Genomic DNA, 144,179 nt, shown 5'->3' on the forward strand with positions numbered 1-144,179 from the left:
TAAGTTCCTGTAATGTTTCTGGGGTACCGTTGCCCAATATGTTTGATTCCTAGTCATCTCTCTTAGCCATCTTCCTTTTCTGCAGATGGAATGTCAACGATCTTCTTAAAGACGTCCTTTCATTTTTAAGTTTGTAATGCTCAGGTCATATATAATTTTGTGACCTCCTCCTTTGTAGGGATTTCTATAACGGTTGTGGATATATTGCACGGTGCTCTTAAACCAAATTTAAATGGAAGGGGCTTACACCAGGGAAGTTTTTGCGGATTCTGAAACTACAATGGTCATAGATGAGAAAAAACAAAAAAAAAAAAAAAATCGACGGAGCGCTTTTTAAATAAATCGCGATTCAAGTCGGCATTTGTAAGGGTTTTTTAGGTTTTCACGATTTTGCTTGGAAACCGCATGTCCTATTGAAATGGGGCAAAAGAAAATGTTGTAGCTGTGAAAATTCTCTACATGATTAACCTTCATTGTATTTTCGTACGTTTACCGTTTTTGAGATATAAAAGTTCAAATTGGGACAATGCACTGACTTTATCGTCTCATTATAAAACAATGTCAAGACTGCAATTTCCCAACTTAAACTTATATATTTAAAAAATGGTACAACCTGGGAAAAATATACGAAAGCCAATCTTGTAGAGAATTTTCACTGCTACAACATTTCCTTTAGTCCCATTCCGATAGGACTTGCGGTTTCCAAGCAAAATCGTGAAAATCTAAAAAAAATATTTAAAAATCTCTCAAGCGATTTTTTCTTGTTTTTTGATGTTTCTCATCTATGAACATTGCTGTTTCAAAACCCGCAAAAACTTCCCAGGTGTAAGCAGTTTTCACTTAAAGTTGGTTATGGCGCACCAAGTATGACATTGTTTTATAAGGTAGCGATACAGTCAATGCATTGTCCCAATTTGAACTTCTTTATCTCAATAACGGTAAAACCTACGAAATTATCATAAAGTTCAATCTTGTAGAGAATTTTCATAGCTACAACCGTTTCTTTTGTCCCATTTCGATAAGACATGCGGTTTCCAAGCAAAATCGGAAAAAACTAAAAACCCTTAAAAATGCCGATTTGAATCGCGTTTTATTTAAAAAGCGCTGCTGTGATCTATGAACATTGTAGTTTCAGAATCCGCAAAAACTTCCCAGGTGTAAGCACCTATCATTTAAAGTTGCTTCAAGAGCACAATGATTGTTGTTACTATGGATGTCACAGAAGGCTGTGTCTAACTTGAACTTTCTCTGAACTTCTCAGTCGCCCTTTCAACGTATTTGTTCTAAGGCTGTAGTTGCCATATCTGTGGCATTGGACGCAAGATGAGTATAGAGGCTGGTCTTGAATTTTTCACGGAAAAATTAAAATGTTTTCAAAAACAATTAAAAAAATATCTGTGAGCATTGCCGACTGAGATATACCATCAGCCACATTATCCGAGAAGTAATCTAAAACTAGATGAAAGCAATATTTACTGTAATTTTGCGGGGAAGGTATCTGAAGGAATACAATGACATATTCCATCTTGGAACTGGATCTTATTTCGGAAGTTATACCTTTTTATACCCTCAGCATTTATGCTAACTAGGGTATATACACTTTCATACGGGCAAAATGTGCCTCATCGAAATAATGGTTTTAGACCCCAAGTATGTTTGGACGAAATGTTTTTCAGACAATTTGGAGTCGATTTAGCAATGTCCGTCCGTCTGTCTGTCTGGTTGGAGCGCACGGTAACTCTCGAACGGTCCAAAATTTGGCTTTCGTAATATTTTGTCCGAACTTAGTTTAAGTTCGAAGATGGGTTATATCGGTCCACTCCTTCCGGTACCTCCCCCACAGAAGTTCGAAAATGTTTGGAAAATTTGTACGTACGATGAGTTAGATGAGTTCCCAATATGGACTCAATCGGTCCACTCCTACGGGTATCTCCCACACAAAATTTGGGATAAGTTCAGTTTAGGACCTGCTCTCGAATCGCTTTGATTTTTGTTTTAACAACTTTTATTCACTGCCCATCATACGACGGTACAAGTTTCATCAGGGGCAAGTCCACACTTCCTGAGAAAATAGCCTGAAAGTTAAAAAAAAAACACTATGACACCGTGTGAGGTGGGTGGAGCGCGAGATAACTCTCGAACGGATCTGCCGATTCGGTCCAAAATTTGGCCTTAGTAATATTTTGTCCAAACATAGTTTGAGTTCGAAGATAAGCCATATCGGTCCACTCCTTCAGATACCGCAAAACTTTTGATCTTTAATCTTAATCAACATTTTTGTCGGTTCATACATACATACATATACATACGTTTCTGGGAAAAAATTATTTCAATATACACAGGCTGAGGGTATGTACATCTCTGTCAACAAAGCTGACTGGAACTTTTTTACTTGTTTGTGTCATGATAGCCCAAACCATAGTCTGGTCTTGACCACAAAAAAATGATATCGTTGGACAACCTTTCTTAAAAATTTCAAAACAATCCTCAAACAACCCTTAAACGACATACATATAAGCGAAAATTTTAGATTTTTATGAGGAATGTACCCGAAGGCATTGCGCGATATAAAACTTCATTCAACTTGATGTAAGCTTGGAAGAGTTTTCAAGATGTACAAAGTTTTTTTATGGATCTTTTGGGCCATTATCTTAGGAAATATGTTCGTACCCCCTAAAATAGTGTAACGTTATAAAAGGAACCTTGAGGACAACCTGCTGTAAAAGTTTTCAAAACGAGTTTTGGGAGTTAGCCGACATAGTCCAGATCAACCGTTCAAGGTTTATCGTGAGCACCAGGCAGCCAGACAGACGGAAGGATAGGGTTAAATCGACTCCAAAAAACTGATTTCCTCCAAACATACTTGGGGTCTAAAACCTGTATTTCAATGATGCATACTTTTGGTCGTATGAAAGTGTAACGAGGGTATAGCCTAAATGCTGAGAGTAAAATAGTCGGCATTCACCATATGTTTTTTCAGAACTTTCGATGCTTATATCTCGGAAGCTCGGAATTTTCTGAGTCCAGCCATTATAAACCATCTCAGGATAAATACATGGCGTATCAGATTGAGAAAACATGAAATAAACTATACTCCGAAAGGTTGAAAGTCCCTTTCGGAGTGTAGTTTATTTCCCATATTACGGGAAGTATGGACTCCCCCGGATAAAAATATATTTTTGTGTTCATGACAATAACCCCTATCTGTGGTATAACTTTTAAAGAAATCGCAGGGCAGCGCATAAACCCTACTAGATTCCAAAAGTTCAGGCTTTCACATATTTCTTATACATTTTAAGTTTGTCCTAAATGCCGGTCTTCTGTCGAGAATTTAAGACTTGTACGACTCGGAGATTTTTTTGGAATTTAAAAGCCTACATCTCTGGAAGTATGGACTTCCCATAGATGAAATAAATATATTTGTATTTAGGGCAATGAGACCTAACTGTGGTCCAAATTTTAGAAGAACCGGGAGGTCTCGTGTGTACATTCTTATGCCCCACAACTAACTAAGCTTATTAGGCTAAGTCTCTTCTTCTCTTTATATAAAAATAACCTCTAACGTAGAAACCCGTAAGAACTAATCTCAAACACTATTTTGGTATATGTTTATATTGTACACATACTCGTATATATCCATACATACGTCCATGTGCCAACTTCCGCTAAATTTCAATAATCAATACACAAATGTATGTAGGTGGCCCTTATTCTTAAGACGACGAAAAGTGTAACAAAATGCAAACATGAACGATATAGATCAGCAGCGGCATGACGAATCAAAATACACTAACTTCGGCGTCATTGTGAAGTTCATCATATTCCCCCACCGGCTCGGTTAATTCATAACAGTTTGTATCTCTTATTTCACTCACATATGAACGAACGTATTGTTCTTCCGATGGTAGTGATATCCCACTGTATCGAAAACACCCGTAAACAAGCAATAAATGCTCGTGGAAAGGGAGGGGTACTCTAAGCTCAGTGAGGTGCAAGAGGGCTAAGCTGCTGGCCTGTGTGTGGATGTGCGACGGTTGTGCTATTGAATGGACCGAACGACGACCGCATATTGACATTACAATATTATGAGTTAAATCAGTTGTGACGCGATACTTGTGCGATTAACACACACAATTTGTGTTTTGTTCACCTGAGAAACGACGACAACAACAACGACGAGATAGAATAAAAAATAAAGTTACGTTTTTTGCAATTCGGGTTTATCTTCAAAATTTAAACATGAAATTTTAATAAACAAAAAATTCCCAAAAAATAAAAGGCACGCACTCACGCAATTGTACTAAAAAATCACATAAATGATAGCTGCTGGCTGGCTATAACTTCATCCAACCACCACCGGTGATGATGATGTTTATGATGAAGATATATTTTTGATAATAATGACAGTGTTGTAGCGGTGACGCATGCTCTAAACTATTTTTACGGCTAAAATAAAACAAAAGTGTTCTAAAACTCGGATTACCTGTTGCTGTTGTGGCGCGTCTTTGTGCTTCAATGGATTATTGATCGATAATTATTGATCGATAGCTGACAGACAGCGTAAAAAAGTTCAGTGGCCAGTAAATGTTTGTCTAGTCATTTGGCAAAAGAGAATATGCATTCTATCTGCTAGCATCTATCGAGCATCTGTTTAAACAGTGTTTTGTGTTTTTAAATAAAAAATAACAACAACAAAAACTGTGATGGACAACAACGGTGTCGTCATCAATACTTAGCCATCCATCCATCCATCCATCCAACCAATAACTAAAATTCCAATGAAAAAAATACAGACCAAACCAAAACAAGCAATTTGTTTTTAGTGTTTTTGTTGTTGTTGCTACTGTTGTTTTAAGTTGGAGTCGAGATACGTACTCATTTTGCTGCTCATTCAACACATCACAGCCATCAAAAAAAGCAGCAACAAACAAAAAAGATCGAAACAAGTTTCCATAAAACGACAATAATCTCTTCAAAACCAGGCAAACTATTCACCTGATTTTCTTCTTGCCGCACTGCCACACAGCTCACCGCCGACCACCGCCCTGTAAATCAAACAACAGAATAACGTTTCCTCACCCCTCACCAGCCCCTTCTGCCATCAGCCAAAAAGATCGAATATTGTGTTTCATTGAAACAATTTCTAACAATTTGTTAAGAATTGGGTTGTTGTATTTATTGTGTGAGAGCTGTAAAAAAGCTTACAACGCCTGCGCAAATTTAATTTGAATTTATTATTTACATACACAGCGACACACATGGTGAGTATATAATATATACAATGTGTCATTCAGAAACAGTCGTACTTGAACATTAACAAAACTCGTGTATAAAAAATGAGTTAATATTTTTTTAAATTAATCATATAAAAAAATCAAACTGATGCTCCTTCAAAACATGATCTTGAAATACTGACGAGTATTCGATTGTTGGTCCTTTAAAAGAAATTCCTAACAATATATTCAAATTTCTAATTTACTTGCAGTCAAACTCAAGTTAGACTTCCAACTTCGTCGGTCTTCGGTTACCCTTTACTCGAACCCTTCTGCATGAACCGCCACAAAGGGTCAAGTGAGGCTTCTCTCATATCAATGAGGGCACCCCATTCAAAATTGCTTAATTATGTATATGGGACGTACTGATCCACTGATTTGGTCGTCCTCGCGCCCTCGGCTCTATTACAAACGCAGAATTTTCGGAGGCAAGTCTATACTTCCTGAGATAATGGCCCAAACACCTAACGGCACCAACAAAAACGACTTCTGTAGGCAACATAAGACATCTTAAGGTCTTCTACAGACCTCTTCATTCTATTGGTAACTGAAGACGTCTGAAGGCCTTCTAAATGCAATAGGTTCTTCTTGAAGTCTTCTTTAGGCAACAGAAAGCCTCTGGTGGTGTTCTATAAACAACAGAAGACCTTATGTGGTCTTCTACAGGTAACAGGAGACCTGCTCAGATGTCCTAAACAACAATAACCAACAGAAGACATATTACGGCATTTTATAGGCCTTCTGCGCCTTCCACCTTCTGAAGTTTTATATAAACCTCTCTAGGATTTCTATAGGCATAAGACCTCTTCAGGTTTTCTGCGGACAACAGAAGAAATCATGAGATCTTCTTTAGACAACAAAAGAGCTCTTGAAATTTTCTATAAGTAAGAGATGTTATATAGGTAACAGATGTTCTATTAGGGACCTTAAAGTTTATAGGCAATAGAATACCTGCTGAGGTTTTTAAGAGACAATAGGGAAACTCGTAAGGTCTTCCAAAAACAATACTTCTCGAGGTATTCTTGAGATCTTGTAGGCAATAGAAGACCTCTTCAGGTATTATATAGACAACAGAAGACCTGTTGATGTCTTTAATGTCCTGCTATAGGCAACATAATATCTCTTCCGGTCCTTTATAGTCAACAGAATACCTATTCAGGCTGACAACAGAAGACATCACGAGGCTAACAACAACAAAGCAAGAAGCACACGAGTTTGGCCGCATACACACCACCATTTATTATAAAACAACATTCCGCAGCCGCAAGAGCCCTGCTGTTACTCTCTTTGACAAAAGTCCTCTCTCCACCCATAAAAACATGTTCTAACATAAAAAATATGTTGGTACCCAAACAAATAAAATTGGGTATGTTACAAAATGTTCCAAACATATATTCGTTTGGACACAAACAAATTATGTTTGGATCCAAACATATATTTGTTTGCTATCAGTCCCAAACAAATATTTGTTTGGATCCAAACATATTTCTAAAATATATTTTTCTGCATGTATTCAGGTACTCTAAAGACCACAGAAACCTTTCGTGTTATTCAATAAACAACAGAGGTCTTCTATAGGCAGCAGAAGACCTGCTTACATCTTCTATAGACAACCGAAGACGTCTTGAACTCTTCTGTAGGCAACAGTAGAGCTCTTGAGATCTTCTAGGCAACATAAGACTTCTTAAGAAGTCTTCTTCTTCAAAAGACAACGGAAGACCTCTTCAGGTCTTATATAGGCACAGAAGGCTCGTTGACATCTTCAGGTCCTCTAGTCAACCGGTTTTTTTTTCGGCCAACAGAAGACAACATGAGATCTTCCTTAGGCAACAGAAGACATTTTGAGATTTCTATAACCAACAGAATACCTCATGAGGTGTTCCATAGGCAACATATGTCCTCTTATAGGCCTCTTTATGTAACAAAGAACCTTTTGAGGCCTTCTATATACAATAAAAGATTTCTTCAGGTATTTTACAGCAAAATAAAAGTCATATATAGGCAAGAAGAGTTCTCTCATTAGGTCTTCCAAAGGCAACAACATCGTATCTAGGTATTTAATAAACAACAGAAGGCCCCTTCAGCTATTCTATAAGCAACAGAAGACATCCTGAGGTCGCTTTTAGGTAACAGAACACCTCTTTACTTCTTCTGTATTCAACAGAAAACATCTGGAGGTCCTCTACGGTCAACAGAATATATCTTCAGAGTTTTTATAGGCGGTAAAAATTAGGACGTCCGTAGGCAACAGAAGACTTCTTGATGTCTTCTATAGGTAACATAGGACTTCTTGAAGTCCTGTATAGGTAACAGAAGACCTCTTCAGGTCTTCCTTAGGCAACAGGAGGTCTCTTGAGGTTTTCTATATGAAACAGAAGACCCCTTCAGGTCTTCAATAGACAAAAGAGAGTCCACTTGAAGTCTTCTTTAGGCACGACAACTTTACAATTGAGTATCCAATTTGGCCGAAACGTTGCACAACAGATAACTCTTTCAAATTCCCCTCTCACAAAATGCCAAATTTTCGCTTAAGTGCAAGATTATTTTGCATTTTTACCGAAGGCGTTTTCTCTAAACAAAATCCTACAGTGACCACATAAAAAGGGGGTTTGTTAAAATAACTATCGAAAGGAATGACACCGAAAATTAGATTCACTTCCAAGATGGACTATGTTAACGCATTCCTTTAGGTATCTCTTTTGCAAAATTACAGCACTTTTGAGATTTAATCCAGTTTAAAGTCACTTCTCGGATTGGATCTCGCTAGGAGAGAATATATCTGTCGGCATAGTTGACTAATGCGTTTTTTTAAAGTGTGGTTCATACGCCGCCCCTATTTCCGTCAACGCAAATTGATTCCTAGATCTTTAGGAACATTTTCCTCTCGAACACAACAAGTACTGCTTTATCTGCCTGCGCAAATATCCATCATGCTGATCCATATATTAGTATTAGTCAGTGACTTCTAGAGTGTGACTTTTGTTTGGAGGAAGGTAGCATTATTTTTTAACAGCTTCGAAACAGCATTTGTTGGCCAATATTATTCTTATGCTTTCTTTCTAAACTATTTCCCGCATAACCGGTCGGTTTGTCTAAAACTTTAACTCAAAAGGTTCGCTTGCAAATCCGAATACGCTTTGCGGGAATACAATTTTCAGATATGGCTTGGAACACCTTTGAGCTTATAGGGCGGGAATAAATTTGTTTGGAGTTATCTCCGGGTACCGTAAGTATCGGTGTACTTCTCTACAGTCTTCTTCGCGATTTGAAATCAGATGGCGGTACAATTGTATATGTCTTTCTCAATCTTTGTGTCCTTTTTGTGAACGGGACATAGTTTCAAACCATCGAGTATAATTGCCTGTCTCTCTAAGACGATTCGAATTCAAATTCGTTCGAATTACTACCAAACTCCTGTTACACTGTAATCAGGTAATCTTGTGCAAACAGTTTGAGCTGCGGATTTTTTGAAAGTACAGACCCAAATGACAAATACCCTAGTTGGGTTTTGATGTGTCAGATCCAACTTGAATTTTATTTTATGGCCCCATCTAAACTTGGTTAAATATTGACTTTTTAAAGCAATTCAGGGCTGTATCTCTGAAACCTATGTGAATCTTCATCTGACCTCTGAAGCAAATTTTTAGATAAGGACAACAATAAAGTATTTGGAGAAATAATGAACTCGAAAAACTGCATTTATTGCCTCAAATTTTATAAAATATCGAACATTTCCAAATTTTGTATACATTTCTCACTATATCTCCAAAACCATTATTTGTTTTCTTAATGTTTTTTTTTTTTCGGAAAAATATTCGCTGGAATGCAATACACAACTCTTCAGATGTCATGTCATTGATGTAAAATGCCTCTATCACGTTGTCTTCAGTATATTTTCACCGTCCATTTAATAAAGATGTCAATATTGCGGTGAAATCCTAAATGCAAGAATAAACTGTTGGTGTGAACTGTGTTTGAAATACGTGTTGTAAAAGATATTATGCAAAATACCCCTAAAACAAAATGAAGTAAACATTGTAGAGTTTCAGAATTTTCTGAATAAGTGCTGAGAACTTTATTAGGAATATTTTTGCAAAAGGTTACTTGGTTCAACTCCCAATAGTTTAGCTGATACTGACCAGAATTTTAGCAATTATGTAAAATTGTCTATATTTTATCGATGTTGATACCCTAGATGGAGTTTTTCAAATGTGATCTGCCTAGATAAGTTCTACTAGTATAGGGCTACAATGATGCCAATGACAGCAAGGCCAAATTCCTAATCGTTTCTGAGATCTGTAGTTTTAGCCCGGTTTAGATGAGGCCATAAAATCCGAACTGGATCTTACAGGACAAAACCCTACTAGGGTTTTTGTAGTCTAAATATTCATACTAGAAGTTGTTTGCATTTTCAGTGTTGCGTAGTGTTATTATAGAAAATTTTTGTTTGAATGAAAACACAAATGAATGAAAAAAAAAATTCAAAAAATATAAGTTTGATAGTAGTTCGAACGAATTTTGGTTTCAATTGTCTTAGTGAAACAGGCCATAAGTTCCTCTTGTTAGATTCTGCTAACTACCTTATCTATAAGCCTTATAAATGTGCCGATCTAAATCACTTTGGCTGGAAACTGAGCCGTGTCACTTGCTTTTTACCGCGATTAAATGCGTTTATAAAATTTACTGTGGCTACCTCTCTATCTCTCTGTGCGCTTGCAAATCATGTATGCTTGATGCACCTGCGTTTGCTGCACAGAAACTCCACAACACAAAAATAACACTTTTCGGTCATTTCAGTTTGTGTTACCATCATCCCAGCTCCATTCAAGCGCCTGTCTGTCCATGTTAATGGAATTGATCACAAATTGGCCGGCCTTACACATAACAGACGACAACAACAAACTGACAAACAAACAACAACATTACTTTACACCCCCTCAACGCTTGCCTTCGAAAATCAGTTAAATTTTGCGGTCACTAATGTAACCTGTTTTGTTTTCGGTTTTGCGCGTTTTACGTTCGTCATCGATGGTTGTTGTTGTTGCTGTTATTGCGGCTGCTAATGTGGTTGTTGTATATATAAACAACACAGCACAACATCAACATCATTATTGTCATTCTTCAAGTGTATAATCTGTCAAATCGGCTCGGCTGCTCCTACTTTCCTTACTGACTGGCTTACTGGCGCTGTAATGCACACAAGCCGCAAAGCAGAAACTCATATACAAAGGCAAATACTACTTACATCACTTTTCCAGAAAGTGACAATTTATGGCAGGTTACTAGTCAGTAGTTTAAAAAAAACTTCCTCCTGCTCCTCATCCCACTGCTTTTGTAAAAAATTATTCGTTTTTAACGAATTGTCGCCTAAGCGAAAATATAGAGCACTTAATTTTAAATGAGTTATTCTTAGCATTATATGGAAGGTCTCTATGCAGTGTGGACGCAGAGCTATCAATTGTTTAATTATTAATAAAAACAAACTTTTAAAAACAGGGGGTTAATCTTGTCGATGTAATTTGAGACTGAGTGGATTGACAACATTTACATGTAACTTCTGAGTACTTAGAAAACAGGCTTAGAAAAAAATTTATTTATCCTGCCCGGCTACGAAATCCAGGAATGATATTTTTAATGGTTACTTTATAAATTTCAGCTCCCAATGCCATGCCAATAATAAAATCATTTTGTAACTTTTTGGAGATTTATTTAACAACTGTACGACAGTTTAATTATCTGATAGTATTCCAATATTACCTATATTGATCTATCCACTTCTTATGTGGATACTTACTTTCCTTTCCTGATATAAGTAACAATTAACACTGGTTGGTATTAACTAGTTCCCTGTACCAAAGCACCACTCTCGCTGTATTTGTACACCGACGACTCTCAATTTCTATCGATTGTTGTAGTTGTCGTGTGAGCAAGTGTAAGTAAGTCTGCGAAATGAGCAAAATAACCAGCCAGCAAACCAACCAAGCAGGCAGCTGGTGCTGTTGGGAGTGCAAGTGTTCGTATTCCTCTATTCCATGGCATATCGATCACAAGAGCAACAAGAAATGACAAGTGACCTTGAAACTTGCAATGCAAATAAAACCAAATATCTTACAGGTTTATGCGAAGAGCGTTTGGGTGTTATTTTTATTTCAATTGTAGATTTATTTAATTTCGGTTTAAACACCACATCGTGTGTCTGTCTGTATGTTTTTGTGTGCCAAAGTACCGCTTACGCGCTAATGTATGTTGGCCGCATTATTCACTTATTTTACTACCGCCTAATTTAATAATTATTACCTGCTGCTGTTTGTTTCTTTTACCGTTTGTTTGACAGCATTTTCACTTAGTCCATAAAAGGGACAAAGCAATGCTACAAAGCGCGTGTGCGCTTGCGCTGAAGTAGTTGTGGGCTTCGCTGGCCTCATGTTGTTGCTAAAAGCGTAATCCGCAAATATTGACTGATCATTGATCCACCTCCAAATGGACGTCAATATCTAACAAAATAATCATTATTCATACTTAGTGCAGGCTAAAAAAGCAAGTCAGCTCTTGATAAATACCCATTTACACCGTCGTGGATATACATATTTATACGACTTTAGTCAATGAATTTGATACCCGTCTTAATTTGCTTGTGTGCACTTTCCTCAAGTGGTAGCTGGAAGTGTGAATGTGTGTCTCTAAAACGCAAACAATAGTTATATAGTGCATCAATTGTTCATTATATTGACACATATATATGTATGTACATACATACAAGTTGCTAGCATTTCCTCCTCCTAAAAATTCCGCAAATAATGAACTATGAATAGCAATTAAGGGGAATTGAGTGGCAGCGCCGGTAAATAGTTAGGAATTTCTTTACAACAACAAGTTATATTAAATTAAATATTTATTATTGCAATAAAAGTGTTATTAACGACCGCTTTTATTTAATCAGTATTAAGGTTTCTCTGAGGGTTTAGAACAATGTATGCATTATTAAAGTAATGATATTGAAAACGGGTCAGGAAATGCTGTCCCCTGATGTAAAAAATATATTATAAGTATACGTGGATAGACTATACATGTTGAGTGTCATTCCCTGATGTAAATATGGACAAAATATTTATTTATTGCGGGATCTGATCTCAAATGGCCCTATTCATCTGTCTGGCAAGTGCACATGATCTCGAACTCATTAACCGATTTGGTCCAAACTTAGATTAAGTTTTAAGATAGGTCATGCTATGGTACAATCATTACAAGGTAGGGCATAGCAAACAGCTAATTAAAATTTTCTCTATTTCCACCATACCATTGCTATCGAACACGATATCGGTTTTCGAATGTATCTCGATAGTTTTGCGGATATTTTGTTCGACAACGACACACGATAATGAATTAAAAACTATTCATTCGTCGCTCAGTTTGTTGCAGGAAAACCTTCGATTTGGAATATCGGTAATAATGTTATTACCGAATGAATTGGAGTCAATTTGGCGAAAAACATTTTGGTGGACTTTCTTGATGTTTCTGTCATGTACCTTTTTTGTCTTTATTTATGTGTTATTTTCAAAATAAAAAATCTCGAAAATGTTTTTCTTGTGAAGAAAAGCATTCACTAAATATACGAAAATGATATCGTTTTCGAACTTTTGGCGAAAAAATTAAAAACACCAGAAAAATCATTTGCCTAATGTTCGAAAATGATATCGTTTTGGAAACTTGTGCAAACATTTGCTTATTCTCAGTTGTTCATAGGCATGTAACTAGTTACTCATTGATCCTAGTTACTTTACACCCAAAAAAGGGCACACAAAATAGCCTATAGCCTGATTTTGTCACTGGAAATGGGCTTCCCTGCCTATCATGTCAATTCACTAGTTATAGGTAATCTTCTTCTTCTTTATTTGCACATTAGTTTTCCGAATATTAGCGACCAATACAACTTAATTACATTTATCATATATGCATTATTTGTTTTCATAATTTATTTATCAAATCCGTAAATTGTGACATCTCGAATATCAATCCATTCTGTGAAGTTATCAAGCCATGTTAACTCTTTTCTTCCTCTAATGGGGTTTCCTTCAATTTTTATGTGGGTTATATTTTGTAATAATTTATATTTTTGATTCCTCATAATATGTCCCAAATACACAGTTTTTCTTCTCTTTATGGCTGCGATGAGTTCTCTTTCGCAATACATTTTCCTCAATACTTCAGCATTGCGTACAGTAGGACTGACCAGACATATGCTTTGACAAATCGAGTCTTCGTTTCAAGATTGACGTCACGACTGGTAAAAATTCTCTTGTATTTCAAAAATGCATCTCTCGCCAATTCTATTCGGCATCGTATTTTCTTCCTTACAGTTTTGAAAACAACTTGAAAAGTTATACACTGGCCAAGAAACCGTTGTCATACCCAAAGGAAGATAATTTATGAAACACTGGTAGAAATTGGTATTTAGCCTTATAACTTTATTTAGCCTTGTGACTTTATTTTACCTACTATTAGGTCAAACAATGGGTTCTTGACCGGTGTGTTGTTTGAATTGGGAGCTGTAATCTTTGATTTGTTTCTGTTGATATGGCGCAACACTGTAGTTCCAAAAAGATCGCATCGTTTGTATGAAACATGGCGTATGAGTTATTTCATACGTTGGTTTGTAAGACATAACTCATACGTTTTGAAACCAGGACAGTGAACTAGGATCTAGATTGTCCATCTCTAACTGTGACCAACTAATATGGCTGGTGGAGGTACCTGGAGGGGGAGAAGTCTATTGATAATATCCAGGGGTCGGAATGGGCAAACAACTTATGTTGGGAAAAATACAATGATATATTCTTATGTGAATGTCTCCGCTTCTGGCCAACTAATATGGCTGGTGGAGGTACCTGGCGGGGACGAAGCCTATTGATAATATCCAGGGGTCGGAATGGGCAAACAACTTATGTTGGAAAAAAAAACAATGATATATTCTTATGTGAATGTCTCCGTTTCTGGAAGGAGCAAAAGCTAAGCCTGCCTATGGAAGAAGAAAATATCACCTTTAGATTGATGCAAAGTAGGTTGGCGTAGTTGGTCAAAAAACTGAGATATCGAAATAGTCGGTATCACATCTAAATGTTTCCATTTTTTTTGTCAGAAAAGTTCAAGATTTTGTTTTTATGCAAATATATCCGCTTCTAGTAGGGTTATTCCAAAAGCAAAACCTGTAGATTTATATGAGAGAAGTCTCCCTTGTCCCATCTGGGATGTTTGTGGAACAATTATTATATAAGCAATGGTTATATTCTTAATTTTATGCTAGAGAACCCTCTTAAGAAATGCTTCTTTACTCATGCAAATCGTGGCAAACTAAATGTCTGATGTCCGACACGTCTGAACAATTTCGAAAGCAAAGTCGATCAGATTTCGTTCCGATTTCTAAACGATTTTTCGGAGAGGAAATAGTTCAGATTTTTTACCAATTTCGGAAAGAAATTTCCTTTCCGAATTTCCCATATTTCGGATCAGATATCGGACGTATCGTCCTAATTTTGTTCCGATTTCGATACGATGTCGGTACGATTGGTTTGCTGGTTCATGACATTGTAAAAATCATGTCTATCACGTACAAATATATAGTCCGGAATCGGTTGTATTCATGATTTAACTGCCTTTTGGGCTACACAAATTTGTCCATTGAGTTGTATGAGTTACATAAAGAATATCAAGTATACGCAATACCTCGCCCTCACTTATGTGTAGACATCGGATTTTTGCATCTTTTTTTTTTAATTTCAACCAATTGTAACTACGTTATTATAAAGAAATTCGATGTCATATTGAAAACAATCAATAATACCTACAAAGCTCTAGTCCTATTGTTTTATAAACGATTTATTTGCATTATAATTTTCAAAAAATATGCAAAAATACGATTTCTACTTATATGAGATGTTTCTCATATGGCTCATTTACAACGAATTTCCTTAACAAAAAATGCATTTTCAAGTACACAATTTCTATTTTCTCTCAACATTCTTCTTAAAAATCTCATGCTGATATCTTGGGAATTCAATGATTTGCAATACATTTACTTCAAGTTTGGCCAAAATCAATTTCAAATCATGTTTAATATTGCGTACAAATTAGTGCTAACACTAATATTTTGCTAACTTTATGCAAATATTAGACTACGCAGTTATTTTATTTTGTGTAATTAATTAAGAAAATTAATTTAATTTAAAATTCAATAGCAGATTTTTTCTGGAAAATTATGATTTTTTATGTTGCGACACTGTTTGAATAAATGCTACTATTACGCTATTACTAAATGTAACGATATAAAGTATAATGATGGGTTTAAAATTGACTGAGGGAGGCCAAAGACCGCTCACGTGTTGTCATTAAATTTTATTATCTTCCACACTCCCAGTTGAAAAACATGCATTCACACAACAACAGCAAAACTAACTCCTAAAAGTATGCTTCGGTGCTTATCCTCGGTTTGTTGGTAGATTATACAATACAGCAAATGGACTTACTTTTGCCAAACGGACGTCAGTAATAAATAGCATTTACAATAATTACAATTTATGTAAAATAAAAAAATATGTTAAAGGTAATAAAAAAGTCAATAGGTGGATTTATATATGTATGTTTTATACAAATGGCCATATGAATAGTTTATACCTTAACCGTTCTCTCAATAGCAACCAGAACTAATTAAAAACATACCTACATTTTTATTACAGTTTGCACATTAAGAATGAATACATTGGATAAAACAAAACAATCTAGTCTGAAAAATCATCAACTGGAGCAGTCAAAACCCGATCCGGAAAATAAGGATGTGGTAAGTTTTGCCATTTTCATTAAAATCGAATATACAGTCTTTCAAAAACAAAAAAAGATTCTCTTGGTTATAAAATTTCCAAATAGTTGTTTTAAAAATGTACGTTTTTGAGAGACTGTATTACAAAATATACACTTTTACTAAAACACTAATACAAATATTGGAAGATTAATTCAACGAATATAATACGCCGCTGGTAACAGCTGGAAATCCAACTACTACAAAATTGTGAATTACCGAAAATTGATGACATCAAAGAAACATTCAAGAATTTATAGATCTGTCACACTCAGCGTTTCGTCGTGTTGTTCTTGTTTTTATCTCCGCAAAACTTAAATCAAACGTTTATTCCCTTTTCAGCTTTATTGTCAGATAGATTTAGCCACAGCTCTCGCGCAATCTGACCTCAAATTATGATATAAATTAAAAATATATTTTTTGTTTAAATTTATTAACAATTCTCAATTAAATATATACACGGTGAGCCTTAACCAAATTTAAATGGAAGGTGCTTACACCTGGGAAGTTTTTGCAGATTCTGAAACTACAATGCTCATAGATGAGAAATATCAAGAAACAAAAAAATCGCCGGAGAGATTTTCAAATAAATCGCGATTTAAGTTCACATTTTTAGGGGTTCTATATGTTATCACGATTTTGCTTGGAAACCGCGAGTTCTATGTAAATGGGCCTAAAGAAAATGTGGTAGCTGTGAAAATTCGGATATGAGTTCCTATATGTAAATACTAACTTCTTCATGTTCCGATACAGGGGTATGGACTTGTAGGGGTTCTAAATCTATAGTGTTTTTAGAACCGAAATTAATTGTTGTCCAAAGACGAAAAACAACACTTTTATGAATAAAGACCAAACAACAAGAATTCAGGCGGTACTTACGTATTGGAAAAATGCCAGTCTAGATTAAATAAAACACTTAAATTCAAGTAAAACGCAGACGGTCTCAAATTTGGTTTTATTTATTTTATTTGTTTTGCGACAAAGATGCTGCTTCTGCTTCAAAGGTTTAGACATTCATTGTTTGTTAGATAAAGATGGAATTTCGTCGTTCAATTAGTGATAGGCGCCGATAAATATAGATAGTCTACATTGGCAGAATATAGATTGACTCCAAACCTCTACAAATTATTTGTGATCAAGGAATTGGACTTGTATAGGGTCAGTCGAAGATAGTGCTTACATCCACTTCGTACTTACATTTGTTGGACTGGATAAGCAATTGAAAAATACGAATTATCGTGAGGGCTATGGTAGGAAGGCACCTGGCTAATATTTGAATGTCGGTTTAGCATTTCAGGTCGGAGATGTCCTGTTGATGCTCAGTTTTTATGGAGGTCGTTATCGACTATGGAAAACTGACCGATAGAATGGCATCTCGGATTACATCCCGCTCCACTAAAAAAATTTTTTTAGCTATGTAGTTGAATATCATAGCAATTACATCGTCACCAGTGATACATCTGCTGGTAGAATGGGTAGTTTCACCAAATAAATTAAGTGCCCTTGCGGCAATCCAATTTTGGTCTTACGTTATTCGACGAAGGACTGCTTACTGTTATAATACTTTAAAAAGGTTTTATACCCAAACGGCCCATACAACAAACTCACGACGCATTGCATGGTCTCGCGGCTTTAATTCTTGCACAAGCTGGATCTTGTAAGGTCGCAAGCCAAGATCTTTGCGCAAAATCTTCCATAAAGTTGATGGACAAAGCTCCAATTGCTGTGCACGGTGGCGAATCGATTCATTCGGGTCCTCTTCAACACTTTGCTCTATAGCGGCAATTGTTTCTTCGGTGCGCACTGTTCGACGTCTCTGCGGATGCGTATTATCATATAGAGTAAACGTAGTGCGAAAACGATCCATGGTTAACCGAATTAATTGCTCCGATGGACGATTATGTCGACCATAAAATGGACGGAGCTTGCGGTAAACTTCGCGAACTGAACATTATTTTCGAAATAAATTTGCACGATTTGCAAGCGTTGTTCTTTTGTCAACGTGTTCATGATGAAATGGCAAACCAAACTGAACATAAATGACATTAGAGTTGCCAGATTTGACCACAAAATGCCAGTTTTATCTCTATTCGAAAAACAAACCTGTAAAAAAAACACCCGTTATGTATTTAGAGAGGGATGCCTTTTTGGGGCAAAATATGGATTTGGATTATAGGAGTTCCTTTTCTAAACAAGTAAAAAAGTATCAGTCGGCTTTGCCGACAGAGACATGCCCTCAGCCTATGTGAATTGGAACTTTCATCTACTGACAGATCCATGGGCGGAGCCAGGAATGCTTTTGGTAGTTTTTCGGAATATTTATAATTTTTTACATACAAATTAACTGTTTTGTAGGATCTAGGGGGGCAGCTTCCCCTCCCTAGCTAGACCTGGCTACGCCCATGGACAGATATAATATATTTAGAACTTTTGTGGGGGTGATATCCTAAGGAGAGGACCCATATGGGCCATTTTAGATGTTAAACTAAGTCTGGACAAAAAGTGACGAAGGCCAAATTTTGGACCAAATCGGTTTATCAGTTCGAGAGTTGTGCTCTTCAGCTACTACACATGGTGCCATGGGGTTTTTTTACAACTTTCGGGCTGTTTTCCCATGAAGTATGGACTTGCCCTTGAAAAATCTTTTACTGTCGTAATTGAGGCAGCGAATGTAAGTGTACCCGATGGAATGGACAAATATAGTCCATATTCAAACCTGATCTATATCTTGTAGATATATTAGGATGAGTAAAGTATGGACCAAATCGGTCCTTCCCTTCAAGAGTTATGGTGCGCACAACTTTTCCGAACATTTTTGAACTTTTGTGTGGGAGGTACCTGAAGGAGTGAACCGATATGGCTTATCTTCGAACCTAAACTAAGTTTGAACAAAATATTATGAAGCCCACATTTTGGATCGAATCGGCAGATCCGTTCGAGAGTTATCTTGCGCTCCAACCTCTAAACACGGTGCCATAGGTGTTTTTTGCATCTTTCAGGCTATTTTCTCATGAAGTATGGTTTTGCCCCCTGATGAAACTTGTACCGCCGTATGGGGGGCCGTGAATACAAGTTGTTACAACAAAAATCAAAACGATTCGAGAGTAGGTCCTAAACTGAACTTTTCTGAAATCGGTAACTCCCTTCAAGAGTTATCGTGCGCACAAATTTTCCGAACATTTTCGAACTTTTGTGGGGGAGGTACCGGAAGGAGTGGACCGATATAACACATCTTCGAACTTAAACTAAGTTTGGACAAAATATTGCGAAAGCCAAATTTTGGACCAAATTGGTTCATCCGTTCGTGAGTTATCGTGCGCACCAGCCAGCAAGACAGACAGACTGACGGACGGACATTGCTAAATCGACTCCAAATTGTCTAAAGACATTTCGTCCAAACATACTTGGGGTCTAAAACCATTATTTCGGTGAGGCACATTTTGCCCGTATGAAAGTGTATATACCCTCGTTAGCATAAATGCTGAGGGTATAAAAATTGCAAAGGATCATCAAACAGTTCTTAAACTGCTCTTGAACAAAAAATTTAGAAATTTTGTGAGGGAGGTACCATAAGTAGTGGATCGACATGGTCCATTTTCGAACTTAAACTAAGTCTGGACATGCAAAGTTTGGACCATGTCGGTTGTTCCGTAACACTTTAACGAGTTTTTTTAAACTTTTGTGATCTAGGAAGGAGTGTACCGATAAGCACCATCTTCGAACTTGACCTAAGATTTCAGGAATATTACTATATGCAAAATTCGGACCACAACAGTACCATGTTCGAAAGTAGTCATGCGCACCTGCCGCTACACATGGTAGATGTAGGGTTTTTTCGGGAGATTTTCTCTAGAAATATGGACCCGTAATGGAGGTCTCGAGAACAACAAAAAAATCAAAACGATTAGAGAGCAGGTCCTATAGTGTACTTTTTTCGAAATTTTGGAGTGGACCGATATAGTCCATATTCGAACCTTGTCTGATAGAAATATCACGTTGTGGAAAGTTTATAGCAAATCGGTTGATTCTTTCGAGAGTTATCGTGCGTGCCATTTTTGCGAAGAATTTTGAACTTTTTTTGGGGAAGGTATCTAATGGCCCATCTTTGATCTTGATGCAAGTTTGGACAAAATATTACGACGGCCAAATTTTGGATCGAATCGGCTGATCTGTTCTATAGTTAACGTGCGCTCCAGCCAACCAGCCAGTCAGTCAATTTCCAGCTTGCTTTCATAATAATGAGCCAAAGGGGCTTCCCTTTTCCATGAATTGGCAACAGTTACAATCTGTGCTTGCAGGTTTATAAAACTAATGCGGTTGGATTATTTGTCGGTACTTTTAATGGGGGAGAGAACTTTGTTCTACAAAAGTAATACTAACATACCATCTTATTCACATTTTTCTGTACAGGACAAAATATGTCTATATTGTGTAGTATTTTTGGAGTCCATCGCACATCACGACGATGTATTATTCTTCAGAAAATAATTGCTGCAATAGACTCCAGTCCATTTGATTATTTAAAAATTCTTGTTGTTAGTACAAATATTTAAGCTCATGCGGATGGCTAGACAATAATTTCTGATGTTTACTGTAATAACATAATATCATCGCTCTAAATTGGAGCTTCTGGGAAATTTAAAACAAAAAACTCATATGGCATTCCCTACTTAAGAGTAAGCATTTGGCTCTCTTTGTTCAATTAACTCTTATTTAATGCTCTTGCAAAACCAAAGCTCCACTACAAGCTTTACTTCAAATAAACAAAGCTTTTGAGTTTTATACAAGTCAAGTTTCACTACGAATCAATGAATGAATGAATCTATTTAAAGCTTACTAACTAAACACTGGCAACTAAGTTAAGACAAGCTGTTAGCGTTAGTGGAATGGTAATGGAATGCTGTGCAACATGTTGTTAAAGAAAAATCAAAGCTTCTCTAAACTAAATTTCCATGCATTTTCCTCTAACGAGCAACAAACAAAACACAGCCAGCAAGCAACCAACAGTTAGCCAAGCGTAAAGCGTTGTGGAGAAGAATGACTAGCTAGCTGGGCATTTGATGTTTGAAACATTAGTTGAGCGTTAGTAAGGGTTCAGTGGCTTTCGGTGCACAACGTACGGCGTGTATGTTACGGATTATCGCTAACGAGAAACGTGTGAACAAGTGATTAGATTTTTTTGTGTGTTTGTTTCAAGTGGTGATCGTTCAACATTTTCCCACCACACATTCCAAACAAAACAACGAGAATCGTTCAAAACAAAAAAGTACGCGGGCCACCATCACCAACCAATGTATACAAAGGAATCATTGTTGTTGTAACGTGATTACGAAATTAAAAGCCAATTTGAATTAATTGGTCGCCAAATAAACATCTCTCTAAAGCAACCGCAGCTCTATGTAAAATTGTGAAAAATAAAGTGATGCAAATATGGGAACAATGTGATTGAAACCTACAACAATGACAACAACATCAACCCATCTAACACAACAAAGTACATCAATCCGCATTCAGCTATCCATCCATCCGTCCAACCATCCATAGAAATGTTGCATAAGATTTTGTTTCTAGTGTTTGCTTTTCTTTGCGAATTGCATTTTTGTTTTTGTTGTAACTAAACTCTTAGCCTGGCCAAGAAGGCTATAACAAGTTGCGAGCCCAGCCAGAAGTTGTAAGCCAGTGGGCCAACCATCCATCCACTTTGTGTGCATGAATGGGGGAGAGCAACAACAACAATAACAGCAAAAAAAGCGCGCAAGAATTCGTACATATGGTGGCCGCCATAGGTCGGTCGGTGGGTCGTTCGTTTAGTTTTTGATGTTGCACAGCAGCAGCAGCGGCAGCATGCAAGGGTTTACTTAGTCATTGACTAGTTTTTGTAACCAAGATCTATCAAATGCAAGTGTGTGTGTATGTGTATGTATGGCCACCGCCAAATATATAGACAGACAAACGGACAGAGCGTGTAATCAGGTCGCATTACGTAACCTAACCACGATCCTGTGAATTAGAAACAACAACAAAACAGATCATTCGTTGTTGCATTCGTATTTTTTTAGAAACAAGTGCAACACCAATTTACACTTACACATAAACAGATGCAGATACATAAACATACACACAAATATGAATATGGAGACATGTTCACTTTTTATCATTGATCAATTGTGAGGGAATTTGGGGGAACAGTAATGTCAATGAAGGCAAAAAAATAAATACATTGAAGACGGTTGAAGGTAGTTCATCTACACTAAAAAAATATAAAAATTGCATATTGAATCTATTGTTGGCGGCGCACTAAGAATTGTAGATTTCTATTATGGTCAAAAAAGTAGTGATGTGCAGTGGTTCACTACGTTTTATACATATTCTTTGTACAGGTGTAATACATTTGACCCATTGCAAGGCAAATGTAGGCAATCACAAAGTTGAGAATTTTAAATGTCAAATTCTACAAAAAAAAAAAAAAATAACTTTGACCAATTGTCCATAAAAACAACCTCAAATATTTTGTCAATAAAAATGTCCTTTGGGTTGCATGAGCTACATAAACAATATCACTTATACGCAATGTTTCACTTTTAATTGGGTCCTTCAGTTTTTTACCCCCTCAGCCTCCAGGAAGTTTGATATGGTGAAAATGTTCCTAATCGAAATAATGGTTTCAGACCCCAAGTATGTTAGGGCGAAATCCGTTTAAGGTAAGCTGGAGTTGTTTTAGCCATGTCCGCCCGTCTATCTGTCTGGCTGGAGCACACTATAACTCTCCAACGGATAGTCCGATTTGGTCCGAAATTTGGTATTCGTAATATTTTGTCCAAACTTAGATCAAGTTCGAAGATGGGTCATATCGGTCCACTCCTTCAAGTACATCCCCCACAAAATTGTCCAATTTTTTCGCTAAAACAGTGCGCACGATAACTCTGGAAAGAAGAAAACGTGTTTGGCACAAGTGTAGTTTAGGAACTTTTCTCCAATCTTTATGAGTTTTTTCAGCAGGTTGTGCTTTCGGGAGCGAGAATTCCCCAATTCATGAGATAATGTCCCAAATGTTCCAAATAACTCTGCCGACACCAATTCAAAGATCTGGTAAGCACAAAAACTTATGAATTGGGTATCAGATTTGGCCGAAACTTTGTACATTGCTATTTTTGTTTTCAAACGTACATCAAGTTTAAAAAAGGTCTATATCGGAAAACATTTTCGGGTGCCTCACTCACAAAAGTTCACCATTTTTGCTTAAATACAGTTTAAGGACTGTTCGAAGATTGTTTGCAATTTTTTACCGAAAGTACTTGTGGTCCTGTTTACACCTACATAATATTTTTTCCTGACTTATTAGTCCAAAAGCTCTATAAAATCCACGGTGACCAACTAAAGTGCCTTATCGAAATTCGAATATGGTCAGGTTCGAATAAGGATTATATCGGTCACTCTTTCTGGTACTTCCCACACAACATTTCAAAATTTTTTTCGGTCATGTCTATGATCGTTTTGAATTTTTACAGCAGATAGTCAGTCACCCTGTCTCATATTACGACTGTACATTTTTTATCGGCGGTAAGTCAATACTGACTGGCTCTTTAAAGGTGTTCTCGATTTGGTTCAATCTTAGCACATAGTAATCGTTGTTCCAAACTTACGTAAAATTAGAAATCGGTCCATTTCTTTCGGTACCTCCGCTGAAGTTTCAGAACAGGTTCAAGAATACATTTTAAACTGTATTTCAAAGGCTGAGGGTTTATCTCTGTCGGCAAACCCGATACTTTTTCACTTGTTTTTCTATCAAATTCGGAATTTTTCGTTTATCAAATCAATACGTTGTTTAATGACGTGACGAAACACGTCATATGGACTCGGCGATAAAAAGTAGGTTACATATCATTTATATGAATCGTGGTGGACTCATTGATATGAGAGAAGTCTCCCGTGTTCTTCGGGGATATGTAATGGAACATAAGTATGTGGTCACAATGTCAGGAAGCATAGACTTATTTAAAATCGTTGCAATCGGAACCACAAGGACTACATTCGATGATCATGTCAAAACAGTCCTAGAGCAGACATTAAACTGCACTAAAGCTTAAAAATATACATTTTGTGAGGGAGTTGTCCGATATAATTCATCTTCAAATTTGATTTAAGTATGACAGAAATATTACGATGTGGTTACACAGATGTCAGACAGCCCTTTTGATAGTTATCGTGCCCACCAGCCATTTTAGTTGGTCGTCGTAGAACTTTTTTCAGATTTTGAACTTCGCACGAAAAACATTTCATCGCTAAACATTTAAAACGATAGCTTTTGGTCCATTATCTCAGGAGGTTAGACATGTCCGCAAAAAAATTTTGATATTTTATGTTGGAGGTTCTCGATGGAGTAGACCGACGTAGTCTATATTTGCGCCCTATCTATTTCTGGAAGAAATATTACTATTTGCAAAATTTGGACCTATCCGGCAACTCCCCTTTAGAATTATTGGTTCATCTTTGTTTGGACAAAATACTACGAAGTGGAAAGTTTGAGCACGACAATAGTAAACGACTTCAAAATGTCTGAAACGGATTTCATCAAAACATATTCGGGGGACCTAAAACCACCGCTATTTTTCTTTCTTGTTTCATAGTATTTTGGGAATGGGTTATAGGGATGGGTTACTAACACAAAGTTCTGGGTAAACCCGCGGCTTATGTTAGCTCAGTACCTTTTACGGGTATTAAAAGCAGTTCCACAGATGACACCGTGCGAGGTCTGTGTCCATTTGCGATGAAAGAGGAACCAAGAAAGTCCAGGGCCATGTTAATGCCGGTCAGGATCGTGGCTTGGTATCTTCAATCTCCTACGTCACTATATACAATACAGAAATAATGTTACTGGCGTACGCAGATGACTTCGACAACATACATAGGTCGATCAAAAAGCACAGTAACATCGACCTTTGGAAAATTTGAAAAATAATACCTAGTTTGTGGTATCTGATAGATTCGGACCCACCGGGGACATTGAATGTTACAAATTTGAAGAACTTGAGGACTTTATTTACCTCGGCACCGCCATTAATAAAACAAACAACGTCAGTTATGAAATAAACAGAATAATAATCTGGTAAAAAGGTGCTACTTTGGTCTAAGTAAACAGTTTAAAAGCATGAATGCTTACGAAATCAGATAAGGCAGAACTTGGAGTGTTTCAGAGAGAAGTTCTTCGAAAGATCTACCGGGCAATATGCGTTGGCGGTGAATATGGATGTCGCACAGTGGTTCAGAATCGTTTTTTTTTTGGTCTAAACTATGTAACTTTTGAACGAATAGAGATATTTTCATAATTTTTCTGCTCTACAGATTCATTCCAGTAGTTGCAGAGAAATTCAAGGTCAAAGTTAAAATTTTGAGCTTTTTCATATTTTACATCAAATTCGATAAATTTTTTTTTTTTTTTCAAGAAGAAAAATTTTTCAAAAATTGAAAAATAATATTTAAAAATGTACATTTGTGTAAAAATTTACATTTGTGAAATTAATATGGGAAACGGTATGGAAAAACAAGTAAAGAAGTATCAGTCGGCTTTGCCGACAGCCTATTCAAATTGAAACACTTTCAAAATGTTGGTCGTATGAACCGACAAAAATGTTGATTAGGATTAAAGTTCAAAATTTTTGTGGAAAAGGTACTTAAAGGAATGGACCGACATAGACCATGGGGGTGCCATAGGGGGTTTTTACACCCTTCGGGCTGTTTTCTCAAGAAGTATGGACTTGCCCCGGAAACAACTTTAACCATCGTAATTGAGGCAGCGAATGTAAGTTGCTTCAACAAAAATCAAAGTGATTCAATAGCAGATCTTAAAGTGAACTTATCCAAAATTTTGTGTGGGAGGTGCGGGATGGAGTGGACTAATATAGTCCATACTCGAACCTGATCTATATCTGGTAGATATTATGAGAATTTGTAAAATATGGACCAAATCGTCACTCCCATCAAGAGTTATCGTGCGCACAATTTTTCCGCATATTTTTGAAGTTTTGTGGGCTAGGTACCTGAAGGAGTGGACCGGTATGGCTTATCTATGAACTTAAAGTAAGTTTGGAAACAATATTACGAAGGCCAAATTTTGGCCGGAATCGGCATTTCCGTTCGAGAATTATCTTGCGCTTCCACCCATAAACATGGTGCCATAGGGTTTGTTTTTCAACTTTCAGGCTATTTTTTCAGGAAGTATGGACTTGCCCCTGAAGAAACTTATACCTTCGTATAGGGGACAGTGAATACAAGATGTTACAACAAAAACCAAGGCGATTCGAGAGCAGGTCCTAAACTGAACTTTTCCCAAATTTTGTGTGGGAGGTACTCATCTAAGTCTGGTAGAAATTTCATAATGTGCAAAGTATGGATCAAATCGGTTACTCCCTTCAAGAGTTATCGTACGCACAAATTTTCCCAACATTTTCGAACTTTTGTGAGGGAGGTACCGGAAGGAGTGGACCGATATAATCCATCTTTGAACTTGAACTATGTTTGGACATAATATTACGAAAGCCAAATTTTGGACCGAATCGGCGGATCCGTTTGAGAGTTATCTTGCGCTCCAACCACTACACACGGTGTCATAGGGTTTTTTGTAACTTTCAGGCTATTTTTTCAGGAAGTATGGAGGACAGCGAATACAACTTGCGTAAACAAAAATCAAAGCGATTCGAGACCAGGTCCTAAACTGAACTTTTCCGAAATTTTGTGTGGGAGGTACCCGAAGGAGTGGACCGATTGAGTCCATATTGGAACATCATCTAAGTTTGGTAGAAATTACACGATGTGCAAAGTATGGACCAAATCGGTTATTCCCTACAAGAGTTATCGTGCGCACAAGTTTTGCGACAATTTTGGAATATTTGTGGGGGAGGTACCTGAGGGAGTGGACCTACATGGCCCATCTTCGAACTTAAATCGAATCTGGGCAAAATATTTCGATACCCAAAATTTGAACCGAATCGATTGATCCGTTCGAGAGATATCGTGCGCACCAGCCTGCCAGACAGACAGTACAAACAAACACACTTGGGGTCTAAAACCATTATTTCGATGCGGCACATTTTTGGTCGTATCAAAGTGTAAATACCCTCTTTAGCCTAAAGACTGGGGGTATAAACACACATTTATACCCATGTAATTCCAATAAATTTAAAAAAGTTTTAAACAAACGGTACGAGACGGGTACAAAAGTAATATGGGCTTAAAGGGGACATCTATTCTGTTGGCAAGTTGGTCGTCTCGCTTCTGAAGCTTGGCAAAGATGCCAGCATAGGTGAATCGTTCAGGCCGATTTCCTTTCGCAAGTAGCAAAGATTCTGTAGGTACTACTCCTCCCCACAATGAGAAGTTGTTTTCCAGTTGTCCAACATCAGGAGGGCTGAACCAGAACAGGGCGTGCAACCGAACAGTCATGGTGGCTCCTGACCGTCAACCATGGCAAGTTTTTCGAGGATGTAGTGCATGCTACCTTCCAGCCGTGTTTGAAAAGTTGGATGATCAACTGTGGACGCCAGTCGATTGTGGAAATCAGAAACAAGAAGACGAAGACCTGTAGAGTGAAGCAGAGAGTTCCCCAAGGAGGGGTAATATTTCCGGAACTGTTTAAGCTCTACCTTTCTGAAATTCCACTCTGTCATCACAGACACCGTCATCACCAGCTCGTTCTGCGGATTTTCAATTAAATCTCCTAAAAAACATATCTTGAAGGCCGTGAAAAATCCAGACGATATGATGGTCATAATCATGGGCCGGGATGGCGAACAAGCGGCAGATGTAGGCTATGTCAAGATGTAAACGAATCAAATGCAATGTGCATTTGTGCTCCTCAGGAAATTGTTTTGTATCCTATATAATTATGTTCACGCAACATCCCCGAGGGGACTCATATCTTTAACCTTAGGGACGTTATGACACCACTTGTAGATAAGTTTTTCATGGTTAAAATACTCCGGAAATGTATGACAACATTACCCTATTACCCTGAGGGAATTTGCCAACGCTCAAAATTTTTATGCTCTGGTCAGGGAATGAAACGCAGAACTTTTGAGTACAAGGCACTTGAAAACAAAAATAAATTGTATTTAAATTTATAACACCATTGTCCAATGTTACAAATACGCAACATCCTGTAGCTCTTGAACCAGGACACCTAGGACATTGAAATTTTTGTCAGTCGATATTGAAGTTATCCCTTGAATCCCTTATTGAAGTTATTATATGTCAACTCAAAAAATTTTTAGGCTTGCCCATTTTAATTCGGAGTTGAGAGGGTTAAAAAATACCACTTTACCACTTAAGAAGAAAAATAAAACATATCTTCAGTTCTAAATAGTGGAGGGTATAGAAATTGAACAGCTCTTTGATAAGAGAAAAGTTTGTTCTTGTTCTAGGATGTTCGTACGAAATAATTTTTTCAGTAAAAAGCGACAGTACGGGTGTTGATAACCACGATTTATTCTCCATGTTCTCAAAATTTATATCAACAGAGTTAAGTTTTGTCAGTTACTGTGAATTGAACTTATCTTACAACTTGAATTCGTATTACGATAATGTCTATAATGTATTAGTTCCAGACTTGGACTCCACCGGGAAACTTCAAACTACAATGTCTATTAAGGACGAATATGCCTAACCAATCCTCTGTGAAATTGATATATTTATCACCCAAATATGGTTGTTGAGCTTCATATTCAACATCTGAACCAAAACCAAAAATCGTCAAACTGCTACATTCATGCAAGTTTACAACTCTGTATGACGACTGCTGACTTTGTGGGGGCTCTCAGTGGGTGTGTGTGTGACTATTTATGAGAGTACAACGTAGTTGTTGTTGTTTATATCTGTAGATATTTCGTTCTTTTCTCAATGAGTCTAAGTTGAAAATTGAATTTTCAAAATGAAACAAAAGCAAAAACAGCAACAACAAAAAAATAAACAACAAAAAAGAACCGTGAGAAAAATATATTTGTTGTTTGTAGCAAACAACAGTTTATGACACCTCTCAACTTGAACAACTCAAATGGTTGGAAATTGCGGTTATTATTATTGTTGCTGCTGCTGGTGCATTTGTAGTTCTTGTTGCCACTGTTGTTGTTTGTTGAAGCTGTTGCCGTTCATTGCATTTCGGTACATCCGTGTAATGTTAAATGTTGCCGGTGCAGTTAAATGTGGATAATGTTTGTTGCACTGCCAGACAAACACAGGCAGGCAGGCATTCACTTCATCCAAACAAACATGAGTTCAAACATCGGTAACAGCATCAACAACAATAACAACAAATATGAAAATGGCAAGAAAATATTAAAACATAATAACAATAATAACAACAGCAACACAACGAAGACAACATCAGTTCAAGCTATGAAATCTCCTAAAAACGTGTGAATTTTTTCATTTGAAAAATTGTTGCTGCATTCACATCAATAGATTTATTATTAGACATAGAGATGTGATTTTTTTGTTATAAATGAATGGCGTTGTAAGTGCATGCATAGTTAAGTGAGTGACTGCATGGTGGATGGGCGGAAAGATAACTAGACAAATAACTTCCTCAGTGTTCATTATATTTTATTTATGAATCTATGGCTAATAACTTATGTACATACATACATAAATTATAAAACACAATTTCATGCAGATATGTGAATGTTACCTTGTAGGGCGAATTTGGTACAATGCTAGGCCTACAAAAGAAAGAAAGAAGTGCTATTTAGCCATTTAACCAAATTAAGAAGCACCTACACACACATGGAAATCGTCATAATTACACACAACCATTTGGTTAAGTGATTGTTGCCGTACCGTAACATATCCATGTCCATATCCATAGATTGCTCGATCGATCGATTGTTTGTTTGCTCCATTGATGACTGAATTGAGTGGATTTTGTGGTTATTTCTGTTGCCACCACCATTCAGCTAACCACCAATCGGTGGCAATTAAATATTCAAAAATCGTACACATTTCGTTCTAAACCACCACAATAACAGCAAGAATATCAGCAAAAATTATTCTGCCATAGCTGCAATAAACGAACGAGCGAATAAACATATATGGCCTAAAAAATTTAACAATTTTCCAAAAGTCCAATAAATAGTAACTCGTGACCAGACCAGACCTGGTTCCAATATTTAAACATTTGCTGGTGGTGTATGGCTTGATGGTTTATTTAGCAGCCCCTAACCGCCGGCAATTACAATCGCTCGTTCTTCTAGCAAACATCCACGAGAGTTTCGTGGAGCGGCTACAACATTGTGGGTTTGTGCGTGCATGGTTTCTGTCAGTTGTTAATGTATGTCGTTCGAAACATATGTATGACTGGCTCATTATCAACTGACAAGGTGATATTTACTTTGCAAATAGTAGCTGTGCTGTAGCTTTGCCGTGGTGGCGTAGTGGCAGAAATATGCGTGGTGTACAAAACATTAGAGAAGTTAATTAGAAGACAACAAAAAATGGATAAACAAAATTACCCGGGATAATTTGTTGTTAATGTTGGTAATTTAAAAAAAATCTATTTTAATATTGAGGTTCAAGTACAAGAGAACAATAAACATTTATTGTCCTCAGCACACAGCTGGGTCATTTCCCTCTTAAAGAATATATATATTTTTAAAAATGCCCTGTAATTTCCCCTCAAAAAATAATTTTAAAAAATCCACGATAATTTCCTCCCTCATTTAAAGAATCCACGATCATTTCCGTCCTTCCAAAAATAATTTTAAAAAATCCGCTATTATTTCCTCCCCTTAAGAAACTAATTTTAAAAAAATCTAAGATCATTTCCTCGCCCAAACAATAATTTTAAAAAACACACTTTCATTTTCTTCTCTCAAAAAATAATTTTAAAAAATCTAAGATCATTTCCGCCTTGCAAAAAAAATTAAAAAATCCACGATCATTTTCTCCCACAAAAATAATTTTAAAAAATCCACAATCGGGAGGACAAAATAATAAATAAATTTTAAAAAATCCATGATAATTTCCTCGTCTCAAAAAATAATTTTAAAAAATCGACAATCGTGCCCTCCCCTCAAAAAATAAAACTGTGCAACATTTTTAAGGTGATCTTGTGCAAACAATTCGAACTGGGGATTTTATGAAAGTACTGACCCCAACGACAAGAATCCGTAGTTGGGTTTTGTTGTGTCAGATCCAGCTCGGATTTTATGGCCCCATCTAAACATAGTAAAATATTGAGTTTTTAAAGAAATTCGGGGCTATATCTCTGAAACCAATGCGAATCTTCTTCTGACCTCTGAAGCAAATTTGTAGATAAGGAGAAGAATAAAATATTTGGAAAAATAATTAACTCGAAAAACAGCATTTATTGCCTCAAATTTCAAAATATATGCAAAAATTCCACAATTTTTATACATTTCGCATCATATCTCCAAAACCGTTAATTTTTTCTGAATATTTTCTTTTGGAAAAATATTCCCTGGAATGCAATACACAGAACATGTCATTGTTGTAAAATGCCTCTATGCCGTTGTTTTCAGTACATTTTTCAACGACGATTTAATAAAAATGTCAATAAAGTCGTGAAATCCGAAATGCGAGAATAAACTGTTGGTGTGAACTGTGTTTGAAATACGTGTTGTAAAAGATATGATACAAAATACCGCTGAAACAACATGAAGTAAGCATTTTAGGGTTTCAGAATGTTCTAAAGAGTTGTTGAGACCATTATTTGGAAGATTTTTGCAGCTGGTTACTTGGTTCAACTCCCAATAGTTTAGTCGATACTGACCAGAATTTCAGCACTTATGTAAAATTGTGTATATTTTATAGATTTTGATGCCCTAGATGGAGTTTTTCTTATGTGATTTTTTCAAAACACAAGTTCTGCTAGTTTAGGGCTACAATATTGCTAAGGACAGCAAGGCCAAATTTCTATTCTTTTCTGAGATAAAGGCCTGATAAATCCAAAAAAGGTTAATATCGGACAATACTTCGGGAATCTTCCTCACAAAATTTTGTTTTGCTTAAGTGCAGTTTAAGATCTGTCGGAGGATCGTTTTGAATTTTTTCCGAATGTACTTCATGTCCTGTTTACAGAGATATTATGTTTTTCGTCCATGCTTCCTGGCATAGTGACCAACTAAAATGACTGTTGGCCACGCTAACTATAGAAAGTGAGTGATATTGGCCTAACCTTTGCACATCACAATATTTCGCTCAAACTTAAGTCAAATTCAAAGATGGGCCATGTTGGTCCACTTCTATGGGTACCTCCACCTCAGAATTTCACAAATTTTTGTTAAAATGGTAAGCGCAATAACTCTCGAAGGGAACAATCGAATTGGTCCATGCTTTGCATATCCTAAAACTTCTGCCAGAAATTTATCAGGTTCTAATATGGACTATATGGGACCAATGAATCGCATATCTCCCATATAAAATATCGAATTTTGTGTCACAATCTTAGCTTAAGGACATGTGCCTCATAGTTTTTAGATTTTTTCAACTGGTTGTCCTTGAGGGCAATGATCCGTCCATACGAATTGATTATCCGAGTTGGCCGAAAGTTTTGAACAATAGCTTCGGATACCTCCCATAAAAAAGTTCATTATCGAAGGTACTCCCTGTGGTCCTGTTTACAACGAAATAATATTTTTCGTGGGTTTCCTCTCAAAATTACCCCAAAAACCCTAAGACAACAAACATGCCGGCTGTGCAACATTTACACATCGCATTATTTCCCTTTAAACCTTAATCAAGTTGAAAGATGGACTATATCGGACGACTCCTCCCTTTCTCACAGAATTTAAAAATTTTCTCCTAAGTGCAGTTTAACGGATTTTCGAACTTCATTACCGAAATTATATGCATTTAATTTTATCGATTTTTGTCGGTATCTCGAAAAATGTGTTAGAGAATCGCACAACAGATGATGTTTATCGTTTGTTTTTTTTTTCACGTACATTGTAAGTGAGAGAGAAGTAAATGCAAAACAACTCAGTTGCCGCCCTAAAGGTACTGTCTTTGCGAATAAGCACTTCGCTTATCTGAAGGAATGACTCCCAAAATTAGATCCTGTAACAAGATGGATTCACTCCTTCCTTTAAACCAGTTTAAGGCCTTTTCTTGGATCGTGTTAAACTTTTTTATAGTGGGTAGTCGTTGTATGTGTCCGGAATAACTCCCAAAATTTGTTAGGAATAGAAGAATAGAAGACAAAGATGACTCGTAACCTGATTTTTATCTGTCCAAGGGCTGAAGCCTTAAATCCCGACGAAAGGCCGGTTGTCTACCTAAACTTTTAATTTGAAAACAAAATTATTTGAATTGACAAAAAGAACATAGCTCTCCATGGGAGTTACGTCCGTCACATTGTATTGGACATCAAATGCGGACATAAGTACCAAAATGAATTTGGGAGTTTTGTCACGGCAAAGTCGTTGTGATTATGTATGCAACATTTTATTTTTCTAGGGAGAGATTACTAAAATCTTTAGTGCGAAAGGTGTATAAAGAAGAGGTCCTAACATTTGGGGGCTCATATCTTAGTATATATTACCTATATTGAGATATGAGCCCCGAAATCTTAGGACCTATTCTTCATACTAACTAAAAATTTTAGTTGTTCTGTGGTCTTTATTTCAACGTTATCAGCAATAAGTATTGCTGTTTATGACACCTACCCTACCCACAAACGTCTAACAATTTGAAGTAAAATCTTTCGAAACTTATATGATCATTTGTCGGTTCCGTTGCTAAGATACAAAGGTTCTATTGAGATAAATTCATCAACAATAGTTGTACTCTTATTATTTAGTTCTACCCTAGCTAATATACATTTCTGCCTTGAAGACAATAAACAAATTGTACGTAGAATTATAATTGGAAACACCTTTAGCATCTGTACGATGTCGCTATAATTATGGTCATACGTTTTTATTAGGGGTTTCTTACTACCGGCTAGCAAAAAGGCAAAAAATAAAAAACGAATAAAATATGGATATTTAATTGAAGCCAAACATACAAACAGACACATCAGCACACAAGTAGCAAAACACATAAATGTATGTACGAGGCGTACATAGTAGAATAATTAAAAGAATAAAAACAACAAGCTATCACTTTATGTTATGAATGACTTGAGTTGGTGACCTGTGATCTTTAGCGAGAGCTTTATTGTGCATTTACATATAAATTTAAATAAAGTTGAAGCTTTAGAAGTGCCAACTCCCGTCGACTACCAGTGTTTACAAATCAAAGAACTTTCACTGTTTGTTTGTCTGTCGGTCTCAGGTGCTTATCTAAGACAAGTAAATAAAAGAAAAACATGACTTGATCAGACATGATTTATATAATACCAGGAGAAAATGCACATCCGTTCAAGTAAACAACGGTTAGCGGCAAGTGTGACAATAGTTGCATAAAGACAAAAATATACTTTAAACAACCAACCTGATCTGGAGGAAAGAAAGAAGTTTGTTAGACAAAAAAAAGTGGTTAATGATACAACATTGTTAAGACGATAATTGCTTTTCTGGTGGGAACTACAAGTGAGTGAAGTGATGTGAATGAAATGTAAACGAATGAATGAATATTTCATGTGTTGAAATATTTATCCATTCATTCATTCATCCTCCATTCATAAGCCTTCGCGATCATTAATGTATTAACCTAAAATATGTTTAGGTTTTGTTCTTTCATTAACCCCGGGCGTCTAAAGAACTCTTCTCTTAATTGTTTAACATTAGAAGAATAATTTTGGCCATTGTCGGTTATTGTATTCGTTCTTTTTTCGCATAGTTTCTGTATTATGTGTTTGTTATGGAAGAATGCGAAACGGTATTTAATGTTTTATTTTTCTTTTCGGTGTAACGATTTACAAACGGTATTATTTCTTGAGATTAGGTTATTTTGAATCGTTGGTACTGAAATGGAGTTCTTTATATGGATTGGAATCGTAGTTTACGGTTACTGTTTATGTTGTTACTTATCTTCATTCCTCACAAAAAATCCATGTTTCGCAAAATGATCTAGATCCTTATTTGGCCATGGGCCTTTATAAGTCAAAGCGTAAGGCTTTTTGAGTCTGTAGAAGTTCACGAGTTCACATAGGGCGTCTACAAATTCTCTCCATCTTTGTCGATCATTAGCTAGAATTTTTGCTTGATTCCAGGGAAGATTGCTAGAGACATTCCTTCTTCACAACACGGATCCTTGTATTTCGAGGCCTACCTGGATTTCGATGGCCTTGTGGGTTCCCATCTAGAGCGTGTCTTGAGATTTCACTAGGAGGTTTCCTCAAAATGTGCACAATCCATGTCCATTTGCGTCTGCGGATTTCATGTTCTATTGGATTGCAGTTCGCCATCGCGTAAAGTTGCTCATTAGTTACCCAGTTAGGCCAAAATTCGCAGGATTTGTTTCAGGCATCTATTGTAAAATGCTTGAATCTTCCTAAGAGAGACCTGTGTTGTACTTTAGGTACTGCAACCATACAAAAGGACGGATTTTACACAGTTATTGCAAATGTTGAGGTTTTTTTTTAATATGTTGTTTGCTCTCAGATTTTGTGTAGAGAGTGGAAAGCTGTCCGGGCTTTGTTGATTCTGTCGGTAATATCGGCATTTGAACCTCCGTCTTTGCAGATTGTGCTTCCTAGGTAAGAGAAGCGGTCGACATCTTCGATGAGCTGCCCATGGAGCGATACCTGAACTGTGTTATTAGAACCGATCCGCATTAGTTTCGTTTTCTTCGCATTTATCTTCAGGCCAACATAATTCGCAATAGCTGACAGTCGCTCTAACTTTTGTTCGATATCGGAGAAGCGATGTGCAAAAAGGTAGATGTCGTCAGCGTAGTCGACGTCATGGAGAAAGTCGTTTACGGACAAACGTATTCCCAGTGGAGCCTCGATGTTGGTTTGTTGGAGTACACAATCCAGTAGTAGGAGAAACAGTGTTGGCGAAAGGACACATCCTTGCTTCACCCCTGAGTGTAGTTCGAAGGGTAGGCTTTCTTCGCCTTTAAAACGTACTCTGGATTTCGCATCTGTATATAATTCGCGAATGAGGCTTATAATTTTATCTGGGATTCCCTTGGAGCTCAGTACATCCCATAGTGCTGGTCTGGATACTGTGTCGAAAGCTCGCTCAAAGTCCACAAAAAGAAGGTATAAACTGCTGTTAAATTCGATATACTGCTCGATGATTATGAGTACTGTGTTGATGTGGTCAGTACAAGATCTCCCTGGTCTGAAGCCTGCTTGCTCTTTCCTTAGTATGTTATCCAAGTCAGGGGAAATGCGTTGTAGAATTGTCGGCGCAAGAATTTTATTGACCGCATTTAATAAGGTGATGCCTCTCCAATTACTGCATAGTCTCAGATCTCCCTTTTTTGGCATTGCTACGACTACTCCCTCCTTCTAGCAACTTGGAATAGTCTCATGCTCCCAGATACTTTAAATTATCGGCGTGAGAGCTTCTGCGATGGGTTCGCCACCGTATTTCAGTAATTCTGCAGGTATGCCATCTGAGCCCGGCGCTTTAGAGTTCTTCAGTTTGGATAATGTTTGAAGTACTTCTGCAAAATTAGGTGTGGCAGTGGAGATTTCTCTTCTAGGCATGCGCATATTTTCTTTCCAGACGTAACCCTGCGCATCGGTGGAGACTGCGACAGAGATCGGTGCGGAGAAGAAATCACGCCAGCGTAGCAGTTGCTCCTTTGTGTTGGTGATATCATTGCCATTTCCATCTTTGAGTATGTCTGTGGTACGTGATTGTTTGCCGCTCAGCTGTATAATAGCAGCATGTACATCTCTTATATTACCCATTGATGATGCGATTTCTGCTGATTCTGCGGTGATACTAAATTAAGTTTCTCTATCTCTCCTTGCCATATATGTAACTTTGGCGGCCGACTGGCTGTATAAGGTTCGGGCATTTATTTTGTCAGTAGCAGATTTACTTCGGTTGATCTTGTTTTTAAGCCTTCTGCGGTTCGCGATTTCTCGGAGGGTTTCGTCAGATAACCATGGCTTGTGGCTGCGCTTATGGGTGTCAAGTATTTGTTTCACACTTTGGCAGCGCGCATCTTGTATATTTGACCAAGTGTGCTCTCTGCGAGGGGAATTTAAGTACTGTGCTACTGCATTTTTGTATTGCACAGCTATTTGTGGATTTTGTAGTTTCTTTATGTTGTATCTGGGTTTTTTTCTTGGTGGTGTGGATGGCGGCGGGACGTAGTTTGAAACTGCCTACAAGAAGATGGTGATCGCTATCACCGCACCACGCACCAATTATGTGGTCGATCTGGTTGCGTGTGCGGTTGTTTTCTATGCGACATCTCTCATTTGTTATTTGAATACACTCGCAAGGATTTGAAGTACCTAGAAATAAGTGGACCGATTTACGATTTACTCGCGAGTGAAAATTTGGGGTGAGGTGGTAATTTTTTTGGATGCAATATTTTTGGTTGGTTTGGGGCAAGTTTATTTGAGGGTGGGATAAGTTTTTGTTTGGCGCTAGGGAGGTGGCAAGTTGTCCTCCTCAACGTGTTCAAATTCGAGAAGAGTATCACTCGAGAGTGGAATTCGAGCGAGTATTTGAAGGTCTGCCTTTGTGAAGGGGTGTATAAAGTAGTGGTAATTTCGGGGTCTAGATTGTTTTAATTTCATTCTTCAATTTTAAGTGACAGCGTTCGAGAGTACTCCTTTTTGGAAAGTAAGTGTCCGAGTCAATATGTTCGAAATAGAGTAAGAATATATTCTAAGAGCGAAATGGAGGTGTAGATCGTGCACATGCGCCACACTATCACATCATATGCTTTATTGGTACAGCTTGGCGACAGTAATCTTCAACGTTTTTGTTTTCGTTTCGTTGGCAGCTGTGTATTGAGAAAATATCTACACTTACAAGAGTACTCGGCAAGAGTAGAATCTGCTCGTTGTCGAGAGTATTTTACTTCCAATTCAAAACAAGCAAAGCGTTTGGACTCCTATTCGAGTAAGATAGAATAATAGATTTTACTCGATTTCTTTTTTCTACTCTCCGGTAGTACTCCTTCGAATTCGACTAAATATTGAAACTTGCCCGAATTTCGGGGCTCTGTTTTATAATGAATTTAAGCGGAAAAGTGTTTAGTTTTGCGGAGAAGATTCCTGAAGGAAAGGATCTAAGGATTTACTCCATATACATTTAGGAGTCACGCCTTTCGCTAGTTATGCTGACAACCAGACATTTTCGTCCGACACGATAGTATTTTTCAGAAAGCATTATATCGTTGTATACAAAACCATAAGGAGAAAATATTTAAGATATAGTTCATAATTTAAGTGAAGTTATGTTCGAATATAGTTCAATTGTTCGATATAGTTCATATTCCAATTTGATTTCATTGTGGGATAAAATTTGCTATGTGCAAATTTTGGACCATTGTCAGTCCTCTTTTCGATAATTATTTTTGTTCGTCAACGTAGGATTTTTTAGAGCTATCGGTCCACTGTCACTCTAAACATCGGCTTGCCAACGAAAAACATTATATCGCTGTAAACATGAGCAATAAAACTTGCAAGATTCTAATCGAACAGCCCTTAAACTGCACTCAAGCTAAAATTTTAACTTTTATGGGGGAGGTACCGAACGTTTGGGAAAATTTTACGAAGGTGTTGTCCTATATAGACCTTCTTAGATCTTGATGTTTAGGCCAATTCGGATACTATTCGTAAGTTATAGTGCTCATCAGTCGTTTTAGTTGGCATGGATTTTTAAAGATTTTGAACCAATTTGTCAGAAAGTATGGAATTTACTCCATAAAATCTGACAATGACAGTCAGCTGCAAGAAAAAATTAAACGATATTTACGATGCTGTATTTCAAATACTTGAATACAACAAAATATGGACTCATGCTGAAATAAACACAAAGATGTAAAATTCTGCAGTCCAACAATAAAAAACGCCAACAACAATAATAGGCACCAGCACGGCCTTGTTGATCAATGCGTAATGCAAAAACAACAACTTTCTCGTTGTTTTATCCCCGCTTATTGAAGCAACATTTCTATGTTCGTATTCTTTACAAAGCAAAGACGACATAAAAACAGTGGTGGATATAAAATTCTTTAGTTCGTTTTAGGGCCATATAGCAAATTTCTCATTTTGTTTAATTTGCTGGATGGGCTTATTGACCTGTTTATCGATACAGAGTCGGCGGAAAAGGGAACTGATGAAGTTGTTTGGTGACAACTGAAACTATAGTATTCCCTACCCTCCGCCCGCAACTAATCAATTTCATATCCACTGTAAAACATTTTGTTGTTATTCAAATACTTGAATACAACAAAATATGGACTCAAGCTGAAATAAACACAAAGATTTAAAGAGTAGATATTTAGAATTGAAAATAGACAATATCGGGCCACGTTCGGTATAGTCGCCATGTAAAATTTACGACCCGTTTTCAGTATATTGAAGTTTTTAATTACGTTATGGTTTATCGCAGAATTTTATAACCACAAAGAATTGTCATTGTCTTTGCTATAGCAGGATTTCCACTATTTCGAAGATCTTAGCCTAATTTTTAAGAATATCGGCTGTAATTCAGATTCCATGCAGAAAGTGCTTAATATATGTATATCCAATCCCTATATAACTCTATTCGCGAGTAGGTCGAAAGCAGTTATACAGGAGTTTAATGTGTTGGAGGGTACAGTTCGAGCCGACAAAACGCAACTTCTATGAATTAAATAACTCCAAAAAGAAGGATACCTCGATCCGCGAGTCAGAAGAAGATTTGCATTGGTTTCAGTGATATAGCCCAGAGTTGCTTTTAAAAGTCGACATTTAAGAATGTTTAGATGGGGACATAAAAACCAAGCTGGATCTGACTCAACAAAACGCAACTAGGGCTTTTATACTTTGGGTCTGTACTCTCAAAAAATCCTCACTTCAAATTGTTTGCACAAGATTACCTTAAAAATGTTGCACAGTGTTATTTACCGAAAGAGATATAGTCTGATTCCAGGATTATTTTTACTTTTAATATAATGTTACAAAACAAGCGTTATAATTGTTGTTCTTAATTGTACGAATAAAAGTTTTTGGACTCGATGACAAACACTTTGATGGACTTAGTTCTATATAGTTTTGACAAATAACAATCGTTCCTAATTGAACCCCACATAATTATTCGCTAATAATAAGCTAATTAATTTTGAAAATAGATCTTATTTTGAGAGACACTCCTCTCGATAGTTACCGCGCCCATGAGCTATTTTAGATGGTCACCGTAGTATTCAGAGCTTTGTCAGGAAGCATGAATAGGATATCGCTGTAAACAAAACTACAAATGTCCAAACGATCCTCGAACAGACTTTAAACTTCAGTTATGTTCGACTTGTGTGAGGGACCTGAAGATGTTGTCCAAACATATTCTCTTGAAACTTGATGTACTTTTGGAAGTAATTTTGCGAGCGGACCGAGGTAGTCCATATTAGGTTCGATTTTAGACCGAGTCGGTTAGTCCCTTCGACCATTTTAGTGACTTAAATTTAATTTGGACAAAACATTACGAGATCGATAACTTGGACCAAATCGGTTGATCCGTTCGAGCGTTATCATGAGTTCCAAACTGCCAGACAAACAGAGGTACAGACGGACGGACGGTGGAAAGTAATTCCAGCTTGTCTGAAACGAACATAACGAGATCCATAACATGGACCAAATCGGTTGATCCGTTCGAGAGTTATCATGAGTTCCAACCTGCCAGACAAACAGAGATACAGACGGACGGACGGTGGAAAGTAATTCCAGCTTGTCTGAAACGAATATCATCCAAACATATGTGGAATCTAAAATCATTATTTTGATGCGACCTATTTGTATTGAATCCTTAAAGTCTGAGGCTACAATTATACTTCAGTGATGATAATAAAAAAATCAAGTGACGCACAAAAATTCATTTGTGTTCATTCTTTTATCATATTGTTTAGCAGCAAACTTGTCTAAAATAGAATAACAAAATTTTGGCGATGGCAGTAAAACAAATTTCTGATTGGCTTTCAAGATGTAGTCCACGAAGGACCGAACCTTCATACATTTTATACAATAGACATGTGTTCATATACTTCCATTCCCACCATACTGAACTTGTTATTTTTGTTGTTATATGATGAGTTTAAAGCTTCGAGAGCTCTATATAGTTCGAATATGGCATAAACTTGGAGTAAATTCATTAAGGAATTCACATTTGATAGTGGAATGATATGACATGATGAAGTAATTCAGGTTTCATTGGAAGTTTCTCTCAACTTGCTCCTGATGTACATTTTCTCTTCAGAAACTTACGAAAAGTTTAAGTTTTAATTTGAAATCTTCAAACATACAAACATTTTTATGAGAACAAAATATAAAAACTAGTTACCGTAGCTTAACAAATTTTGTTCGACGAAACCATTTCGGGGGGCCCGCGTACGTCCCTGAAACCTATGATTCTACATAGGTTTGTATACTGATACAACAACAACAAAAGTTCGCAAAAATTAAGCCCACTAAAACTCTCGAAGGGATTTATCGATTTGGTCCATACTTTGCAGACCGTAATATTTCTACCAGATATAGATCAAGTTCGAATATGGATTATATCGCTCCACACATTCGAGTAATCTCCACACAAAATTTCGGAAAAGTGCAGGTTATGATGTGCTCTCTCGAATCGTTTTGATTTTTGTTGTACCAACTTTTTTCAGGGCCAAGTCCATACTTCCTGCGAAAATTGCCTGAAAGCGCGTAGTAACTCTCGAACGGATAAACCGATTCGATCCCAAAATTTGGCAATCGTAATATTTTGTCCAATGTTAAATCAAGTTTTAAGACGGGCCTTATCGGTACACTCCTTTGGGTACCTCCCCTAAAAAGTTCAAAACTTTTCGCAAAATTGTGAGCACGATAATTTAGAAGGCAGTAACTGATTTGGTCCATACTTTGGACATCGTAATATTTCTTGCCCCAGGTTGCACTCAACGCCGCTATTACTATGGTACAAGTTTTGTCAGTAGCAAATCCATACTTCTTGAGAAAATGACTCGAAAACTGTAAAAAAGCTCCTACGGCCAACATGTGTAGTGGCTGCGCTGGTCCACACGTTGCGTATCGTACTTTTCTCGGATACCTTAATTTGAAAATTAAGTTCCATGCAAAGTTTTGACCAATAAAATCTAATTGAGAATAACTTTGTGGCGTGCGAAGAGAATTAAGGGGTATTAAAAACTCCACAAGGATGTTCAATCAGATAATGGTGATCGGCAGACATTCCAAATTGTTACTTCTTCCGTAGAGCATATTCTTTAGCGATATAATGATCACTACTAACAACAACATTTTAAAAGATCTTATGGAACATTGACATTTACTATCTACAGCTCAGCAATATTGAAATTTTAATCTTAGAATTTTGCTGTTGTTCTACATTCCCAAGTGACAGTTACAAAGTGTATTTTTTAAAACAAAATGTAATACAACAAACAATTGACAAGAGCATGTGACTAATCTATAATAACACACATACCCGCTGCTGACTGGTGCTAAAGGCGGCGAGAGATACTCATTTTCTCACCCATACTTCACATTAATGTTGGCATTGTCATTTAAATGGTAACATAAATAAGTAGGGGGAAAAGACAAAACAGAGCAAAACGGCATGCAAAATTATTGCATTGGCGACATTTTAAAGCATTGCATGCATTTTGTTGCTGTTGGTTTTCCTCAAAGTTTCGCTTTTTTTCTGAGCTTTTTTTACTCTACGTCAAGTAGAAAATCAAAAGTAAACAACATTGTAATAGCGACCGCACGCAGACGGGGTTAGAGTTGGCCATAAATGGTCTGTTGGTGGAGCAACACTCCTTCTGTTGTTGCTATTACTCACCGATGCGCCTTCTTTGACAACACAAACAAACACACACAGACACACCGTAGAGATCATTTGCAAACGTTTAACAATGTTAAGTTGTGAACATCCACAAACCGTTTCAACAAATTCAAAAATGCATCCTACTTCCTAAGCCCGCCACAAATACAGCGGAGCATAAGCGTGTATAGTACATATCTTCTTGGTATATCGGTGCAATTCAGCTCAGCACATTTTGGCAAGTCGTAGAGCATAACAGCAGTGACAACTACAAAAACAACGTACTTAGTACTAGTCTAGTATTTTGAATAGATTTTAGGTGCTCAACTAGATATTTTCTTTAGACGATGCTGAAGTTTTGTTATACGTTGTGCGGCGGTATGCATGCTGAACGTCAATGCCCGTCTGTCTGCCTGTTTTTGCGGGTAGGGTATTTACTTGAATGTCGTGAGTCAAAAAATCTGGGGCGAACTATTGAGTAACAAAAAACAGAAAAACACAGGCAACCAACCAACAACCACCAACCCGCAAAAATCAACCTCAAGTACTCGCAGCAACCAGAAGAAGAAGAAACGAAAACAAAATTTAGCAAATAAGCCAAGAAACCTTAACTAAGTTTAAGTGAAACTTGTTGAGCCCACCAACTAAATATTTAATCCAAAATAAAATAGAAAAAACTGACTGACTGACGGAGAACTTCAAAATCCATAAACAGAAAATGAAAAATACTTTCATATGGGTGGCTGCAGCGGCATTGTCAAAATTGCAGCAAACCTAGCTACCCCACCTCAAATGAAATCAAAAACGAAATTGATTTTTTTTTTCAAATGTAACTTTAAAATCCCTCCGTGGCTCTACTATTCAGGAACTAAAAATGAAAAATAAATTCAACACCACAACAACGAGCCAACAGAAAAAAAACATGCAGCAATAATGCACCACCGCCACCACCACTACTAGCAGCAAAAACAACAACACCACCACCAACAACAACAATATCTGTTTCGTGTGAATAATAACGGACTAATCGCTGTAATGATACTCGTGCTAATAACGACCAACAACAAACGGGGCAAAATTCAAAATTCAATTCAATTGTAACCGAGAATGAGGTAGTGAAGTGAACGAAGTGTTGTACTTTGCATTTTATAAAAATAGAAGCACTAGCAGTGGGGAACATAAAAATAGCAGCGAGATCAATAAGGTAGTTTTTATTACCTTAGGATGGGTAGTATTGCCATCGAAACAGGAGAAGGTAGGAAGTCATGCTGTAACAAAATTCACAACGATGCAATTTTGCGCAACTTTTTATAAATGGTCTATATTCGAACCAAATCGATGTCTGAACTATTATGGGGGAGGTACCAGTGGCATGGGACCGATACGGTCAATCTTCGAACATGCTTTAAGTTGCAACACAAACAACAGGCAAAGTTTGGACCAAATCGATTGATCCGTTTGAAAGTTATCGTGCGCACTAGACCGACAAACGGACGGACAGGGCCAAATTGACTCCAAATTAAAATAATGCCGACGTCAATCCCATTATCAGACTTAAACATGCTATCAAACGTTACACCCATGTGGTGAAAAATGTGGCAGTGTATTTACCAGCGGATATTTTCATATTCTTCAGATGGAGAAACTGTACTAAGTTAGCATGTTGTGGCACCCAATGACCTTGACGCCCTTTTAAAAGTAGGCGCTACGCAACTGACGGCCTGGTTTACCGCCATGTCAGAAACAATGATCCTTTTGGGACCAGCTCGGTCGATGATGTCCACTCGAAAGTCGTCAGCGGTCATCATTTACCATATGCCTCGAAGATCGCTTTTTCCAAATAGGTAATTGTCTTCTGGCTACTGGGTTAATTCTTCTTGGCCGTCTGGGCAAAGGCAGCTGCTTTGACCACCTTTGAAGTCATTGTCTTCTTGGGCGAGGGCTGGGGACCTTTTGAAGATCAAGCCCGTTTCATATTTTTATGCTGTGAAGGTTTGGCCATCTTCTCTGAAGGTGATCGCTTTACAGTTGGTCTAAACACCTGATTTCCTTGCAACCTATGGAGGTTTTTGGACCCGTTTTTCCTCCGCTTTGTCCTTGGGTTCCGGGTTTGAGTTGGGCTTAGTGTCAGACCCTTTCACGAAATGGTCGTCTTTATATCGTTATTTGGTTTAAGGGTAAACTATTTAGCCTTAGCCAAGAGAAATTATGAGTTGTCAGGACACGTCATTTATCACACATCACCGCTATAGTGATGTAGGTCTACCTGTGACAATGTCCTCTTATCCTCATAGGACCGTATTCGTTCAGTGTACAAAATGTGGAGCTATCAATTTGCTAGGCCAGTGCTGTACTCTTTTGGTTATTGCCAAGGGCGGAATGACAAACCTCATGATGCATTGCAACCGCTAGTACCATACGACTATTTCCCTCCAAAATCTAATTATTTTCGCGCAGATAACACAGGGCAAAAATATTCGACAGTCCCATACTTTACTTGCTATACCCATACATTACATGTAGAGTTGTATAGTTCACGAACGAACTAGTTCAATTGAACGATTCATTGAAAAGAGCATACGAACTAGATCAGTCGATATAGTTCATTATAGTTCACTGAGCACCGACGACCAAATAGGGAACGATTAAAGAACGAACGATTCAGCACGACGTTCACAAATCAGAAGTGACGCCGTCGTCAGAGTTAACTGTTTACATTTTGTATTTTACACACATATGAATACACAACTTTACTCATCGTAATTTTAATATTTTCATTTATTTTTTAAACTTAAATAATTACAAATTAAAAGTTTTAAAAATTCCACATTTGCTGTTTAATCAGACCAAACCCTGAGTTCTTAAAAATATTCTTCTGATGTTTGTTCCTTTTCGAGCATATGTATGTATATATACATGTTTTTGTATACAAATTAACGAACTTGCAAGCGAACGAGTCAGAGCCGGTGAACGATAGAACGAAAATGCAGCTGACTGACAGAGATTTTCGACGAACGATTGAACTACTGAACTAAAAGAGCGACCTAGTTCGTTGAGAAGAGCTGACCTAAAAAGAGCGATCAGCTAAAAGAGCTAAAAAGTACAACTCTAATTACATGTATGGGTCACCACAATTTATGGTCAGCTCAAGTGAGGTAGGTCTGTACTGGACGGAATGGAGTATAGGGCAGGCAAGTCCTCCTCCTCCGCTGCTAGTACAATCTTTACGCAAAACGTTGTAACCATCGCAACGTTGCAAGGTACCTGTGATGGTGAGATTTGTTTCCTGGATCGAGGTGACCATAATGTTCCTCCGACTCATAAAGTCTATGCAATTGAATTGCAGGAACAATTTATTTTTGGGGCGCTGAACAATAGCATATGGTGTAAGATGATGCGTTTGTTGTTGTTGAGGAAACTGCGATGTTGTCTCGTATTCCTACGACGGCGGTGAATCTGACAAAGAAGTTGGAAACACGCTGGGAGATGCTCTGCAACAAGTAGAAACATAACTCTTATTGCAGTAGACCTGAAAGGGGCTACGGCCAGAACAGCTTCGGAAGTGCATCCTTTCCCTACATCCATTGCATCTCACCGATGTTGACATGTGTTGGATGCGGATCTGGCAAATGGAAGAGATCTATGGCCCGAGATTCTTCCCTATCCCGACAAGGACCAAAACAGCTCGAAACAGGCATTCCGGGGTATATTGCCGCTCGCATAGTAAAAAATATATGAACACAAACACATACTTATTGAGGTGACGGCCCCTTGTCCGGTGCATAAAACCGGAGGCCGTAGTTCGTTAATGGTTCACCTACATATATTCACGAAGCAGATTGGCCCATAGATATTTGGAAGAAAATTTCTCTCAAACCTACCGAGCACTGCGTTATCCGTTTGCTCGCTATAACCTGCGGGTACATACACTTTGATACGATCAAAATCTGTCTCATGATATAATAGTTTTAGACCCCAAGTATGTTTGGGTGAAATCTTTTCAGTCATTTTAGAGTCGATTTAGACATGGCCGTCCGTCTGTCCGTAATTCTTGAAAGGATCAACTGATTTTGTTCAATCTGTATTGTAATATTTTGTCTAAATTTTTTGGAAGATAAGCTATATCGGTTTCACTCCTTTCACTCCTTCCGGTACACACGATAACTTTCGACGGAAGTAACCGAATTGGTCATAATAGGCATATATCAGGTTTAAATATGGACTAAATCGGTATACTCCTTCGAGTAGCTACAGAACAAAGTTTGGCAAAAATGAATGTTATCAAACCGACCCTCCAACCCATGTTTTCTATAGCCTCAATTTTTGAACGCGTCAAACATTAGCTCATTACCTTTAAATGCACCTCTGAGCATGATTTTGTCATACCTGATGCTAAAACGGATATGGAAAATCAAATACCAATTAGCCACCACCATTCAGATTTCCATTTGACATTGAGATACATTATTTTAAACGTTCGGCGGTCATGAACATGAGATTGCAATATCGACATTTGTAGATCTTTTTGCCCAGAGCTTTAGAGCGATTGTTGGATTGTTTGTTGTTTACGCTCTACACAAACAAAATTTCAAACACATATGCAACTTTGTGCAAGTGTTTTACAACTACACTGAAATAAATCATCACAGAATTATGATGATCTTCATTTTCCTACAAAAGCACAACGACACCAACAACAAAATGAAGCAGAACAAAAAAAAAACGAATTGAAATTGTAGTGGTTCCAACAACAATGACTTCATGCCGAGCGACAGGCGGCGGCGACAACAACTATGAAGTTTTGATGGAAAATAGTTTGCGCTTGATTTACTTTGCTTAGTTAGTACAGCGACAATGAGGATGAAGTCATCTTCCGCAAAATTTGCATTCATTTTATTTTTCCATTTTCGAAAACAAAAGCATCAACAAACAAAAAACAAAAGTGAAGGAAACTATGAAAACAATAGAATAAATGATTTATTAAAAAGACAATAAAAAAAACGAGAAAAAAATCATAAAAGTGAAAATGAACGAAATTTAAAAGGGAAAAATTTACAAAGCCTAAAGGCCTAACTGTAATAGGCCCTCATATTTATACAATAATAAATATATTTGAACCAAATCCAAGTCGTAATGAAAAAGAGTGAAAGAAATCAAAATTATTCCCATTATCACCACCAACCAAATCGCCTACCAAAATCATAGACACTGACTATTTCAGAGTTTGGATTTCCGTTGAATAATTTATTTTTTGGTGAAAAATAAGTGTAACGACATTTCTTGTTTTAATGATTTCAACTCCGGCACGGACCACAACACAAAAAAAGAAACGCAAAAAATTCACTAAGTCCTGCAAATGATCGAATGGTGGTGATTTTACTATTGCCGCCATATTCAACAAATGGCTGTGATGGAAGAAGTTCAAATGAAAGCAGTAGCCCCGCCACAACAACATCAACAACATCGACCGGTGACACTGCCATACCTGCGGCCAGCTATGCAGCCGGCCAACGTCAACCAAAGATCGGCCAAGATGACCAACAACAGCATAATCGAACCGGAAATGGATCGTCGTACTACCATTATCACCAACACCAGGCAAACAACATCCCACCGTTACAAACACTGCCGGATACAACAACTTTCCAGTACAATACAAACAATTCACACCACACCACCACAACAAGAACACCAACAACTGACGAAGAGAGTAATACTAGTCATTATCACTGTTTTCAGAGCCCAGGTTCAATATCACCACCCCCGCCACCATTACCCACAAGTAAACCACCGAGTTATGTTCCTTTTGGTAGTAATTGGCTACCGCCTCCGCCACAACCCCCACCAGCAGCTCCCGAGCCCAAGCTGTGTAATATTTTACCAAAACCACCACGTTATCGATCGCACCAAACATTGGAAACCATACCGGAACATGTCTCAGATCCATCCAATGAGGCGGCGGGTGGGGCACCACAAACCAACAAAATTTTCACAGGCTCATTTCCTGTTCCTAGTAACAGCAGTTATTATTCTAAGAACAGCTTTCCTCCGCCTCAACAGCAACAACAACAACCATTACCAATTAACAATAACAAGAACTACAATAACAACAAATCTTCGTACAACAATTGCAATAATTCTAATTATTTTACTAACTCCTCAACCACTAACTATGTCCGACACGTAACCCGTGTTAATTTCTATGATGTCGATACTTCCCAGGTCGAGTACGAATCAAGAGATTACGATGGCGATGATGCGGCCGATGATAACAAAGATGTCTGTGATCTGGACGATGATAATGATTGTAACATAGAAGCTATAACCAAAGAAGGTAAGTGCAAATTGATTAATCAAATATACATACATACATACAAACATAAATGTAAGATGTGTAGTTAGTGTTAGTAACTTGATTTATATGATCGGTGTATTTTTAACGAAACTTGTAGAAAAATTAGATTTTATAAGCGTTGCTTTATCTACATTCATATAAAAGGTTACATATTGAGGAAGATTACCGACTTGTTCAGATAATTTCTGAGGCTTCTTAAACGGAAATAAATTTCAAATAAATCATTCTAATTTATATATGTTTTTATAGTATGTGTAAATCGCGTAATTGTCAAAATCACTTTGTCTGCACGTGATTTCCATTCAATTTGTATATATTTTTCGAAATTTAATTTGGAGGGTAAGATGTAGCACCATGCAGCTGAAGCTTGGTGTCCAAAAACATATAAAACGTCGCTAATTAGCGCAGTGTGCATACACTTTTTGTCCGCATTCGATCCCAGTGTCCGCCATCGAAATATATGTACATCGATATATGTATATCTGCTTCAACACGGTCAATCAAGAACCGCTGATGTAGCATCACACACTATATTGGGGATAAAATATGTATGTGTAAATCACGTAATTATCAAAATCATTTTGTCTGCATGTGATTTTCATTTACAGCTAAACCATGCCTTTAAATCTGTATATATTTTTCGAAATGTCGAGGTTAAGATGTAGGGTCGACTGCATCTTAGTAAGCAAACACCTATAAACGATATACATACATATATTTATTTCGAGGCGGTCAATAAGGAACCGCGGATGTAGCGTCACACACTATTTTTTTTTTTTTTTTGAAAAAAAAAATGAATATAAATGAATATGAACTCATGTTAAGTTTTTAAATCTCTGTTTTCTGAAGTACAAGTTGCCGTGGAAATGACCCCCAGAAAACGCGATGAAATACGCGATTTTTTCAAAAACAATCTGGCTTCAAAATTTCAGCACCTTTTAATGGTAGACGCAGATCAAATTTTGAAAAGTTATACATTAGTAAGATAATCCTTATTTAGTTTGATTCCACTTTAACTTTGACTGGAATATCATGAAAAGTGTGGTTTAATCACAAATCCAGAGAAAACAAGTAAAAAAGTATCAGTCGGCTTTGCCGACAGAGATATGCTCTCAGCCTGTGTGAAGGTACCCTAAAGAGAAGACCGATTTAGACAAAATATTAGGAGATCTTTGGATACCCTTGGACCAAATCGGCATGTCCGCTTAGGATATATAGTGCGTACCATTTTAGTGACAGTTTTTTAAACTTTTGTGGGGGGGTGGTATAGACTTCCCGCTGAAAAAACGTGTGCCGTCGTAATGGGGGAAACGAATACAATCTGCTACAGCAGAAATTAGAGGGATTCGAGAGCAGCTCTAAACTGCTTACTTAGTTACTTAGCTGGCCCATTTGTTCCATAGACTGAACTAAGAAATGATATCCAATTCTCTCTGTTTAGTGCTTCGCTTTCTGGAATACCGCGCTTTGTCATCTCTTCATCCGCTTGTTTGCGCCATCTATTCTTTGGCCTGCCAATTCTGCGTGCACCTTCATGTGGCCCGTATTTATACGCTTTTTAGCGGGTTCATCATCGCTTATTCTTATTATATGACCTAGCCAACGCAATCGCTGCATCTCGATACGTTCAACTACATTGATGTCGTTGTATAGCAGATACAGCTCGTGGTTCATACGACGTCGATATTCACCGTCAACGCAGATTGGTCCGTAGGAATACATTTGAACGTAGCGGGCTGTCAAAGGCTGCTTTATAATCGACAAAAAATTGGTAGGTGTCTATCTGCATCTCTTGGGTCTTCTCCAGGATTTGCCGAAAGGCACATATCTGGTCAATGGTGGACTTGCCAGGTCTAAAGCCGCATTGGTATGGTCCTATTATTTCATTGACCATGGACTTTAGTCGTTCGCACAATATCCCTGACACTATCTTGTAGGCGATAGGGAGAAGACGTATGCCCCATATAGTTGGAGCATAAAGTATTATCTTCTTTCTTATGGACGGGACACAGGATGCTCAGGTTCCAATCGTCGGGTACGCGTTCTTCCTGGCTTTACCTCATCTTGGCCGGGTGGTATACATTCAATACCATCTTCTGGGATTGGATCTGTGGTATCTTCGTCGACTTCGCTACTATTGGATACCAACAGTTTGTAAAAATGCTTTTTCCATATCCTTAGCACACTATCTGTATCAGTTACCAGATTACCTTGCTGGTCTATACAGGAGGATGTGCCAGTTCCAAAGCCATCAATTTGATGTTTCACTCTTTGGTAGAATTTTCGGACTTCATTCCGTCTCCTGTACATCTCGATTTGTTCACACTCCCGCTTTTCCATATCTCTTTCCTGGGGAAAAGACGTTTCTCTTCTCTCCTTTTCCCCCGATACCTCTCTCGTGCGCTACGCGTTGCTACTGATTGTAGAGTAGCCCTATATGCCGCATTTTTCTCTTCGGTAGCAGCACGACACTCCTGGTCATACCATGGATTCCTTGGCGGAGGTCTCTGGTATCCAAGTACTGATTTTGCGGCTGTTTGCATGGAGTAGGCAATGTTTTGACATTGTCCTGATATGTTATCGGGACGAGGAGTGCTTTGATTAAGCAGTTGGGCCAGTTGATGTCCAACAACTTCCGTGTTATGTCTGTTCTCACTTTGTTTGCTACGTTTAATCTGGTACGTACCTTTGCTTCAACAAGGTAGTGGTCCGAGTCTATGTTTGCACCTCGGAACGATCGTACATCCAACACGCTTGATGCATGCCTTCCATCTATCACAACGTGATCAATTTGATTTCTTGTTCTTTGATCTGGCGACAGCCAGGTGCCCTTATGAATATCGAGATGATTAAATCTGGTACTGCTAACTACTGCAGCTGGCCTCATACCATTGTCAGATGTTTCACTGTGGAGACTGAATTTCCCGACTGCCAAAGATATTCTCCTTTCCAATCTTGACATTAAAATCGCCTAGAATGATTTTAATGTCATGTTCAGAGCAACGGTCATATGTTTCTTCTAAGCGCTCGTAAAATATATCTTTGGTCTGTTCGTCCTTTTCTTCAGAGCATGAGCGCAAATAAAGCTGATGTTAAAGAAATTAGGGTTTTAGATGTTTTAGGATGTTTTAGCCTCCGACTAACTACGAATCCGCAACTAAACTCATGCTTTACGTCTTGGCAGCTATAATACAGTGCGTCACCTTTAGGTGTTGTTGTGACGCCTTTCCCAATCCATCGTATTTCCTGTATGGCAGTAATATTGGCCTTGTACTTTTCAAGTACGTCTGCCAATGCGAAGACTGCACCTTCTCTATAAAGAGTGCGAACATTCCAGGTGCAGATTCGCAGATCATGGTCCTTAAAACGTTTGCGGTGTTCGTCAACATTAGAGGGGTTTGTTTTTCTTTTCTTTCGTTTTTTCATAGTAGGCTGTTTTTTCTAGGGGAGGGTTACTAACCCGATGCCTAAACCCAAGTTTTTACCGTTCTTATGGGTGAACGCGCGGCACATATTGGCTCACTACCTTTAACGGGTGTTAAAGGAGGAGGAGGAGGAAAATTTGTGCGCACGATAACTCTTGAAGGGAGTAACCGATTTGGTCCATACTTTGCACATCGTGAAATTTCTACCAGTCTTAGACGAGTTTTCAATATGAACTTAATCGGTCCACTCCTTCGGGTACCTCCCACACAAAATTTTGGAAAAGTTCAGTTTAGTACCTGTTCTCGAATCGCTTTGATTTTTGGTGTAACAACTTGAATGCCCCTTATACGACGGTGCTGGTTTGATCTGGGGCAAGTCCATACTTCCTGAGAAAATAGCCGGAAAGTTGAAAAACAAGTAAGAAAGTATCAGTCAGCTGAGCCGACAGAGATATACCCTCAGCCACGTACCCGAAGAAAAAAAGTTAACACAATACTTCTGTAGGTTTTTTAGCTGTTGGGAAAATTTTCCAGGATGGAAAGGGCCGCAAAAAACTACATGTTGCAACAAAATTCAGAATGATCCAAGACGAGTGCATTTTTTCCAAACTTTGTGTAGGGTGTACCCATAGGAGTGATCCGATGTAGTACATATTCGGACCTAATACAAATATGTAGGAAATATTTTTTTTCTTTATTAATCTGTGGATATTTTCCTTACAGACTATATAGTTAAATATGTTGTACCTAATTTTCTGAATTTAAATATATTACAATTTTGCTTTTCAATTTACAAAGTTTGAGCTAAATCGATTTCTCTCTTAAAGGGTTATTTTACACATTAGCCAGTTTAGGTGGTGCCGGTAGGATTTTCTGGACCTTTTTGGGTCATTATCTCAGGAAGTTGGACTTGCCCACGAAAAAAATTACAACGTCGTAATAGGGGCCGCAAGTGCAACCTGCTGCATCACAAATTAATAAGATCAGAGAGGTGTTGTTAAACTATACTTTTTCCAAATTTTGTAAGGGAGGTACTCAAATGAGTGGACCGATATAGTCCATATTAGAACTCGATCTATGCCTGAAAGAAATATTACCAATAGCAAAGTTTGGCTCAATTCGGTTATTCCTTCCTAGAGTTATCATGCCCACAATCTTGGCGAACAATTTTAAACCTTTGTGGGGGAGGTACCGGAAGGAGTGGACCGATATGGTCTATCTTCGAATTTAAACTAAGTTTGGACAAAATATCCGATCCGTTCGAGAGTTATCGTGCACTCCAACTACGACACATGGTATTATATGGGTTGTTTGCAGTTTTCGTGGTGATTTCTGAGGATATATGGACTGGCTCCTGAAAAAAATTATATCATCGTAATGGGGGTAGTGAATACAAGTGGCTGCAACAAAAATCAAAGCGATTCGAGAGCAGGCCTTAAACTGCACTTAAGCAAAATTTTGTGTGGGAGGTACCCGAAACAGTGAACCAATAGGGTCCATATTGGAACCTCATCTATGTCTGGTAGAAATGTCACGATGTGCAAAGTATGGACTAATTCGGTTACTCCCTTCAAGAGTTATCGTGCGGACAATTTTTCCGAACATTTTTGAACTTTTGTGGGGAAGGTACCTGAAATGGTAGACCGATATGGCCCATCTTCGAACTTAAATCAAATCTGGACAAAATATTTCGATACCCAAAATTTGAACCGAATCGATTGATCCGTTCGAGAGTTATCGTGCGCACCAGCCAGCCAGACAGACGGACAGACAGACGGACGGACATTGCTAGATCGACTCAAAATTGTCTGAAACGGATATCGTACAAACATACTTGGGGTCTAAAACCATTATTTCGATGAGGCACATTTTTGGCCGTATCAAAGTGTAAATACCCTCTTTAGCCTAAAGGCTGAGGGTATAAAAACCCTTTATGACACCGTGTGTTATGGTTGGAGCGCCCGATATCTCTCGAACGGATCTGCCGATTGGGTCTAAAATTTGGCCTTCGTAATATTTTGTTTAAAATTTAAGTTCGTAGATAAGCCATAGCGGTCCACTCTTTCAGGTACCTCCCCCACAAAAGTTCAAAAATTGTCGGAAAAATTGTGCGCACGATAACTTTTGATGGGAGTGACCGATTTGGTCCATACTTTACACAACCTAATATATCTACACACGCAAAAAAAACGGCCTCTCTAACATATGTCCCAAACATATTTTGCAGCAAACATATATATGTTTGCAACAGTCCCAAACATAATATATGTTTGGGTCTGCAAACAAATATATGTTTGGGTGCACACATATATATGTTTGGGTGCAAAGATTTATATGTTTGGGTGCAAAGATATTTATGTTTGGGTGCAAAGATATATATGTTTGGGTGCAAACAAAGATATGTTTGGGCGGAAACAATTTTATGTTTGGGTGCAAACATTTTATATGTTTGGGTGCAAAAAAATACAAACCCAAAAGGCACAAAAAAAAACAAACACATGCACCAGTGGGCGCTTGCTGAGAGCGAGGGAGCGTAAAATTCAATGTAAAACACTTTAAAATGTGTGCTCACTTGCTCTCAGTAAGAACTCACTGGCTATCTCTATAGTATACACACAAATGTTGTGGTTTTTTATTGGAAGGCAAAAGAACAACAAACACATATGTAGGTACATACAAAATTCCAAAGAAATACATAACACAATTTAATAAAAGAAAAACTGATTGAAATAATTTGTAAATAGTCACACTTTTAAAAAGCAAAAATATATAGAAACGTAGTTGAACGCTTCTTCTTAGTTGTGAAATAAAACAAATTGTGCTCATAGTTGAAATCATCAGCGGGGAATCGGCATCTAGAATCAAATGAATATTTAATGTAATAAATAAATATGGATATGCCATATTTCAAATATACATAAGTGTGTATGTAATTACCAATATTAAATGCGATTTCTTCCTTATCCAATAAAATAATTCCATTCAACTTTCCGATTCAATTATAAAATGTATTGGGCATTTAATTTACTAAAAAGCACAATTTATTTAAGAAAACATAAAACACTGATTTATTCACTCACTTTACCGTCTTGCCTCTACAAAGGCAACTGAAACACTGAAGAAAGAAAAAAATATAATTCATATCATTTCTTCTTTCCTTCTTGGTTAACAACAACAAAACAAGAAACACACGAATTTGACGCATACATGCCACCAAAGCACTGTTGGGTAGAAATGCTCGGCCTCATACACAAAAGTGTAAAAAATACATGAGTCTCTCGCAATTTGCCCTCCATTGCACCAAAGCCCCCTTCTTCGCTTCTACGTCTTCTATTATACAATACACACAACTCTTTATTATAAAGAACATTCCACAGCCGCGAGGGCACTGTTATTACTCTCGTTGACAAACATCCTCTCTCCACCCATGAAAAAATTTTCTAACATAAAAAATATGTTTTACCCAAACATATCGAATTGAGATATGTTACAAAATGTTGCAAACATATATCTGTTTGGACCCAAACATATTATGTTTGGATCCAAACATATATTTGTTTGCAACCGGTCCCAAACATATATTTGTTTGGATCCAAACATATTTCTAACATAAATTTTTCTGCGTGCAGATATATACCAGGTTCAAATATGGACTTTATTTTTTCACTTCTTCGGGCACCCCTCGCACAAAATTTCCGATATGTTTACTTTAAGACCTGCGCTCTAATCACTTTGATTTTTGTTGAAGCAACTTGCATTCGCTGCCTCAATTACGACAGTAAAAGTTTTATCAGGGTTTTATCAGTCCATGGTTGTTGAAAAAATAACCCGAAAGGTGTAAAAAATCCCTATGGTTCGATATGTAATGGCTGGAGAGCGCGATAACTCTCGAAATGATCAACCTGTTTGGTCCAAAATTTGGCCTTCGACAGATTTTGTTCAAGCTTAGTTTCAGTTCGAAGATGGGCAATACCGGTCCACAACTTCCGGCACTTCCCCCAATTTTTAAAAAAAGTTCACTAAAATGGCATGCACGATATCTCTTGAACGAAACAACCAATTTGAATATCCTAATATTTTGTCTAAAATGTTTTTATTATTTTTTTTATTTTTGCCTTATTAAGGCGAAGGTCATTTATAGTGATATTTAATTAATTATCTTTCGAGTTGAGCTTATTAGACCTATTATATACATTGAAAAATTAGGAGTCTACAGAAGTGCCACGCATTCAACTATCATGCTACTTTTCACGGGTGGTTAAGCCGATCTTCAGGCGTATTGAATGTTGTTTTTGTGGCAGTCGAAGGCAAAGGTTTTTTCTACAATGGCCCATATCGGTCCTCTCCTTAGTGTACCTCCCCCACAAAAGTTCAATATTTGTGTCTAAGTGCAGTTTAGGGTCTGTTCGAAGACCGTTTGGAAATGTATACCGATGCTGTTCGTTGTGGTTCTGTTTACAGCAACATTATGTTTTCCGTGGACAAGTCCATGCTTCATGTCGTACTGGCTTAAAAGTTATACGATGGCCCACTGAAATGACTAGTGATCGCGCCCACTAATCATTTCAGTGGGTCATCGTAAATATATGAAAATATATGACTCCCAAAATAAGATCCACTTCCATAATGTACTATGTCGGTCCATTCTTTTAAGTACTCCTCCGCAATCCTTTTGAACTTAAATCCGAATCCACATTTTTGTGCGTATGAACCTCCCAATATTTTAAAAACCCCTTAAATACTATTTTTGGGAATAAAGTGTTTCAAATTAAACAGGCTGAGGGCATATCTCTGTCGGCTAAGCCGACTATTACTTTTTTACTTGTTTTTTTCTGAATTGTGTGATTTTTGAGTCCATGTAATTGATTTTTGGCCACAAATATATTGTTTAATTGAAAAGTAATTAAAAAAGTCATTGCTGACAATATGGGAACATCTAAGCACTTGGTTCACGAAGAAACAGCAATAAACTTTTAAGGAATATTGGCTGTCGATAGATGAAATTGCAAACTACATATTTTTGTTTGTTATGTTGGAGATTGAATCATATGATTGCTTTAAGTCTGGAGTATTCCCCCATTGGCTTAACTTCGGCATTACTCTCTATTACAGAGAGTAATGTTAATAAAACGGGCTGTTAGACCCTGCAAAATTTACTGATCGCTACCAATATCATGTTTTCATCCCGGCGAAGGGAATTATCAATTGGCTTTTCAGTTTTTGAAATAATAATTTTCTAGTGAAAACCGAACTCTTTAAGCATCGAATGTTAATGAGAATGATGCTCACTTTTCGGCTTTCCCAAAAAAACACCAAATATATTTTTTAAATTTTCAGTATTTTTAAGAATTTATAAGAATTATTGGCACCAATTTTCAGGATTTTATAATCACAAAGTACTGATGTAAAGGCAAATAGAGGCGAACGTGGTGTGCCAATTCAACATCCTTTGTAAACTATGTATAATTTTTCATCTGAAACCGAAAAGTAAAAAGAACAATAAACATAAAACCTTTAAATTCTGCACAATGAATTTCCGCATTAGTAAATTATGATGCGCTTCAGTGAATATTACGAAAATTGATCTCTGACTGATTTTACTAGAATTACACAACAGCATGTTGATGTTCTTCTTTGGTGTGTTTTTTAAATGCATGTTAATATGTTAAATGCTTGAATGAAAACAACTGTACAGTACCGAACTGACAACAATTTTCAAAAAACTTGTCGCTCAAACTTTAAAATATTGCAAACGTTTAGATGATGATGGTCTTTGTCGTTGTTCCTGATTATGAATAGCAACAACAAAAAATCGTAGAAGTGATGCGCACTGCCTATGCGTTGAACAGCAAAAACAACAAAAAAAACATGCAAACTGGACGTAACATGTAATACAACAATTCTCTCGTAATAACTAAACGACCTTTAATGGTCCAGTGCAATTGCAACAATACGATGCAAATTACGGTAAATTTTGTTGAAACACTAGCCGAAGTAACGAAGAGTTTGCTGATAACAATGGGCAGACAGACAGACTGACAACTAGGAATAATAATAATTATACCCTCATAGAAAACCAAAACACATCCACAATACACCCATACAATTTCAGTCAAACTGCCAAATGCATAAGGGAGGGGAAGAATGAAGGGGGCATGGCACACACAAGTTTGAAGTTTCTACGTATGAAAAACGAAGCTATACGCACTGTGGTCGTAGATGAAAAATACAAGACTTTGGAAGGATTGTTCCTTGACTTATGATCTCTTTCGTTAATTTGAAGCTTATAGTTTTAAAAATTTACCCATAAGGAGTTTGTTCATTGGCGAAAACTTTTTCTTCAATGTAAAACAATTCCTAGTAAAATTTGTAAATGTTGCATCTGTATTGAAACTGAGTGTTACTTTTAAAACACTGTACTTAGTTTTGGTGTTGCAAGTGCAAAATTGTGTTAGATTACTTTGTGTTTCTTTCTAACAACAACTAAATTTGCATTTTTGTTTCTCTTCTGTTTAGTATCTATTTATGCATGCACGTATGTGTGTATCTGCTTAAAACGTAGGTATGCAAGTTTTTTTTTTTTTTTTTGCTAACTCATTTAAGTAGATTTCATTAAAACATGCATTAGCTGTTAAACTCTGACGAGATCTGTATTCGTCGACGTCGTCGTCGTCATCGTTTTGAAGTTTGCCACACATACATCATTAGTATTGATAACAGAAACCGTTAGGACCGGAAAAACAAGACACATTTACTTCGCAAAACACCGAAGGCAAGCACAGAAGATATTGAATCATCATTAATTAGCTCATATTAAGGTGAATTCTTTCACAGCAGCACATACTTTGGTATTGTTCTACAAAAACGTGAAAAAAAGTGCTGACAGCAATCAGCCGCCAGTCAGTCAGTCGCTCACTACCAACCTGTCAGAGGTAGAGAGTGAGTGGTATTATGAAACATCAAATAAAATCATCGATGCAAAACGTATCGCAGCCATATATTTTATTTAAGCAACAAGCTTGTATTGAAGTTTTAAAATTAAAAGTGCAAAAAATATAAACAAACATACACACGTACCATATAAAATAGAGTCGTTGATATGGGCCAGCCAAATACTTTCAATATCAAAAATGAAAAACTTACAAACATACACAATGTATGTATGTATGCCCGAATTTGTTTAATGTTAACTCTTTATTTTACATTTTGATGCCCTTCGCATTCAATCACTTTTGAATTTATAATAGTTTTAAGCTTAGCATACTTTTAGGCTGTTGTAAATTTTGTAACCATTTTCTTACACCCAAAAAAATGCTAATCCACCGAATTTATTTTTGTTTTTATTTTCTTCCTCTTTGTGCTCTTCGACTCTCCATTTACCGTGTGTGTGCGTTATTTAAAATAACTTAATGGCTACAGAAGAATGGATAACAAAACGAAAAACCGAACTTACCACAACACGTCAAATTGAAACCCATGTCAAACGTTCAATACGTTTCGAAGATGGCAAAGTTATTGAGGATTCTGGTCCCATTGTATCGACAAATACCACAGAGGATACGGATAAGCAAGAAACTGAAACAACAGAGGTAAGACAAATAAATATGTATGTGTATATATGCAACTAAGTATGTAAATAAATCTAAAAATACAACAAAGCATATATAAACAATAGACAGTAACCTGCCAATTAATTATGACAAATAAGTTATGGTAGCTCTCATATATTTTTTTGGATGGATCATTCCAACCTGTCAGATTCAGTTCGGATTTTATGGCCTCATCTAAACCAGGCTAAATCTATACTTTTTTGCATTTATCAGGCCTTTATCTTAGAAACGAATAGGAATTTGGCCTTGCTGTCTTTAGCAATATTGTAGCCCTAAACTATTAGAACTTATCTTTTGAAAAAACCACATAAGAAAAACTGCATCTATGGCATCAAAATCTATAAAATATAGAAAATTTTACATAATTGCTGAAATTCTGGTCAGTATCGGCTAACCTATTAGGAGTTGAACAAAGTAATCTATTGCAAAAATCTTCCAAATAAAGTTCACAACAATTCTTTAGAACATTGTGAAACTCTAAAATACTTACTTCATGTTGTTTCAGCGGTATTTTGCATCATATCTTTTACAACACGTATTTCAAACACAGTTCACACCAACAGTTTATTCTCGCATTTCGGATTTCACTACATTTTTGACATTTTTATTAAATCGTCGTTGAAAAATGTACTGAAAACAACGGCATAGAGACATTGTCGTTTGGGTCTGTACTTTCAAAAAATCCTCAGTTCGAATTGTTTGCACAAGATCACCTTAAAAATGCTGCACAGTGAAATCAAAATCCACACGGCACTGATACTACTTGCTCAAATGTATTAATCCGAGCATATGAAAGAGAGAAAGAGAGAAATTCTTCGAAAGACCCACAGGTCAAACTGACTGTAAACAAAGGTCTTGTATATCTGCCGTGTACGTCTGCTAAACAAGAAAGAGGTGGGATGAGTAGAAACCCTATCGTATATGACCGGCAGCGGAACACTGATAATTTGTATCCATCATTGCTTAGTACTCAATCGAACTATGAAGATGAACTCCAAACTGATAACATCATTAAAAGCCCATCGAGATAAAGTCCACTAGACTCGACCTGACTCTTCTAAGCTACAAATATAAGCATTCGGCGATTCTATCTTTGCAATAACTTCGAAAAATCTTTTGGATAATCTACCTATGTGGAGAATATCAATGTGACATGGATGAGGATTAAATGGATTAGATTAGACTGAATGATAAAGGATCATATGAATTTAAGTCTTCTGAATGCTCAAGGAAAGGTTAGATTAGGGGATGTGTAGCCACTAGTGTGACTACGCCACTCACAGACCATCCGGTCCATTATGATCCAAAAGAAATATAAGAATTAAGGATTGCTCAAGGGAAAGCGTTGGAAATTTAGCGAAAAAATGCACTTCGGAGATTGTCATTTGTAGCACCACAGGGTGCTGAAACGTTGAAAAGCTTATTTCGAGTTCGAGTTCGTAGGAAGAAACCGTCTGTTATGGTGATGACAAATCCAGTGGACCATAAACGAGGAAGACGCGTTTTCTTTTAGGGTGTCCCGTGACGGATCAAAGGTGCAATTTTATTGAGTTCGCTTAGGTCACGAAGACATTTCATAACCTTGCCGGAAATTTTAATTTAAACTCGAAAATAATAATCGTTAAGGTCTGACAATCCTATAAATTTAACCACGGTATAGCTATTGTATACGTCCAATAACTACGAAATTCTTGAGAATCTAATAACAAACAAGTAAAAAAGTATCAGTCGGCTTTGCCGACAGAGATATACCCTCAGCCTGTGTATATTGAAACAATTTTTTTTTCCAAAAAACGCATGTATTTAGGGAGTTTTAAGAATTTTGGGCTTTTGAACTGACAAAAATGTTGATTAGGATTTAATATCAAAAGTTTTGCGGAGGAGATACTAAAAAGAATGGATCTCCAGCCACTACATATGGTACCATAGGGGTTTTTTTAGAACTTCAGGGATGTTTGCTCAAGAAGTATGAACTTGCCCCTGAAACAACTTTTACCATCGCAATTGAGGTAGCAATGCAAGTTGCTTCAACAAAAATCAAAGCTATTCGAAAGCAGGTCTTAAAGTGAACATGTATCCGAAATTTTGAGTGGGAGGTACCGGTTGGAGTGGACAAATATAGTCCATATTTGAACCTGATCTATATCTGGTAGATATATTAGGATGTGTAAAGTATGGACCAATTCGGCCACTCTCTTCAAGAGTTATCGTACGCACAATTTTTCCGAACATTTTTGAACTTTTGTGAGGGAGGTACCTGAAGGAGTGGACCGATATGGCTTTTCATCGAACTTAAACTATGTTTGGACAAAATATTACTAAGGCCAAACTTTGGACCGAATCGGCAGACCTGTTCGAGAGTTTTTTTGCCCTCCAACCTCCTCACACGGTGTCATAGGGGTTTTTTGCAACTTTCAGGCTATTTTCTCAGGAAGTATGGACTTGCCCCTGATGAAACTTATACCGTCGCATGGAGGGCAGTGAATACAAGTTGCTAAAGCAAAAATCAAAGCGATTCGAGAGATGTTCCTAAACTGAACTTTTCCAAAATTTTGTGTGGGAGGTACCCGACGGAGTGGACCGATTGAGTCCATATTAAAACCTGATCTAAGTCTGGTACACGCTCCACGATGGGCAAAGTATGGACCAAATCGGTTACACCCTTCAAGAGTTATCGTGCGTACAAATTTTCCGAACATTTTCGAACTTTTGTGGGGGAGGTACCGGAAGGAGTGGACCGATATAGCTCATCTTCGAACTTAAACTAAGTTTGGACAAAATATTACGAAAGCCAAAATTTGAAGCGAATCGGTTCATCCCTTCGAGAGTTATCGTGCGCTCCAGCCAGCCAGACAGGCAGACAGACAGACGGACGGACATTGCTCAATCGACTCCAAATTGTCTGAAACTCATTTCGTCCAAACATACTTGGGGTCTAAAACCATTATTTCGATGAGGCACATTTTGCCCGTATGAAAGTGTATATACCCTTCATAGCCTAAAGGCTGAGGGTATAAAAAGTTACCATTTATTATCTCGATACTACCATGACAACCGTTACATCAGGAGTACATCAGTAGTGGGATTCTCTGACTCATTTTTTGCTTACCGGTAATTAACGAAATTTGTTGAAGTTGGCAAACAAAATAAAGTTGTCGATTAGTCCAACCGATAGCAACAGTAGTTTTTTTTTACAGATTTTTGTTGGTATAGCACACTTTAGGAATTAGCCTAAAATTGAAAAAAGTTCCGACAGAAGATTTGTTTGTGAATACCACCCGTTGTCGATATACGACCGTAGTGTAGTGGTGTACACACCCGCCTTACACTCAGAAAGTCTGGTTTCGGTTCCCAGAACAGACAACATCAAATTTTCAATGGCGGCAAAATATCCCTGAGATTTAATGTTGGGCGAAATTTCCTGAGTATTTCAGTCATGTATAACATTTCTACAAGCGGTGTCGTAAGACATGCCTTTCGAACTCGGCGATAAACAGTAGGTGCCATTTCACAGAGCGAATATGCACTCGTTGATATGAGAGAAGTTTCCACTGTCCCTTCTGGGATGTTGTGGAACAGTATTATACGACCGAAGCTGACTTTGGACCCCAGACCCCCAAAAACTAAATTTATTCCTACACATTTTTCTTCATATTTGGTATATCCCAGTCCAATCTCCACATTTAACTCAAAGATCTCAAAGTGTGATAATAACACCTTTAGAATGTCCATACTTGTATAATTGTCTGTCATATTATATCGCCGACAACTGTCTTCACTCTAAGTTAAGTTATAAATAAGTACAAGCACAAGCGATACTTTACATAATATTTATACAATAACAATAATTACAATAACAAAAACAACAATTACCATTGCAGAAACATGATTTGGGCCTGCCTGTAACCAGCCTAAATGGTGGTGGTGGTGGGGCAGATGGCAAAACGAAAGGTGCTCTACCACCTGGTAACGATGGATCAAATGGAGAACTGGCTGAATTGGCGGGTAGCGGTGGGACATTGGTTAAATCTATGGTACCTAGACCGGCTGATGGTCTGGTTAGAGAGATCAATGACAAGCGTGTAGTGTCTCATGAAGAAACAAAAAATTACATAGAAGTCGAAGATGTACAACATCGTGGTGATTTTAGCGATGAGGTAAGTTGGTTCTTGGTCTTAATGTCTTCTTCATCTATCGTCGTCTATGCTAGGATTCTTAATTGTTTGTAATCTAAGATGAGAAACAATTGTGCATCACACAAATTTAAGATAGTCTAATAAAAAGAAATAGTTCTCCCCGAAAGTGCTCCCATTCTCCCTCTCGATCTCTGTTCCATTTCTGGATTGCTGCTGCTGCAATTATCTTCTAAACGATCATAAAAAGCCTCTAACAACAAGTTGTGTTATTAAATGTTGTTCACTACCGACTGACTGCCAAACTGGCTGGCTGCAGCACATAGATTCGAATTCCGATTCTGCGGTAAGCTAAGGCAAAAATCTACTTCGGCAAAACAAGAAACCACAACAACCAGCTGAAGCTGAAGTAACGCAGTCTGCAGTCGCGCGCAGCACTGGCCGCAGCAGTTCCAGATACAGAATTCAAACGAGGCGGCAACATATTTTTATCGGCTCCATGCTCAGTCTGTGAGTGGAGTACAAGCCATTAAGACGTCGTTGTGGAGAAATAGTTTTCGAAATAGAAATAAACCGAAAGAAACACCAGACAACGGGTTCGGTACGCGTACATATTCTTCTCAGCTATCTTGCCAGCTTAGTGTATTGGCAAGCGATAAATTCGATTCGTTTGTTAATCGATACAGTGTTTGTTTTAATTAAAAATATCACAAGAAAGAAAACAAAAGAAACAGAAGCAAAAGTTATACAAAAGAAAAGAAAAAAAACACCAACAACCACATAAAATATTCAAAAGAAGTATTTAATCCATAATAACAACAAATCGAATCATGGATTGCCTTAAATAAACCATTCTGCGTGTGTGTCGGTGTGCCTAATCCAATTTCCAGAAAACGAATTACCAAAAATTAATCACTCCCAAGTAAGCTCAAGTTTTAAAGAAAACAACAACAGCAAAGTAAACTTCAATTAAAAATTACATTCTAGTCAAGTCATCTCCCGTTTCATAACGTTGACCTTTGTGAAGATGTTGTTGAAGTTGTTGGTTGCCTCTTAGATCAGATCACAACAGTCAGTGGTGATGTACAAACCTTCTTTTGTTTAATGTATGCTGCTGTGTAGTTTAAAGTGTGTGTGTGTGAGTGTGTTTGTGCGAGTGTTTCTGCTTGAGTTTGAGAGTCACTTTCAAACATGCCAATGAAATGAAAGAAGAAGAATATTTAACAAAGAGCAGCAGCAGCAACAACAGCAAGTAGCAGACATTTAGACCAGAAACATAGGCTGGCTGGCAGGCAGTATCCAGCAACTAGAAAGGAGAGAAATATGGCCAGCAACGTTAAATGTTAAAACAAAAGACTTAAGAAACAAACCTTAAAGCAACACAGCCGACATTTAATCGTTTCGTTTGTTTTCCGCAGGCAATGCCAGCCACAACAAGCGCTAGCCAGCCAAAACCACCTACCGCCCACTTACCTTCTTGAATTAACAAACAACAAAAAATAACAGCAACAACAACAAAGCCTTTCTATAAAAAACCGTTTGTAAGCAACAAATTAATTCCAAACAAAAAAATAAATTGGATTAAAGACAACAATGTTGTCTGACTGTCTGTGCACAGAAGTTGTCAATTGCCAAAGAACAAAGAATTGGATTTTTTCAACAATGTAGACATCCAGTGATTTAATCATATAGGCTCTACACACCAAGGTGTTCGGTCACACTCCACTGAATTTGAAATAGAATTTACAAACAGGGAAAAGTAAATCATGTATTTTTGTAACTTTTAAGCGTCGTGTAAAATGCAAAGTGGTTCAACTAACAAAAACAGAATTTTGTAATATTTTAATAAAAATTTGTTTGGGAAAATGATCACCGACCGCACAACAACGAAATAAAAAGCAAAATTCACTCGTATACCCTTCAAATATTTCATGAGTTTTAAATTACACAGAGATTTGCGATATACCGGTTTAAATTGATATAAATATGAAGTTATATATAGAAATATTATCATTCATGTGTAAATTGAATTATTTTCATTCGAGGTCATAAACACCGGAATAACAACATTTCTCTACAAGATCGCACGTCTTCAATTAGGGAAGTTTGAAGATTCTAATTTCACAGAGGAAAAAAACAAACAACATATGGTCAATAAATTCCAGATTTGAAGAAAAACTACAAAAAATCGTTCGAATCGAGGTTTTTGTATTCGCCTCTAAACTACTTAAAATCCTTCAATAACATTATTCACGGTGCGTCTTAAGTAACTTTAAATGAAAGGTGCTTACACCCGGAAAGTTTTTGCGGATTCTGATACTACAGTTTCCATAGATGAGAAAAATCAAAAAACGAAAAAATCGCCGAAGGGATTTTCAAATAAATCGCGGTAAAAGTTCACATTTTTAGAGTTTTTTAGGTTTACACGATTTTGCTTGGAAACCGCGAGTCGTATCGTAATAGGTCAAAAGAAAATGTTGTAGCAGTGAAAATTCTCTACAAGATTGACCTTTATGACTTTTTCCTAGGATTTACCATTTTTGAGATATTGAAGTTAAAATTGGGACAATGCCCAGACTGTATAGCCTCCTTATAAAACAATGTCATGCACGGTGCGCCTTAATTAACTTTAACCGAAAACCGCTTACATCTGGAACGATTTTGCGGATTCCGAAACAGCAATGTTCATAGATGAAAACAAGAAAAAATCGCTGGATGAATTTTTAAATAAATCACGGTCAAAGTTCACATATTTAGGGTTATTTAGGTTTTCAGGATTTTGCATGGAAACAGCAAGTCCTATCAAAATGGGACTAAAGAAGATGTTGTAGAGTATTTTCACTGCTACAACATTCTCCTTAGTTCGATTTCGATACGGCTTGCCGTTTCCAAGCAAAATCCTGAAAACCTAAAATAAAGCTAAAAATTTGAAAATCCACCCGGCGATTTTTTTTTTTTGTTTTTCGTTCTTTCTCATCTATGAACATTGTAGTTTCAGAATCCGCAAAAACTTCCCAGGTGGAAGCATGTTTCATTTAAAGTTAATTAAGGCGCACCGTGTACTATTACGTATTGATCGTCTGATGGATACGGTTTGTCCATGATGTCTGTGGTGTAGATTTCTATCTAGTTGAGACTAAGGTTGGAAGTAGATTCAATGAAATTCCGCTAACTGTATGTTAGCCGAATTTGTTGCATCCTTCAAAACTTTTATTGGGACCCAAAACTTTTGAAATAAGAACTTTTTGTATACCCTCCACCATGAAATTTTCTGAACATACATGAACCGCGGATACCCCAAATGCCCAAATAAGGTTAGAAAATGTATCTGAAAATATCATCAAACTGGCGGCACCTTTATATGGGGCTATACTAAAATATGGACCTATGATGACAATTTGTAATGGAGAAGTTTTGTGACCACTGGAAACTTCAAATATTGAATTGTAGATTGTCAAAATACCTAGAACGAGGAGGTACCCATATATGGGGGCCATACCGAAACTTGGACCTATGTTGACAATTTTTGGTGGATAGATGTTGTAACCACTGGGAAACTCAAATGTCAAATTACAGATAATACGGGAAGTACCCAGAGTTATCGAAAATCGGGAAGCACCGTTACTGGAGGCTACACCAAAACATGGACCTATGTTAACAATGTTTGGTGGAAAATTTTGTGACCACTGGGAACCTCAAACGTGAAGCTACAGGAAATTCGGTCAAAACATGTTGTTTAAATATTCAAAATACCGAATATCGGTAGGTACGGTTATATGGGGGCTATACCAAAACGGGGGCGGAAATAACCCATCATTGAACTTGACCTGCCTATGGAAAAAAGTTACTCGTGTGCAAAAATATAGCGTTCTAGCTCAATTATTGTGGATTTTAGAGTGATTGCAACAAACGACTCAGAATTTTATCCTGATCAAGAATATGTTATTTATATTATTTCAATGCGCTACAAACGGAACAAACAAACTTAATATATGGTCCGTACCATGATGGAGGGTATAACAAGTCAACAAACTTCACGATGTTGTTGTGAAAGAGTTGACCTTTTCCAACGCCTTATGTCAACGGCGACTATATACCAATTTCAGCCATTTCGGTGGGATAATAAGACGGAAACCTTTAAAACCTGCCAAAATCGGAAGGTACCATTCTATGGGGGCTATATCAGAACGTTAACCTGTACTGACCGTTCTCCACGATAATGTTATATTCCCAACAAAGACTATATACCAACTTTTTGCGATTTCGGTAGGATAATGCGGCTTAAACCTTATAAATAACGAAAATCGGGTGATATCGTTATATGGGGACCATATCAGCATATCATATCGTTTTATAGCCGCAAATTTTAGCCATTTCGATTAACCTTACAAATACCAAAAATCGGAAGTTACCATTCAGGAGGCAGCAGGACAGATACAGCCCGTTTTCTTTACCAAACATCCTAGGAGTAACATAAGCTTTTATACCATATTATAAAGCTCTTTAGATTCTTAAATATTGCGATCGTATCTTGCGCGGTGGACGGACGGATAGGTGGACATCGGTATATTGACTAAGAATTTAATGCGGGTCAAGAATATATGTACTTTATAGGTTCTCTGGCGAATATTTTGATCTGTTACAAACGGAGTAACAAAATTCATATGCCTCCATCTTATGGAGTAGGGTATAAAATTATTATCTTCGATCTTGGTCAAGTTTGGACCATAATGGTAAAAATCCACCATAATGGTCCAATCTTGACCAACCAACAGTTTTCGGACCCTTATTTCAGGAAGTAAGATCTTATTCAAGAAAACAATGATGCCAAATTATTAAGATCCACAAGAAATAATTACAGTATAATTGAACCGGAAGCGTTGTTATAGTTACAACGTACTGAGGATGGATTGCACCAGAAGTGGAGGTGGGGGATTATCTTTTCCCGTACATGTAATGTATGAGGGTAGCAGTGAGGTGTGGAACTGCCGACGTAGAGTTGCTGAACGCTCATCATGAGTTGTGGGATTCGGTCCTCGGAAACGACCCCTGTATGGGTAAATGAGGACACCCCTGTATGGGTAAATGAGGACGCCCCTACCCGAATTAGCGGAGAGTGTCACAATTCGCCAGACATAACCATCGTGTCCACTGGTCTAACAAATGACGTCACCTGGCAACCCGTCGTTTCTCTTCGATCAGACCATCTCCCCATAATTGTCTCCATCAGCAGACCGCTCTATTTTATCACCCCTGAATGTCGTATATTCACCAATCATGGGAATCACCGTTTCAGAGATCTGCCCTTCTGATGTTCCGGTAGCAAAAAGAACGTTTCGAGACATCATCACTCCTTCAGCCGCTCGCCATATACCTGCTGGTCGAATACACAAAGTGAGGCCGGATTTTCCGGCAGAGGCGACGGAATTAGCAAATGACCGTGATGAACTTCGTCGTGCCAACCCCAGTGGCCCCAAATTCAGGGAACTGACACTGGAAATTAACAGGTCGGTGAGCATAACGGAAGAAGAGGTTAAATCGTCTGAAGAGTTGCTACATTGGGCCGGAACAAGTGAATTTTGGGCAACGGCGAAGTCCCTCTCGAACTCCGGAAATAAGAAAGATAGACCCTCAACCACGTTTGGAGACGTTACGCTGACTGACCTAAAGAAGTGACAGGGAGAAGAGTACTACGTCGCATTAGAAATCTTCCTGCCGAGAATGAACCACCACAATTTACAATGGATGATGTTGCGAGTGTCATCAGAAGCCCTAAATCATCCAAAGCGTTGGACCCTGCTAGAATCCAATGGTAATGCTGAAACAGCTGGATGAACTAAAGTTGTCAACTTTCGAAGTCTGGAAAATGGACAGGGTCCCGATACTAAAGCCAGGCAAAGATACCTGTAGTGGAATTCTCCAATTCATTTTTTGAGTTACCGATAAATGTCGATAAAATTAAAAAATTAAATTAATAAAAATTATGACTGAAAATTTCAAATAAAAGTTTACAACGCTGTTGCTATCGGTAGAACTTTATGACTACTTTCTTTTTGTCGCTAACTTACCGAAAAATATCGTTAATTACCGAATTTATACGCATATTAATTTTACCTATTCTCAAAAAACTCAAAAAATGTATTAGATAGTCGCACCACAGCAAAGGTGAATCGTACAGTCCGAGTTCGCTTTTGTCGCAAGTAGCAAACACCCTTGAGGAGCTCTAATTCTCCCAGCGTTATAAAAAGCTATCCAGTTGCCAATTATCACAGGGGTTCCGTAAGGAACACAGTACGACAAGAGCGCTGCATGCCACATGTTAGTCGAGGACTCATCCAGTGATGGTGGCGCTTGACTTATCAAAAGCTTTAATAATGTCAAACACTCTACGATGTTTGAGAACATCAGCCTACCACCTTCCGCCCAAGTTTAAAACCTCGGATAATCAATTATATGTGTGTTGACGCCTGTGGTACGTGAAATTCGGGAGCAACATGTCAAAGTCCCTAAGAGTGAAACAAGGAATTTTCCAAGGTGGAGTGATATCTCCGGAACTATTTAACCTCTACCTCTCCTATAATCCACCACATTGAAATCATAACATATGCCGACGATTGTACTATCTTGGCATCAGTTGCATTCCCCGATGTCATTTATGAAAGGCTAAACTCCTACTTACCTTCCTACTGATCTTACCACCTTTTTCCACGCGAGGAATACGCAAATATCCGCCACTAAATTTACGGCCACTCTGTTCACCACATGGACTGCAAAGATGAGCACTTAGTTGAATGTCATGGTCGATGGTAGCAGAATTCCGACCACCAACCAATGAGGTCTTCGTACAACATCCCCCCCTATCGCAGCTAAGGAGCGTCAGCTGCCACGACAAACTACACTATTTTCACATGAAATTCGAATAATTTCAGTTGTAATTCGAAAATTTTCACTTGTAATATGAGAATTCCGAATAATTTCATTTATAATTTCTTTTTTTCATGTAATTGGAATTATTTCATTTGTAATTCGAAATTTTCCATTCGTAATTACATGAAATAACAAATGAAAAACATCGATTTGAAAGTAGAAAAATTCAAACTACAAATGCAAAAATTCGAATTACACTTGTAATGAAAAAATGCCAAGATGCCAAGTTGGTGGTTTTCCCGCTAATTCCGGTGATTTTTATACCCTCAGCATTTATGCTTACGAGGGTAAATACACTTTCATACGGGCAAAATGTGCCTCATCGAAATAATGGTTTTAGACCCCAAGTATGTTTGGACGAAATGTGTTTCAGACAATTTGGAGTTGATTGAGCCATGTCCGTCTGTCTGGCTGGTGCACACGATAACTCTCGAGCGGCTTAACCGATTCGGTCCAACATTTAGATTTCGTAATATCTTGTCCAAACTTAGTTTAAGTTCGAAGTTGGGTTATATCGGTTCACTCCTTCCGGTACCTCCCCCACAAAAGCTCAAAAATGTTCGGAAAATTTTTGCGCACTATAGCTCTTGATGGGAGTGACCAATTTGGTCCATACTTTACTCATCCTAATATATCAACCAGATATAGATCAGGTTCGAATATGGACTATATTTGTCCACGCCTTCGGGTACCTCCCACACAAAATTTTGGATAAATTCACTTTAAGACCTGCTCTCGAATCACTTTGATTTTTGTCAAAGCAACTTGCATTCGCTGCCTCTATTACGACAGTAAAAGTTTTTTTCGGGGGCAAGTCCACACCTCTTGAGAAAACAGCCCGAAAGTTGTAAAAACCCCTATGGCACCACATGTAGTGGCTGGAGAGTTCGAACCGAATACTGCGTTCGTCCACACATTGGATATTAAAATATTTCTTCGAATATTAGATGAAATTCGAAGGTGGTGCTTATAGGTCCACTTTTTCCGGTACCTCCCCACAAAAGTTCGAAAAAATTTGCTACAATGGTACGCGCGATTTCTCATAGACGTAGCAACCGATTTAGTCCAAACTTTGGATCTCTAAATATTGCCGAAACTTAGTTAATGTTCAAATTTGGGCCCTATCTGTCGACCCCTTGTGGTACCACCCACACAAATGTTCAACATTTTTGTGTGGGTAAGGGTCTGTTCAAGGATCCTTTGGACATTTTTACCTAAGGTTTTCCTAGTGGCCATGTTTACATCGATATTATGTTTTTCGTAGGTTAGTGTGATAAAGAAGCCCATCTATCGTATCGCAAATTTTTGAGCTTTAATCCTATCCATACTTTTGTCGGTTCATATGCCCAAAATTTTGAAAACCCCCTAAATACATACGTTTTTTTTTTTTTTTTTGGTACAAATTATTTCAATCCACACAGGCTGAGGGTATATCTCTGACGGCAAAACCGACTGATACTTTTTTACTTGTTTTGGCAAACTTTTCACTTTTATGCTTCGACATTAAAATAAATGCCGTTAAATGTGTTGTTTTTGTAGACCGAATTACAATTTTAAAGTATCAATTTATTCAATCAGCTGGACTGATTGAAGTACCTTCTAAATACGCCTTGTACGGTACCCTAAGAACGGTATCTACTAATTTCAGGTATTGCGATTGAATGCATAAAAAACTCGATCTGGTCGAACTTAAAACCCCTATACACTTATTGGCAGTAAAAAATTAATCATTCATTCACCATTTGTTAGTACTAAATGTGAGCAAATACTTATGCTCCCATAAGAACACTGACGAATTGAAGTGTGCCTGGAATACATAATGAACCCCAACACTGCTTTATTCCGATACTAATCTGGTATTTATTCAGTTGTTTTGAGAATGAAAGTAAGTAGGTCATAAGAAGCCATAACCATCTGTATATGCAGGTGGTCGTTAGTCGACGTGTACATATATAGTATATTATTTTCCTTGCAGAATTTTTCTCCATAAAATACTTTTTTCTTTTCCTATAAAATTAGTGAAACAAGTAAAATTTTTCAAAATTAAAAGTTACAAAATGTCATTATCATACCACACAAACAACCACAAACGATCCGCAATCTCATTTGCTTTCAGTTTCTGTAGTTATCGGCGAATTGATAATTTTTTATCAAAATTGTTATTCTACATTTCTCCACCGTTTCGAAGAAATATTTATAGATATCATTTTTTTAATATTTAAAAAAAATCTTCGGAGCTCCTACTTTCAAACTCATTTGAGCACAAATTGTTTTTGTCGTCTGAAGGTATCCGCGGCTAACACATTTGTTACTTATTCACCTTAGCACATTTTGCTTTCAAACCTACAATACACAGCCAGTAAGACATGAACGCACTAAGCCACAACACAATCAGCTGGCTGGATCAAAGCCATATAAAGAAATATGTACGGAAATTATTTGAAGGTCAAACAATGGCCAGCCCAAAAAATTGGCTTTTTTAGTGAATCACTCAATGTGTTCGATCGATACAGGGCTAAGAATGTTTCAGTGATTTTTTAAAGGTGGCTATATCTGTTCCGAACCAGCTGCAGCAGCAAACAACCAGCCCTAAATAATTAAAGCAAAAGAAAAAATCTTGTTCCACAACCATATAAGCGGAGATTTAAGTTGCGGTGGCTGGTTGGGTAATGGGTGATGTTTAGTGAGTGCTTTTAGCCTGAGGTGAAACAGGCGTTTAATAAACACAAAAACCTGTTTAATACCAAGTAAAAGAAACAGCAGCAGAAGAAGATGAAAAGAAGGTAAAAATAAACAAATTGAAGAAATTGAAAAAGGCTGCTGCTGCTGCTCAGCTAACGTCAGCATTGACGTTTATTGTGTGCAGAAAATCCTGCTATTAAATTGTTGCTGCTATGTTCGGCTAACTTATGGTTTTTTCGGTTTGTTGTACGTGTCTAGTACATTTGTAATATAAGTAGTGTTGCTGTGAGTGAGGGTATGTGTGTGCATGAAAACAGAATTCTTAAACTGGCCAAATGTTTGTATGATCTACAAGACCATGGAAGAAAATACACAACACACAACAAACCCCCAACCCACTCCATACAGCAAACATCCATCGATATGAACGAACGAAAACTATTGAACAAAAAAAATTTAAAGTTTGTCTGTCTGTCTGTCCGTCTCTCCGTATTTCGGTGTCTGTGCTTTGCATGCAAAATGTTGTCTTTTTATGGACAAGATTTATTAAAATCCAACCAACGAATGTTCCACCAATGTACCAGCACCAACAACAACAGCAACAGGTCAACCCAGCAGAAGGCAACAAACGGCACTCGGCTACTATGCAGAGACAAATATGCTGTCCCCACACACAAACAATCACTGGAGGGGCAGCTCAATGGTGAGCTAGAGAGCTTAGCATGATCCAAGGCAAACGAGTCTTAGAGTCTCTTGGGAATAAGAGTGAAGCGTTCATTAACCCGTAACGTAAATTTACCGATTATATGGATATTTTCACTTGGCCAATAGCAACAACAACACAAACAAACTATTTGGCCATTTCTAATGGTCACCAGAGTTGAGTTTTCGCCCTCTTTTTTCTCATCGAATGCTATTGTAGAGTGGGAGGTATGCAATGTTTGTCATGCCGTTTGCTTTTTTTCAAAATAATGATTTAATTTTGGCAGTCAGTCCTTTGCAATCGTGTCAACCAATCATTATGTCATGAAGAAATTAGAACCTTCGATGAAAAGTTTAAAACATTCCTCCAACAGCGAAAATTTGCAACTTTTGTGAGACAGGAACCGAAAGAAGTTCCCTATCGAATTTCTGAATAAATTACAAAGAGCTTATAGCGCCCTCCAGCGATTTTTAATGAACTTGTCTACGACAAACATTATAAATAAAGGATTTACTTAGGACAGCCCTTATACTGTACCTAAGCGAACATTTTTAACTACTCGAAGGTGTTGTACGATATAGACCTTCTTGGACCCTGATGTTTGGAAGACATTTTACGATTTGCGAAAGTTTCGGCCATATGTTATAGCCGAATCGTAAGTTATAGTGTTCATCAAGTATTGCTGCTCTGGGTCTACCTCTAGTTATAGAAATATGGCTGCTTCGATGGGTTGTAGGCATAAAGCTACTGGAGGTAGTTGAGTAGGTTTAGCAGTGCAGTTGAAAAGGTGCAGTGGGTCGAGCGGGACTATGCCGCATGCCGGTGTCGTCGATTCTTGCCCTATAGGAATTTAGACGGCTGTACCATCCCGAGCGTAGTTGAGCCAAAACTGTTCTGATTTGCGTGGCAGCTGACATGCCTTAGTTGCGATAGATGGGGGGCGTTATCCGATCAGCGCATTCACACGATAGTTGCGTATGCGATTGCATCTGTGTAAATGTCATTTAAACCTGCTTGATAGGCTTGCTGAACTAGGCGTTCTCTCTTGTAACGTAGGACCCATCTTTCTATATCTTGAAGATCCCTCCTGACATGCCTGGGTGAGGAAGTCATATCCACCATATGGTGATTAGGATGGCTCTCACGGTAACAATCGAGCAAATACTGCAACGACAGCTTATCATTATGTTGATGTACTGGAAGAATCCTTGTCTCCTCATGTAGATGGTCTACAGAAGACATGAGAAGGTACCCTGTTGCAGTTCTCAAGTCGGCATGTCGGTTGCTCTTGCATTCGCGGACCAAACTGGCTTCGCATAGATTACCACAGACCGAACTATCAAGGTTTTTTATCTGCACCCCAAGTGCTGCTGACTATTGACTTGAGGACCTTGGCATGCGAGGACGACGTGAACATTATGTGGAATATGACCCCCCAAATCTTGGGGTCGGTGTTAATTGAAATTCTGTTGCCATCGACTATGGTATTCAAGTCAGAGCTCACCCCTGCAGTCCATGTGGTGAACAGAGTGGTAAGGTGGTAAGATCGGTTAAATAGGAATTTAGTCCGTCACAGATGTCATCAGGAAAGGTACCCGACGCCAAGATCGCACAATCATCCGCGTACGTTACGACCTCAATACCGCCTGCAGGGGGCGGAGGTAGTGGAGAGGTTAAATAGTTTCGGAGATATAACCCCCTGTTTCACTCTACGGGGAGTGGATTTTTTACTCCTGTATTCCACGCACGACTGGCGCCCACAATATAATTGATTATCTAACGTTTCAAACTTGGCCCGAAGGTAGTCTGCTCAATGACCTCAAACATCGTGGAATGCTTGACAGTATTAAAGGCTTTTGATTAGTCGACCGTCACCATCACTGTTCTACTACACGGTTCTGGTTGAGTCCTCGAGTAATATGTGCGGAGATGACGTACAGCCCTCTTGTCGTGTGGAACCAATGCTGATGATCTGCAACTGAATGGCTATTTCTGACGCTGAGGAGGACTAAAGCCTCAAGAGTCTTTGCTGAGGGCGACAAAGGCGATATCGGTCTGTACGATTCACCTTTACTGTCGTTCTTGCATGGCTTGAGTAGCGGCACTACCCTGCCCATTTTCCAGACTTCGGGAACGATGTGGGTGGCTAGCTACCGGCTGAGAACTTTGGTATGATAGGTATGATACTCGACTCCCGGCACATCCAGCTGTTTCAGCATTACAATGGAGATTCCATCAGGGCCCGATGACTTGGGTGACTTAGCGTTCCTGATGACATTCCCAACATCATCCATTATTTCTTCTCGAAAGGAAGAGATCTAATGCAACGTAGTACTGTTCTATGCGCCCGGTCACTCCCGGGTTGCTCGACGAACGGTCGATTGAAATAACTTGCGCAACTCTTCGGATCAGTCAGCGTAACGTCGCCAAACGTGACTGGGGTCCCATCTTCCTTCTTTTCAAATTTCGAGAGCGTCTTAACCGCTGTCCACAATTCACTTATTCCGGCTCCAATGTTACAACTCTTCAAATGATTTAACCACTTGTTCCGCTTATTACAGGGGTTGGCACGGCGAAGCTCATGATGCTCATTTCCTAGTCGCATCGCATCTGCTGGGAACTTTGGTCTCGCTTTGTGTATTCGACCAGCAGGTATATGGCGAGCGGCTGCAGCAGTGATGATGTCTCGGAACATCCTTTCTGCTACCCGAACATCAGAAGGATTGGGCAGATCTCCGAAACGGTGATTAGTGAACTCTCTGAAACTCGGTCATTTAGCTTTCCCATGATTGACGAAAGTGCGGCTTTCAGAGGTGATAAAATCGGGCGGTCTGCTGATGGAGACAATTATTGGGAGATGGTCCGATCCAAAGGAAATGACGAGTTGCCAGTTGACGTCAGTTGCCAGACCAGGTGACACAATGGTTATGTCTGGCGAACTGTGACACTCTTTGCGAATTCTTGTAATGGCCGTGCAAAACGTAGAGCTAACAATCTGCTCAGCTAACACTGGTCGTTTCCGAGGACCAAACGCCGCAACGGTTACGACCCTCCAAAATACGTTCTGCAACTCTACCTCGGCAGTTCCACACTTAAATGCTACCCCCATACATTTCATGTACGGGTCATTAGAACCAGACTCAAGCGAAATAGGTCTGTATTGAAAGGAATGGTGCAATACGAAAGCTAATCCCCACCTCAACTTCTGGTGTGATCCTTCCCCAGTACTTTGTAACCATCAAAACGCTGTAAACCGCAGTTGTTATTGAGCTTGGTTTCCTGCATAGCCGCGACCTTGATATTCTTCCGACTCAAGAAGTTCACTATTTCCTCGATCTTACCTCCGAATCCATTGCAATGAAATTGCACTGATTTTCGGGCCATTATGAATGAAAAAATTACCGTCCTAATAGGTGCCTTCCGCAAATAAAATCTGAACCATCGGATACTTTTGAAATTTTTGAGGTACCTGAAGCAGAGTACCGTAAAGTAGTCCATATTCGAAACTTATATACATATTCCTGGAAGAAATATTATTGAGTGCAAAGTTGAGACCAAATCGTTTCGACCTTTCGCGGGTTATCGCTCGCACCATTTTAATTAACAGAGTGGACCAATATGGCTGAACTTGACCCAAGTTTTGAGGTCCAACAGCAAGACAGGCAAACTAATGGATAGGGCTAAAACGACTCCAAATTGTCTGAAACGCATTCCCTCCAAACATACATGGGGTCCAAAACCATTATTTCGATGAGGCACGTTAATCAAAGTGTATATACCATCGTTAACATAAAGGCTGAGGGTATAGCAAGAAGACTTCGCTCAGTGCTGCCCACTGACGTACTGTCCATCCAATTATACATACCAAAAATATAATACCGGTCTTTGTCTCATTCCGAATCTATTTTTTACAGTTTTCACCTGTTACCCTATTACAGTTTTATTCATTGTTTTGTTTCTTTTTAACAAATTCAAATAATGTAAAAAATTTAAATGTAATTTTAATTTGGAAAGTAACAACAAATTGTATAACCGTAATACTAACAACAACAACAAGTAGAAGAAAGACTACAAAACAACAAATGCATTAATTTATTTTTAATGGCTCGTCATCTCGCTCGCCATCTATGACGATGATGGTGTGACGACGGTGCTGTTATCTTGCCTTCGTTTATCCGCTTTGATGATTAATCGGAATGCCTAAAATTTTTGGTTGGTGGCGAAGATAGCAATCCGAAGCCGGCAGCAACATTTGCTGCTGTCAACACCAAACAATTAGAGGAGGCCAACACAAACAAAGTGGACAAACCACGTAATCTTTAGCATGATTGAGCATCTTTTCTTCGTTTATGGAGTTTTACTTTCTTTGACACCAAATAAAACGCCAACTAAAAAGTGGCAGACAGCAAGCAGCTGACAACTGAGCAGGTCTTATGACCCAGCAATCACCAAATGTTTTTTTGCTACAGATGCCTGTCTGCTTGTCCATTCATTTGTCCAGTTTGAAGTATTTATTTTTGGCCAACTAGACTAATAGAAAAGCAACAAAAATATTTATGCGGTGCTTTTTTGTTTTGTTAATGTGTTTTGTTTTTGTTTTTCTAAAGCAAGACAAGTGTTTTCGATTTCTTCGAAAGACGAAGGTTAAATGTACCACCAACACCACCACTAATCAATGCAATTCATAAAGTCTTTTTGGCTTTTTTGAAGTATGACACAAAATAATTTGGTATTTAAGAGCCATCGAAGTAGTTAGCGGTTGTTGGTGGTCAGGGGCATTGTAATATTTTGAAAACATAAAACAACAAAATCCCTTCACAAATTTTAAATTAAATTTTTATTGAAACACTTTAGGGTCTGTTTCTGAATGTCGATTACAACAAGTCAAGTCAAGGGTAATTACTAAGATTTCGAGAGGCTACCGTGTGAATGTCCTTCCAAATTCTTCAAACGCTTAAAAGATTTAAGACGACAAAAACGTCTTAAAGACGTCAATCATTCGAATAAGGTTAATATTTTTATTGAATCATGAATTCAGAACAAAAATTATTCGTGACTGGTCAGCGTCAACAAATTGCAACATATTCTCAAGGATTAGGATGTTTTTCTTTCGAGGAGAAACAATTCAAGTTCTTCCAAAGAAAAATAAAATAACAAATTAAGTTAATCCATTAAGTTAATCCATTCATCAATTAACGTATATTCTATGACGTTGAAATTTCATTTATTCGCTGCAAAGTAGCTTTTTGGTATTTCAAAATACCTAGAAAACATCTTTCTTTCCAATTCATGTTGAAATACATTCGATAAAAATGGTCGTAAAATTTTAATTTATTTCCGAACACGACGACTACGTTTTGTTATGCATTTCAACATAACATTTCTATTTAAGTACGAATGACAAAAAAATAAAAAATATGGGGCGCTTATATAATGTGACTGCTCTAGAAAATTATGATTTGCAATGAAATCACATAATAAGAGAGAGTGTGTGTAAGTCTAAGTAAAACTAAAAAAAAACTTGCTAAAATCATGGTATGACAATCTTAAATGGGCCGGCATATCAGTTATGTATGTAAACAATGAAAACAGTGTAATGTTCGATTAGACCAAACAATGTATACCCTCCAACACCCTATACAACAAAGGAAACATGTATTTATGACACTTTGAGTGGCCAAGGAAGCTTTGGAAATGAAAGTGTTTGTAGGACGGATATCATAAACAGTGGATCTAACTATTCCTCTTTACATTAACACAATAATGATTCCCATATTGCAAGAAAACCACACTATCGAGAGAAGTAGGAGAAGAAGGAGTAAATACTGGGTTCCTAGAATCAGGTTATAATTGGATGAGCTATGCAATTTTTTATGTTTTAATATATTGAATTTCCTAACATTCCCAATGTGTATGATTATTATTATTTTCTTGCTAATTAATAACAATCATACGTACAGGGGTTCCTTATATACATAAGCTTACTTAATTGTATTTTTCATAATAATAAATACCTACAAGATCCCGAGGAAAAAGAATTTTCTTTTATTGTAAATAGTTTTATTTCGACCTTATTCAATTCTTTATTTAATTTTTTTGAAAACTTTGTTTTCTCAGGCTAAAAGGTCAGTTTCAGTGAAAATAAAGATTATTTATTTCATTTTCTTACATTTATTGCCAGATTTAATAAATTATTATCCCTGAAGAAGCTGGAAAATACCAGCGAAACGTCGGATAAGAAAATGAAATAAATAATCTTTATTTTCACTGAAACTGACCATTTAGCCTGAGAAAACAAAGTTTTCAAAAAAATTAAAAAAAGAATTTTTTGTTTATACTTCAACCGCAAGTATGTCTTCTTTGAAAGATAATATTCGACTCTCCTATGAAAAAAACACCAAAAGTTTCATCGAAGTACTAGGCTCTTCCGCCACGTCTATGTATATTCCTAGGAGAAGTGGAATATGTTAACTGAAGAATATCAATTCTTTTTTAACAAAGTTTAATACCCCTGTAGTGGAACTCTGAAACTCGTTTTTCGAGTTACCGACGAAAATCTTTAAAATGAAAATGCTTATAATTTCGATAATTAACGAACATTTTTAGTAACTTAACAACCAAAATAAATTTGTCGTAAACTCCTAATATTTGTCCTAACTTCAGTGCTTCAAACTTTTATTGATACTTTTCATTCATAATTTTACCGATATTTGTCGGTAACTCGAAAAATGAGTTACAGAATTCCACTACTGATGTCCATGTCATCGCTGCTTACGCAATTAGCAGCAGAACACCAAACCACCACCATTAGTTTTACACACAAACTATACCCACACAAGCTGCGTAAGCGCAAGTAACACAAATGCCTCTGCACGCGTGCATAGGATTTAATGGCGCCTTTTCTCTGCTGGCCAAGAATGTGTAACAACAACGAAACATCCATGTTTTGTACCTATTCAGAATTCGAAATACCATGTTACAGTCATTCCATTCTGACGATGCGTGTACAATCTTCAAACTACTTAATCTGGAGGGAATATACCAAAAGATGAATCTATACTGATCATTTTCTGCGTGGAGTTTTTCTACCCATTCAGATTCCGAAATACCAAGTAACAGTCGCTACAGTGACATTGAGTGGTATCGTTGTACCTTCCAATCTGAGTAGCCACAATATCTCTTCTATGGGGGCTATTTGTGTCGATTGTTCAAAGCGGAAACGTTTTGTACTGCCAACGAAGACTAAAAATCAAATTTCAGGCATTTTAGAGATACCGTAAATCTATACCGACAATTTTCCGCAGGAATGTTGTATATCTCTAACGAAGACTATATTCCGAATTTTACCCATTCCTCTAGAATAATGCAGTTAAACCTTGAAAATACCGAAAAACGGAGATACAGTTCTATGGGGATACCAAAACGACAAATTTCTGAGGGAAAGTTGAGTAGCCCCAAAGAAGACAGACAAATACACTGTGCAACATTTTTAAGCCAATCGCGTGCAAACAACTTCTGTCCAGAATTTTATGAAAGTAGAAGACTAATAGGCAAAAACCATATTTGGGTTTTGTTTTCTTAGATCGGGTTCAGTTTTTATGGCCTCATCTAAACATGGTTAAAGATCGAATTTTTAAAACAAATCGGGGCTGTATCTGTGAAACCAATACGAATCTTGTTTTGACATCTGCAGCAAGCTTGTAAATAAGAGCAAGAAGAAAATATTTGGAGGAATAGTGAACTCGAAAAACTGCATAGCCAAGGAAAGCAGCTGCCCCCGCTAGATCATACAATGCAATAAAACTGCCCAAAGGATCCTCGAACATTTGTGTGGGTGGTACGGCATGGATTGGACAGATAGGGACAAATTTGAACATAAACTAAGTTTCAACAATATTGAGAGATCCAAAGTTTGGACCAAATCGGTTGCTACGTCTATGAGAAATCACGCGTACCATTTTAGCGAATATTTTCAAAATATTGTGGGGGAGGTACCGGAAGGAGTGGACCTATAAGCACCACCTTCGAATTTCATCTAATATTCGAAGAAATATTACAATATCCAAAGTGTGGACGAACGCAGTATTCGGTTCGAGCTCTCCAGTCACTACATATGGTGCCATAGGGGTTTTTCACAACTTTCGGGCTGTTTTCTCAAGAAGTATGGACTTGCCCCTGAAAAAAACTAGGCAGCGAATTCAAATTGCTTCAACAAAAATCGAAGTGGTTCGAGAGTAGATCTTAAAGTAATTTTATCCGAAATTTTGTGTGGGAGGTACCCGAAGGAGTGGACAAATATAGTCCATATTCGAACCTGATCTATATCTGGTTTATTAGGATGTGTAAAGTATGCACCAAATCGGTCACTCCCATCAAAAGTTATCGTGTGCACAACTTTTCCGAACATTTTTGAGCTTTTGTGCGGGAGGTACCTGAAGGAGTGGACCGATATGGCTTATATTCGAACTTAAACTAAGTTTGCACAAAATATTACGAAGGCCACATTTTGGACCGAATCGGCAGATCCGTTAGAAAGTTATCTTGAGCTCCAACCACTGCACACGGTGTCATGGGGTTTTATGTACATTTCAGGCTACTTTCTTAGGAAGTATGGACTTGACCCTGATGCAACATATAGCGTCGAATGGGGGGGGCAGTGAATACAAGTTGCTACAACAAAAATCAAAGCGATTCGAGAGCAGGTCCTAAACTGAATATTTCCGAAATTTTGTGTAGGAGGTACCCGAAGGAGTAAACCGATTGAGTCCATATTGGAATCTCATCTAAGTGTGGTAGAAATTCCACGATGTGCAAAGTATGGACCAAATCGGTTACTTCCTTTGAGAGTTATCGTGCGCACAAATTTTCCGAACATTTCCAAACTTTTGTGGGGGAGGTACCGGAAGGAGTGGACCGATATAACCTATCTTCGAACTTAAAATAAGTTTGGACAAAATATTACGAAAGCCAAATTTTGGACCGAATCGGTTGATCCGTTCAAATTGTCTGAAACACATTTCGTCCAAACATACTTGGGGTCTAAAACTATTATTTCTTTTGTCCCATTTCAAAAAGACTCGCGGTTTCCAAGCAAAATCGGGATAGACTGAAAACTCTTAAAAATGCCGACTTGAATCGCGATTTATTTAAACTAAATTAAATTCTCTAAATTAAATTGCTGAGATTTGACATTTAGTCTTTGTTAGGAGTATAAAACATTCCGATAGAGAATTATTGGTACAGGTCCACGTTTTTATATAGCCCCCATAGAACGGCATCGCCCGATTTTCGGTATTTTTAAAGCTTCAGTCACATAGTCGAACCGAAACGCCTGAAAACTGGTTTGAATACACATAATTTGTGGTGCAGGGTATAATAAGAGTTCAAAATCAACCCTGCATGCTCTTTTAAGTAATAAAAACTTTTATTTAGAAGCCCCTTACTTCTTTAATTTAAGTACTTTCTTATCTGCTATGCTGTGATCAATTCCAACTGATATCAGAGATTTTATATCAAAAAATTATCCAGAATCGTCATTAAACTTAAATAAAAATAGGTAAAAAAACTTTTTATGTTAAACGGTTTTATGTTAAACATACATTGCAATGTTTAAGATAAATTTACTAAAAACCAAAAAATAATAAAAAAGATACAGTCGTGGGAATTATAAACATATGCATAGACTAGACTAAAATAAAACCGTGGGGCACGTCAATTGTCTACAATGGTTGATTAAAATGTTTGTTTTGTAATGATACACTATAATTAGGCAGTTGTTCAACCGACAACGATGGACGTGTGATAAGTAGGGCTAGAATGTGCCCCACGGTTTTATTTTAGTCTAGTCTATGCATATGTTTATAATTCCCACGACTGTATCTTTTTTATTATTTTTTGGTTTTTAGTAAATTTATCTTAAACATTGCAATGTATGTTTAACATAAAACCGTTTAACATAAAAAGTTTTTTTACCTATTTTTATTTTCTAGTTTTTAGTTTTTATTTCTGTTTAATTCATTTAGTGCTTCATTATTGCAAGGTTTCTTGCCCGTTAGATTATTGCAGTCCAACGGTTTTATGTTAAGGTAAGGTGAAAAGTATCCACTCCAAAAGTAAAAATTGTAAACATCACCGATTTTTATCTCACGGTGAAAAGTGTCCACTCTAACAACAATATTTGACAAAATGTCTAAAAGCTGTATAGGATAACAAAGGATGTCATACCGAATGCTAAATCGCTAAGAAATCCTTATGGTTTCATAAAACTTTTAGAGTGGATACTTTTCACTGTGAGATAAAAATCGGTGATGTTTACAATTTTTACTTTTGGAGTGGATATTTTTACTGTGAGATAAAAATCGATGATATTAACAATTCATCAGAATTTCGTTAATTTTATTTTATAATATTTAGGTCAAGACATATAAAAATAATGCAAAGAAAAAAGAATGAAGTCGGCATTATTAATTATCTCTTCGCAATAGCAGTTTTAATAAAAGAAATTGATGTGGATACTTTTAATGTGATTCGCTGTAAGTTATTCGCCATTTTGTAGCGGCCGCCATCTTGGATTTTAATTTTATATAGTACATTGTATTCTACTGGTTGAGCACTTTCATTTGATACCCATATTGATGGAATTGATAAAACCTACGTTATCCGCCATTTTGTAGCGGCCGCCATCTTGAATTTATAGTGATAATGAATAAACATAATTGTATTGCCCCCAAAGTCCAAAGTGTATACAAAATTTCAGGTTAATCGGTTGACAGGAAGAGGGTGAAATTTGATGTACTAAATTTGACCCAAGAATAAAACAAACAGGCTGAGTTAAATAAAACCGTTTAAAAAGCATCATGTGCAAAAAGTCAAAAATCGCAAAAAATAGCAGGAAATAATTTAAGAGGTTATTCTAGACAAAATATATAAAAAATAAAAAAATATCTCGATCCGATCTAGTTCGATTTTGCACTTTATCCCTGTTTCAGTTGCAGAAATGGAATAAAATGGACGTGACATATAATTAGCCCGTAACATATAAATTAACATAACTTTCGGCTCATAAAACTGTTTAATTTAGTTAAATACCTTTACGATAAACCAAAAATACAAAAGATTCGAAAATAATATGCTCACAGACAGCACAGGTCTGTCGCAATTTTACAACTAAAAACATCATCGTGAACACTGTAAAAAATATCTATGTTCAATGTACCGTTATTCCGTTCCGACTAATCAATTCTAGTTATTGTATATACCCTCTAGTTTAATACTGTACTAAAGTTTCATGGTTTCTTTGAGGTCCATTTTTTGATTTTCTGCACGCTAGATCGGTATTTTTTCCCACTGTGCACCGTGGTCTTTCATCATTATTTGACAATCGCCTACAAAAACATAACATTTTTATACACAAATTTTGTATTTACATTTTTATCGAACTTTTTTATTTCTATAAAGATTGGGTAATAATTTGCAAAATAAATTTCACCGAAAAACAACACATGTGTACATGTGTTTTCCATTTTCCTCCGCTCTTTTTCATAGAAAACAACATAAAAATACATTTATAAAAAATTGATTTTTTTTTGTTCCTAATGTTTGTTTTTGGGATGAATATGTAAAAAAAAACCAAAACAAAATCATCGACAAATAGCAATATTACAAAAATATTGTTTTCGCTCTCCTAACTTATGTCGTTTTCAATGAAAACCACAGATATCTTTTTCCCATGAGAATTTCATTCTGAATGAGGTGAGGGAAAACAACTCCCACAAAATTTTATTCAGAATACGAAAATGTGGGGAAGGAAAAATGTCCATCTCCCACGCATTCACGCATTCGGAATAGGGCTGAATGTTTGAAATACCTAGGTGTTGTATAAGATATGATAAAAATACCGCTGAAACAACATGAAATGAGCATTTTAAAGTTTCAGAATGTTCTGACGAATTGTTGAGCACATTGTTTGGAATATTTTGGCAAATGCTTACTTGGTTCAACTCCCAATAGTTTAGCATCTACTGACCAGAATTCCAGAAATTATGTAAAATTTTCTATATTTTATCGATTTGATGAGATGAAGTGTTTCCTATGTGGTTTGTTCAACACATAAGTTCATCTACTTTAATTCTACAATATCGCAAAAGGCAAAAGGCCCGATAAATGCAAAACATGAAGTTTTAGCCCGGTTTAGATGAGGCTACCAAGACAAAACAAAAAATAGGTGTTTTTTACTCTCAATATACATATTTAAAAAAAATGCATACCACGACTTGTTTGTATTTTCTTTGTTGCACAGTGCTATTATATACGCTATAAATCTCTACACAAATCGTTTTGTTGTAAAATGTTGTCCACATATTAGGATGGGCTAGTATCCAAGGAAGGGGAAGATACATTCTTTCCTAATACTTCACATGCTCACAACTTTGTGCAATGTATTTCGTTGTTGTTTTATTGTTCCCCACTGTTTGGAGTATGCTGACTCAATTTCACTGTTCTACTTCATTTTCGATTGAACTTCTGCAACAACAAAAACAGCGGAATTATTAAAATGAAAAGCAAATTAGCTACAGCCTACTTGCCGCCAGTTGCAGCAGCAGTTGGCAATATTCGTATCGTGCTATAACAAATAAATTGCAAATTCTGCATGGCAGCCCCAGCAAAGATTTGATGGATATATTTTTGTGGATGTTTCTTTAAATTGTTGTTAGTTTTTTGTTTTGTAAAGAAAATGTAACGCATTGTGGTTTTTTGCTTTTGTGCTCTAGATAACGCCCTTGCGACTGAGCACCGAGTGATTGTTTGGCGGCTTAAAATAGACGTCGTCAAGCGTTATAGACAGCATTGGCGGCCGAAATTGCAATGGAGCGGTGCAACAATGGTGGTGACACACTGAAGGACGCGGGGTTGTTTTTAAAGAGGGAATAGGGGAGAAGAGTTGTTGTATAAGTTGCTGTTTAAGTTTTAATTGTTATGTAATTCAAAATAGTTTTAGTTCTTTTTTTTTTGTTGGAAATGAAAAACGAAGATCCATCCATTCACATATTTGAACAATGTTTGCTTACAGGCCTTTGTAAAAGCCGTTACAAGTGGTGTTGAGAACGTGGAAGAAGTCTTATTTTCTCCCGAAAGCCAAAAACAATTAGTACCGTTAGGTCCAAGGGTAGTTGCCAATAAAACCAAATCCTTTAAGACCATCGATTCAGAGGACCTGGTAAAACGTTCACTGGCCCAAGAGGATGGCAAGATTGTAACCGAACAAAAGAAGACAACAGAGCATGAGATAATTGTCGACAAGGAACTGTCCGACGACGACGAAGCCAAATCAATCGGTAGCCAAGAACGTATAAAAACTGTGGTAAGTTTGTCTCCATTTTTTCTGAGGTTAAGTTACGATTTTTGTTTAATAATTCATCTTCCCGCCTCAGGAAACAAATCAAAGATTTTTCAAACAACGTGATGAGCAACATGTCGACTTGGTCAAAGATGGCAAAGTGGTAGGCACAGAAATGAAATACGCCGCTGAAACGATGCAAATGGATAATGACGATATGTTGGAACGTCCTGATGATTGGGATAGTTTATCAGATCGTATGCGAAAAATGCGTAAACCGTACAATAAATCTGTAATGCAGCACCCTAAAGGTAGGTATTCCCATAAATGGGAGCAGAGGAACTAGGCATGAGACGGGGACTGCAAGATTTCAAATTATCCACCAAGATTGTCCATAATCAATATAAATAATAATACATAATCTCCCATTCTTTACAGCCGGTGGCATATTGATGGATCGCAAAGATGCCTTAACCAAGAGGCCTTTGGATTTTGATAGAGAGGAAGAGACTCGTAAAGGTGAAACTATAAAATGGCTGGAATCTCATTTTGGCAGTGAATCGACAGCTTCGAACGATTCGCGGGAAGATGAGGTGGATGTTATTGAACCCACCAAGCGTACTTATTTCAATGTAACCATTAAATCGAATCAAAATCAAACTACAGCTGCTAATCCTCCCTTTGAGTCAGCAGCTGAGAAGAAAGTTTTTACAAAACGCAATGCAGACCCTGCCATGAATGGCGGGGTGGCTACTACCAATGGAGCCAAATATTATCAGGGTATATCGAATTGGAGTAATCGCAAAGAAACCATGCCACCCACCACCACCGCCACAACACCTGCCAATCATTTTGCCTCTAAAGCATTTCGTGATGATCTCCATGCCTCCATTGAACGTAGCCAATTGAGGAAGAATAGCGCCGTCTACGCCTCAAAGGATAATTTGAATTCCGATAATGCGCCATATGTTAAATCCAATCCCAGTGACAGTTATGTTAGTCGTGAAGATATTCTACAACAAAAACGTCAAAGTTTATCTTCACAATTTCTGGCTAGATCACGGCAAAACTCTCGCGATCGTCTAGATGATGTCGATAGAATTGCCCAGCCACCATTCGATGACGACGATCGTTATATCAGTGGATCTCGAACAGATCTCCACTATGGCTTAAATGTTAAGGAAAAGGAAAAACGTAGCTACACACGAGCTGAGGTAATGGATGAGCCCGATTCACCAGCACCACCACGCAAGGCTTCCTATGTCGAGGAACGAGCTAAGAGTTATGAGCGCACATTTGTAGAGAATAATCGCTACAATTCCCTACAAAGATCGGATAAAACAACACCACAACGTGAAATTGGCTCCCTGGGAAGACCTGTTGTACCTCAGAGGCGCCGTAATGGAGAAAAGAAACTAAGGCAGCAACATGAACCGGTGATGATTGACCTGAAGACACCCATAGAAATAAATGTACCCCCACCCGATTATTCTCCACCACCACGTAGTCGTTCATCTTCGCCACACGATGACTTCCATAAAGTCCGTGCCAAATCCTATCCTCATCAGCTGTACTCTAACTCTTCAACCCAAGAACAGCTATCGGCGCGGGAAACAAGCACTTTGATGAGAAAACAAAATCAACGTACACGATTTGCTCGCAATACCCCATCACCACCTCCCAGTGCAGGCATGCATCACCATCATCATCAAAGTCAGACCTTGCGGCCCAGCATGTTGACACAAACCACCCAAACCCAGACAACACCCTCAACCATATCAACATCCACAGTACAGTCGCATCGTTCCAGCAAGGTGGGTAGTGCTATTGGAAATTCCTTGCGTAAACTTGTTGGTAAACTTAGATCGGCTAGTGTAGAGCGGAAGCTGCGAATGAAATCAAAATCCAAGTCACGTGACCATTCCCCTGCTCCTCCGGCTGCGGTTGCCCAAAATCAGCGTAACATCACCACCTATCAGCAATACAATGTCATTGACGGACACATAGGCGGAGGAGGTAACCATCACACAACCACATCTCACGAAGAATCTGAAGACGAACTGTCCACCCATCAACGTATTCAATATCAGGCAAGCAAAACAGGCGATAGTGTCTACAGCAATGCTAGTGTTGATCGTAGGGCCATGCTACATTCTACATCCTCGCATCCGGTGGTGGGTAACAGTCAACGTGACAATTATCGCCGAATGGAGAGTGTGGTTAGTCCTAAGCAACGTTACTATTTGGGAGAAGATCCCTACTCGAGTACCCTCTATGGAAAGGAAAATGTCCAAGAGAATCCGAAATTACAGCGCAACGGAGGAACCACCACCATTCACTACAATGGACGGGACAACAACTCCACATCCAGCCATACCCTTGGCCGCTATCAAAAAGGAAACTCTCGTTTCAGTGGTTCTACACCGAATTTAAATTCAGGCTATCGTTCTACTCAAACTCTACCCCGAAAACTTAACGAACCGCAACAACCCACTATACATCAATACGAAACTCAAACCATGAACATATCGCGCTCCAATGCAACGGGGAAGGTCCAAAGTAAATTGCGTCAACAACAACAGCAACAAGCCGAACAACGTATTGCCTATCAACCGATTGGACAGAACACGGGTCCGCTCAAACCGGCCCGGACCTATGCAAAATCATTGAATCGCAGCAAAAGTTTCAGTGTTCATGCCATGAATGGTAGCAATGATCCTAGTCCCATTTACATGGAAAAACTGAACGGCAGCACCCAGAATTACCACAACAATCTTCAATCTAGCCATGCATACAAGTCAAATCCTCATCTATACTCTTCTAGCTCAAAGGAAAATAGTTCCCAGCAACCGCCACTCAAGAGCCCATCAATTGTAAACCTCATAAGTAGAAGCCAACGGGATTTAACAAAAATCGGTACCAACGAAGATGAATCCGATAGCTATGCCGAGCGTCAAGCTTATGTGAACAATCGCAAATACTATGACGACCGAAAAGTAACACCACCCTATAGATCGGGATCACACATCGAAGATGATTATAAATATCGTGCACCTGGTCATTATCACCTACAACAGAAACATTCGTTGGACTCTAGAGCTTCGGTGGAAATCAATAAGGATACAGCCAGCATTATACGGCATGAAGAATACCTGCGATCGAAACGTGCACCACCACCAGCCGGTTCTACAATTATAAAAGTACGCAACATGGATTATAGGAAATGATGACGTCGTCGTCGTCATCGTAACATTTTATCTCATCCACCCACCCACTCCTCATCATCACCATCATCTCCAACCATATCTGTCATCCATCCGGCTTTAGTTTCATTTGACAGGTCAGCAAATAAAAATCCAAAGCCATCATTATACGCATCATTCAACATCGGAATCAGAATCAAAAAATATGTTATCTGTAGACTATATTTTTAATCAACTAATAAAAATTAGTTTATTTATATGCACGCATGCACAAACACACAGACCCTCATGCACAGGTCTTAGACTTGTAAATGAATTAATGCATAACAAATCCCCTTCATAGATTACACCTTTTCACAAACCCCTCCCTTTACCATTGAGGACAAAGTATTGACCATGTACTTAAATTAATTATATTAACTAAAAATTCACTCACAACCACCACCAAGCGCATCTTCCTTCCACTTTTAAAAAAATTTAAAATTTATTAATATTGTTTATAGTAAATTGAATTTAAAACAAATATTAATAATTAATAATCTACTAAAAATTATTACATATTACTATTGTAAACATTTGTTAATTAACATTAGCTTAGTTCAGTACCACTACTACTACCTACCTTAAAAAAGAAGAAAAACTATTAATTAATCGTAATACAAAATAATATTAATAATAATAATAATAATAATGTTACCATAAATGGTTATCAAATGCAATAAAGTGCCAAAATTTAATAACTGTTAAAATGTTGTGTATTTTCTCCTTAAGGAGGTCAGTATGGAGTGTGGTAAGCGACCCTCGACGGTAGCAGAATTCCGATCACAAACTGCCTCAAAATTTTAGGGGTCACATTCGACACTACTTTCAAGACGTGCGCGCACGCCAAAGACTGCTAAAGGGGAATCATTTACCAGTGCTATCATGACCACATAAGCCATTTACTTTTCAATGACAGTCTTCATGGCGATTTTAAGGTTATGGCCGAATCATGGGCGCTATGAACGTTATATTATATATTTGAATACTGGACTATATAGTAGACACCCTAAGCATATCCGCATGGCCATATGAAGATCCTATGACTTCCCCTGATGACGTAATTAGAGCCTAAAATGCGCAAAATATGCAATTTTTACAAGGTCCGTAGTATGTTTCCTATATTTTTTTCGTTATATATTCACTGTAATTATTTCAAAAACTGCTTGTATCGAACGTGAATCTCCTTAATATATTAGTGTCGAAAACCCCACAAAAAATATTTGTTTGTATCTGGAAATAACGAAATTCTGGGTAAAACTCGTAAAACCGATTTTGAGCTATATCTCAAGAACAAGAGCTGATGGAGAAAAACCGTGACCGGATTTGAAAATAACTCGTCGAATTCATTTAGAAACAACAAACATTTCGGTTAAAACATTCAACTTTTTCAATTTTGTTGAGCAGTGTTACCATTGAATGATGCGATATCTATTTACCGATATTGACCCAACCTTTGCATATTGTTATATTTATTTCAAACTTCAATCATATGCGATTTGCGATTGCGCCCAAACGATCTGGAATTTTTAACGCATGCTTAAAATTTGCGTATACCCTGGCAGGAGGCGAGGGTAGTATTTATCGCCAAACCTGGCGTAATTCCTAAGTCTTATCGTCCGATTAGCCTAACATCACTCCTGCTTAAAACCATGGAACGAATAGTCGACACCATGATTAAGAGCAAGATTCCAAACGATATGCTTAAAAACAAACAACATGCATACGTTAAAGGTAGATCAGTTGTACACCACATCGAGAGCACCTTCGACAGGAAGATGTATACACTAGCGGTATGCATTGATATCGAGGGTGCTTTCAACAACGTCAGCACCGAAACCCTTATCCAATCCTTAGATAAGTTTCAGGTGAACCGGGCCCTTAGGGACTGGATAAGCCACATGCTAAGGAATATATGGATAAGCTGCGGGCTACTTGACGTAAAAATAAAGGACAAAGTTGGCCAGCGTACGCCACAGGGGTGGATTTTATCCCCACTCCTTTGGGTCACTACCATAAATAGCCTATTAAGGACTTTAACCGATGAGGGATTTCACCCAGTCTGTTATGCAGACGACGTTATAATACTTCTGAGGGGTAAGAATCCAAACTTGCTATGCAGAAGAGCTGAATCAGCCCTAAAACTAGCGTACAACTGGGCTAGACCAAGAGGTCTTAATGTAAACCCGGAAAAAACGGAAATATGTCTGTTTACTAGGGAAACAAAACTGAGACCCTTTGAAGAACCAGTTTTCCTAAACAAGACGATCAATATTTCCAACAAAGTCAAATATCTGGGAGTAATTCTGGATAGGAAACTTAAATGGAAAGACCATATTCAAGAAAGAGCCAATAAAGCTCACAGATGTTGGTCAACCTGTAGAAGGGCTATAGGCGCCAAGTGGGGTCTTAATCCTAAGATGACACACTGGCTATACAAAAGCGTAGTTAGACCTATTCTAACATACGCTTCAGTAGTCTGGTGGACAGCTATGGATAAAAAGTGTAATATTAAAATACTAATTCCAGACAGAGACTCGTGGATTGGCGGAAATCTAGCACAAATGCCGAATGGAAACTGTTGTTATACAGACGGCTCCATGCCAGGCGGTAGAATGGGACTGGGTCTCTTTATTGAAGAACCTGAGACCGAAATATCTCTTCGTTTGCCGGATCACAATACGGTCCATCAAGCGGAGATCCGAGCGATCACACGAGACCAACTACTGTAAACGTCCTTACGGACAGTAAAACTGCAATTAAAGCAATAACATCCAAGACAGTAAAATCACTACAGTCTTGGATTGTATAAATTCGATCAACAGCTATACTCAGCATGGCACGGTGCGTATAATATGGGTACCGGGACATGCGGGGAATAGAGGTAATGAGATAGCAAATTCTCTGGCAAAAGGGAAGGGAATTAGCAACCGTAAACTTAGCGAACGCAAAGCCACTAAACGCGTCTCGGCTAGAGTTAAAATATTGGGCAAAAAATGCCCACTTATCCCTATGGAATAGAGAGGAATTAGGGAAAACCACAAAAATCCTATGGGAAGACCCAAATGAGGAAAAAACTAAAAACCTATTACTGCTAGGTAAAGCAGAGTTGAGTAGACTTACAGGTGTTCTTACAGGTCACCTGGGTTTACAAGCTCATCTGCAAAAAAATAATTGTGCAGACGATGAAACATTGGAGCATTTGCATTGGAGCGGGGCATTGGCACCGCTTTCGCAAACATCAGATCCCAGTTTTTAGGGAACGACACAATACCAAATCTTAATCAGGTAATTGTAGGCGACCTAAAACAATTGCGGGATTTTGTTAGGGGAACAGAGTTCCTTAAATAAATTATAGTAGAGTCCCCTTCTTCAAAAAACTTAGACTAGAGCGCACAACAGGCCTACAACAGGACATGTGGCGCTTACTCGCCCCTCTTTTCAACCTAACCTAACCTAACCTAAATCAAATGCGAAGTTAGACTCCTTCTGGTACCTCCCTCACAAAAGTTCAAAATATTCGCTGAAGTGCAGTGTCCTTTTGAAATTTTAGTGAAGGTGCTTCTTGTTGTCCTGTTGACTACCATGCTTCCTAACACAATGACCCCAAGAGCTTTAAAATGAATTTAGAGAAATGCATCGTTGGAATCGGCATGAAATGCACTATCTGTGGAAATTTTTATAATTTTCTGCGGTGGGTCGGTAAAGGAAAGATATGCCCGGAGCAGAACACATGAAACCGTGTACACTAGTTTCTTGAAATGATGAGTTTTTCCCAAAAAATGCAAAGTTACATGTCAAAATTTCATTGAAATTACTCTAGTGTGGCCCGGGACTAAGTTGACTAATTTTTAGTTTAGCTAAAGAGAGACATACAAAAAATCTTGCAATTTTTGTTAAGTTTTTTTTTTTAGAAAAAGTTATATTAAAATATACAATATCTTACCTTACCTCTCCGGCGCATCCACTGATATCCACATACATTATTTCAGAACAATACCGAGACATTAAGGTTTTATAATAGTAGATAACTTCCCTTTCAAAAACTTCGGTTTTTTATTATTTGCACGAAATGTTCCGCAATTTCAAGAGCACTTAGGAGAAAACGCGCATTTAAAACAATTCAATTTATTCTTCATATTACTTTTTACAAACAAAATCGGTTAAAAATTACATGTTTCAATTTGAACACATGGTTGCCAATGTATTGTATTCACCGCAGAGTTGTACTGTAATGACGTGATTACTCGATGCGTACTTATAATTGCATTACGTACTTATGACCCCTTTACACGATAATGTTATTTATTCCTTTATGATATCGGAAAAATAGTAAAAATTAGTAGATTCTTGCAGTACTGCAAAAGACTATATTATGTATAACGAAAGTGACAACACACATGTAAAAAACATATTGTGTAAAGCAGTATGTTTAAGAAGTTAAAATTTAAGCTATTTTTACAACAAAAGTTTATTAATATAAATCTCTAATTAAATTGTAATTTCCATCGTATATCTGTCAAATAAATTATGTACATATTTGATCAAAGCAGTCTCCCTTGTCCCATCTGGGATGTTTGTGGAACAATTATATATTAAGGTGGACGATTTAATAGGTTTTATACGGCGTTTATATTATAGTTTTTTGCAGGGTTAACCTTCTTTATGAGGATTTGTTTGAAGTATATACAATGGAAATGACATTTGAAACCCAGACCCACTGGGTTAACCTTGTTATATATAAACGGCCTATAACAGTTCTTTTATACTGCCGTTATCAACATAACTAGGAACTTCAGTACCAGTTAGTCCCAATTTACATTAGGCGAGTTTACTTGCGGCAATTGTCAGTTTGTAGGTGAGAGAGGGGGCTGAGAGGAAAAGGGTTACATAATGCCCCACCTCTCTCTCCATCAAACTGACAATTACCGCAAGTAAACTCGCCTAATGTAAATTGGGACTTATTTATTGATTTCTCTCTAATGGCTACTTTACACTATATGGTTTTACATATGTTATGTCACTTTGTGTATATATTTGGTCTGTTCCAGTACTGCAAGAATCTACTAATCCTTACTTTTTTTTGATAACATAAAGGAAAAAATGTTATCGTAGTAAAAGTAGTAGCTTCTTGCAGATTCTGGAACAGAGCAATTATTGGCCTGTTCCCGTACTTTATAAAGTGGTAAAAGTCGTAAAAGTTGTAAAAGTCGTAAACGATTTTGTGTACGGGAACGCAAAATGTGTAAAAGTGGTAAAAATTGTAAAAACTTTTTAGTTCTGGAACAGAGCTTATGTATACGAAAAGTGAAAAAAGACATATCGTGTAAAGTAGCCATAACGGTCACAAGTATACAACTTAGAGCTGGCAAAAAATGGATGGCACTATCGATAATAACGATTATTATTTAAATATTCAATATCGATAGATAGTTTTTCCTATCGATATTATCGGAATAAAAACCCCTAACCTGAAATCCATTGAAATAAATAGAAATTTCGCTGCTTTTCGGCTATGTGTGTGTAAGAAAGTAAGTCCGTAGTCACACGCACACATTTTTCGGTAAAATAAAATCTATTTTTGTTTACATTTTTATAAAATAAAAACAGTTGTTTATTCTCCTTTACATTTCTGTGAACTACTTTTGGATAATTTCAAGAAAATCAATGACATTTCCGCCATTTTTTCGCCAAATTAATGGCGATGACAACTTAACGATAATATCGATAGCAATCGATATTTTAAAACATTATATCGAAAATATCTAATGTTGGGAATATCGATGGTTTGCCAGCTCTAATGCAACTCCCTTCACTGAGCTAGTTCACTTGCCCATTCCAGAGAACTAATCTAATGAACCGTACAACAACAATATCCCCGGCCCGGTTAGTTGGTTATTTTTGCTTGCCCCTCCTTTCGAGTAAATAGTTTTAAATTCGTGGATAACATGGGTCTCTTATCAGATCCTTCATTGACTCCACGCAATAAATTTGGAAAAGTTCTTAATAAACATCATTCCAAAGTCTGCTGGCTGTTGTATGTCGCCAGTATAGTGTGGTTTGGTTGTTTGGGTCACAAAGATTTTAATCATGGAACTTATCTATCAGAAAACGCTTTGTCGCCAGGTAAATGAGAATCATGTATGTTTCATTGTGAATTGACTTATCTAGAGTTTCTTTCATCTGCAGGTCTGGTTTATCCAGAAATCAAACAGGAGTCTAGCCGTTGGGCTCAACAACTCATAGAAGAATTGGGTCGAGAGCGTGAAAATCATAGGGCAACAACTCCTCATGCTTGGATAGCAGCTAAAATGAGACAAATTGGTCTGGAGACGTATGTGCACAATTACACACTGCGTTATCCTTTTGATGGTGGTAAAGAGTTTCAAGGCAAAAATGTATATGGTATATTGAGAGCACCTCGCACTAGCTCCACTGAAGGCATTGTATTTTCTGCACCATACAGATCGCCAACATCACCACATGCAGATATTATTGCCAGTGTTCCGGTTCTATTGGCTTTTGCTGATTTTGCAAGGAGTAAGTGCAAAATGCTGCAAATTATCTGAATTATTTACCAAAATGTTGATGTTTATTACAGAGAAAAACTATTGGGCCAAGGACATAATTTTCTTGGTTACTGAACAGGAACAATTGGGTATGCATGCCTTTATTGAAGCTTATTTCAATACAGAAATGGACGAAGCAACTCGCCAAAAGCCATATTTGGATTATGGTTACTTGCCTGCGCGAGCTGGTTCCTTACAGGCAGCGCTGAATATAGAAGTTCAGGATTTGGATATAGGTATTTAAATAATATTGTAGTTTCTTTTAGTCGTATCTTCTTAATTTGATACTTTTATGGGACCTATTATATCTTGATATGATATATCTTGTGAACGTTTAACATCAGTGTTATGTTCGAATGTTCGCATAGACTAAGATGACGTAAGAAGCATTTACTAGCAAACACCGAGGTTTATTGGAACATTCAGAAGGGAATCCTGGAAATTCGAGGAAGAACACATGAGCATATAATTTAAAAATCATAACTTATATACCTTCCAAAACTAAGTGGTCGATTATGGATAGCAACCCAACTCCAGTTGCGTTGCCCACAGCAAATTTAATAATATAATTTTGAATTTCGGCATTAAAATTCATACTTTTGTACAATTAAATTAATAGCTGAAGGTTCAAAACATTGATATTGATTGAATTTAACAAAAAAATCCGTATTTTTACTAATTTTAATTCCATGGTTTTCTCTTCTGGCAACGCAACTACAGTTGAGTTGCTATCCATAATCGACCCCTAAAAGCTAATACATTGCCAATTTTCTTCTTTTCTTTTCAGATTATGTTGATGTCAAAATAGAAGGTCTAAATGGCCAGCTACCCAATCTTGATATGTTTAATTTGGTACAGAGAATAACATCCAGAGAAGGCATCATATCCGGCTACAAGCAAACACCACAGAAAAAGCGACGCCAGTATCAGCATTCAGTGGAAAATAATATTAAGAATATGCTATCGATGATCTTCAGCCTATCAACTGGTATACCAAATGGTAACCATGGATTTTTCCATCGTCATCGTATTGAGTCGTTGACATTGGAAGCTGTTAAACGCCAAACCTCTAACAATAACCGCTATAATGGCGGACTACCACTACTCAAGACTATTGAAGGCATATCACGCAGTCTGAACAATCTTTTGGAACGTTTCCATCAGAGTTATTTCTTCTACATTCTTGTTCAAAATGATCGGTTTGTTTCTATTGGTGATTATATGCCATGTTTGGGCCTACTCATAGCTCCTTTATTTATTAAATCATTCCTGCTATGGTTGATTGCAAGTGGAGATCTAAAGGATGGTGATGATGCGGGTGAAAATGAAAACGAAGAAAACAACGAATCTTCAGAGCACAGCATGGTGCCGGCTGTATTATTCATCCTCTATACCTGTCTAATTGGTTTCTTATGTCAACATATGCTGCCTTTGGAATATTTAGTTAATTTTATTTCCAGTTATGGTCTAAGCACTGCCCAAAGCGTTACTGTATCCATGATAATGTGGTCATGTTTAGCTTTTATGCTGCCATTTGTATATAAACTACCAGCTAAGGCCTTAAATTGGCTACATTTGGGTTCTTTAGTAGGACTTGGTACTACGTTGGTGGTTGTTGGCCTATTGAACTTTTCGCTGGCATTTTTGGTGGCCTTATGTAGTGTTCCATTGGCTCTGGGAATAAGTCCAGAATTACAAAAGGGTTTTCGAAAATCATTCCTAACCGTTTATGCCGTCCTATTGAATCCCATTGTTTTTATTTATGGTTTGATTTTCGCCTTGACCATATTCCAATTCCCCGAATTGACAATCAAAGAAGCCGTCTTTCGTGCCGTTACCGTTACAATGGATGCCATTACATTTTCATTGACTGATAACTTGGTAAGTTATGCTTCTTATTTTTTTATGGAATTTGCGTTTTTTATGTGATTTCGATTTAACGAGTTTGGAAGGGCAGAATTTATGATGTCAGAATTTAGCATTAAATGACGGTATCGAACATCTTGGACCGAACTAACCCTGTCATAACGACTCAATCAGGGAGCAGTTTAGAATTATTTACTGCAGAATGGTGGATTCCACAAACCAATTTTGTGGGTGACATGTTCAGAAGGCTGTTTCCGAAATGGAAGCTACAGTGATGCTAAGGCGGTTGCTAATTGTTGAAAGAGAGGAAATAGGAAGGTAATATTCTCCATTGCTAGTGGATTTATCTTTTTATCGCTAGCATGGAAATGCCGTCTGAACTAAGAGCATTCTGTGGTTATGATTTGGAAATAATTGGAATGAAATCGGTTGCAAGTATCGTTTGAAAATTTTCACCCTCGACGATTTTTATTATTCTTGAGATGACGATCTCGGTCCTCAGCTGCATAATTATTTCGTACATGGATGGACATCGTAAATGCAATGTCCGAAGAACTGTAATACCTAGCAGGGACTCTTTAGAGTATTTCACCAAGAAGGAAACAAAGTTGGACTAGTCTATTTGATTCGCAATGAAGATACCGGCTGTAATGATAAGGATATCTAAACTATGTTGCAATTGGCAGAGACCGAACTGCGCCTACTAAGGGTTAGCATTGTGGTTCATATTCACAGCCCTGCTTCATCGTATGCGACGCAGTATTTAGTTTTTTTATTACTCTCTATGAAATATATAATAGGTCTATAAAATAAATAATAGATCGGCTAATTAAGGTAGTTCTATTAAATTGGAAAACCTTAACTTTCAAATTTATACTCAGTTGCTAATACGGTTGCGCATTGAAGGTTAACAGGGGCCTAATTACGTGATTCGACATCGAGTTGTTTCGACCCGAGTACTCAAAGTTGGGATGACAACATTCGTTATCGAGTAAAATTATCGAGAAATTGAGCATAAATTTGCGAGTAATTTCTCGTAGCCAAATGGCCTATCGTAAACAAACAAAATGAAAGATTTCTTATTGTATTTGTGTTTAAAATGTAAAAATTTGTTGTTTATTGACGGTTTATAGAGGAAAAATGATATTAGTAAATAATTGTGAGCATTTTTTACACAAAATAAGAGAAATTGGGAAAAGTCCTTTTCAGTCGTTTTAAGAAATTGTGATAAAATTATAATTAAAATAAATACATATGCATGCTACATATCATTAACCAAAAATTAGTGTTTGCAGTCATTAAAATATAAGTTGAAAAAATAAGCATTTCTGCAAAACAAAAAATTATTTAATATTAATAGGCTTTATTTTATAGGTGAACAACTTTTAATAAAGTGCATTTTAAATAGTTCATCCCCCGTTGTTTACCAAAGGAAATACTCTCTCAGAGAGGCTAATGCAAAACACCCACCAAATTCTCTCATTTATTTTGGGAGAGAATTATTAAGGTAGATGTATTAGCAATCTGTAACAAGAATGACAAAACAATTTTGCAAACATTAATAATTTTCATATTTTCTTAGCACAACTTCATTCCGAAATTATTATTAAATGTATTGTTCAAAAAATTCCACAAATATTTACATTTTTTCATTCATAATTTTGTTTTTTATGCCTTTACCTAATTAACTGCGTGTTGCGTGTGCGTTCAAAAATACAAAAACAAAATACATGTATTTAAAATTGACAACAAAAACAAATACATGTATTTTGTTTTTGTATTTTTGAACGCACACGCAACACGTAGTTAATTAGGTAAAGGCATTAGTTTTTGATTTGAAATAAACACATTTTTTGACGTCTACCTTCATAACTTTCCCCAGAGAACACATAGTTCGATTACCGGTTACTCTCGAAACATTCGATCAGTGATTTCGATCGAGTCTTATCCAGCCCAATTATGAACGGCCTCTCACCGTGAGTTTTCTCTTTCTCGCCTCCTCCCCTATTATAAACATCATATCGCCGTGAGTGATGTTATGTTCTCACTGTTCCCTTATTATAAACAACAAGAGGGTGAGCAAAACTCACGTTCGTGAAAAAATTAGCTATTACAAATGTAAAAAAAGTGAGAAAAAGAGGCAAATTTCTGCTGAAATTTCTCACTACCGAAATCAAAGTGAGTTGAACAAAAAAATTTAAGTGTGAACATTTATTTTAAAAAATACGAATATTTTGTATCTGTAATGATAATTAATTGTATTTTAGGTTGAAAGTAACAAAAAATAATAAGAGATTTTTTATGTTGTGAGGTTATTGTTGACCTTTGGACGCTATTTTCTTTGGTTTTAATTTGGCTTGAGGTCAACTTAAAAATTTAAAAACAAATGGGCGTTTTTGTTTTTATTCTTATAAAAAGAAAGAAATATCATTATTATAAATTTCTACCATAATGTTTATAGTTGCATAAAACGAATGTTCTTGTTTTTTAAAGCTTAGGACATTGACCGCTAACATTTTTTCAGAGTTCTTTACGAATTCGGTCTGAATCTCTGAATTCTTTCAGAATTTGGTACAAAATTGGGTCTACCTTCAGTTCCAAGAATGACATGTAACTATCCACTGGAGTTATATGACTAGGTTTGGCATCGCACCATTAAAAGACGCAGAGTGCTGTGCATGGTGCTATCAATATCCGAAATTTTGTGTGGGAGGTACCCGAAGGAGTGGACCGATTGAGTCCATATTGGAACCTAATATAAGTTTGGTAGAAATTACACGATGTGCAAAGTATGGACCAAATCGGTTATTCCCTACAAGAGTTATCGTGCGCACAAGTTTTGCGACAATTTTTGAACATTTCTGGGGGAGGTACCTGAAGGAGTGGACCTATATGGCCCATCTTCGAACTTAAATCGAATCTGGACAAAATATTTCGATACCCAAAATTTTAACCGAATCGATTGATCCGTTCGAGAGTTATCGTGCGCACCAGACAGACCGACAGACAGACGGACGGACATTGCTAGATCTACTCAAAATTGTCTGAAACGGATATCGTACAAACATACTTGGGGTCGCACCATTAAAAGACGCAGAGTGCTGTGCATGGTGCTATCAATATTTGCCTAAGAATTTAGACGACTGCAATATCCCAAGTATAGTTGAGCAAAAACTACTCTGGTTTGTTGTGGACTTTATTCACACTATATTTGTTTACATTAGAACCTGCGACTATGTGAAAGCTATTCAAAACTACTTGAAATGCTTGTTGAGCAAGGGATTCTATCCAGTATGGTTGGGCTTCCCTCTCTAGAACGTGAAGATCATTCTTGATGGACCTAGTGTGTCGGGCCAACCCACCCAACGTTTTAGTTACAGTACTTGCTCGGGCATTACCGTGAGAGCCATCCCTATCTCACGGTAATGCCCGAGCAAGTACTGTAACTAAAACGTTGCCCGTGGTATGTATCAGTGAAGGAAGGCCTAAATCGAGTTTTCTGGTATGGACAGATCAAAAAGGTACATTCTGCATAAAGCGGCTCACAACTATACAAGGACCCAATCAGGAGCAACCCATGTCTGCAATTGTTATTCCTAGAGAGAGTAATGTACACGATTTGGATCTTTTGGGGTCGCAGTCTTGGAAAGAATGGGAGATGGTGCTAAACACAACTTCCACTTCATTTCCTTGGTATTCCTCAGAATTTGCCATTTCTGTTATCACCCAAAATGCAACATTAAACATTTACTTATTGTAGCCATTTAATGACGTTTTTAAACGGCATTTGTTCACTTTTTTACGATTTTCCAATAAATTTCACGAATTCTTCAGTGTAAATAAACAATTTTCACATATCTGCCAAAACAAAAGAACAGCTGTTACAGATGTTGCCATGTTGTTTTAATGTTGTATTTTCTTTTACCAATATCCATGGTCTTTTACAGTGGATTGTTAATAACTGACATTTTTCTTGCTAGAAATGTTTATTAATTTGAAAATTTATTTATTTTTTATACAAAAAATAAGAATTAATTAATCTCAAAGTTATTTGTGCAAAAAATGACGGTATGGCAACACAAATTATTATTTCAAGGGTTCACAAGTCGCGCCATTATTTTCCATTTTCCGACTTGTCAACCCTTGTTCACTTTTTGTGCTCCTCCCTGCTCAATCATAATAGCTCGAGCAGGTGAAAGTGAACTGCAACTCACTTGTGAGTAGATCCCTACGTGAAGATTCATAATCGCTATGATCATGCCGTTTTTTTCTCGTGTCGAAAACTTATTCACGAGTAAATTCTCGATCGAATCGAATCACATAATTAGGCCCCAGGTTTAGAATTTTTCCCCTTATAAATAAACGATTTTAATTGAAAATAATTTAAGTGATTTATTTATTCTTTTCTCATTACAGATTTATAACAATTGGCTGAGCAGTATTGTAACAACAGTACTATTGCCTTTGTGGTCTTGTCTCTGGGCTGTGGTCATAAGAAATGCAGCAGTCGCAAAAACAACAATTGGAATTTCTAAAAAGGTCCAGTAGAGAATAACGAAACCATAGAAATAGAAACAATGATTCAAGAAGTATTCATGTTTTTTTTTTAATATATATTGTGTATGTATATGTTTTTGTTTTTAATTTTATAATACAAATATATGATTTATTTAAAAGTAAAAAATATACAATGCAGCAATTTTTGTTTGAGTGTAGTATACTATATTCATTCAATATATTTATTTATTTATGTATAGAGAGAAATGATAATCAGGTTAAAAATGTTTTGTTTGTTTTGCTTAAAAGTTAATGTAGGATCAATCAGCAGTTATTAATTCATTCTAATAACCATAATAGTAATAACAAAATATCAAAAATAGGGGAGGGCAGTAAAGAAAATAATATGGGAAGAAATTAAAGTATTGGAATCCTGTAGTTTATGCTTAAACTAAAATTAAACCATACACAATTGTTGCTTCATCATTCCAAAAATGTGCAATTAAAAATAAACTCTTTGGGCTTAAAACTAGAAATACGAAATACAACTTTTGATAGGCCGTTCATAATGTTAGTAATATTACAATTTTAATTTTAATTCTACAAAAAAATATCCAATTTGTTTCTTGTATTGTTTTTCTGCATAGTTTTGGTTTTTGTGTGTTTTTATTTTTGCTTCTCAAAATTCAATGAACGTGGCATTAAGGCGAGATTCTTCAAGCATGCATGGGCTTGCTGTACCATATATTGCTGATCTTTTGTCTGACCGCAAGCCAATTTTTCCCATTTAGGATCTAAATAATTGTGGGTGCGATGACGTGCCACAGTGTCCGGCTGTGGCTTGTTTTCCTTTTTAGCCTCATCATCTCGTGGATCATCCAATAGTAAATCCGATTCACTGCAGAGCGTATCCTTCATAATGCTGGATGGTGAAAAAGCTATAGAATCACTGGATATTAAGAATTTACTAGGCGTTTCCGTTTCATAGGGCAATGGCTTTCGTTCCACTTTAACCTCGTTATAAGTGTTGCTGGGCATAATGTTTTCACCCCAGCTAGTGATAAGGGATTTGCGTGCCTTTTTAGTTGGTGGTGGCAGTTGTGAATTTGTGCCACTACCACTTCCGCCGCCGGCAGTTCTTGTTACCGGAATGTTTTCTTTCTTAACAACCACGGATGCTTTGTTCGACTGACTTGTATCATTCAGCTGTTCATCCTGTATGATTTCGGCTAAATCTTCCACCAAACTCGATGGACTTGGGGGAATGTAACGTTCACCACGACGTTTTTTACCCAAAGCAGCCAGTGCATTTTTGAAGGGTGTTGGTGTACGAGGTCCCATGAAGCCTACAAGATAAAAAAAGATAAAAGTGGAGAGGAAAATGTGTGAATATAATTTTAAATTATTAATTAACAGAAAAAAGTTAGAGACGATCAAGGCTAAAACTGATTCTAATCGCTAAGTTTTTTAACCTAAAGATTACTCCAACAAACGGAATACCGGTTACATTAATGCGACAATTTTCCAGCTTTTGTAGGGAATGTATCTGATAAAGTGGCCGATATTGTCCATATGCTAACTTTATATATGTTTGGAACAAATAATACAAGATCATTCCGTTCGAGAGTGGGGTCTAATCCCATTAATTATGAGGAACAATTTAAATGTTCTAAAAGTCTATAGACTAGAGTGGGAAATCTTAGTATGGAAAATCTTAATGGGAGCTTCGCGTTCCTGATTGTTGGGCATTGGAACAATCCTTCAGGCAGATTTTTAAGTTCAAATTTTTCGTGAAAATATTGAAATGCATTTTCATAAGGCCAAAAAGGCTTTGCGATGTTCTAACTTCTTCTAACTATTGTCTTGGCTACAGTTGTTGTCTTAGTGTTGGATCGAAAGCTCAATGGTTCGGCTGTTATATGCCGAAATATCCAGAAACGCTCCAAAAAATTGTGAATTTTCTACATTTTGACCATGAAATCGAATTTTTTCTGAGAAATATGTTTTGAGAAATTGTAGCCCTAGTCAATAGCCACAACTTTACTTTTGAAAATAAGACAAAATTTCAAATAGTTAACGAAATATGACCTCAAGAAAATTTGAAAATTTTCAGAAAAAAAATCTGCAAGTCAAAATGAAGAAGCTCGATTTTCTCCGTAGACGTATGGTCTAGTGGACTATTTTGCTGAGTACAATCCCAAGAATCAGAAACGCGGAGCTACCCTTTAGATACTTTTGTAATAATCTAAATAATAAATTTAACATTGCCATACTCACTTTTATGAGGCGTTTCAATCGAAGAACTTTCCAATTCTTTTTTAATTTCGGCTCTGCTGTTGTGACTCTTGTGTACGGGTGTACTGGCCCGCAAATTCATATCTTCAAATGTTGTTAGGCATGGAGAATTAAGAAATTGACTTGGTGAAAATGGTAACGGCTTGATGGGTGTCATTACCGGTGAGTCCGGTAGCTTAACTTCAACATTGCCGCCAGTATTGGTTTGATGACGTGGCTGATGGTGACTTTTACCTCTCTTCAAGATGTTGGGTGTTGCACGCGAATTAACTGGCGGCTCATTTACAACAGTTTGTTGTTGTACCTTTTCTGTTTGTGCAGCCGCTGCTGCTGCCGCCGCCGCAGCAGCATTAGTATCTTGTTGGGCTCTTTGTAGTATCTGAGCCGACAGAGCCAAGCCAGGATTCAATGTTATTGGGGCACCCGATTTTATAAGCGTCCTCAAATGAGAACGAGAACTTCGCAAATCGGTACACTGACGATTTGATTTACGTTCATTGTCATAGTATTTACGACGCATTGTTGAATTCCAATGATTTTTAATGGCATTATCCGTACGTCCCGGAAGTAGTCGGGCAATTTTGGCCCATTGATTACCCCATTGGAGATGGGCCTGATAAATTATACGATCTTCCTCTTCAGTCCATGCAGTTTTCTTGATGTTGGGATTCAAATGATTATGCCAGCGTTCACGACATTGCTTGCCAATGCGTCCATTAAGGTAACGGGCAATCAATGTCCACTTTTTGGGACCAAATCGACGCACCAATTCCACTACCTTATCATCTTCTTCTTTTGTCCAAGGACCTTTAATTAACTCAGGGTTAAGAACCTTGGCCCAACGCTGTTGCACCTGTGGCTCGGTGCGATCTTTAAAATGTGGTGCAATCAGATCCCATCTATCACCATGTTGCTCGACTAGCGTTTTCAATAAAGTATCCTCGGATTTCGACCAACGTTTGCCAAAACCTCCCGAACTGCCGTTGGCATTGCGTGAACTAATACTGCTTCCATCATCTTCAAACCCACCGCCATTATCCGAGTATTCAGACTCCGCAGATTCTGCACTTATGCTATCCCTTTGCTCGGCAATTGACACGACATCGGCATCACTACCACCACTACGTATAACATCGTAGTATTCGTATTCCATATCTAGTGATCTTCACCTCTTTTCCAGCGTAAACAGTTGTGATAGTATTTTACTCTTTGGCCTTGGTTGTAATAGTACGAGTACACCTTGCCCTGGCAATAAAGGCAGTTGGAAAAGTTCCGTGGATGAACACGTTCTGAGTAGTGTTCAAAGACCTGTAACAGGGATGTGCCCTTGAAAATTTCCCCACAGCTTAGACAAGTTATAGATTCTGATGCATCAGTAGCCCCGTCCCGCAAGCGAAAATGTGTAGCATCTCTTTCACTACGACCCTGGTCCAGAATTGTTAGAGTTGGTGTTATTGTTGTTGTCTCAATATTATTTGACCTTAGTTCTCCTCTATGTAACGGCGCAGTGTTATTGATGTTTCTTAAATTAGTAGTATGGATGTTATTGTTAATGTTGTTGTTGTTCAAGTTTCCATTTTCGGCCATTAAACGCATGCGTAACAACCTCCCTTAAAATAGAGGCTTTGGCAGTATCAGATCGGCTGCTTGCTTTTGGGACACACACAGAAAGACTTTGATGATATCTCAAAATATCAACGAGCGGCGATGAAACATAACACGCCAACAACAACACACTGATCTTATCCCAATTCTTCTTCTTATTTACGACACTAGAATAACCCAAACATCGTATTCATCTGTTTCTGTGCATGAAAAATATGGGAGTGTATGAGTGTGTGTGCAACAAAGCACAGCCACAGCTGTCACGCTTTTCCGTCTTTTTCTTTTCTTGCTGTAATCAACACAATTTTTAGTTCAAGTTTTTTTCAACACATTTTCAGTTTCTGTACTAATTTCACATTCCACTTGTAAAGGCGCTCTCCAATTTCCACCTACAACACAATTTTAAACAATATTTTATGTATAAATCTCCGTTTTTTGTGAAATAAAGTACGCAATATTAAATAAAAGAACGTCTCTCAAAATAACCGTGTTTTCTCTAGTACCGAATACCCAAATAACCGGCACTCGCATACACTGCATGGTTGTAAAAAATGTTAATCAACATCGAAATCACAGTACAAATGATATACAAACCTGATTTTGCTTAAAAAAGTACCAAAAGTTGCAACACTTTTCACGCATTACAATTGGTCTGTTCCTTTACTTTTGAAAATGGTAAAAACGGCAAAAGTAGCAAAAGTTATGATCTGCTTCCTTATGAATTGTATTGTGTCTGAAGTAAAGGAACGCTTTTACGCTTTTCGAGTAAAAAGTTGTAAAACTTGATTCTTGCACGTAAAGGAACAGAGCTAATAAGTCGTTGTTTAGACGTTCAAAGTTAATGTGAAAGAAAATTGAGTTTATGGGAGAGGGAGTAGAGAGGAATAAGAGGGGGTACACACACCCCTGTGCGCGCAAATTCTGTTTTTTTTTTTATTCATCGCAGTTTTTTCTCCATTTTATAAACAATAACGCATACATTTGAATTAAGAGCTTTTGTGATGAAAAATAAATTGAACAAAAAATTATAAGTAAAAATTAATAGTAAACATATACATATGTATTTATTTAATTTTTAATTAAATTTAATTTCTATAAAAAATATCGCCTTAGTACTGCCTTTGAATGATCAAATGAGAAAATGAGTGTGAAGAAGAATCAGAAAATTGACAAAAACATCATTTGCGTGTCTGAATTGCAAGGAATTTTTGAAAGAAACTGAGAATAAAGCCCTCGGCACATACGGTCCGTTTAAGCGCTCGGCACATACGATGCGTTGAGCGTCGCGGTACAACAACCACATGAAAAAAGTGTAAGTGATGCCAAGTTTTTTGAAGAACAACAATGTGGCTGACGCAATAAAGTTAAACATAATTTAACTTTTTTGGGAAAACGGGTGTCCCAACGTGTCACTAAACGAACCGTATGTGCCAAGGGCTTTAAGCGCTCGGCATATACGAAGCGTTGAGCGTCGCGGTACAACAACCACATGAAAAAAGTGTAAGTGATGCCAAGTTTTTTGAAAAACAACAATGTGGCTGGGCTTAAAGCCCTCGGCACATACGGTCCGTTTAGTGACACGTTGGGACACCCGTTGTCCCAAAAAAGTTAAATTATGTTTAACTTTAATGCGTCAGCCATATTGTTGTTTTTCAAAAAACTTGGCTTCACTTACACTTTTTTCATGTGGTTGTTGTAATGCAACGCACAACGCACCGTATGTGCCGAGCGCTTTAGTGACACGTTGGGACAAGCGTTGTCCTAAAAAAGTCAACAGTTGTACTGTATTAACACCAAAAGAAACTTCTTTGCTTCGAATCCAAATGCTTAATGTTCTTTTATTTTGCATCAACAAACATAACTAGCTTAAAACTAACAAGTGGTTATATATGTATGTTTATGTGTGTATGCATATACAAGTTACCATGTATCTTTATCAGAGATAAATAGATGAGAGTGAGAGTAAATGATATGCTCCCCCTAAAGTTGGCAATAAATATAAAATTGAAAAATATGAATATTTATGTACAATATAAATTCACTGAATGTAAATAATAAGTAAATAACATTATTTTGAATTCATATTTAGCTGTTGATTTAATGATTGAATCATAAAAATATATAATGATAAAACAATTTAAGAAACAATCTTTTTTATACAAATTGTCTTTAAAAATGATGAGATCATATATAAGATATTTTAAAGGAACATTTAAACATTTTTAAAACAATTGATTGAATTATTATTTTAATTTTTCTTCACAACTCTACCTCCTTCTCTTGGTCTGAGTTCTCTTCTAGGTTGTATAATCTCTTCCGAAGTATGTTTTTCATTAGAAACAACTGAAGAATTATCATTATTTATGTGTGTTTGAACATCAGGCTCAATGACGTGTGGATGTTGTTGTCTACGTTGTCCTCGGATCTGATCAAGATGTCGTTTTATGACATACTTGTTATGGTTTAAAATACAGGAATAAGATTGAGGTCCTAGTTGATGTTTTATGGTTGCTTGAGTCCAACTAGGTTTGTTAGGGTTACGATAATCACGCACCATAACTTCCTGACCTTCGCAAAACTTGATGTCACGGTTACCTTTGTGGTTTGAAATGTTGTGTTGTTGTGAATTCATGATTCTTTCTTTTGTTTTAGGAGGTTTGAGAAGTGAAAAACGAGTTTTTAATGTCCTACCAAAGAAAATTTTCGCTGGAGACTCACCAGTACTACAATGTACCATGTTTCGGTAGTCCATTAGAAAACGACATAAAATTTGGTCTAAATTTGAATCCTTATTTTGTTCCAAATTGGCCAAAATAGATTTTTTGAAAGTTTTAACAAAATTTTCTGCCTGTCCATTCGTAGATGGATGTCCAGGAGCAGTCAAAATATGTTTAATACCATTTAATGATAAAAATCTTTGAAAATCATGAGAAGTGAACTGTGATCCATTGTCACTTACAATGGTATCAACCAGTCCATAACGTGAAAACATCTCTCTTAGCTTCGAAATTGTGAAATTTGTTGTCATATCTTTAGTTTTAAACACTTCAACAAATTTTGAAAATGAATCAACGATTATTAAAAAGTAAAAGTTTTTGATTGGGCCAGCAAAATCAATGTGAATTCTACTCCACACTGATTCACTAGGCATCCATGGAATCAAAGTACTCTTTTCAGGACTTGACTGAAGTTTTTGACACGAAATACAATTTGAAATCAAATGTTCAATATCTTTGTCAAGACCAGGCCACCATACATATGATCTGGCAAGCGCTTTTGTTTTGACAATACCCATATGTGAACTATGAAGTTCATCCAAAATTTTTGATCTAAGGGTTTTAGGAACTACTGTCCTATATCCCCACAAAATACAACCATACTCAACGGAATGTTGAGTATACTTTTCACGATAAGGTGAAAGACTGTCATCATAACAATTAACTAAAGTGCCTTCCAAAACAAAGTCGGCAACTTTTGACAAAATTGGGTCTCGTCTTGTTTCACGAGATACATCTTTGAAATTTAAGTTCAAGTTATTCTCTTGACTTTCAATAAAATTTATTTAAGAATTTTCAATAGTTTTCGATTCAAAAAATTTTTGAGGCATTCTTGAAATGCAATCAGCTTCATTTTTAACACCCTTGACGTGTTCAATGGTATAAACAAATCCTGAAAGGATTAATGCCCAGCGTTGCATCCGCGCTGAAGCCATAATAGGCAAACCTTTGTTGCTACCAAACAAACATAAAAGTGGACGATGATCCGTTCGTAAAACGAATGGATTTCCCAATAAATATTGGCGAAGTTTTGTAACACAAAACACAATTGATAAAGCCTCTTTCTCAAGAGTGCTATAATTCCGTTCACTTTTTGACAAAGCTCTTGAAACAAAAGCAATTGGTCTTAAACCATCAGGAAATTTGTGAGATAAAATCCCAGCTACAGCATTATTTGATGCATCTGTAGTCAAAACAATTGGCAGATCAGCGTTAAAATTAACCAAAACTTGGTCTGAGGTTATAGCCTTCTTAATTTCATCATAAGACTTTTTGCATCTTTCTGACCAATCGAATTTCACATCTTTACTGAGTAAATGATAAAATGGCGACATAATTTGCGCAAAATTGTTGATAAACTTTGAATAATAGTTTGCCATACCGACAAAAGCTCTCAACTCAGAAACATTTTTGGGAATAGGAGCAGAAATCACACTCGAAACTCTTTCGTTATTCTTACGAAGCCCATTTTTATCTATATTGAATCCTAAATAGGAAATTTCAGATTGTAAAAACAATGATTTATTAACATTAAGTTTCAATCCAGAAGATTGAAGTTTCTGAAGAACCAATCTTAAAGTTCTGATATGCTCTTGCATATTCCTACCAGTGACTGTAATGTCATCCTGGTAAACAACAACATATGGAATATCTCTTAAAAGGTTTTCCATAGTTTTCTGAAAAATAGCCGCAGCTGTTTTGACACCAAAAGGTAATCTTTTTACTTTTAAAGTACCAATATGTGTACTCCAAGCACATAATAACTGTGATTCATCATCCAAAACAAGTTGATTGTAAGCATTTGACAAATCAAGCTTCGTGAAAAGTTCACCACCCTGCAAAGATGCAAAAATTTCATCGATTCTGGGTAACGGATATTTAAAATCCAATAAACATTTGTTAAGGGTAACCTTATAGTCACCACAGATTCGTAAATCGCCATTAGGCTTCAAAATTGGGACTAAAGGGGTTCCCCAATCAGAATTATCAACCGGTTCCAAAACGCCGGATTTAATCAAATCCTTCAATTTTGTTTCAACTTTGCTTTTCCAAGCCAAAGGTAAGGGTCTTGGTTTGCAAAAAATAGGAATTGCGTTTTCCTCAACTCTCAACGAAACTTTAGTGACATTAAACTCTCCCAACTTTTCTTCAAAAACACTCGAAAACTCGTTTTTAATTTGATTAATAATCATTGAATTAGAATTCGAGCAATCTATTTTGTTGACTTGCAACAATTCAAAATTAAAAGAACGTAAAAACGTACGACCTAACAAAGGAGGATTCGATGAATCTACAACAACAACTATCGATTTTGTTTTACCTTGAAAAGTAACCGAGGCATCATACTCACCAACTAGGTTCAACTTATCACCACTATAATCAACACATGGCACAAGGCATGGACGAAGCCTCTTTTGAATATTATTCTTCTCAAGGAACGATTTAGGCAACAATGTACACGGAGCACCTGTATCACAAACTGCTTTTAATTCAACTCCATCAATAATAACCGGAAGAGCATGGTTTAATAAGAAAGGTTAGCCAAAGCTTTATGTCAATTTAAATTTTTTTCATTCGAGTATGCCTAAAACTTCAAAACAATATAAACAAACTGTGTATGTGTGTGTGGTGTTTGCCAAACAATTTTAAAATCAATCGAATTCAATGATTTTTAAAATTGTTTTTAGACGATTTGTATGGAAGAAATTGGTGAGATTTGCATTGAAACAATCAGTTTAACCCGTGTGGGGCTTGCTAGATCCTCCATCGGGACCCTCCCATTGGCGAATTGGGGACGTTCGGTGTGTTTCAACAACATACAGGACACCGGGGAAATAAAATACCCGGGGGTGACCAAAATCTAGCCTAAGGGACGGCAGCTGGTCCCTTAGTATCACTGGCGGGCAGATGTCGAGTCGACTAATATGGTCGCCTTTGGAGAGTGGGTGGCGTAGCAGAAACTGCGAAAGCGGCACACACACAGCGAAATGTGAATATCGGTTTGGAGCAAGCCAAGCACATTCCATTTTCATCGGTAGCGTCTGACCCATATTGGGCGGCTACAAACAGCGTCTGTATTCCAGAGGAACGGCTGAACAAAAAAGAAGGAAAACTATAAACCCTTCAGAAGGCAACGGGAAACCACTGAAGTATAATCCCTTGAAAACCATACAATTACAATGAATACAGGAAATAACAAACGGCCCTCAGTCTCCGGCATTTCGAGGGTGCTAAGAATCCCCGGAGGTAAAACCAAACTAAACATAGGAACGTGGAATGTCAGAAGTCTTTACGAACTTGGGAAATTGGACAATACCATAAACGAGATGAAAAGGTTACAGATAGATGTGTTGGGCATTAGTGAAACTTGGTGGACGGAATATGGAGAATTTGTATCTCATGATATAAAAGTTTATCACTCCGGAAACCCGGAAGGAATTCATAGAAGAGGTGTCGCAATTCTGATCAAGAACAAAATAGCTGCCAGCGTCGCTGGATGGGTTCCAATATCAGATAGGGTCATGATGGTGAAAATATCTGGAAAACCAATTAATATAAACATAATACAAGTTTATGCACCCACCTCTGATACCAATAACGACGAAATAGAACAGTTCTACAACGACTTGGAAAAATTGTTGAAAATGACAAAACCGCACGACATCACAATAATCCAAGGGGATTTTAATGCCAAAGTCGGGCAAGAAGTAACAGCTGAAGTTACAGGCAAATTCGGACTGGGAAAACGGAATGAAAGAGGAGAGAAATTGATTCAGTTTTGCCAAGAATATAAATACAAAATCACCAATACAATATTTTGTCTTCACCCTAGGCGACTTTATACGTGGAAATCACCTCAGGATAATAATGGCAACATAGTAAGAAACCAAATAGACTACATTTTGATAAATAAGAGGTACTGTACGTGTGTGTCAAAATGTTCTACCTATCCTGGTGCTGATGTCCCCTCAGACCATAACCTTTTAATGTGCAATTTAAGAATTAAACTTGCTACCACTCGCAAGAAAAAGCCGGAACCAAGAATCAATATTGAAAAACTGAATGACCCATTAACGAAACAAACGATAAAGGAACAATTAAATGCCGACCTCACTGAAATAAATGCAACAATATGTAATGTCGAGAACCTATGGAACCAAGTGAAAAAATCCATAAAAGATGTCACAAAAAATATAATCGGAACCAACATGCGCAAAAAAGAAGATCCATGGATAACGGATGAAATTCGAGCACTTCGGAAAGAAAGAAGTAAACACAGAAATGTAAACTATGAAAGATATTGGGAGATAAACCAAGAAATTAAAATCGCAACACGTGCTGCAAAAAATGAGCAAATAAATAAGCAATGTCAGGAAATTGAACGACTTAAAATACTTCATGACGACTTCAATCTCCACAAAAAATTAAAAGAGACATCTGGTATTTATCCAAAGAGATCGTCAACATTTATCTACAATGATAATAAAGTAGCAATTTATGAAACTGCAGAAAAGAAAAAACTATGGGAAGAATATATTAAGCAATTATTTATCGATCACCAACGAACATCCTTATCCAACTCTGGGGATGAAATTAATTTTACAGGGACACCCATTACTGAGAATGAATTACAACTAGCTATTATGTCAATGAAGGATAAAAAGGCAATGGGTCCAGACGAAATACCTGCCGAGGTACTTAAGTTAATAGACGGAAATAACACCAAGGTTCTTTTAAAATTATTCAACAATATATATAAAACAGGACAATATCCCCAAGATTGGCTCAAATCAACATTTATTACAATACCCAAGAAAAATAATGCGAAGACCTGCAGCGACTATAGACTAATAAGTCTAATGAGCCACGCTCTTAAAATATTTTTAAAAATAATACATAGACGAATCTATTCGATCTGCGAAGCACACATGGGACAAACACAATTTGGATTCAAGGAAGGCATGGGGACACGAGAAGCGTTACTAGCTGTACAAGTATTAATACAAAATTGTCGAGAGGTACAAAAAGATGTATTCTTATGTTTCGTAGACTACGAAAAAGCGTTCGATACGGTAAATCATGATAAATTGATAGAGATCCTACTTTCAATCGGATTGGAAGACAGTGACATAAACTGCATTAAAAACCTATACTGGAAACAGATAGCAAACATTCAAGTAGATAATGAATTAACTGACGATGTTCCAATTTCAAGAGGTGTAAGACAAGGCTGCATATTGTCCCCTCTTTTATTTAACATATATTCCGAGAAAATATTCGAAGAATCTGTACGTGGAAAGAATATTGGTATCCAACTAAACAACACCTTAATAAATAACATACGCTATGCTGATGACACCGTATTAGTAGCAAGCAGCATAGCTGGACTACAAAAATTAATAGACGCAGTAACACAAAATAGCGAAATATACGGATTAAAAATCAACGTTAAGAAAACAAAATATATGGTAGTAAGCAGGAATCATGCCGACAATAATACGCCACTAAAGATAAATAACGATGAAATAGAGCGAGTGACAACCTACAAATACCTCGGTATTCAAATCAACGATAAATGGGACATATCAAGAGAAATTAAATGCCGAATAGAAATGGCAAGAAACAATTTTTTTCAAACATAACAAAGTTTTACTTAGCCACGACATAAGTCTTACTACAAAAATACGATTTGTAAAATGTTACATATGGTCCGTTTTATTCATGGTACAAGAATAAAGGTAGTTTCATGCTAACAACTGATTTAAATTTTTTTTCAAATTTTGAATTTGAAGTACGTTCATTGTCATTCTGAATTTGACACAGTATGTATGTATGTGTGTTTGTCAAGTGCCAGTCTGTTAATATTGATTTGTTTTTATAAACTGAAATGAAAAATTTTTGTTTAAACATTATGTTTTCCTGGTCTTCAAAATGTAGGTATTTTAAAGAGGCTGCTATTGGTGTAACCTTCACATATCTGCTGTTGGAGGAACTATGTACATTTGAAGAAATCCCTCATTGATGTTGGTCATGGTTTTCACCCAACCAGCATGCAAAGATTCGGACAAACATCAATCTGTTTTGGGAATTCTGGCTGAGTTATGACGGACTAAACCTCAAGAAATTGTCATTCACCACGAAAAGAAATTTGGCAAATGCACAGACCGGCAAAAGTGGTAAGGAATGCAAGCCGTTTACAGCAGTTCCATTGTTGTCAACGAGAATTTCGGAGTAGAAACCCAAGCCTTGGATGACATCAAGGAAGCTGTGTTTCTTTCAATAGTGTGTAACTAAACCATATCTGTAATAAATTTAACAGAAGTGAAACATCATTTGTTATGTTTAAAACCTTTTATTAATAAAAAAGTAACTAAAATTAACAAGATCTGTTCATCTGTGTGTAGTCTCAATTCTTCCTGGACTGGCTGTGTCCATAAATTGGTGGCGGTCTCAATCCACATGTAGGCCATGTCTATTGAGGCTGCATAGTCCGGATCATAACTGTCTGGGCAGTTGGCGTTCGTCTGCTGCGATTGATGGAGGCGGGGGTAGTCTGTTCTATAGATAGTGACAGTGATGCTTAAGGAGGTAACACACAGGTGAAATCTTGGTCTCCTTAACAAGATGGTCCACTGGTATCATGAGGATCCACCCTGTTGCAGTCGGAGCTGCATTCTGGCAGGTTTGAATATTCTTCGATTGCGTAACGTGCATACCACAGACCAATCTATTGCTTAGACCGCCATCAGACCATCTGCTTTTTCACATGTATGAATCATCTGGTCTGTATATTAGTACACCCAAAGTGACAACATACGAAAAAGCAGATGGTCTGATGGCCGCGTTAATAAGAGGTCAACAAGGTTTCTTTATCAGCATCCCAAATATTGCCTAACAGCGACTGAAGCACTTTCTTCCTCCTTCCGATCTTGTCGCAAATACAATTCTCAGAATTTCGTCGTTATTTCTGCTACAATACTAATAACACTAACGTGAATCCCCATCTGCATGATTTTTCAAACTGTTCGTGTGTTTCTGTTGATGTGGGGTTTGATAGCTGCTGTTCTAAAATTAATGTCATAAATGACTTCAGCAAAGGCACTCATTTTTGGTAAATACCTTTGGTGTTGTTGCCTGCAGATTTCGTTGTTCCATAGTATCTATAATGGCAGGATATTGAAATTCGGTGGTGTCAAAAGTGGATTTTATAAGGGAGCCTTACCAGCCAGCGGATTTACTAAAATTTTCAATGATTTTTTTTGAAGAACGAAAATATAATCAGAAACAAATGTAGTTTGTTTTTATTTTTATTACGAAATGTCATGTCAAATATTTGTTGTTCTTCATTTGACACGGTCCTGTACAGACATACAGAGTTGCATAAACATTCATTTCATAGATGAGATTACCTTTTATCATTCTACCATGGTTTTATTGTACTCTGCGGAAACATGGACTTTGAAAGCTGTAGATGAAAAAAGACTGAACTCGTTTGAAATATGGATATATCGTCGAATTTTAAAGATCCCATGGACCGAGCGCATTACAAACGACGAAGTGTTAGAACGCATGCAAGTCGAACGCCAATTAATAAAAAATATAAAAACACAAAAAACCGCATATCTTGGTCACATTATGAGGCATGAAAAATATAAGCTTCTGCAAATTATTATCCAAACAAAAATCGATGGGAGAAGACCAAGAGGGCGACGGGAAACATCATGGCTCAAAAACATTCAAGATTGGACTGGACACCATAATGAAAGAACTCTTCTGAATGCCGCTAAAAACAGAAACCTATATATAAATTAATAAACTGATTTGTTAAATATACCAAATTATCATTATGTAATTGTATGATCGCTAAAACCCGAATACGGAATGGCAAATAAAGAAGAAGAATCAGTTTATCATATTCACAACTCGACTATGTGGTGAAAACTTAACTCTTCATTCATTTTTCGCGTTTTTAATAAAATTCTCAAAAAATGCATTGTAAACAAACCCAATTGTTGCTTTTATTTTGAAGTTTTAGGAATTCAAGAAAAACAAGGGTTCTATAGATTTTTTTCATTTAAATCTACCTCTTTACTTATACCATGCGGAAGAGAATATACTCCACTAGTGTTGCACTCCGACACACTAAAAATAGAATAATTAAAAACATCATCATCATCAAAATTATTTTCATCTTCACAAACATAATTGACACTTCTCTTTTTGTTATAGCAAACAGATGCAAGATGTCCAATTTTACCACACGAATGGCATTTGCTGTCTTTGTATTTGCATGCCTGCGACTTATGATTGCGCCAACCACAATGCGAGCACACAGGTTTTCTACCATTTTCAAATTTGTTGTCTCTGCCACCGCCACAACTACCTCTGCTACCATCGCCTCTGCCGCTGCCACTTGAACCGCCTCTGTTACCGCTGCTACCACTGCTTCTATTGCAACCGCCATTTGCATTACCAAAATTTTTCTTGGCAAATCTCTGCTTATTTACATAGTTCACCGAACTCTGCTCAGCCTCTGCTGCCCTTGACATATTTTTTGTTTCCATAATCATGGCTTTTCGCAACGCCATTTGCATCGTCAACTTTTCATCCTCTTCGCACAGCCTTTCAAAAATGAAATTTGGCAACCCCATCACAAATTGGTTTAACACAAAGGCTTCCAAATGATCACCAAATTTGCAGTTAACCGCCAACGACTTCACTCTGGCATACCACTCAGCCGCAGATTCTCCATCATTCTTGGTTGCAACATGAAATTTTTTCCTTTCGCTGAACACAATTGTTGGTGGTGTATACTGAGTGTCCAAAATTACGCACAACTCCTCATACTTCTTTGACACAGGAGAATCAGGACTACACAAACTGTGCAACACTTTATATGCAACTGCACCAACCGCTTTCAACAAAATTGATTTTCGCACGTTATCATCTGTGCAATTTATTTCACAAAAGTGGATCTCTAGCCGTTCCTTCCACACACTCCAGGATTCCACACTGGGGTTAAAATCAGACACATTCGCCGTTTGGAACACAGCAATCTGGCTGGCATTAAAACTTTGATTGCCTTCATTCTCCATCTTAGTCGGCATTCACTCAAGTTTTTGCGTTTTTAATTTTTCTTTAGCGTTTTAATATTTTAATTTTTTTTTAGTAAAAACTTTTATTTAATTTTTCAGATTTTGATTTGTTTTCAATTCGTGTTTAAATTTGTTTGTAACTATGTTTGGTTTGTTACTTTTTTTTAATTATATGTATGTACATACAGTATGCAAAGTTCATATTCGTACACCCCTAAAAAATGAATAAAATCGTTGTTAATTCCATATTTGGTGTGCAAATATGAAATAATTGATAGGAATTACCCTAACGAAGAAAGATTTAAAAATAACAAAACAAATTTTTAATTTCTTCCGGCATTTAGGTATAGATGGCGCCTGTCCGGGTGACAAAGTTCGTATTCGTACACCTATAAGCACTATATATTTAGAGTTTTTAAGGATTTTCAAAGCAGATTTTTGTTCTTTTCTTCAAGATTCAAGATTCAAGATATATTTATTGAGACTTATATAATGTTTGAACAGTTACAATTAGCATGTGACAAGGAAATCTTAAAACTATTTTGTATTATTTTAATTAATGTGTAATGGCATGAGCTACTTGCTTTTGTGATAAGTTATAACAATTATTGTGGTGTAAATTGAAATTCAATGCTTGCTCCCGACATTTTGACAATTTTGTTGTGGAAATCTCCATAAGTTAAACTTAAAACTAAAAACTTACAACTAAAAACTAATAAAAACTATCCATATATATGTACACACACACATATATATATATATACACATACATATATATATATATATATATATACACCCATACATACATATACACATATATACATACATATATATACTAATACTATACTAAAGTGCTAACCTCTGTGAGTGTTAGGGGTTGAAAGGGAGTAAAAATCTGACGAAAGCGAAGCTGAATAGTCAAATTCATGTGGAATGTTTTCTCTTAAAACACCAACAGGTGACAGATAATACACATCTGACCAGCCAAATTCTCGTTGATTAATATAGACGTCTTTAACTAAACTGTTTTCGTGGTTTGACAATGACTCAACAAACCGCTTAAGAAGACTTAGAGCATACAAACCAATAGGTATAATGGAAGATTCCGAATAAATATGCAAATTGGAATATCTTTTTGTTGGATTCTGGTAACTCTTATTCAAACACTGCCTGAGCACCTTTCTTTCACATATCTCAAACTCTCGAATCACCGTAGGAGAAACGCTGAACCAAATTGGAATAGCGTACATCAAAATTGGACGTATACATGTCTTATATATTAAAAGTTTTGTCGCAGTAGGAGTAGATCTGTTACACAAAATTACTGACAACGACCCCTTCACTTTATTAGCTCTCCGAAGCATTAATCGAGCGTGTTCGTTAAATTTCACCAACTTATTAAAATGGACTCCTAAATACTTGAAATTGTCTTTAAATGGAATTTCGTTTCCATTTAAAACTAGCTTCAACAATTTGCTTTCCGGAACAACAAATCTAGCACATTTGCCGGACGCATTTCTAAGGCATAATGCCTCACATTTCCCAACGTTAATTTTTATACCCCAGGAAACATAGAAATCGTTAACTAATGACAGATGTCGCTGAACCTTGGATAGAGCAACGAAGGGAGATTCTGCATGCGCATATAATAAGGAATCATCTGCGTATAATATACCTTTCGAGTCATCAAGAGTGTGTGGAAAATCGTGAATAAACACAGTATACAAAAAAGGTGCCATAACTGATCCTTGTGGAACACCACAATCAACATTTCCAAGAGAACTACTAAGACCATCAAACTCCACAAAGAACTTTCTGTTATTGAAAAAACTGTGAAGAAGCTTTATAATGTGTCCATTAAACCCAATGTTTATTAATTTGAAAAGTATTCCATTATGATATGCGTGATCAAAGGCCTTCTCAATGTCAAGGGAGACAGCAACTGTACATTTACGATCCCTAAGATTCTCTATAACGTCATTATGGAATTTTAGTAGCGCATGAGTAGTTGAGTGACCTTTTTTAAACCCGAACTGGTATTCTGGAATAAATTCGTTTACCACATCGTCTTTCATTTTTTGCATAATTATTTTTTCTAACAATTTACCAAGGTTTGAAAGCATCGAAATTGGTCTTATATTGTTAACATCATAGTTTCCGGGTTTCTTTACGATGGGAACTATTTTTGCCACTTTCCAAGTATTGGGAAAATAACAGTTGTTAATACAGTTATTGAAAATTATCGTTAAAAATTCCAAAGCTTTAGTGGGTAGTTTTTTAATTAAGTAATTTGATATGTTGTCAGGGCCCGAGGATCTCTTATTATTTAATAAGCTAACTTCATCCTTAACTTGATTTAAAGATGTAAAAGCTAAATTTGAATTGATTAATGACGATGAATTCACATCAAACGTGCATAAAGGTTCAGATGAACCTGCTAAAACTCTATCAATAGTTGGTGCTATTTCCGACTCGTCTCTATTCGGAGGAGAGGATTGATAAACGGATGTAAAATGATCCTTTAAAATAGCAAGTCCATCTGAGCCGTCCCTTACTGCACCTGCTACAGAAACTTGCCTCAAACAAGATGAGCGTTTGCACCCAGTGATGTTATAAATTTCTTTAAACGCTGTTGGGCCTGGCTTTATGTTTTTAAGTCGACTATTTAGACGTTCCGCTTGTTCCAAGCTTACTTGTTCCTTGATAATTATTCCTAGTAGTTGAATTTGCTTTGAAATTAAAACATACTCGGGATGCCTCCTATTTAAGGTACGATGGTAAATGTTTTTTAACTTTTTTTGCATATCATACTTAATCCGGAGTAACTTTCGTATGTTTAACGAAGGAATAAAACTCTTTGCCTTTACGTTCATCGTTACCGAATGCCTTTCAGCAATCAAATCAACTGATGATGAAAAAGAATTAATGTATTCATCTATCTCACTATTATTAAGATTCCGGTGAAGTGGAGGGAAATCTTCTGATAAGCTTGAGGTGATATCATCTCGAAAATTATTCCAATTTGTCTCCTCATATGATCTATAGGTTCGGGGAACTTTTAGAAGGTATTGAAAGTCACTGAAACGAAGGCTAAGTTCCAATGGGAAATGATCAGAGAAACCGGACAAACATTTTGTCTCATAATTTGGATTTGAAACATTTAGTAAGCTAGAACTTACCAAGAAATGGTCTAAAAATGAGGAGCCATTCGGATAAGTTGGTTTTGTATCACAAATTCTTGTGATGTACAGCGAGTTACGAATTAACCAATTGTTAAGAGCGATTCCATTCGAGTTGGGGAGGTTATCACCCCAAAACGAATTCTTGGCGTTAAAGTCGCCACCAATCACTAATCCATCAAAATTATGTGAAAAGGTAATTATGGATGAAAGTCCTGCAGCTAATGAAGCAGAATTTAAATTTGATGGCCAATATATACAGCCAAGAAGAAGTCTCTTAAAGGAGCCGTTAAAATTTAAATCAACCTTTATGAAGATATTTGGAAAAGGTAAGTCTGGAATATTGATCCCTGAATAAGTAATCGAATCTTTTATAGCAATACCAATCCCCTGAGCACTATCGTCCCTTATGAAAGAATATTGATCTAATTTTACATTCTTACGAAATTTTAAATGAGTTTCCTGAATAAAACCGAAGTCAATTTTATTGCGACGTAAAACGTCGCTTAATTCAATTCTTCTACTAGAATCCACAAGGGATCTTACATTGAATGTCATAAATTTTATAGTTTTATTTATCATAAGAGTCATAAACTTCTTTCAATAATAACAAACATTCTTTTTTTGCTTGTTCCTTTGACAATGTTTTATAATTATTCAAAAAATTTTTAATTCTATCTTCTAAAGATAGCACCTCTGAGCCACAAATGAGTTTAGCTATTTCCAAAAACTCTGTAATTATAGGAGATGTACTTGGGCGATTGGTAGTAGAATGTGACAAGTTTTTATTGGCTGTTGTTTCAAAACAAGAAGCAAATGACTTCCCTTTATTTACAAAGCCAGACTGAGTAATAGCGCGACTAACATTTTCGGCGGCCAATTTTTTCCTCTCTTGGCTTTCTTTTAATATTCTATTCTTATATTCCTGGTATTTTTTGAAAGCTGAACACCCCCTCCAATTTGCGGGATGGCCCAATTCACCGCAATTAATACATTTAGGACCCTCATTTTTCTGATCCTGAACGCATTTACCTGGTTCGTGACTTGAGTCACATTTTACGCAAGCATATGGTCTGCTGCAATTTCTAGCAATATGGCCCCATTTCTGACACCGTTTACACTGAATTTCCCTAAAATGAGAATTTGGATGTTCCCAGAAAACAGTTTGTTTTAAAACTAACGTTCGGTGAGATATATCACCAATTTTTTTACCGGGAAATAAAGTTATTTGAAAAAGCCCAGTATCGTAATTATTCCGTTTTGAATGAGTTGTTTGAAATTTAACTACAGACTCGATAATGTCGGGATCAGATTGATTAAAAAAGGTTTGTACATCACTTTCCTTGGTGCCGAGAGCAAGTCCACGTAAAATTAAGGTTACCCTTTTAAACTCTTTTGGCGTATAAGAATAAGAATCCTTACCTTGATCCCGTAGCACTTGCATCATTTCAGAATGGAGATGTGGGTCTTCCAAGTATAACTTGCTTCTATATCTACTTTTGTTCACAAATTTGAAATTTACCTTGGGGGTTCGAGAATTTAACTGGTCAATCATGCCCTTAATGTCTACATTTCGCAAAAATATAGGAGGACAAAATTTGACGGAAACATTCTTAGGTTCTTTGTTAGGTTTTCCAGGATTGACTTTCTTTTGTGTGGGTAAGTTAGAATTTATATCGCCAACGACAAAGTCTTGCAATATAGAAAACCTGTTCTGGCCTAGATTTGTAATTGCTTTATTGGATGCATTCGCCATTGATCCTTTTGGAGCTGTACTCTTTGCTTCATTAACTGAGAAACTGTTTAAGACATCTGTATCGCTATTGCTATTATGACGCTTTCTTTTACTTTCAACACGAATAAATTCTTGGTCACTAGATTTGCACTGCATTACAGCATTATCAGTAGCTGATGCATCTAAAACATCCATATCAAAAGTTGATTCGGTACTGGGAGGGTCTAAACATCTCCTTTCATCAAACATTGTTGTTTTTGCCATCTGAACATTAGATTTCACATGTTTTATATGATCTTTGGGCGGATTACCATCAACCAAACTCTTGTCAGGTGGCTTCTTATTACCAGTCGACTTGCTAACGTTGCTCATCGGGGGTAGGAAGATTCAATAGGTGTTCGGAAAATAAAGATTTCTCAGAATTTTACCAAACAGATAAAATTTAAAATATTTGTTCTTTTCTTCTTTTGGAATGCCTCTGCTATAGAAATATGTAAAAATAACGGTAATTTTATTAAAAATGTTGCATGAATAAAAAGGCGGACGAATATTTGATACAATTAGCAAAAATGTGCTAGATATAATTAACTATTGCAATTTATTCCCGAATTTTGGACGAAAATAGCTAATAGCAGTCCTTCTGTAACAATTTTCGAGGTTTAATATGAATATAAATGTTATCAGCGTTTGGAAATGCAAAGAAACGTAACCCGGGCTTAGGTAAAGTAAACACATTTTTGGTTTTTACTTGGTGAAAATCGCAAGTTTCGTTTTATATTTGACATTAAATGTATTGAAGTTTTAGAATACGGTTTCGAAAATCATTTTATGTCAAAAAGTGTGAGAAATTATGAAGAAAAATGAAACTGTACAAGTTTTCATACTGTCCGCGTACGACTGAAATTCTACGCTTACTATGAACGAGGGTTATGGCTGCCAAAATTGGGAAAATAATGGTTTTTACTTCTTGGAAATTATATTTCTTTACCGAAGGATCCAAAATGAGTGCAAAAATGTCAAAAGAATGAAGTAAATTGTAGAGGAAAGAACGTGGGGTAACCTTTTGAAGAAATGCATTATTCTCGGGGAAATTTTCGTCCTTAAAAAATTATTATTCCTCGTAATTTCCGATATGTCTTGACATAAAATGATGTTCGAAACCGTATTCTAAAACTTCAATACATTTAATGTCAAATATAAAACTAAACGTGCGATTTTCACCAAGCAAAAACCAAAAATGTGTTTACTTTACCTAAGCCCGGATTACGTTTCTTTGCATTTCCAAACGCTGATAAAATTTATTTTCATATTAGACCTCGAATATTGTTTCAGAAGGACTGCTATTAGCTATTTTCGTCAAAAATTCGGGAATAAATTGCAATAGTTAATCACATCTAGCACATTTTTCTTAATTATTTCAAATATTCGTCCGTCTTTTTATTCATGCAAAATTTTTAATAAAATTACCGTTATTTGTACATATTTCTATAGCAGAGGCATTCCAAAAGAAGAAAAGAACAAAAATCTGCTTTGAAAATCCTTAAAAACTCTAAATATATAGTGCTTATAGGTGTACGAATACGAACTTTGCCACCCACACAGGCGCCATCTATACCTAAATGACGGAATAAATTAAAAATTTGTTTTGTTATTCTTAAATCTTTATTCGTTATGGTAATTCCCATCAATTATATCATATTTGCACATAAAATATGGAATTAATAACGATTTTATTAATTTTTTAGGGGTGTACGAATATGAACTTTGCATACTGTATATTAATGTTCTTTTTTAGGTTATTTAACCACAAATTATGTCGTTGTTGTTTTAACTATTAATTTTCTCCTCGTCGCCAAATTGTAGTGTATTAACACCAAAAGAAACTTCTTTGCTTCGAATCCAAATGCTTAATGTTCTTTTATTTTGCATCAACAAACATAACTAGCTTAAAACTAACAAGTGGTTATATATGTATGTTTATGTGTGTATGCATATACAAGTTACCATGTATCTTTATCACTCAGAGATAAATAGATGAGAGTGAGAGTAAATGATACTTGTAACTGCATACAGTAATTAAAAGAAGAAGATCACATACTGCACATTAGGATGGATCGTACTGAAATATGTATTAGGGTGGAACGTAAATACATGCCAACTTTTCTTTATGTTTTTAGTCATAATTTTGCGATTTAATTTTACCGATTTTTGTCTGTAATAGCAAAAACGAGTTACAGAATCCCACTACAGTTTGAACGTATAAACACGGACTAAACACGGCACTCCTTCTTCTTCTTTATTTGCCAATTCGGTTTTCGAATTATAGGCGACCAAAACAATATTGCAAAAATTAATTTTGTGCTTAAGATATTATAATTTCATATGTTTTTCAGGATCTCTGCAAAGGCATCCCTGTCTTTAGCATCACTTAGAAGTCTTACAGAATCCCGAATTCCAGTCCATGCTTGGATATTGTCTAGCCATATAGTTTCTTTTCTTCCTCTTTCCGGTCTGCCAGCAATAGTTGTCCGTAGTATATTTTGTAGCAATTTGTATTTGGGGTTTCTCATAATATGTCCTAGGTATGCTGTCTTCCTTCTCTTTATCAAATCGATCAACTCCCTCTCGCAGTGCATTTTTCTCAGGATTTCGGCATTTGGTATGAAATCAGTCCATGATATTCTCAGTACATGCCTATATATCCAGATTTCGAATGCCTCCAATCTTTTTATGTCTGCTGATTTTAAAGTCCATGTCTCAACGGCATATAGCAGAACTGACCAAACATACGTTTTTATAAATCGTCGCTTTGTTGTGAGATTAATATCATGACTTGACAAAATTTTTTTGTATTTATAAAAAGCGTCTCTTGCCATTTCTATGCGACTTCTAATTTCTCCTGAGCAGTCCCATTTCTCGTTGATATTAAATCCAAGATATTTAAAGCTCTTTACTCTTTCGATGCAGGCGTCTTGTACTTGCAGCGTGATATCATTGTAACTGTTGTTTTTGTTGATTATCATGTATTTCGTTTTTCGCATATTAATTTTTAGCCCGTAAGATTGGCTGTATGTGGATAGTTGATGCATTAGATATTTCAGTCCAAGCATGCTATCAGACAGTATTGTTGTGTCATCCGCATATCTTATATTATTAAGGAACATTCCGTTTAAATATATACCTTTTCGAACGTTGCTCTTGAAATATTTTTTCAGAGTAGATGTTAAAGAGTAAAGGGGAAAGAATACATCCTTGCCTGACACCTTTAGATATAATGATGGTTTCCGTCAGTTCTCCGCTTATTTCTATTTGTGCTGATTGGTGCCAGTACAAGCTTTTTATACATTGGATCTCTTTTTGGTCTATATCAATGGATGCAAGAATTTTCATCAGTTTATCATGCTGCACTGTATCAAAGGCTTTCTCGTAATCAACAAAGCATAAGAAAACATCCTTTTTTGCGTTTCGGCATTTTTGAACTAGTGTCTGTACAGAGAAAAGTGCTTCACGTGTTCCCATGCATTGTTTGAAGCCAAATTGCGTTCTGTCCATGACGCTTTCACATTTCTTATAAATTCGTGAGTGAATTATTCTGAGGAATATTTTTAACGCGTGACTCATTAGACTTATTAGTCTGTAATCACTGCAATATTTTGGATGACTTTTCTTGGGGATAGTTATGAATGTTGATTTTAGCCAGTCTCGAGGATATTGGCCCGTATCGTAAATTCGGTTGAACAGTACTGTTAGAAGAGGCACTCCATTGCACTGCATTTTAACTGACCCTTTGGCATTGCATTTTAACTAACCCTTTGGGGTAGAATAGGAGGCAGTCCAAAGCACTTGTTTTGATACAGGCATTCTTCTCTTGAGTTACCGGAAAATGTTCACAATTGAAATATTATTTAGTTTGTATTAACAAATGTTTAAAAATGTTAACACGCTTATCTCTTATTGGAAAATGTATACCGCTGCCTGTAGAGATGTACAAACTGATTTATGTACATGTAGGGATCTCTAACAACTGCTAATAATATGTAGCAAACGGAGTGCCTTTTTCACGACTCCGTTTGGGCTGCATCCGGATGCTGTTAAATTATGAGGAATTGGAGTGCCTTTTTCACGACTCCGCTGAGCTGCATCCGGATGTTGTTAAAATGTGACAAGTGGATGTGATTCTTTGGATTGCATCCAAATGCGGTTAAAATGTGAGGACAGGAGTGCCTTTTTCACGACTCCGTTTGAACTGCATCAAAACATGCCGTGACAGAACTAGTCCACATTGCACTACTTCCAATTTATTTTGCTGGGTATGGTCAATTTGTAAACAATGTGAAAAAAATATTAAATTACTTTGTCACAATGGTATTTTTCATTATTTTCCCGTACTTTGTTAATGGTAATGTTAGAAAAAAGAGCGAATTGTCAAAAAATGCTTCCCCATACAAATTTCTTAAAAAATACGGGAACGGAACCCTTTTGCAGGGTTAACCTGCCTCATGAGGATTTGTTTGACGTATATGTAATGTAATTGACAGTTAAAACCCAGTGCGTTTGTTAAATCCGGTTATATATAAACGTATGGCCTGTTCCCGTACTTTATAAAGTGGTAAAAGTCGTAAACGATTTTCATATAAATTTTGTGTACGGGAACGCAAAATGTGTAAAAGTGGTAAAAATTGTAACAACTTTTTAGTTCTGGAACAGAGCTGTACTATTATAGAAATTAAAGCTCTGTTCCAGAACTAAAAAGTTTTTGCAAATTTTGCCACTTTTACACATTTTGCGTTCCCGTACACAAAATTTATATGAAAATCGTTTACGACTTTTACCACTTTATAAAGTACGGGAACAGGCCATACGTTTATATATAACCGGATTTAACAAACGCACTGGGTTTTAACTGTCAATTACATAATTATCGAAATTATAAGCATTTTAATTTTACCGACAATTATCGATAATAGCAAAAATTAAGAGCAGTAGTGGGATTCTGTAACTCATTTTTGCTGTTATCGATAATTGTCGGTAAAATTAAAATGCTTATAATTTCGATAATTAACGAAAATTTTCGGTAAGTTAACTATGAATAAAAAGTAGTCGCTAGCCTCTACCGAAACAAACAGTGATGCCAACTTTTCTTTATGTTTTTAGTCATAATTTTGCGATTTAATTTTACCGATTTTTGTCGGAAACAGCAAAAATGAGTTACAGAATTCCACTACAGAACACATTGTCAGTTTTGAATGTCGATATTTCGCATTTATCGATAACTGTCCAACCGTCCAGCAACCACAAAACATTTTGTGGTTGCATGATGAATGACAAAAATAAACGGCCACACTAGCAAGCACCAACAAATGCTCTGTTCCTTTACGTACCTGAGGTTACCATTTCTTACCATTTTTAACCTGCAAAGCGTTCCTTTACTTTAAAAAGCACGCAATTTATATGAGAGCAGTTCACAACTTTTACCTTTTTTGCCACTGTTACCATTTTTAAAAGTAAAGGAACAGACCAAAAGCTGTCATTCAAAACTGGCAATGTGTACTCAGCTTTATGTGGGGTACACACGATCAGTTTGGTCAGTGCCGCTAATGTTTGTCAGTCATCAGGCAAACACAAAATATTTTGTGGTTGCTGGACAGTTTGACATATATAAAATAAAATCGACAGTTAAAACTGATCCCTGTACCCAGCTTTAGTTACGGAATGGCAAATGTTAAGCGCTCGGCACATACGATGCGTTGAGCGTCGCGGTGCAACAATCACATGAAAAAATGTAAGTGATGCCAAGTTTAAAAAAAAACAACTATGTGGCTGACATATTAAGCGGAGTACACACGATCAGTTTTGACTGTTATAGAGTATTTGTATTTACGTTCCACCCTAATACATATTTCAGTACGATCCATCCTAATGTGCAGTATGTGATCTTCTTCTTTTAATTACTGTATGCAGTTACAAGTATCATTTACTCTCACTCTCATCTATTTATCTCTGAGTGATAAAGATACATGGTAACTTGTATATGCATACACACATAAACATACATATATAACCACTTGTTAGTTTTAAGCTAGTTATGTTTGTTGATGCAAAATAAAAGAACATTAAGCATTTGCGTTTGTTAAATCCGGTTATATATAAACGTATGGCCTGTTCCCGTACTTTATAAAGTGGTAAAAGTCGTAAACGATTTTCATATAAATTTTGTGTACGGGAACGCAAAATGTGTAAAAGTGGTAAAAATTGTAACAACTTTTGCCACTTTTAGTCCCAATTTACATTAGGCGAGTTTACTTGCGGCAATTGTCAGTTTGTGGGTGAGAGAGAGTGTTGAGAGGCAAAGGGTTACCATATACCTCACCTCTCTCTCCATCAAACTGCCAATTGCCGCAAGTAAACTCGCCTAATGTAAATTGGGACTTACACATTTTGCGTTCCCGTACACAAAATGTATAGCTCTGTTCCAGAACTAAAAAGTTTTTACAATTTTTACCACTTTTACACATTTTGCGTTCCCGTACACAAAATTTATATGAAAATCGTCTACGACTTTTACCACTTTGTAAAGTACGGGAACAGGCCATATATAAAAATCGTTTACGACTTTTACAACTTTTACCACTTTATAAAGTACGGGAACAGACCATAAATTAAAGTTCATTAAAAATTAAATAAGTACATATGTATATGTTTACTATTACCCTGCGTTTACAAATGCCAGTATTGGCAAGACAATAGCAAACATCCAACATCCTTTTTATACCCTCCACCATGGTAGAATAAAGTAAAGGTAGGCCACAGCTAACAGCTGATTACAATTTTTTTCTTTTTATGGCCTAATCTGTCAAAAGCAGGGTTGACATTTTGTACTGTTTTTGACATTATGCAATCATAAAGGTAGATGTATCGCTGAATTGTTCCAACAAAAAACTTCTGCTGTAACACTATATCTTAAAATTGAAAACAATGACAAATAATGTGTATTCGCGTGGCAAAATAAAATTGTTGATTTTTTTAGCAAAACATACGAATGAACAATTTATCAAATATTGATATTAATTTAAATTTGTTCCAAAAGTACGGGAATGTAAAAATTACAATTTTTGTAAAAATTCTGCTGACATTTATCTGCAAATCGGATGCCAGCAATCACGATGTCAGATTAGCCAAACTTGTCAAGTAGAAAATAAGTGAATGACATTTTTTCATTGTCGTAAGTTTGGGAAGAACTTTTGCTATTTTTGGAACACTCTTCCAACAAGAATATTCTGGAGCCTAGCTAAAGAAATGTTTTAACATATAAAAAGTGAAGCTCTAAGTTCCATATGTTTTTGTAATACGGGATAGCTATGCAGGTACATCTCCCATTATTATTGTACCATGTCATTTGACGTTTTAAGCCATGGCTGCAGGTTGGCATTTCTCAGTGATTTTCATACCTGGCCTACCTCTACTTTATTGTACCATGCCCTCCACCATAGGATGGGGGTATATTAAGTTTGTCACTACGTTTGTAACTACGCGAAATAATCATTGTAGACCCCACAAAGTATATATGTATATTCTTGATCAGCGTGCAATTGTACATCGATATAGCCATGTCCGTCCGTCTGTGGAAATCACTCTAGCGTTCGAACGGATTGACGTAGGTTGATGAAATTTTGGGAAAATATGTTATATTTACGTAGGACTTTTGGTATTGAAAGCGGGCTATGTAGGTCCACGCTTTCGTATAGCCCCCATACAAAATGACGCGTGACGCGTCGTCGTTTTAAGGAATTTTTAAGATATTTGGCCCATTTTACCACCGAATTGGTTGTAATTTGGTACTTTGTGTCTCCAGAGGCCAAAAAATATTCCTACCAAAGCACGATGGGGCCAATGACAGGTTTTCGAGGCAACAAATCACTGGGGAAAGCTAGACTTTCCAAATTTTGTACAGATGTTTATAATGGGCTTAGAAACTAATATGCCAAATTTGGTTCATATCGGTTCATATATACATATAGCTCCCGTATATATGTTCGTCCGATTTCAAGCAATTGATGGACCAAACACGCAAATTCTGCCCAATTTTTATGCGATTTGGGAAATACCACGGAATTAGGACTACAAATAAGTTTGCCAAGTTATATTGAAATCGGTTCAGATTTTGATATTGCTCCCATATATATTTTCGCCCAATTGTAGGTATTTGGTCACCAATCCCGCTATGTATGTCCAATCTTGATGAAATTTGAAATGTGTGACGGATTTTGGTATAGAAACATTTTTAGCAAATCATATTGAAATCGGTTCAGAATTGGATATAGCTTCCATATATATGTTCGCCCGATTTCAGGCAAATCATTGACCAAGCATGCAAATTCCATCAAATTACAAAAAAAATTGGAAAATGTTACGGAATTCGGACTACAAATAAGTTTTTCAAGTTATATTGAAATCGGTTCAGATATAGAAATAGCTCCCCTATATACATATGTTCCAATTTCATGGTTTTGTCTGTGGTTTGTTATAAGTTAATAAAACAAGGTTCCAAATTTAGTAAAATCGGCTAAGATTCCGCTACAAAAGCCAAAGTTTGTCTGCGATGTCTTGGAAATTATATATTATTATTATATACATCTATTAAATTTTTCCGAAATCCAATTGATAACATTAATGGGTTTCCGATTATTCTCCAACCAAAACATAAAAATGTCCATATTTTTAACTATTACGACATCTGAAATCAGATTTTTATGAAAAGGCGCAGCTAGGCGCAGCTAATTTTTTCACAAAATGATAGTACACATTAATACCTTTCACCACATATATATAATATCCTAGATCTACCTAGATCTCAAAAGTTATACTCCAGAGAACACATGGATAACAAAGCAAAATACTCCAAAAAAGACATAGCATCTTAACTCAAAAATACATTTACCACACATAACATTTTTATTATTTGTTAACACTATCTTATTTTACATAACCATTGAAGAGCTTTCCATGTTTAAAAAATATAAAAATGTTGAAATTTTCCTTTTGGCGCCTAAAATGCTTTCACTACTTATTTATAATGAATGTCGGAAAATGATGCATAAGAAAATATGTCACCATTGCCAGATCAGTATGTCGCTATCGAAATCCGTTATTATTTTTTTTTCAAATTGTTAACTTCAAAAATTGACTTTTTGCCTCGAAAACCTGCTATTGGCCCCATCGTGCAAAGTTGGGTTATATAGGTCCACGTTTTGGTAAAGCCCCATATAAGGCCCCATATAAAGTACGCGTCATTTTAATATATTTTGTATGTATTAGACCCATTTGACCACAGAATTGGTTGTAATTTGGTATTTTGTATCTTCAGAGGCCAGAAATCATTCCTACCAAAGTTGGGTTATATAGGTCCACGTTTTGGTATAGTCCCCACATAAGATCCCTTATAAAGTACGCGTCATTTTAATATATTTTGAATGTATTAGACCCATTTGACCAAAGAATCGGTTGTAACTTTGTATTTTGTGTTTCCAGAGGCTAAGAAACATTTCTACCGTAAAATGTTTATATAGGTCCACGTGTTGATATAGCCCCCATAATACAATATCTCCCGATTTTCGATATTTTGAACGTTTTAGCCTCATTATCACACCGAGATGGCTGAAATTTGGTATTTAGTCTTCGTTAGGGGTATAATACTTTCCCCCAGAAATTTGTAGGTATAGGTCCACGCCATCATATAGCCCCCATAGAACTGTACCTTCCGAATTTCGGTATTTTGAAGGTTGTGGCCACATTAATCCACCGAAATGGCTGTTGAATTTGAACTTAATGCTTTTCTTACTTGTTCACAAATACATTTATAAATTTTTAAATACCCACTAAACAATTTTTGCCGAAATCGTACCGAATTCGGACGAAATCTCTGCACAAGTTTCCATTTCTGATGCCGTCTTCGTATGCAAAACATGTCCGTTTTTGTGTGAAGCGGTTCGCAGAATTCGGAACAATTTGTCGAGGGAAATTCGAAAAGAGCATTCGAGTTTCCACAAAAATTAGTTTCGAATTCTTAAGAAATATCTTTAAAAAATCTGAAGTAAATTGTGATTTTCGTAACAATCTCGGACAAAACTCTGAAGAAGTATTCGAAAATGTGCAGAAAATGGAATACATTTCGGAGATGTGTTTCGAGATTCTGGAAAGTTTCGGAACTTATTCTAAAAAATTTTTTATGTTCTATCCGAAAGTCGGAAACTATTCTGATATTTCATTAGATGTTTCAAATATATTCGCCCAAAATTCTTAATCTTTATTCGGATTTGATTCGAATTTCTTGCAATTTAAATAAGAACTTCTTTATTTAAGCTATATATGTACCTATGTTCATAATTACAATGTGGATTTATTATATTATTCGCCGCTGCTGCCCGCAAAAATTGCAAAATTATAGTCGCAGTCCTTCCTGATAAAGTTTTCGAATGCTTTTATTTGATTTTTCTAAAATATAATTAAAAATATTGATTATTCCATTATGTGTTTGCAAACTTACAATTTTAATTTGCGATTTAAATCACAAAATAACTTGTTCCGCTACGTCTTTGTCAATTAACAGATTTTAAATAACTTAAAAAAAAACAAACCACAGCATGCAAACAAAACAAAAACTCTACCTTGTCTTTGTAGTTCTTAAAATAATCTCTCTGGGAATTTACTAGCGAGAAAGAGAAACGAATCAAAATTTCCCATCAGAGAATGTGCAGAATATTGGCAGATTTTTGAAAACAAGCACAAGAAAATGTGCAGAGATTCCTTAAAAAAAATGGCTGATAATAGGTTCAACTTCTGAAGGAAATTTTGAGAAATCGGAATATTTTCTGATCATACATTGGAAAAACTCTTAAAAAAATCTAACATCAGAGCGCTCGGCAACAATTGTTTAGTGGATATGTATAGAGAAAAGTATGAATGAATTGGTGAAAATGGTTTGTAACTTTGCTATTGTCTTGTCAATACTAGCTGTGTCTGGTTACCCTAAAATTTGTAACAATTTGTAGCAATTGTTGCTGGAAGTCGTCTGTTAACACAAAAAACCAGCAAAAGAGAGCGATTCGAGAGAGACATTTTAACAGTTCTTTCACTGAGAGCTTGCAAATTCTTGCTGGACAAATTTCTTCTAGCAAGCACTTGCAAGCTCTTCTTCTTCCTGAAAACAATCAATCAGTCGTTTTTAGTTTTTTGTTGATTTATGTTTGTGAACATTAAAAACAATTTTATTGTGGAAATAACATAGTCTAATTGTATTGTTTTATGGAGAACAAATTTGTAAAGTGGAAAAATACTTTTTTGTTTCATTTTCTTTTTTATTTTTAATAAAATACAACGTGTTTGCTTCCTTTGTTGGCGGACAAATTGTTCTGTTTTGGCAAGTCAGCTGATTGCTTGCTGGTTTTTGCTGGGAAGTGTCTGTTTACTTTTTACAATTTTCTAGCAAAAGAGAATAAAAACCCCTTATGGCCCCGGCACATACGGTCCGTTGTGCGACGCGTTGCGCGTTGAAAACAACAACCACATGAAAAATGTGTAAGTGGTGCCAAGTTTGTTCATGAAGTTTTCATGTGGTTGTTGTAACGCAACGCTCAACGCGTCGTATGTGCAGAGGCCTTTACTCTTTGAGAAAGTTCTTGCTGGACAATTCTTGCTGGGAAAGTAACCAGACAGACTTATGCTAAGTTTACATTTACGAAATCCACTCGATTTTATCTGTCAATTCCATAGCTCAAACGTCAAATGAAATCTCATCTGAAATCAATTGGATTTCATTTGACGTTTAACCTATGGATTTGACAGATGAAATCGAGTGGATTTCGTAAATGTAAACATAGCATTAGTGTCTGTGTGTAAACGCCTAGTTAAGTTTTACAGATAATTTTTTGTTCAATTTATTTTTCATCACAAACGTTTTTAATTCATATTTATTCGTTGTTGTTTATTTGCCGGCGGAGAAAATAAAATGAAAGAAATAATATAATATGTTGCAGGTTCTGAACAGAACTTTTATTGATCAACATTTATTATTACGGTGTCTCAACGTTAGTACTATACACAATTAATACGATATATAGCTAATTTTGCGATAAAATAAAAGCAGTAAAAGCCAGAACAGAATCAATCGTCGCTTGCTTTGCATGCTTCCCAAATGTCAAATTATAAAGGAATGCCAGAGCCTCCTAAAGGGGAACGCAGGCGGATTTGCAAAGAGGCTCTGGCATTTGTTCCAACAATTGATTCTGTTCTGGCCTTAAAGTTCTATATTGTCGTATATTTTTGAAGCCTAATTCAATTTACAACTTTTTTGAACATGTGTGTTCGATCAGCTGTGTATATGCATCTACCTTGCTTATTGTGATATGTTCGAAATCAAGAAAAAATAAGTGTAAGCACAGGGGTGAATTTCAGGATTTCGTTAAATCGGAGGTTTTTGGATCGTAAGTGTAAACTTGGTATTAGAGTTTAGAATGGGTCGAATTCAAAGAAAAACAAAGATTTGAAATGTCAAAATTCATCAACAGAGGCGAAAAATTTGGATGCGAATGTCGTTTCTGTAAATTCAGGTAGATGTTTTGTATGCATTTACCTGAATTGACAGAAAAGAAATTCGCAATTTCCGAGATATAGTTGTTAAGTTGTTTTTTAGTAATAGTTGCTGCGTAATATCCATCTGTTGGAAACTTGCCGCATTACACATTCTTTGTCTATGTATTTATTAGTCTATGTGATTGGCTCTCATTTTTAGTAAATTTCGTAACCACTCATTTGTGGCGACATCTAGTGGGGAGATTAAAAAATAAATAGTGAGGTTTGCTATTTGTGAACAGATGTCACTTCAATTGATGTAATAATGACCATAATCAAGGAACCATACTGTCTCCGCTTAGCTTACCACAAACCGACTTATCGCGTTATATGTACATATATGTGGTCAACAAGGTTTCTTTATCTGCACCCCAAGTGCTGTCGGCTAGGGACTTGAGGACATTGTTCCTACATTTTAGCTTGTCTCAGATAGCTGGGGCATTCGCGGACGATGTGACTCCTAGAATTTTGGGGTAGTTTGTGGTTGGAATTCTGCATCTGTCGATCATGATATTCATATCTGTTCTCTCCTGTGACGTCCATGTAGTGAACAGAGCAGCCGTAGATTGAGTGGCAAAATATATAAAAAATGTCCAAAATTTACCATTTTGGAGAAGTGTCGGCCCCCCTGGGACGCCCCCTGACTACATCGCACAGTGGCGGCACTTACATGGGAAGGTGTGACAAAAATACTTCTTGATAATATATCGAACTGAAATTTGTATCAATTGGTCCTAGCGACATAAAAACTCTGTAACAGAAATATAACAGTCTAAGGTCAACGTATAGAAGTATTTTACTATTACTAACACATTGTTTAACCGAATTTGCTTGCATTTTAGGTATAAAGTGTCTTTGGCAATGTTACTGACAACAATGCGGGGTATCTTTTTATGAAAAAATTAACCCTCATGCGAGTCACTAAAGGGGTCTTTTTGGTTCCTTTTTTCAAAAACGTTTAAAAACTCCTTTAAAATGTGATCGTATTAGATCAAAATATTCTAAATCGTACCTAAACGCCAAAAGTAAAATCACGTTTTAGGGTTAATATTGTACTTTATCTGAGTTTATTAAGTTTTGTCCCACAAAACTTAATTCTAGATAGAAGGCGTCAAAGACAAAAATAATCTCCATCAAATTTCAATATGTCTGTCCACTTTTGAATTCTGATAAGTAAAACACGAAGCTTAGAGAATTTACTAAATCATTCCATTTAAGTAAAGTCGTCAATAACAGTCCTTTGTTTCAGAAATACGCTTTTAATATAAACATGTTTTTCTCATTTTCAACTACAATTTTTTTTTTCAAAATTAGTCATGTCTATAATGCTTTTTCTCCACAAATTTAAAAAAGGTGAGTTTACAATAACTTTGAATATTCTGAAGCTATTTGCACCTTTAAATTCTTAAAATGGTGACATCAAATTTTTGATTTTTGTCCTTGGGCGCATCCGCTGTGCGTCGTTGTTATGGACATGTTGCCATATTTTGGATATTTCCCTTTAAATGATTAGTTTTGAAAATACATCCAAAGAACTGAAGCATGGGGCAAATCGTGTTGAGAATAATTTCTGGTTGCAAAATAAGGCAACGTTTTTGGTTTGCACCTTCCAGTTAGTCTCTGCAATTATCCGATCTGATGAGGATTATCTTAGATTAACACTACGCGGCATTTCCAACATCTTTGTTATCGGTTTGGTCTGTTTATACCCTCAGCATTTATGCTAACGAGGGTATTACACTTTCATACCGGCAAAATGTGTCTCATCGAAATAATGGTTTTAGACCCCAAGTATGTTTGGACGAAATGTGTTTTAGACAATTTGGAGTCGATTGAGTAATGTCCGTCCGTCTGTCTGGCTGGCTGGAGCGCACGATAACTCTCGAATGGACGAACCGATTCGGTTCAAATTTTGGGTCTCGTAATATTTTGCCCAAACTTAGTTTAATATCGAAGATGGGCTATATCGGTCCACTCCTTCCGGTACCTCCCCAACAAAAGTTCGAAAATGTTCGGAAAAATTGGTCCGCTCGATAACTTTTGAAGGGAGTAACCGATATGGTCCATACTTTGCCCATCGTGAAATGTGTACCAGACTTAGATAAGATTTCAATATGGAATCGGTCCACTCCTCCGGGTACCTCGCACACAAAATTTCGGAAAAGTTCAGTTTAGGGCCATCTATCGAATCGCTTTGATTTTTATTTTAGCAACTTGTATTCACTGCCCCCATGGTTGGAGCGCAAGATAACTCTCGAACGGATCTGCCGATTCGATCCAAAATTTGGCCTTAGTAATATTTTGTCCAAACATAGTTTAAGTTCGATGATAAGCCATATCGGTCCACTCCTTCATGTACCTCCCCCACAAAAGTTCAAAAATGTTCGGAAAAATTGTTCGTACGGTAACTCTTGAAGGGTGTTGCCGAATTGGTCCATACTTTACACATCCTAATATATCTACCAGATATAGATCAGTTTTAAATATGGACTATATTTGTCCACTCCATCCGGCACCTCCCACACAAAATTTCGGATAAGTTCACTTTAAGACCTGATATCGAATCTCTTTGATTTTTGTTGAAGCAACTTGCATTCGCTGCCTCAATTACGATGGTACAAGTTTTTTCAGGGGTAAGTCCATACTTCTTGAGCAAACAGCCCGAAGGGTGTAAAAAACCCCTATGGCACCATATGTAGTGGCTGGAGATCCATTCTTTTTAGGATCTCCTCCGCAAAACTTTTGATCTTTAATCCTAATCAATATTTTTGTCAACATACCTACGTTTATTGGGGAAAAAATGTTTCAATATACACAGACTGAGGGTATATCCATGTCGGCAAAGCCGACTGATACTTTTTTACTTGTTTATATCCAAATCATTTTATTCTTTTTAAGCAACATTATATTTTTCAATACAATTTCAAATTAAATTGTCCCACTCCATCTCTTTAAAGTCAAAGTCCTTTTCTATATTTGTAATCGATCCACAACCTATCGACGAAAAACCTTTAATTTCCAACACAATGTTTTTGATTGTCCTTGGAATCACAAATACAACAATTGTACATCTGTTGACAAAATGTTGGCGACAATCGATTTGGCCAAGGCATTTGTTCTAATTGTTGCTAAAGAGGTATTTAATGTTTCTGGGCGACGAGCCGTGGCAATCGAATTGAGAAATTTTGAATTGAATTTTGTTCGATTCAATGTAAGTAGGATTTAATTCCAGTCAGCTGTGGTTACACACTCAAGTACTTCTCCCCCCTCCCAACTGATTGGTGGATCGCTTTAATAATATTGTACATACTTGGATTTGGTTTTATTGTTAATGTTGTTGTTGTAGTTGGACTTTTGTGTTTGTTTATTTAGTTTAATGTGGCATTTCATAATCTCTCCCACCCCTTTTCTGAAGACATGAAGTACAAAGCAAAGCAGCTATGAAGGCGGAGAGTAGGAAGCTGGAAACCCATGAAAGGAATTATGTTTATTATATTTAACCTAAAGTTTTCTTTTTCCTCCTTTCTTTGCTACATGCGGAACAATATTCCAACTTTGTTAACCCGGAGGGTTTTGTTGTGTAGTTGTTGTCATGACAGTTAAACAATAGAATTTACAACAATTATCGATTGTTCTGAGCAATAAGTGAAGTGAAGTGGAGTGTATGAAGATGCGGGGTGGATGGGCGACCGAGGAGATAAAGATGTTGTAAAGCAGGTCAATTAATGGAAAAGCCATCTGTCGTTTATTACGAATCTTGTCAAAATGTTATTGTTGCAAATTTAACCGGACCTAGCACAAGCCAATGCCATGCCATCATCGCCATAATATGCAACTTGTGCGGTTTGTGCTAACAATTCCCCTGATGCCACCCATCCATCCATCCAACCACCCACCCAACCACTCACTCCAGGGAGTGAAGTATTAGTGGCTGGAGCAAAATAAAATGAAATCGGAAATCTCTTAGAATTCATTTAACCTTACATTTTGCACTGCTTTACCTTTGTTGTTGTTGTTTTTGTTATTGATAAAAAAATGAGAAATGAGATACTCGAATACAATCAAATAGACAATGAATGTGGTGAGGAGGGCAGGGAAACAAGAAGGACGCAATTGCATGAAGACAAGCAGCCAGGCCACAATATAGGCGTTGAAACAGCGTGTAGTCGTTTTTTGTTTGTAATTTACAGCATGTGGCATGTGTCGAGTACTCGCCGGCTTTGGTTTTTGCAATTCTCCGTTCTGTTCCGTTCATAGTGAAATGAATTCCTCGGAGACCTAAAGTTCGTCCAAGCATGAGAGTTAAAAGGTAATACAAAATCTATTAGTGTTGCCGGTTCCTTTTGCCACCAAACCAAATAAACCCTCCCACTACTAACTGACTGGCTGGCTGGCTAGTGAGCTAGCTAGCTATTCCGTAACATCCATCTAGCAAGTACTACGGTAAACATGTAATTGGAAACCTGTTGGTTGTTGACTGTTCGTATGCTACTCGTCACACAAGTTCTATTGCTGGAGCAGAAAATGAAAAGTCTAAGAACGAAGTACAAACATACATACATACATTCATACATGCATATTACAGAAAAAGATTTTGTTCCACATTGGGATTTTGCACAGTGGTTTCGTGTCGAAAATTTTTATACTCTCCACAATAAGATGGAGGATATACTCGTAATTTAATTATATTTGCCATTCCCTTTGGAACACATCGAAATATTCGTCGGAGACTCTATAAAGTATATATAAATATTATTGATCAGCATAAAAATCCGTCCGCCCGTCTGCTGAAATCAGGATACAGCTCGCAATATTTAAGACAGAGCTATACAATTTGGTACAGTAATTTCGATTTGGAATTGAAATAGAACGACAGTATTTTCGATATTTACATGGTTTTAACCTATTTATCACGACAAAATGGCTTACATTTCGTATTCAGTTTTCGTTGGAAGTCTTAAACCTTCCTTCAGAAATGTGTTGCTATTGGATCAGGTTTTGATATAGCGGTGCCTTACGATTTTCGACATTTCAACGTTTTAGCCTCTTTATCACGCCGAAGTAGCTGAAACTTCGTATACAGTCTTCCTTGGGAGTACAAAACTCTCCCCTAGAAAGTTTCAGCTATAGGTCCACGTTTTGACATAGCCCCATAGAACGGTACCTCCCGTTTTTCGATATTTTCAAGGTTTTATCCACATTATCCCACCGAAATGGATGGTGTTCGTTATTAACACGAAACTTTCCCCCCAGAATTTGTTGCTATAGGGCCACATTTTAAAATATAGAACGTTTTAGCCGAAATACCCTGTGATACTGCAATACCGAGCTAACCCGCGATAGATAGCCCTTAAAACTTCAGTCAGAAGTAACGTAGGTGATGAAAAATACCAAGCCACGGGCCTGGCCGGCTTTAACATGGCAAATCGCAGGATTTATCTTGGTTCCTCTCTCATCTCAAGTGGAAACTGACCTTTTCGGGGTGGTCACCTGGGTAGCTCCCTTTAACACCCGTTAAAGGTAGTTAGGTAACATGTGTTACGTGTTCACACTAAAGAACAATAAGAACTTGGGTTTAGGCGTCGGGTTAGCATCCTACTACAAAAAAAGAAAACAAATCCATCTAAAGTTGACGTAGCCTGCAAAAGTCTTAAGAACCATGAACTGCAAATCTACACCTGTAATGTTCGCACTCTTTATAGAGAAAGTGCAGTTTATGCACTGGCTGTTGTACTTGGAAAGTACAAGGCCGATATAACTGCCATACAGGAAATATGATGGACTGAGAAAGGTGTCACATCAACACCTAAAAATGACGCACTCTATTATAGCTGCCATGACACGAAGCATGACTTTGGTTGCCGATTTGTAGTTGGTTAGAAGTTAAAACATCTGGTCTCCAGCTTCACCCCAGTGAATAAAAGAATTGTTAAAATACGGATAAAAACAACATTCTTCAACATTTACTTTATTTGCGCTCAAGGGTTTGTAGAACAAATGTACTGTGGAGGGCAATTCAGCTTCAATACAACACGAGGTGGAGGGTATAAAAAATTCGACCCGCCGAACTTAACGCGTTTTTTTACTTGTTTTAATTCGTTTCTTATGGTAGGATCACCGCATCGAATGTCACTTCGTTACAAATTTACCTAAAATAAACTATTGAGGCTTCAGTATACATATTTTCTGTGAATAAAAAAAGCAAAAAAACTAATGAGGATCTGTGGCGAAATCGGAAACAACTGTCTTTCCTTTTTAATAAAATATTTAACCACGATTCTGGAATTAAAAGATGCGACTCCTTTATTTTATATTTCGTTCACTTTTTAACTCAAATCACTGTGTTTTGCCACACCAACCACACCACTTCAGCACCATTATCAGCGGAGGGTGAAATGTGTTTCCAATATTATGCGAATAATGTATATTGTATCACTCACTCACTACGGAGGTACGGTGTGGTGGTGCCAGGCAAACATACAACAGTAATGGCAAACTGTTAACTTTGAAT

General features: G+C 36.9%; 3 protein-coding genes across 9 annotated transcripts; 2 read left to right on the forward strand and 1 right to left on the reverse strand.

Annotated features, from left to right (window-relative positions):
- The first annotated feature begins 3,879 nt into the window (after positions 1–3,879).
- chas (chascon) lies at positions 3,880–92,133 on the forward strand. 7 transcript variants are annotated; one of them, XM_073978101.1, is made up of 8 exons: positions 3,880–5,261; positions 16,004–16,104; positions 49,233–49,344; positions 60,210–60,379; positions 64,282–64,557; positions 87,915–88,205; positions 88,276–88,492; positions 88,620–92,133. In XM_073978101.1, exons 2-8 carry the CDS (start codon positions 16,018–16,020, stop codon positions 91,406–91,408), a joined length of 3,942 nt encoding a protein of 1,313 aa, XP_073834202.1. In that variant the 5' UTR covers positions 3,880–5,261; positions 16,004–16,017; the 3' UTR covers positions 91,409–92,133. The 7 variants fall into 7 exon arrangements, with proteins under 7 accessions (XP_073834202.1, XP_073834201.1, XP_073834195.1 ...); XM_073978100.1 differs by lacking the exons at positions 3,880–5,261; positions 16,004–16,104 and adding an exon at positions 21,128–21,388 and having other exon boundaries at positions 47,931–49,344; XM_073978094.1 differs by lacking the exons at positions 3,880–5,261; positions 16,004–16,104 and adding an exon at positions 21,197–21,616 and having other exon boundaries at positions 47,931–49,344.
- A 5,112-nt stretch (positions 92,134–97,245) lies between these two features.
- On the forward strand, positions 97,246–104,414 carry GAA1 (glycosylphosphatidylinositol anchor attachment 1). Its single transcript, XM_073978122.1, has 5 exons — positions 97,246–97,549; positions 97,613–97,963; positions 98,025–98,228; positions 98,780–99,873; positions 104,275–104,414. The coding sequence occupies exons 1-5, from the start codon at positions 97,372–97,374 to the stop codon at positions 104,404–104,406; spliced, it is 1,959 nt and encodes a 652-aa protein (XP_073834223.1). The 5' UTR covers positions 97,246–97,371; the 3' UTR covers positions 104,407–104,414.
- Positions 104,231–108,788, reverse strand: Myb (proto-oncogene like protein Myb). The gene is made up of 2 exons (XM_073978123.1): positions 106,633–108,788; positions 104,231–105,701 (listed from the first exon to the last, which is right to left on the reverse strand). The coding sequence occupies exons 1-2, from the start codon at positions 107,801–107,803 to the stop codon at positions 105,022–105,024; spliced, it is 1,851 nt and encodes a 616-aa protein (XP_073834224.1). The 5' UTR covers positions 107,804–108,788; the 3' UTR covers positions 104,231–105,021.
- Between the last annotated feature and the right edge of the window lie 35,391 nt (positions 108,789–144,179).

Source organism: Musca autumnalis, unplaced genomic scaffold (genome assembly GCF_047663935.1).
Source record: "Musca autumnalis isolate F117 unplaced genomic scaffold, ASM4766393v1 scaffold_3, whole genome shotgun sequence".
Taxonomy (NCBI): domain Eukaryota; kingdom Metazoa; phylum Arthropoda; class Insecta; order Diptera; family Muscidae; genus Musca; species Musca autumnalis.

Bases quoted from the DNA above. Each gene is read 5' to 3' on its own strand.
- chas (XM_073978100.1), top strand. From the start codon at position 48,375: ATGGTGGTGATTTTACTATTGCCGCCATATTCAACAAATGGCTGTGAT. The intron at 49,345-60,209 runs GTAAGTGCAAAT...TAATGGCTACAG, and splicing joins AGAAGCTATAACCAAAGAAG to AAGAATGGATAACAAAACGA. The intron at 88,206-88,275 runs GTAAGTTTGTCT...TTCCCGCCTCAG, and splicing joins AAGAACGTATAAAAACTGTG to GAAACAAATCAAAGATTTTT.
- GAA1 (XM_073978122.1), top strand. From the start codon at position 97,372: ATGGGTCTCTTATCAGATCCTTCATTGACTCCACGCAATAAATTTGGA. The intron at 98,229-98,779 runs GTATTTAAATAA...TTTTCTTTTCAG, and splicing joins AGTTCAGGATTTGGATATAG to ATTATGTTGATGTCAAAATA. The intron at 99,874-104,274 runs GTAAGTTATGCT...TTCTCATTACAG, and splicing joins TTTCATTGACTGATAACTTG to ATTTATAACAATTGGCTGAG.
- Myb (XM_073978123.1), bottom strand. From the start codon at position 107,803: ATGGAATACGAATACTACGATGTTATACGTAGTGGTGGTAGTGATGCC. The intron at 105,702-106,632 runs GTGAGTATGGCA...TTTATCTTGTAG, and splicing joins GATTGAAACGCCTCATAAAA to GCTTCATGGGACCTCGTACA.